Below are 144,179 nucleotides of genomic sequence, written 5' to 3' on the forward strand. Positions count from 1 at the left end.
ACAACACCTCGTTGTTCTAGAATCCCCATCCAGTGGGAACAGTTTGTCTTTATATACCCTGTTATTTCATGTTAATATCTTAAGGATTTATAAATGCGAGATAAAAATCAGACTAATTTGTATAATCTCTCCTCATAATTTAATCCCTGAAGTCCAGGCAAAATTCTTGTAAACCTGTGTTGTACTCCATCCAGGCCTTTTAAATATATCCTTCCAAACGTGTGGTGCTGAGATCTGCTCATAGTACGCTCAGTGGGGACAAACCAGGGTTTTGAGTTTCTGCAACATAATCTCTGCTTCCTTATCCTCCAGATAATTTTTTGTTGTGTCTTTCCAAAGAACTTAACAAAACTCATTGCAGCCGTGAATGATTAAAATGCCAGGCTGTATGATTTCAAACCTTAACCATTTGAGTTAGGAATAATATTATGATCAATTCTGTTAAAAATCACCCTGTAGTTTAATCTACAGTCTGTAAAACCTTTCCAACTAAATTCCACAATCAAATTAGACATATTAGAATCCCTACAGTATGGAAGCAGGCCATTCAGCCCATCGAGTCCACACCAACCCTCCAAAGAGCATCTCACTCAGACCTCCTCTCTCCACACCCCCACCCCCCCCCACCCCACCCCCGGCCCCACCTTACCCTATCCCTGCATTTCCCATGGCTAACCTGCACAACGCTGGACACTATGGGCAATTTATCAATTTAGACAATGAGACAATGTGAGCAAGATTCACCAAAACCAACAAGAATTAAACAAGAGTTATTAACCTTCGAGATGAAAAATCCTAACATCAGGATGTTTTTCCTAATTATATGTTGCTATAAATTTGATTGTAAGAGTTTACTGCAATCTATAATTGAATAAAATTCCAGCCTGGTTGATCCCAAAAGAAGGTCCCAGATGAAACCCCATGATTGGAATTATATGGCTCAAGCATATAAATAGAAATAATTAAATGGAATTCTGTTGTAACAGAACTATATTTGACATCAAAAACGTTTGAGAATTCACCTTTACATTTATCAAAAGTTTTAGGACCATTGCATGATTTCTTTGGCATCTGGCTGGCTTCTTCCAGGCCATACAATAATGAATAAAATGTTCTATGAACAGGTTGAAGAAAATGCAGTGATATTAGAAGCAGATTCACTCAAGAAATGAATATTGATACAATCTTACATAAAGCTATCACTATCGTAGGTCACTGCAGGATCAGAATTATTGCATGCAAGTAGGATTTTATTTAATGTTTCGATTTTCATGTTTGTAAAATTTTATCCTTGTGGACAGGATAATTGCTCATCATGTAACATAAAAGAGTGATAGGAAAAAATGTTTTGGGAATTTAGATTGACAGGAACAGCAGATTCACATGTATATAAATAAATGCCTGGAATTTCCGTGCTGAATGTGTACAAGCATCTCACTTTCAAATGAAGTATTGCTATTTAGATGTGGCTTCCTTGTATAACTTCACTTCCGATTGAAGTTATATGCTACAGTGATAATGCCTAAGTGACAGGCTTCTTATGTTCTGAACATTAAAAATAATCTGATTCTTGATGTTAATGTCTATAATGTAGTTCATATATTGTAAGATAACAGGATATGTATGCACACAGGTCATTAGTCAATTTGAATCATTCATCTGGAAAAAACTATCCATTCGCAAAATCTATTAGTTCCTTAACTTATATGTATTCAGGCTTTTGCTTTTATGGAATACAATGTTCAGCATGGAATTATGCAGTCTAGTAAGGTGGCCATTCATTCTATCATGTTTGTACTAGCTCTTTGAAAGAGCTATCCAGTTATTACCAAACAGCTGCTCTTTATCCATTTCACTGCGAATGTATGTATCATTTTTAACTTTTTAAAGTTTGTTCTGACCAGTAAGAATAAATCACGTTATTATGCACCTGGAGTCAAGTAAGGATAGCAGATTCATTTCCCTGTGTTATGGACCAGATCAAACCCTTCAAAATATTTTAAGAAGGCAGCCTACACCCTGACTTCTCCTTATTTTTAAGGCAAATATAAATGCAAATGTGATTGGTCAAACTACTCAACATTAACCAAGAAAACAATTTATTTAAAAACTATAATTAAAATACAAGTAAAACAAATTAGAACTTAGAATAACAACTCTGTTGGAAAACTTAACTAAGGAATAGATACAGTAATTATTAACTAACTGTTCAAATATTGTAATATCCCATAAACACCTCCTTGGGGAAAAAAAAGGCAAATTAAAAAAAACAGATTTGTCTGACAGGTAACCAGCAGCAGAAACTGTAACTGAGAAAGGAATAAAATAGTTTCTACTTCTACAACCCCAAAACAGCAACTGCTTAAAGCTAAACCTAAAAACTAAATAAAACTAGAAATCCTGGTCTGAAAAAGCTGGGCACACCCATCCAGGCTGCCTCCATTGTTCCAACTTTTTAAAAAAAAACCCTAGGCCTCATAAGCGGTTTACACCAGTGGTTTTGATAGACTGCTCAACACCTCTGCCTTACAACCTCACTTCAAACAAAAGGAGGAAGTAACTTCTTAAAGCCATCTCATAACCATACCTGTAACACTTAACAATGGTCACCATTTGACCCGCTTTTCATGAATTCAAATTTCTGGTGAAATTTGCTTTGTTGGGATTCAAACCCAAAATCACCAGAACATTAATCTAAACCTCTGAATTACAAGTCCACTGCCTTCCCTTAATGTCTAATTCCCTCTTGAAATTTTATATTTAATCTGGTTCTATCTCCCTTTCAGTAAGTAAGTTGCAAATTAAGGAGGAATCAATGTTTGTTAACTGTCTTGTTGACAGACAACTTGCCTCATTAATATTAATATTTGTATCTTACCAAACAAGCCTGACTTGAAAATTCAAAATAGAAACCAGAACAGTTACCTGGCTGATGCAGCTTGCTGTTTGCTCCATACAACTTCCATGTTGATTGCAACCAAACTGCAGCCAAGGGCATAATCCACAGGCAGTAGCCACATGCATGCCTCATTCACAGACATTGGTATGTCTCAGATACCAATCTCTCATCATCATCATGGGATCTCTGCTATGTACATGGAAACCATTTAGGAAGCACAGACCTGTACTGCAGGGTACACCAGTAGTGAGTATTGAAAGGCTGCTGTAAGGACTTATTGTACACAGGGATAGATATTCAGATCAAGTATTGGGCCAGGCTTCATTTCAAAACTGCTCACTTGGTCTTTTAGCATCTTCTCACTTAACATCTAACTGCATGCTTGCAGCATCTCTTGCCTGGTAGCGTGTTCCCACTTCAGCCGAGCTGAAGGCTATCATTACTGCTGTACTGAAGTGTTTTTCTGTGCAGCTACACAGATTGGTTGCTTGTGTTGGTCAATCGGTACTCTTCCATGGAAGGGGGACTGGGACTCATCTTGATAAGTGATACACGAACATCTATCTAACAACAACAGCATTTGCCAGCGGCCTGCCTACTTTGTGTGTTCAGACAACCAAAGGACCATGCCAGAAGCTGCTGGGGCTTGTCCTCTCTCCAGTTAAATAGAGGCCACTATTGATCGGATCCTGTTACTAATCAGTCATAAGCACAGTCGGTGCACAGTCCAGGGGCTTGACGTCTAACTGGGATGCTCATGGTCGCTATATCAGTCAGACTCCAGTCCAGTGGGTGGGCAATAGTCAGTTCTATAGGGTCAACATAAGCAGCATGGGGAATCATGTACTGTCAGTCGGGAAGCTGCAAACATCGTAGTCAGAGTCTGAGCAAATAAGGACCTGGGGAATTGACTGTTGATACTTCAGGTAGATTCAAGTTTCACAACTTCCTTCCAATAGGAAGAAGACCAGAATTGCACGCAATATTCCAAAAGTGGCCTAATAAATGTCCTGTACAGCCGCAATATGACCTCCCAACTCTTGTACTCAATACTCTGACTAATAAACAAAAGCACACTAAACGCTTTCTTCACTATCTTGTCAACCTGCAACTCCACTTTCAAGGAACTATGAACTTGCACTCCAAGGTCTCTTTGATCAGCAACTGTCCCTAGGACCTTGTACACTTAATGGTAAGTCCTACCCTGATATGCCTTTCCAAAATGCAGCACCTCACATTTATCTAAATTAAACTCCATCTGCCACTCCTCAGCCCCTTGGCCCATCTGATCAAGATCCCATTATACTCTGAGGTAACCTTCTTTGCTGTCCACTACACCTCCAATTTGGGTGTCATCTGCAAACTTACTATATCTCCTATCTTCACATCTAAGTCATTTATATAAATGATGAAAAGCAGTGGACCCAACACCAATCCTTGTGGCACAACACTGGTCACAGACCTCCAATCTGAAAAGTAACCCTCGACCACCACCCTCTGTCTTCTACCTTTGAGCCAGTTCTGTATACAAATGGCTAGTTCTCCCTGTTTTCCACGAGATGTAACCTTGCTAACCAGTCTCCCTAGTTGCTAATGGTAAAATTATTGATAGTGTAGATGAGCAGAGAGATCTCAGCCTCCATGTACATAGATCCCTGAAACTTGCCACCCAGGTTGACAGGGTTTTTAAGAAGGCATACAACGTGTTAGCTTTTATTGATAGAGGGATTGAGTTTCGGAGCCACGAAGTCATGCTGCAGCTGTACAAATTCTGGTGCACTCACACTTGGAGTATTGCATACAGTTCTGGTCACCACATTTAGAAAGGATGTGGAAGCTTTGGAAAGGGTTCAGAAGAGATTTACTGGGATGTTGCCTGGTATGAAGGGAAGGTCTTATGAGGAAAGGCTGAGGGATATGAGGCTGTTTTCGATAGAGAGAAGTTTGAGAGGTGACTTAATTGAAATGTATAAGATAATCAGAGGGTTAGATAGGGTGAACAGAGAGTGTTTTTTCTCGGATGGTGATGGCTAGCACAAGGGGTCTTAACTTTAAATTGAGAGATAGATATAGGACAGATGTCAGATATAGTTTCTTTACTCAGAGAGTAGTAGGGGCATGTAACACACTGCCTGTAACAGTAGTAGACTCAGCAACTTTCAGGGCATTTAAATGGTCATTGGATAAACACATAGATGAAAATGGAATAGTGTAGGATAAATAGGCTTCAGACATGGTTGACATGGCCAGTGCAACATTGAGGGCTGAAGGGCCTATACTGTGCTGTAATGTTCTGTGCTCTCCCACGAGGAACTTTGTCAAACGCCTTACTGAAGTAAATCAGTTAGCACCATCCAGACCTTCAGCAAAATCTTCAGCTGTGTTCCCTTATATTACAATCAACAAGCACACTTTTGCACTCTCTAATTACTGATTTACAGGAATATAAAAATGCAATGATTTGCTATTTTTCTAATGTAAATGTCATAAGCAGGCATATTCTTTGGTGGTACTGTCTGAATATTTAAATAGAGTGCACATTACATTTAACCAAACATAAGTGAGACTGCTTTCCACTACTAGCTGCTTCACCTGAAACTCAAGCATAAGTGGTTAGGCCTAGATCCCTGGGATTGCATTCCTGCCAACAACTGATGAGGTTGAAGTTCAAGCAGACAAAGAGAATAACTGTCTCCTCCCCCATCATCCCACACTATTCCTGTTAGCCAGAAAAGTCAGCTGTTAAAGCAGAGAACCATTGGCAGGATTATCTGTGGTTTTTTTCCCTGCAGCCCAGCCTTCCTGAGAAGATTGTCCCAAGATTGGACAATCCCCACAATGGTTATCATTCTTGCAGGAATGCGGATGACTCCCACTCAATTTAGACAGTCATTTGCTACTATTCTCCTACTATTATCAAATTAAACTATCATTTAGCCCCTTCCATTCAGAAATGCTTTTATAGCCATCCACTGAAGCTAAGTATGGTCTTGGGGAAATCAGAGTCAGGAAATTGTCTGCATAACGATTCCCCAGGATTAGGGCAGTTACATTTACATTATCTCCAAGGATGATCTCATTCTACCATTGTACCCAGGGTAACATGTAATTATGGGGAAGGAGTGGCCAATGTTTCTGTGAGCAATACAACTGACCTATATAAAAGGGGATGTGTTTTCTTTGTTCAGGAACCTTTTTTGACTTGACATCGCACGTCTATGAGGTGGGTCAAGGGGGGGGGGGGGGGGGTCATCACGTAGCTTGTGCAGGTTTTATTAAACTGTTTGCAGAAGTTGGTGTGTGTGAGTTGCATCTTGTATGTGAAACTTCAGGCGTTGTGTGTTCACCGCAAAATGATTAGAGCCTAAAATGTTGGGACTATTCATGCAGGAGTTCAGGAATTGCATTAATTAAGTTGCTCCTTAACCTTTGGGAACTTAACTAAAATCAAAGGAAGGCAAACTTAGTTAAACTTACACAGTTTCAGAGTCTCCAGACCTATAAAGGATCAAGGCTGATCAGTAACAATTCCCCACCTGGCAACTTCTTTATCTCAATTCATCACATGGATAGTTTCTAATTTTAATTCATTACACACTGACCTCTGATCTCAGCCATGCTGACCAAGTGTCAGACAAACAACAGGTTAAAAACTTATCCAAGCAACAACCTGGAGTGTAATCTTGCACTCACCAATTGGGGAAGATAAATGAATGTGGGATATTTAATCTCAGCATACAGTGGTGCTTGCCAGAGATATATATTAGGAAAAGTAGGTACAATCTATGATTTTCTGTTTTAAAAAAAGCATTGTAGAAAGTTCTGGGCATGTGCATAGAATCTTTTTCCTCCTGACAAGAGATCCCCCATAATGAAAAGAGCTAAAGTAAAAGTAATACAATAAAGTTATGCAAAAGAACACAATAGAAGGGATGCATCTTCAAAATTTGTAATAATATGTGACTATTCTGTGTACTGGCTGCTGAAATCTAAACAAAATAAAGTTAAAATTGCAGGCTTTTCCTTGCCAACCAAACTTTAAGAAAGATTTTCTGTTTTAAAGTTCAGTATTTAAGGTATGAAGTCAAACTAGAAATTATACAATGCTTGAAAATGCAACTTTGTTTGATTTGCGATAATGCATGAAAAAGCTGACATCTTCAGTGCAAAGGGAGAGGAGGTGCTGAGGGAGATTTTCAACTAACCTTCAAACTCTATTGCTTACATCTGTTGTGATTGATTGAGATATTTGCAAACAGTTCAGATCTAAACATTGAAATAGCTTGTTTTGCCATGCTGCAATAATGGCTATGTTTTCAACTGTATGGCACCCCAGTTCTGGAATTTCCACTCTAACTCCTCTCCATTCCTCTGATATATTTTAAGATGGTCTTAAAACCTTTTCTCTTTTTCCAAACTTTTGGTCATCTGTTCAAATATCACTGTATGTGATTTGGTGTCAGATTTTGTTCCGATGAAGTACCTTGCAATGTTTCATTATATTAACAATGTAAAAAGAATATTAGTTTCTACTGAGTCAAATCAAATTAAACTTTGTTTCATAGCTTCTTATAAAAAGTTGTTTTTACATTTTGTGGAGAATATTACATCCCTTAGTTATTTTTGAAGTTGTCCTTATTACTTTGAGGAACTCACAAAGATGACAAAATTGCAGTATGGATTTCTCAGTGTCGTGAGCAAGTTATTGGTAGTCTGTTCCATAAACCATGAAGTGAATGCCGGCATTGATTTGTGTAATCAGAGATGGCCTTCAGACAAAATATGCATCACAACAGATACCAGACACATGCTGGAGATTTGAGATCTCTTGCATGGAAGTGAGTCTATTCTAATTCTATCCATGCCAGCTGTTTCTGTCTGTTTCACCCTGAACTAGATTTCAGATTCTTTGTGCCCTTCAGACAAAGCTGTTACAAACTGCCAAACGCACAAGTAGCGTTGATGTTCAGAATCATTCTTAATCAAATGTGGAACATTCACACCATTCATCTTCTCATTATCTGTCTGTTTTATACAGGTAAGCTAAGCCTTGTTACTGAAGAATGTTTCTATTCAGGTTTTCAGTGATAATGGTAAACATTTGAATTTACTTAGCATTGTTTCCTGACCTGGACATTAAAACGGCTTTAAAAAAAAATCTATTTAAATAGAAATGTTCTTTTAATCATAAGAGCTTATGGGTGATCAAGTTAGAAGTTCTTCTACTAAATGATCTGGCCAGAAACTTAGATAAATAGTTGAAACTGCATTTTTAAAAACTGGAACTTGTGATATTGGTAGAATCACACAACACACAAAAGCTGGTGAATCTAAGTCTTGTTCCAATCTGTTCCAGTAGTCCTTAGACATCTAATAGTTACAAGATTAATGAAATCTACATTTCATTAATGTTCAGGAGTTGATGTTTATCAACTTGAGAAGTCCAGTCAAGCTTTCACCTAGTGCCTTCCTAAGTATATTTCTCAACATCCTGAAAAGGCATAGCTGAAGAGAAGTCATAAAAGGGAAATTGTGTGCCCCAGCTGGTTTTTTAATGCACATTTCATTCGAGTTCAGGATGATTTTAGCTTTCTGTTAAACTGTGTTTACTTATTAAGTAATGAATACTATTTTTTAAAAGTGATCACAAAACAAATTTATATTTAGGATGTAAATATTATATATGCACTTATAAATAATAGACAGAAAATGAACATAAAGGTAAGATTCTAACAGCAGGAATGATGAGTCAGGGAAAGAAACTAAATACAACCAATCAAGTCAATATAAATCCTGAAGATTCTTGACACAAGTGCAGCAGGAAAAGATTCCAGCTGACTAGAAATATCAATACACTATCCAGAAATCTTTACCCTGTAGAGAACATTGAAGTACATGCAGCTGAACTTAGCTAACTGCATTAAAACTAAGTATTAAAATTGGAAGATTGAAAACAGATCTTATTTGTGTATCAAAGGCATCAAAAGGGTCTTACAATGGGCCATTCCAATCAGAAAGATGTTATGAAACTTGAAAGGGTTCAGAAAAGATTTACAAGCATGTTGCCAGGGTTGGAGGGTTTGAGCTATGGGGAGAGGCTGAAAAGGCTGGGGCTGTTTTCCCTGAAGTGTCAGAGGCTGAGGGTTTATAAAAGTTTACAAAATTATGAGGGATATGGAGAGTTTGGACCAAAGGGTGTGTTTCCATGCTGTACATTTCTATGATGATGTCTTATCAGACCACTGTTGGAAAGCAGCATTCCAGAGGTCAGTGCAGACAGGACCCTAACAACATTGCAGCATTAGGCTAGAACTAAGGATGGGCCAAAACCATGACAGGATCCCAGTAGCTCAGAGACAGGCTGTGAACAGCAGGCCAGGACAGGCAAGCAGCAGGAACATGCCAATAGATTGGAATAGGATGGAGTGTTGCAACAGAAGTGAATCATTATGTAGATCAGTTCCTTGAAAAAAGACTGGAGCTTAGTAACAGGTAGGCGTCATATAGACCAGAACTGACAACATGCTGGGAATGGCAATAGTTTGGAGCCTGGTAAAAGACAGGAATCCAACAACTCGCCAGAGGAGATAATTGGGTATTATATTAATGAGAAGGTATTGAAACATTTTTAGGTTTATCTATGCTGTTTCTCAATTATGAAAATGATAAACAGCAAGAAAAATACAACAAAGATTCAACACAATGACGGCATTGCTGAAGGTCCTAAATCAACTTCAAGCAGAATGCTTATGTTGTATGACATCTCATGGTGACTCAAATATAGAAACAATAGCAATCAATATTGGAAGAAAACACATTTTGCTGGTTCCCTAATGTATTGCCACCTTGAGTTTCCTCGGGTTAGTGATGTCATTTCCTGTGGTGACATCATTTCCCATGGTGATATCATTTACTTTTCTTTTCCTCAGGGTATGGTAAATGGGATCCAAGTCAATGTGTTTGTTGATAGAGTTCTGGTTAGAATGCCATGTTTCTTGGAATTCTTGTGCGTGTCGCTGTTTGGCTTGTCCTAGGATGGATGTGGTGTCCCAGTCGAAGTGATGTCCTTTCTCATCCATATGTAAGGATACTAGTGAGAGTGGGTCATGTCGTTTTGTGGCTAGTTGATGTTCATGAATCCTGGTGGCTAGTTTTCTGCCTGTTTATCCAATGTATTGTTTGTTACAGTTCTTGCAAGTTATTTTGTAAATGACATTTATTTTGCTTGCTGTCTGTATAGGGTCTTTCAAGTTCATTAGCTGCTGTTTTAGTGTGTTGGTGGACTACCATGATGTCAAGGAGTCTGAGTAGTTTGGCAGTCATTTCTGAGATGTCTTTGCTGTAGGAGAGAGTGGCTAGGATTTCTGGACATGTTTTGTCCAGAGACACACACATGAGAATTCCTAGAAGCATGGCATTACTATCAACAAACACATTGACTTGAATCCAATTTACCGCCCCTCAAAAAGAACAGGAAATGACACTGTAGGAAATGATGTCACCACAGGAAAGGACATCACTAACCCTAGGAAACTCAAACATATAAATAGAAAGCAGGTTATGCCACCAGTACTTTATCACTGAAGATGTTACCTAGTATGATGACAAAATGTCTGAAAATGAACCTTCCACCTCAGTGAGCATCCAGAACCTCAACCTGAGCTGCAAATCCTCTCAAAACTTGCTAATAGTCAAGTTTGTTAAATAGCCAATCAGCAGCAAATATTTAGGGCAATGCAGTGTCGTGGGGCTTATGCTGCATCAGAACCTGGGTTATTTCTAGGAGATGGCACACAGTAATCAGTAATTCTTTCAAGGCATATAAATATTACTGGCTCATCCAGCATGTGTTATCCAGACTTAATTGCTCTTGAGAAGGAGGTGCACACATGTATGGCAAAGCAAATCTTGTGACTGGATCAGACAATGAACCATAACCACACAGCATTGAAGATTTGTCCTTCATTTTTAGAGGGTACCCACATAAACATTCGTTCTCTGCAAGGCAGAAGTAGCTTATTTTCTCAAAGTGGACACTTGCAGATTAACATTTTGATCTTTCACCCTTCCCTGGTCTGCTTGCCTCTCTTGGCCAGGCAGATGTCCCTCTTGACCATCTTCCTTGGTCTATGCCCATTATACTCCAGCCTGTTTCCATTAGTCATCCACCATGCTCTATGCAACCCAGACTACTGCCAACTGATTTCAAACACTCATGGTCTGGACGAACACTCCTCGAAGGGGACAATGCAGTGACTGCTCCCTCAAAAGTCCAGCAGTACAGTACCTTCCCTGCTGTGCACCTCATAATTAATTGTGAATATGAAGACTCAGATGGCTCAGTGTAAAATAATTTAAATGGAAGGGTAACATAATTCTGGTGAGCTAGCCTTTTAATAAGCATACATGATGAGCAAATTAATGCAAAAGACGTTTGCTTTGCTTATCATTATAAGGGTAGGTATGTTATTCCTTGTAATACATTATACTTTATCCTGCTGTTTAAGTTTGAACTATATCCCATTAAAGTTTTAATTGTTGTTAAGTAAACATGTCTCAGTTCAATCAATAATTATCTGAAAGCATTTTGCAGAGTAAGGTTAATTAGAGCTGAATTGTTATGAATTTGGAAATTAGAGCCCAATATGAAATATGTTGGTGTTGTCTTTTTTTAATGGGGGATTCCTAGCAGTTTTCTTTTAAGTCACAAGCTACAGATGTAAATATCATGTTGGGATATTTAAACTGTTGGGATGCATCCCAAATACAAAGGGGTCAGGTGGTGCAGTGGTAGTATCCCTATCTCTGGTTCAAGTCCTACCTGTTCCAGGTATGTACATTAGCACCTCCAAACAGGTTGGGTTGGAAGATTAGATTACTTACACAGTGTGGAAACAGGCCCTTCGGCCCAACAAGTCCACACCGACCCGCTGAAGTGCAACCCACCCAGATCCATTCCCCTACATTTACCCCTACACCTAACAATATGGGCAATTTAGCATGGCCAATTCACCTAACCTGCACATTTTTTAACATGTGGGAGGAACCCAGAGGAAACCCACGCAGACACGGGGAGAATGTGCAAACTCCACACAGTCAGTCGCCTGAGGCGGGAATTGAATCCAGTCTCTGGTGCTGTGTGGCAGTAGTGCTAACCACTGTGCCACCGTGCCACCCATTTACATTCAAAGTTTTGTTTCTTTCCCTTTTAATCTGCAGGATGTTCTAGTAGGAATGACGAAGAGAGGTTGATTCATGATCTTTTTGAAGTCAGAAAGTATAATAAAGATGTACGTCCAGTCCAGCAGAAGGATGAAGTGGTGAAGATTTTAGTGGGTTTAACACTCTCCAATCTCATTTCATTGGTAAGTTAACACTAATTGAGGGGCATTGGCCCTTGAATCCACACACAATATGTACAAATTGTAAATTACTTCACTGAATTGGCAATGTGATATTTCATTACATATTTGCATGATAAAGTGCTAATTTTTAAAAAGCAAGCAATTAGCACTCAAACAGTTTGCTAGTAATCTTCCACACATTGATTTCTCTCAATAGAATTCAAGATAACAAATAATACTAAATGAATATCTGGTACAATTAACCAGAATCTGTACCAGAGTAGTATAAAAGCTGGGTACAAAGGATGTTGTTCTGCATGGAAGCTTTTGAAAGAATATTATTTAATTTTTTTCTACAGTAAATATGTTGGTCCATTGGCCTTTATTCCAAGAAGTTTGGATATCAGAGTAAAGATATCTTACTTCAATTATGTCATCTTAGATAGACCACACCTTGAGTATTGTGTGCGGTTTTGGTCCCCTTGCCTACTGAAGGATATTGTTAAGTAGCAGGTGGTCAACCCCTCCTCTGATAACAAGACTTGAAGCACCCAGAGAGGCTCAGCTTGCCTCAATCTGGTAAAAGAAGTGTGAAATGTGGTCTAACCCCCTCACCCCATTCTGTTACAAAGGCGTGGTTAAATGAAGTGAAATCCTTTCACTCACTCAAAAATCAGCAAATGACTCCAATAGTGAACAAATTAACAGAACCACTAACAAACCAAACAATTCCTCTCTAACTACCAACTATTCCCAATTAAAACAATTCTAGTGGTATGCTGTTCCTTTAAAATACAATAAAAATTTAGTCTCTCAAACTTTACAGCTGGGTTATGTCTTCTAGACCTTTGTGTTTTCTCCATTGATCTTCTTTCAGGAATGCCTCTCTCCACCAAATTCTGGTGTCAGGAATATGAGCTAAGAATGGTATTATACCTTCAGTCAGATGATGGTTACTCTGAGAGCTGAAAGAGCTAATCACTTTAGGTGGCAGATTGCTCTCTGATTTTCCAAATGTTCTCATCTCTTAGACCCTTGATGACCTATTAATTTCTTTAAATTCAGATTGGTTCTAGGTAGTTAAACTACCAGATTTAATTTTAATTGGTTTTTGATATTTAAGTTGATTGGCTAAATTAAAAAGAATTGTTGTCTTGGTAAAAGTGCTGCTTAGCTGTTCAATACATATATTTCAGTTGGAGTAGTCTCTGTGCACCTGCACTTTAAATTGCTGTTCAGACATCCAATTTAACTCTAAACACTGAAAAACAAATCTTTTAAAGGGACCACACAATGCTTTCCTCCATTTTACAATTTTACATACCAACTTCACAACAATATATTTGCCACTGTGTGAGTACAATGAAGATTCACCAAACTTTACTCCTGGGATAGAAGGATGGTCTTCTGAGGAAATGTTAAATAAATTGGGTCTTTATACTTTGGAGTTTAGAAGTAGAAGAGATGATCTCCTTCCAACATAAAATACATCTTACAGGAGTTTGTAGGGGAGTTTCGGGAAAGATATTTCTTCTGATGGGCGGGGTGGTCAGAACCAACATACACCGTCTCAGAGTAAGGGCAGGCTACTTAGTATGGGCAAGCAGCAAATGTAGAACAGTTTATCAATATTTTGTGGAAAGCATACATGTGCCTCCTACTTGTTTCGTTGGGTTTTCTTTCTATGACAGACTCTGTAAAATTTGCTTTTCTTCTTCACACCTATTTCTAAGTCAATAATAATGACAGCAATAAAAGGTCCTGCAAGTGTAATGCAATCAGTTGATTTCTGGGATGAGAGAATTGGATACTGAAGAGAGATTGCATAAGCAGGGCCTGTACTTTCAGGAGTTTGAAGAATGAGAGGTGATTTTTCTGAAAGATATGAGACTTTAAGACAATTTGACGGAGTAAATACTGAGAGACTGTTGTAATCACAGATCAGTCTCAAGGTAAGAAGATGATCATTCAGATGGAGATAGGGAGAAATACCTTCACTCAAAGGTTTGTGAATGTTTAGAATTCTTGATTTCAATCAGTTTTGAATGGTTTTGATGAGGCTAAAGCTGAGACTTGTAGAATTTTAGACTCAAAGGGAATCATGGGATTTGGGCATCAAGAGAGAAAGCAGAGGTCAAGGATCACCTATGATTTTATTCAATGGTCAACAAGTCTCAAGGGTCATATATTTTAAATTTTTAATTACAGAGTGCTGAAACTGAGTACTATTGCCGATACCCACCAAACAATGGGTAACATTCTATGACACTAGACTTCCCATAAAATTCTATTTCATGTATTTCTATTGAGTTTATTCTCCTTTGTTTATGAATCTGTCATTTTTTTTTACAGCAGAGATTCCCAACAAGGTAAACAAGTAGAAGGCTGGAAGAACCACAGCAAGCCAGGCAGCATCAGGAGGAAGAGTAGTCAATGTTTCAGTCCTGAAGAAGGGCTACACCTGAAATGTTGACTTCCCCACCTCCTAATGCTGTCTTGCTGGCTGTGTTCTTCCAGTCTCCTGCTTGTCTCCCTTAGATTCCAGCATATGCAGTTTCTCTGTCTCAAACTAGATTCCCCCAGTGCAGCAAGAGGCCATTCAGCTCATTGCGCCTGCACTGACCCTGCAGCATCCCATCCTAGCCCATTAACTCCACATTTACTGTGGCAAAACTACCTAGCCTGCACATCCCTGGACACTACAGAGCAACTTAGCATGGCCAATCCACTTAATCTGTCCATCTTTGGATTCTGGGAAGAAACTAGAGTACCCATGGAAACCCACATAATCACAGGAAGAATGTGCAAACTCCACACAGACAGTCAGCCAAAGCTGGAACTGAAGCCAGGTCCCTGGTGCAGTGAAGCAGCAGTCCTAACCACTGTGCTACCATGGTACCCATGCTTTGAGCCTACTTTGTTTGGGTCAATATGTGAGGAGATGACCGTGTCGGACTGGGGTGGACAAGCTCAGAAGTCACATGACATCAGGCTATAATCCAACAGGTATATTTGAAATCACAAGCTTTTTGAGTGCTGACCCTTTGTATTTGTCACCTGACTTAAGACCTGGGTCAGTGTGAGCAGATATTCTAGCTATGGTAATGAGTTGACTTTACAAAAATACACAATATTAGATATCATGTAACCCTGTTGGTCTTGGTAAAATACTATAAACTTGAGAGAGACAGAAATTATCCCACTGTAGAATACAGTTCTTTCAGCATTATCAGGCATTTACCATTTTTCAGTTTAACTGCCTGCTATGATTATGATATGTTTAGTGAATTCTATTTCTCATGCAATCATTCTACAGCTCCACACTAGAACTTGCATTTCTACAGCATGTACACCACATAAACCAATCCAAGGTAATTCACAGGAACATTATAAAGTAAAGTTTCATTTTAACCACATGAGGAAATGGTATGACAAATCGTCAAAAGGAGGTAAGCTTTAAGGAACATTGTAAAAGGATGAAGCAGGATGGAGAAACTTAGGAAGAAATTCCTGAGCTTCTGGTCTAAACAATGTATAGACACCAATTATGTCAGATCGCCATTGAGTATGAGAGGTCAGGATTAAAGGAATATCTATATCTTAAGGGATTCTAGGATAGGAGAATATTACCGAAGCAGGGAGGAGTGAGGCCTTTGGGGGAAAATTGAAGCATGAAAATGCAAATTTTAAAAGTGAGTTATTGCTTGGGTTAGTGAGCACAGGGCTGACAGGTGTTTGTAAAAATTAGGATCCAATTAGAAAACTGGATGGCCTTACTTTCAAGAAGGTTTGAAGATGGGGAGGAGCCAGCAGTGAGCTGCAACAGCCAGGTGCATGTTCTGACTTTCATGTCAGGAATTGCCACCACATAACCTCTCTCCTCTCCATGGGAAAATAGAAAATTACATGCAATGAAGTGTAATTAGATACTAATGAGATGTAAATGCAGGCAAATTGGTTTCTCGCCACACACTACTGAGATTCTCATCTTGTTGTCCAAATCTTAAGTGGAAAATCAGGCTTTTCTCTTGAGATTGAAAATCTAATTTTTCCAGTTGATTCATTATTGCCCAAATAGTCCAGGAACTAGGAAAATTCAGCCAAATCCCAAATATTGAAGGAAGAGGGACTGATAACCAGGTCAAGAGCTGCATACACTTTGAGAAGCATGAGGAGGATTATTTTATTGTTGTCGCAATCATATGAGATGTTATTTACTGCTTACATAAAAGCTTCTTCAGTTTTGTGGCAGGAACAGAAAATTGATTAGAGGGTGAAGTTCTGAGAATGATGACCATGATTTGGGAGACAACAGCAAGTTCAGTGACTTTAGAGAAGTAAATAAGTTTGAAGATGAATTAGTAGTTTGCAAGGATGGAGTGATCAAAGTCAATATAAATATACATCTATCAAAGCATAAAAAACTATTGATGCAGATTGGCAAAGAAAATATCTCCTACACTGGAAAGGTTTTGTTTAAACCAAAATAGACTTTTGAGCAGCAACTGGAACTGGCAATGTGAAGTGCTAACATATGAAACTTGTTTTGGTATTTTAAACTGAAAAATTATATATTTTTAATACATATCACCTCAAATGTATTTCTGTGTTCTCAATTCCTTATAGAAAGAAGTTGATGAGACACTGACTACAAGTGCATGGATTGATCATGTGAGTAAAGGAATCAAGCATGTAGCATACTTTTGAATTCTCTTTTTATTATGTTTATCTGGATATTAGATTTGCTTTAATATTGTCAGTTATAACTAGGTACAGTGAAAAGTGGATAATGTCACCACATTCTGGTACCATCTTGGAATACAGAATAAATTACTGAATAAGTTGTATAAATAGTAAAATATTGAATAAATTAATATTAAATTGGTACTACTAATACTGAAACAGATTCAAATGTTCATCTTTCCCTCTCCATAGGCTTCACCCTCTCTGTTCCTCCAGTCAATCCCCAATGTTGAACATGTTCAAAAATGGCTAACTAAATTCACTAATCAAATTTTTTCCAAATTTTCTCATTGATGTCAGTGTATGAAATTTAATTATGTATATCTTTGTGAAAATATTAATATATTTGAGTAAATAGTTAAATGTTATCATTAAAATACAAGAAAGGGAAATATTACAAAAATAACATTTTATATTACAACTGCACAATGTGATTTCATCTCATTGATCCTTGAATGAAACCATAATGTAAGGATTATGTTCCAATCCTTATTTCTTGGGCAGCAATTAATGATTTCCTAATTAACATTTAGTTGCAAAGTCCCCGCAGCGCAATACATTTTTCCAACGTCAACATTTAGGTGTCAACATAAATGTTAATTCTTCATTCAATATTGTTAAGAGTTTGAATGTGAAACTGGACTTGTTGTTTGGGTGCTACATGTACCATTTGGAGAGAAACATAGTGACTGACGTTCAGGCATTCATATTCTTACCACAAACTATGCCAGATGCAGAGTATGTGTAGTCAACATCCACCAGACGTATACTGAGCAGATAGAACATGATGTTGGAACCTCGCATGGTTGAAAAAGTGTTAAGCAACAGGTCTATCAACACGACCAAATCCCCTCCTCCCCCACCATCAGGCCTCATGACAAGGGGTCTTCTCAGCCTGGCGTAGCGGCCTCACATTGGAGTGGAAGTAAGGCCATTCAACCTATCGAGTCCACTCCGCCATTTGATCATGGCTGATGGGCATTTCAACTCAATTTACCCGCATTCCCCCCATAGCCCTTAATTCCTTGTGACATCAAGAATTTATCAATCTCTGACTTGAAGACATTTAGCATCCCGGCCTCCACTGCACTCCGCAGCAATGAATTCCACAGGCCCACCACTCTCTGGCTTGGTGTAGTGGCCTCCTGTCCTGGCGTAGCAGACTCCAGGCTTGGCGTAGCAGACTCCGGGCCTGGTGTCACGGCTTCCCAGCTTGATGTGGTGGTCTTCTGGTGGTATGCGGTGGTCTCTCTGCCTGGCCTGGTCTCAGTATGGGCTCCTGGTCTTGGGCGATTCCAGGGCAATCGCCCAGCCTCATGAACGTCGAGGTGAAGCCTGGTGTGGTCTGGAGCCAAGACCCAGTGCAGCCTAGAGGCCAGATGCTAGTGTGGTCCGGTTGGAAGATCATTGATCGAAAGTTTCATTTCTGCTATGCTGGACTTCTTATTTCTCTAAGATTTTTCAAGAGGATTTTTCTAAGATCTTGTAACGGAAGACGCTGTACCTAGGTACCTTTGTACCTAAAATGGTGTTGTCAGTGACGACATATAAACTTGTCTCTATGCTTATTTGAGTATATGTGACAATAAAGCTAAGTCAACTCAATTTATCCCCAAGATTAGATGGTGCTGGAACAGCATAGCAGGTCGGGCAGCATCTGAGGGGCAGGAAAATCGAAATTACAGGCAAAAGCTCTTCCTAATGAAAGGCTTTTGCCTGAAACATCGATTTTCCTGCTCTTCAGATGTTGCCTGACCTGCTGTGGTTTTCTAGCACCACTCTAATCTTGACTCTAATTTCCAGCATCTGCAGTACCCACTTCTGCCTACTCAATTTATCCCCAGCTTACCCCAATGTTCTCGAGAAGGAATTATCCTCTACTTACAGGTTAATTGCTAGTTGATTTCTTTTGGCTGTTGCTATGGTTGTTCAACATTTGGTGTTTTCCAAAATTTCAAAAGTCACGCCAGTGTGGTGTGTCCAATGTTGAAGGATTCTATCCCAAAGAGACCATGCTATACTCAAAGATATTGCTGCATGTCTCTGGTTAATTGCAACAGAGAAGCAGGTTGTCCCGTATTTCACAGTTTTAAATTTTGCGCATGAACACTAAGCTGTACTCCCTTCTCCCAATGACCTGCTATTAAAGTTTTTCAATGAGGCCACAAACCCCCACTAACCAAAAGTGCTAGGGGATGTTGAATAGGTCCCATCAAGTAGCTGGGCCAGGTACGAGAGGTCAAGGGGAAGACTAATTGAATTATATGGCCTAGGATTATTCTTTTAATGGCCAAAAAACACCAGCCCACTCAGCTAAAGCTTAGCATAGGTGTCTGTCCACAGCGTTGTAGGTAAAAGACTGATGTGGTTGGATGAGCACTCCAGTAGACATTAATTACAATTTAAGGACCTCAATAAGCTCAAGGACAGGCCGACTGTTAAATAGCTCCACCCCCATAATAGAGTGGTAGACCAGTCAAAGGTGGACAGACCACACACTGCATCGTACAAACTGGCAGGGACTGTAAAATTCCACTCAATTATCTGATTTTTCATTCTAGCTCCCAATTCAGTTGATGATCAGGTCCACTTTCATTTGTTTTTTGTTCTAGGGGTGGTATGATAAACGACTCACTTGGAATGTGTCAGAATACAGTGGAATTGAAATAATCCGTCTACCCCCCTATTTGGTGTGGATACCGGACATTGTCCTAGAAAACAAGTACGTTACTTTATTACATCGCTCTTTTTTGGGAGAAGTGGATGGTTCCTGCTATCAGCTATCGTATATGTTACACTGCGAAATGCAGAGCTACACTTATAGAGCAATTTTTTTTCCATTGTTTAGACCATATCTGGACTACTGTGTACAATACTGGTCACTGCATGGATGTTATTGCATTGGAAGCAATTTAGAGAATGTTTATTAGACTAATACCTGAAATGAGCAGATTGCTTTGAGGTAAGGATAGACAAGCTGGACCTGTATCCTCTGAAGTTTTGAATAGTTCGAGGTGACTTAATTGACATATATAGGATCCTGACAGGACTTCACTGGGTTGATGTTGAAAGGACGTTTCCTCTTGTGTGAGAATCTAGAGCTAGGAGTCATAATTTAAAAGTTAAATGTTGCCCATTTAAGATAGAGACGAGGGCTTATTTTTTCCTCACAAAGGGTTGTGAGTCTTCACAATTCCCCTCCTCAAAAGACAGTGTTGTAGAATCTTCAAATATTTTTTAAGGCACATACAGATAGATTCTTGACTACCAAGGGGATGAAAGATAATTGGGGATATGCAGGAAGGTAGGATTGAGGTTAAAGTCTGATCAGCCATCATTTTATTGAATGGTGAAGGAAGCTCAAAGAGTCAAATGGCCTGCTCCTATTCCTTGTTCACATGTTCTTAAGACCTCAGCATCACCAGCACAGCCTCCCATGTAAGATAGGACTTTTTAGAACAATGCAAGTCAGCTGTCTGAAATTCTCAATCAGCTGATTTCCATTGGAAGTGAAGTTGTGGGCCGTGGTTTTGGTGGTGGGTCTCAGCAAATTTCACCATGCTCCGTTAAGGGATTAAACAGAGGCCCTTCTGTCCTCCCAGAGCATTGTTTGGAAAAACAGTGTCGGAGTTTTCCTTATGTCTTTTTCAACAGCTTAGTCAGAAGCAACACCTATAAAACAGATGATCGAAACAATATTGCATACTATTGATGTTACCTTCCTAGTGGAGAATGATCATCTTGGTTTCCTGCAGTTCTACAGTGATTACAATTCAGAAATACGTCTTTGGATATAAAGCTCTTTCAGGAACCTATAAGGTCATGGAAGCTGCTATATAACTGCAAGCTATGTCTTTCTTCTTGCTTTCCTCCCTCATGCTATTACACTGTTCAAAAACCATCTTGGTACCTTCTGCACTAAGTCTGAAAGTATAAAGGAATTTGCTTTCAGACCATCTGGTCTCATCTCACAAGGCAGAGCACTCTGCAGTCCTCTTTAAAGAATATGGTCATCTCCAGGAATATTGCAAGCCTGTTCTCATAGATGAGTCACTATCACCAGCCTTTGAAGCTTTGGTAGAAAGTTAAACATCTCTTAAAAGATTATAAGAAATAGGAACTAAACTAGGTCAGACAGCTTCTGGAGCTGAGGTCATGGCTCATCTTTGACCTACATTTCACTTTCATACATGATCGCCCAAGCCTTAAAATCCCAAAATGTATTAAACGGAGCATTGAATATATACACTGATTGAGCTTACACAGGTCTTTTAGGAGTAGACTAGCCAAAGATTCACAGCCTTCTTAGTAAAGACATTTCTCCTCATCATGTTAAATTATTGATTCTTTTTATTCTTAGATGATGTCTCCTACTTCTAGATTCTCGAGGTAGGGGTCAGCTTCTCAGCATCTATCCTGACCTTTAGTGGATTTGATGAAATTAGGAAAATATAAGAAATAAAAAAGTAAAAGAACTTTAGTTGATTTGATGAAATTGCCTCTCGTTCATACTTTAGAGAGTATAGATCTATTAGACACACCTCTTTTCATAGGACAACCCTTTCACTGTGGAAATAATTCTAATTAACCTATCACGTTGAGTCTCTACATCCATTGATTGCCTTTATCTATTCTGCTACTTACATCCTCAGAAGAAAACTATTTGCCAAACACAATTTCTCTTTCATAAACAATGTTATAGAATCATAGAGATGTACAGCATGGAAACAGACCGTTCAGTCCAACCCATCCATGCTGACCAGATATCCCAACCCAATATAGTCGCCCCCTGCCAGCACCCGGCCCATATCCCGCCAAATCCTTCCTATTCAGATACCCATCCAAGTGCCTCTTAAATGTTGCAATTGTATCAGCCTCCATCACTTCCTCTGGCAGCTCTTTCCATACACGTACCATCCTCTGTGTGAAAACGTTGCCTTGTAGGTCTCTTTTATAGTTTTCCCCTCTCAACCTAAACCTATGCCCTCAAGTTCTGGACTCCCCGACCCCAGGGAAAAGACTTAGCCTATTTACCCTATCCATGCTCCTCATAATTTTGTAAACCTCTATGACGTTACCCCTCATCCTACGACATTCCAGGAAAAACAGTCCTAGTCTATTCAACTTCTCCCTAAAGCTCAAATTCTCCAACCCTGGCAACATCCTTGTAAATCTTTTCTGAATCCTTTCAAATTTCACAACATCTTTCCAATAGGAAGGAGACCAGAAATGCACGCAATATTCCACAGTAGCCTAACCAATGTCCTGTACAGCCACAACATGACCTTCCAACTCTTGTACTCAATACTCTGACCAATAAAGAAAAGCATACCAAAAGGCGCCTTCACTATCCTATCTACCTGCGACTCCCCGTTCAAGGAGCAATGAACCTGCACTCCAAGGTCTCTTTGTTCAGCAACACTCCCTAGGACCTTACCATTAAGTGTATAAGTCCTGCTAAGATGTACTTTCCCAAAATGCAGCACCTCGCATTTAACTGAATTAAACTCCATCTGACACTTCTCAGCCCACTGGCCCATCTGGTCAAGATCCTGTTGTAATCTGAGGTAATCCTCTTCGCTGTTCACCACACCTCCAATTTTGACTGCATAATAATTTGGTTTTCTATATGCATGGTTGTACTTCATTATAATAGAGTCCTATATATTCCCAACCAAATACAGAAGTTGCTGGAAAAGCTCAGCAGGTCTGGCAGCATCTGTGAAGAGAAATCAGAGTTAACATTTCAGGTCCGGTAAACCATTCCTCAAAACAGTTCTGAGGAAGGATCACTGGACCCAAAACATTTCTGATTTACAATATTCACAGTTCTTTTTTTTTATTTTCTATATTTTCCCCATAACTGATGTCCTGATAACCCCCTGTAGTTTCTTGTTTACTCACCATGCAGTCTTTTGGCACCACTTTGGAGGTGTTTAACTTGGATGTATAGGTGGAGCAATTACTGTAGATAAGGGCTTTCAAATGTTTACTTCCAAAATCAGAACATGAGCTTTTCGGGCATATCAAAAGAGCCCTCATCATCTCAAGATGGACTTTCGCATAAGATTGAATAAGTGATGACTGTTCCACGTGATTCCACAATTTAATTAACATCCGAGTATATCTCTCAGAATGAACTCTTTGTACATTATATCAAAAACATAATAGAAATAAACAATTCCAGGTCAATGCTGTGAAAGCCATGAAATGTTTTAGCAGGTTAAAATAAAAATAACAACAGATCTTCTTAACTGAAACTGGCAAAGATCAATGTTTCAGCAGCGAGCAATGGTTACTCAATATTTTTGTGAGTTAGATTCAAACCAAATTTGCAATTAAAGTTTTCTGATACAGTGTAGCATCTAGATATTCAGATAATCAGGATTCAGATTTTCTGCCCTTTCTCTCAGCTACTCAATATGATAGGTAATATTTTAGGCCTCCCAATAGCCAGTGGGAGACAAAGGATCAGACACGGAGGCAGATCATGGAAAGATGCAAAAACAACAGGGTCATTGTAGAGGGTGGTTTTAACTTCCTTAATATTAACTGGAACTCTCTTAGTACCAGAGGCTTAGATGGAGCAGAATTTGTTAGGTGCATTCAGGAGGGTTTCTTGAAGCAATATATAGATAGTCCAATTAGGGAAGAGGCCATACTAGACATTGTACTGGGGAATGAGCCTGGCCAGGTATCAAAGTTTCAGTGATGGAGCACTTTGGGAACAATGGTCATAATTCCATAAATTTTAAGTTGTGGGAGGCATTAGACTATTAATTCGGAAACTCAGCCAATAATTGGGAACCAGGTTTGAATCCTGCCATGGCTGATGGTGGAATTTGAATTCACAAGAAATTCGGGAATTAGGAGCTTACTGATCATCATGAAACAATTTTCAATTATTGGAAAAACCCTTATGGCATATTAATGTCCTTCAGGGAAGGAAATCTTTCATCTTCACCTGGTCTGGACTACACATGACTCCACACCCACAGCAATATGGTTGACTCTCAACTGCCCTCTGAAATGGCCTAGCAAGCCGCTCAGTTGTATCAATTGCTGTAAAGTGCCAACAAAGAAATGAAACTGGATGGATCCACTGGCATCAACCTAAGCACTGGAAAAGACCAATGGCAACAACAAACCTGTCGACCCTGCAAAGTCCTCCTCATTAACATCTGGGGACAAGTGTCTCACAGACTAGTCAAGCAGCATCCTGACATAGTCATGCTCACAGAATTATACCTTTCAGACAATGTCCCAGACACCATCATCACCATCCCTGGATATGTCCTGTCCGGCAGGACAGACCCAGCTGAGATGGAGGTACTGTTGGGCGGGATTTCTCCTGAGTGTCCTCAACATTGATTACCAAATACCATCCTCCCTTGGCCGATGAATTAGTACTCCTCTACATTGAACAACATTTGGAGGAAGCACTGAGGATGGCAAAATGTACTCTGGTTGGGTGGTTTCCATGTCCACCATCAAGAGTGGCTTGGCAGCAATACTTTTGATTGAGCTGGTCGGGTCCTAAAGGGCATTGTTGCTAGCCTGGGTCTGCTACTGATGGTGAGGGAGCCAACTGAAAGGAAACACTTGACCTTATCTTTACTAATTTGCTAATTACAAATGCATCCGACCATGATAGTATTGGTAAGGGGGACCACCACACAGTCCTTGCAGAAACAAAGTTTCAGCCTTCATATTGACAATAACCTCCATGTTGTGTGGCACTCTTGCTGTGCTAAATGGGACAGACTTCAAACAGATCTCGCAACTCGAGACTGGGTATCCATTGCACTGTGGGCCATCAACATAAGCAGAACTGTACACCAGCACAATCTATAACCTCATGGCCTGGCATATCCCAACTAAACAATTAACTATCAAGCCAAGGGAACAACCCTGCTTCAATGGAGAGTGCAGGAGAGCATGCCAGGAGCAGCACCAGTCATACCTGAAAATGAAATGACCATTAGACCATAAGACCATAAGACATAGGAGTGGAAGTAAGGCCATTCAGCCCATCGAGTCCACTCCGCCATTCAATCATGGCTGATGGGCATTTCAACTCCGCTTACCAGCATTCTCCCCATAGTCCTTAATTCCTCGAGACATCAAGAATCTATCAATCTCTGCCTTGAAGACATTTAGCATCCCGGCCTCCACTGCACTCTGCGGCAATGAATTCCACAGGCCCACCATTCTCTGGCTGAAGAAATGTCTCTGCATTTCTGTTCTGAATTGACCCCCTCTAATTTTAAGGCTGTGTCCACGGGTCCTAGTCTCCTCGCCTAACGGAAAAAATTTCCTAGCGTCCACCCTTTCCAAGCCATGTATTATCTTGTGTGTTTCTATTAAGTCTCCCCTTAATCTTCTAAACTCCAATGAATACAATCCCAGGATCCTCAGCCGTTCTTCGTATATTAGACCAACCATTCCAGGGATCATCCGTGTGAATCTCTGCTGGACACGTTCCAGTGCCAGTATATCCTTCCTGAGGTGTGGGGACCAAAACTGGACACAGTACTCCAAATGGGGCCTAACCAGAGCTTTATAAAGTCTCAGTAGCACAACGGTGCTTTTATATTCCAACCCTCTTGAGATAAGTGACAACAATGCATTCGCTTTCTTAATCACGGACTCAACCTGCATGTTTACCTTTAGAGAATCCTCGACTAGCGCTCCCAGATCCCTTTCTACTTTGGCTTCATGAATTTTCTCACCGTTTAGAAAGTAGTCTATGCTTTTATTCTTTTTGCCAAAGTGCAAGACCTCGCATTTGCTCACGTTGAATTCCATCAGCCATTTCCTGGACCACTCTCCTAAACTGTCTAGATCCTTCTACAGCCTCCCCATGTCCTCGGTACTACATGCCTGTCCACCTAACTTCGTATCATCGGCAAACTTCGCTAGAATGCCCCCACTCCCTTCATCCAAATCATTAATATATAATGTGAATAGCTGTGGCCCCAACACTGAACCCTGCGGGACACCACTTGTCACTGGCTGCCATTCCGAAAAAGAACCTTTTATCCCAACTCTCTGCCTTCTGTCAGACAGCCAATCCTCAATCCATACCAGTAGCTCACCTTGAACACCATGGGCCCTCACCTTGCTCAGCAGCCTCCTGTGTGGCACCTTATCAAAGGCCTTTTGGAAGTCTAGATAGACCACATCCACTGGGTTTCCCTGGTCTAACCTACTTGTCACCTCTTCAAAGAACCTGGTCAACCTGACAACCTGGTAAAACTATTAAACAGGGCTACATACATGACAAACAGCATTAGCAGCAAGTGATAGACAGAACTAAGCGATCCCACAACCCAACACATCAGACCTACGTCTGCAGCCCTATCACATCGAGCCGTGAATGGTGGTGGACAATTAAACAGCTCACTGGAGAAGAAGGTTACGCAAGTATTCCCATCCTCAGTGATGGAAGAGCGTAACGCATCGATGCAAAAGATAAGGCTGATGCTTTTGCAGCAATCTTCAGCCAGAAGTGCCAAGTGAATGATCATTCTCAGCCTCCTCCAGCGGTCTCCAACATTACAGATACCAGCCTTCAGCCAATTTGATCCATATGATACTGATAAAAAATTGGAGACACTGGATGCTGCAAAGGCTGTGGGCCCTGACAACATTCCGGCAATTGTACTGAAGACTCGTGCTCCAGAACATGCCATTCCCCTAACCAATTTGTTCCAGTACAGTTACAACACTGACATCTACCCAACAATGTGGAAAATTGCCCGGGTATGTCCTGTGCATAAAAAACAGGACAATTCTGACCCGGCCAAATACCATCCCTTCAGTCTATTCTTGCTCAACAGTAAAGTGATGGAAGGCGTCAACAACAGTGCTATCAAGCAACACCTGATCAGCAATAAGCTACTCACTGGTGCCAGTTTTGGGTTCTGACAGAACCTCATTACAGCCTTTGTTCAAACATGGACAAAAGGGTTGAATTCCAGAGATGAGCTAAGAGTGACAGCCCTTGACATCAAGGCAACATTTGAGCAGGTGTGGCATCAAGGAGTCCTAGCAAAACTGGAATTAAAGGCTATCAGGACAAGCAGTCTGTTAGTTAGAGCCATTCCTGACAGATGGTTATGGTTGTTGGAGGTCAATAGTCCCAGTTCCACGACATCTCTGCAGGAGCTCCTCAGGGTAGAGTCCTAGGCCAAATTATCTTCAGCTGTTTATTCAACAATAGACAATAGACAATAGGTGCAGGAGTAGGCCATTCTGCCCTTCGAGCCTGCACCACCATTCAATATGATCATGGCTGATCATCCTTAATCAGTATCCTGTTCCTTATGTCCATAACCCTTGATTCTACTATCTTTGAGAGCTCTATCCAACTCATTCTAAAATGAATCCAGAGACTGGCCTCCACTGCCCTCTGGGGCAGAGCATTCCACACAGCCACCACTCTCTGGGTGACGAAGTTTCTCCTCATCTCTGTCCTAAATGGTCTACCCTGTATTTTTAAGCTGTGTCCTCTGGTTCGGCAATCACCCATCAGCGGAAACATGTTTCCTGCCTCCAGAGTGTCCAATCCTTTAATAATCTTATATGTCTCAATCAGATCCCCTCTCAGTCTTCTAAACTCAATGGTATACAAGCCCAGTCACTCCAGTCTTTCAGCGTAAGGTAGGCCCGCCATTCCAGGAATTGACCTCGTGAACCTACACTGCACTCCCTCAATAGCCAGAATGTCTTTCCTCAAATTTGGAGACCAGAACTGCACACAGTACCCCCGGTGTGGTCTCACCAGGGCCCTGTACCACTGCAGAAGCCTCTTTGCTTCTATACTCAATCCCTCTTGTTATGAAGGCCAGCCTTCTTCACTACCTGCTGTACCTGTATGCTTACCTTCATTGACTGGTGTACAAGAACACCCAGATCTCTTTGTACTGCCCTTTACCTAAATTGGTTCCATTTAGGTAGTAATCTGCCTTCCTGTTCTTGCCACCAAAGTGGATAACCATACACTTATCCACATTAAAACTTAATCTGCTTTGCAACTGAGCACTCACCTAACCTATCCAGATCACCCTGTAATCTCCTAACATCGTCCTCACATTTCACCCTGCCACCCAGTTTTGTATTATCAGCAAATTTGCTAACGTTATTACTAATACCATCTTCTATATCATTTACATATATTGTAAAAAGCTCCATCCCAGCACCGATCCCTGCGGTACCCCACTGGTCACTGCCTGCCATTCCGAAATGGAGCCGTTTATCGCTACTCTTTGTTTCCTATCAGCCAACCAACTTTCAATCCAAGTTAGTACTTTGCCCCCAATCCCATGTGCCCCAATTTTGCTCACTAATCTCCTATATGGGACTTTATCAAAAGCTTTCTGAAAGTCCAGGTACACTACATCTACTAGATCTCCCTCGTCCATCTTCAGAGTTACATCCTCAAAAAAGTCCAGAAGATTAGTCAAGCATGATTTCCCCTTCTTAGATCCATACTGATTCTGACCTATCCTGTTACTACTATCCTCCCTCCATCATAAGGTCAGACGTGGGGATGCTCTCCAATGATTGCACAATGTTCAGTAACTTTCGCAACTCCTCAGATACTGTGGTAGACAAGTAGAGGCTGGAAGAACACAGCAAGCCAGATGGCATCAGTAGGCAGAGAATTCAACATTTTAGGTATAGCTCTTCTTCAGGGCTGGGAATGGGTGAAAGTGGAGTTGCAGATAAAGTGGGTGGGGGATAGGGTGGTGAGGTAGGGGTAGATGAACACAGGTAGAGGATGTGACCTGATTGGTCAGTGGGAGGGAAGAATCCGGTTGCTGGCTGGGAGGGAGGATCAATGAGAGGAATGGAAGGGAAAGGGGAGCAACTTGGAAGGGAATCGGATAATGGCAATGGAGATTATTTGAAATTGGAAAAATGAATGTTGGGTCCTCCAGGCTGTAGGCTACCCAAGCTTAATAAGAGGTGTTATTCTTCCAATTTGCGCTTTAATTCATTGTGGCAACAGAGGAGGCCAAGGATGGTCTCAGATGTTGAAGCAGTCCATCTTCAAATTAACAAGATCTGGACCATATCCAGCTAAGGGCAGCATGGTGGCTCAGTGGTTAGCACTGCTGCCTCACAGCACTAGGGATAGCTTTGGGTGAGTGTGTGGAGTTTGCACATTCTCCTCATGCCTGTGTGAGTTTACGTTGGGTGCTCCAGTTTCCTCCCATAGTCCAAAAATGTGCAGGTTAAGTAGATTGTCCATTGTAAATACAAGGATTGGGGGGGAGGTGGTGGTGTGGGGGTGGGGAAGAGCACTGTGTCTGGTTGGGATGTCCTTTTATAGGTTTGATGGGCTGTATGGCCTCGTTCTGTACTTTAGCAATTCTGTGAGCATCCTTATTGTGCAATGCCAGGCAAACTTCATTTCCAATAACAGACAATCTAACCATGGTTGAAAATGTGCTGCTGGTTAAAGCACAGCAGGTCAGGCAGCATCCAAGGAACAGGAAATTTGACATTTCGGGCAAAAGCCCTTCATCCTGATGAAGGGCTTTTGCCCGAAACATCAAATTTCCTGTTTCTTGGATGCTGCCTGACCTGCTGTGCTTTAACCAGCAACACATTTTCAGCTCTGGTCTCCAGCATCTGCAGACCTCACTTTTTAATCTAACCATGGTCTCTTGATGTTCAATGGTGTTAACATCAATGGTGTTGAAATCTACCCTCCATCAGCATCCTTGAGTTTATCATTGACCAGAAACTCAACTGGGCTCACCAAATAAAGTGGCTACAAGGCAGGTCAAAGACTAGGAATACTGCAGTGACAAGCTCACCTCCTGTCTCCCCATAACCTGTCAACCATCTACAAGGCACAAGTTATGTCTTGGAACACTCCACACTTGCCTGGATGGGTGCAGCTCCAACAACATTCAAGAAGCTTGACTCCATCCAGGACAAAGTAATCCACTGGATTGGCATGACACCCACAAGCATCCACTCCCTCCACCACTGACACTTAATGGCTGCAGTGTGTATCATCTTCAAGATTCACTGTAGAAATTTACCAAAGATCCTTAGGCAGCAAACATGTCCTTTTGGAAGGTCAAGGGAAGTAGATGCATGGGAACATTACCACCTGTAAGTTCCGTTCCAAGCCACTTACCATCCTGACTCACTATTCCTTCATTGTCGCTGTGTCAAAATCTTGGAATTCCTTCCATGAGGCATTGTGGACCAGCCTACAGCACAAGAACTACAGCGGTTCTAGAAGGCAGCTCACCACCACCTTTTCAAGGTCAACTAGAGACAGGCAATAAATGCTGGCCAGCCAGCTAGACCCATATCCTGCGAAAAATGAAAAATATAGTTATAGATGAGGGTAAGACTGGCCCCTGTGAAAGTACTAGTTGGAGGGAATGCCAATTACAAACATATTAGGCAGGAATTGGAAAAATTAGATTGGGGTGGCCATTTGAGGGTAAATTCACATCTGACATGTGATTGTCTTTTAAAGGTTAGTTGATCTGAGTTCACGACTAACATGTTCCTGTGAGCATGAAAGATAAGGATGGCAAGATTCAGAAACCCCAGATGTCAAGAGATATTAACAGTTTAGTCAAATAGGAAAATGAAACATTTGCAAGTTTTAGAGAATTGAAATCAAACAAGGTCTTGAGAATGTAAAGGAGACAGGAAAGAACTTAAACCAGGAATTACGAGGGCTAAAAGGAGTCATGAAATATTCTTGGCAAGTAGAATTAAGGAGAATCCCAAGGCATTTTATGAGTATCTTAGGAGCAAGAGGATAGCTAGCGAAAATGTAGATCCGCTCAAGAGCAAAGGAGATAATTTATGTACCACAAGAGATGGGTAAGGTCCTTAATAAATACTTTGCATTAACATTCACTGAAGAGGAGGATATGGATGATGGTAAGATTAGAGATGGGTATGTTGATATTCTAGGGTGAATTATTATTAAGAAGGAGCAAGCGTTGGTGTCACAAAAAAAATGAAGGCAAATACCCAACACTTGAGGGGATCTACCCCAGGATACTGAGGGAGGCAAGGGTGAAGATTGCTGAAGCCTTGACAGAGATCCTTGTATCCTCTTTAGTCAAAGGTTTATGTACCAGAATACTAGAGAATAGCCAATACTGTTCTTTTGTTTATGAAGGGCAATATGGATAATCTAGGAAATTCTAAGCTGATGAGCCTCACATCAGTGGTAGGGAAATTATAGGGCAAGATTTTTAGGGACAGGATATACTCACATTTAGAAAAGAATGGACTTATTAGGGATTGTCAACAAGGCTTCGTGTAGTGAAGGTCTTGTCTCACGTATTTGATTGAGTTTTTTGAGTAAGTGACGAAGATGATTGACAAGGTATGGCAGTGGATATTGTCTACATAGATTTTACTGAAGCATTTAACAAGGTCCCTCATATCAAGAAGGTTAAGTCATACAGAGCTCCCTGACAGTGGCAACGCAAGTGGCTAAGGCAGTAAAGAAACATACAGCATGCTTGCCTTCATGCTTGCCGGTGGGCGGCACGGTGGCACAGTGGCTAGCACTGCTGCCTCACAGCGCCAGAGACCCGGATTCAATTCTCGCCTCAGGCGACTGACTGTGTGGAGTTTGCACGTTCTCCCCGTGTCTGCGTGGGTTTCCTCCGGGTGCTCCGGTTTCCTCCCACAGTCCAAAGATGTGCAGGTGAATTGGCCATGCTAAATTGCCCCTAGTGTTGGGTAAGGGGTAAATGTAGGGGTATGGGTGGGTTACACTTCGGCGGGTCGATGTGGACTTGTTGGGCCGAAGGGCCTGTTTCCACACTGTAATGTAATCTAATCAGTCAGGGCACTGAGTATAAACATTGATATATCATTTTGCAGTTGTATAACACTTTAGTTAAGCCACATTTGCAGTATTGTGTGCAGTTATAGTTGCCACAACATAGGAAGGATATGGAAACTTTGGAGAGGGTGCAAAAGATACTTCCCAAGATGTTGAAACAAATTACTGTAGATGCTGGAATCTGTTCTAAAAATAACAAATGCTGGAGATCACAACAGATCAGACAGCATCCAAGGAGAGAGAGTCCTTTGAAGACTCATCTAGACTCAAAACATTAGTTTTGCTCTCTGTCCATGGATGCTGAGTGACCCGCTGTGATCTCCAGCATTTGTTTTCTTTCCCAAGATGCTGCCTGGATTGAACATATTAACAATAAGGAGAGGTTGGACAAATTTGGATTGTTTTTGCTACAGTTTCAGAAGCTTAGCGGTGACCTTATAGAAGTACAGTCGGTTCTACTATAATGCGTGCTTATTCAAAATGAATTGACTTTAATGCAATTGAAGAATTTAGGCCATTATTTGTCGAAAGCAAACTTTTTTTTACCTTTATTGGCTGTAACGTGATTCTGGCCCCATTAGTTTAAATGGTGCGATTGTGGTGCAATTTTCTTATAATGCGAGATTGCACGAGAATGGAACTATCATGTTATATCAGAATCAACTATACATAAAATTACGAGTCTCAGGGATCGGGTGAATTGTTGGAGTCTTTTCCTAAGATGGAAATGTCAAATACCAGGGGTCATAGGTTTAAGGTGAGAGAGGGAAGGTTTAAAGGAGATATGCAAAGCAAGATTTTACCACGAGAGTGCTAGGCACCTGAAATGCCCTGCCAGGGGAGGTGATAGAAGCAGATACAAAAGCACCATTTAAGAGTCATTTCGACAGACACATCTACAGGCAGGGACTAGAGAGATATAGATCATGTGCAGGCAGATGAGATGAGATTAGTTTAGAATGGCATCAAGGTGGGCAAAGGGCCTGTTCCTGTGCTGTACTATTCTATGCTCTAATTTCTCACTGATGAAATGACTGTAGCCTAACCTAGTCCAATATTATCCATTCAGAGTGCTATAGGACATAAACCCAACAAAATGAAAGATCATTATTGTGAAATAGATGGTATCATATTTTCACAGATCAGAAAGATTTTTCATCATTTTCAGGAAAACAAAATCCGAGATCTGTGAGTCAGTTGTATGAAATGTGAACTTCAAGGTTTGATGGTCAGGTAAATCAGATACTTTTTCTTCATTTCTAGATTTAGTCCAGATTGATGAGAGTGGTATCTCTGTTGGCTTGGCTCAAAATCATGTTTTGAATAATTTAAGTTCAGTTGTAAGAGAATGTGTCCAGAGCCTGCAGCTGCCCCAGTTTGATGCTATTAACATTTTTCACTTCTAAGTCACAAAATGACTGTAGGAAATAGAAACAGCATCTCGTGGGAATGGGATTAGATGCTTTTCTGTGTCTGAAGTCAAAGTGCATTGTCAGGATAAAGGGTGAAGTTATACCTGATTTGGTAGGGTAGTTGAGATCTGCCCTAGCCTGAATGCCTGAAATGATAAGTATTCAATTCCCCATCAATAATTTCTCTCACTTTGGTGAGCAAAAGAAAATAAAAAATGAGCTGCTTGATAGACATGGGGCCAATGATTAACCATATTGCCTGAACCAGTAGAAAATGTTTGCATTGCTTATAAGAAATCTTTCCTATTCTGTAATTTATTCAATAGCAATGATGGACAACACGAAGTGGCCTTTTTCTGCAATTTGCTGGTCCGAGCAAATGGATTTGTTACATGGCTTCCCCCGGCAATATTCAGAACTGCCTGCCCCATCAACACTCTTTACTTTCCTTTTGATTGGCAGAACTGCTCCATGAAATTTGTGTAAGTACAAATTGCATTAATCGAATATATAGAAATGTTGTTTCTAAATGCTAATTGAAAGGAAATGGCAAATGGGAAGAAGGGGCACAAATTCCTTTGTGTAACGTATGTCACCTACCCAGTAACATTCCCAAAAGGTCCAATCGATCTTGGTACTCCTGCTTCGTTATCAGCCAGGAGGTGAGCTGTCAGTGCTAACTGCACAGTTTAAAGAATAACTGATGTGCCCTTGCAGTGCATTGGTAGTGTCCCTACATGTGAGTCTATGAGGCCTGGGTTCAAATCCACCTACTCCAGAGCTGTGTAGTTGGTTAGAAAAAGCAATGTCTACAGAAAGACAGCTATTTGGGTGGGAAAAGTATTGAACAAAATACATGCAGGCAGTCTTGCAGGAGCACCATGAGAGGGAAGGAAAGTTTGGATCCTTACTGGAAACAACATATTTTACTGACAGGAACATTGTTAAAAATGAACAGCAGTAAGTGATAAAAGTTTTCAAGTTTCAAAACTGTCCAAAATGTTAAAGTAAATGAATGTCAGATGTGCTAATGGCTTTCTCTTACTGCCACTAATGGCAGTGATATCTATAGTACTGTTTGACATAAAAGTTGAGTTTGGTATCCTGCCATCAGTTAATCCCTAATTGAATGTGACTAGGAGTACTGCAGATGCTGGAGATCAGTGTGGCCCTGGGAAAACACACCCGGTCAGGCAGCATCCGAGGAGCAGGAGAGTCGACGTTGCGAGCATAAGCTCTTCATCTGGAATGCGGGGTCAACCCAAGGGGGCTGAGAGATAAATGGGAGAAAGGGTGGGGCTGGGGGAAGTTAGCTAGGAATGTAATAGGTAGATGAAGGTGGGGGTGATGATGATAAGTCGGAGCAGAAGGTGGAGCAGATAGGTGGGAAGGAAGATGAACAGTTCAAGAGGGCAGTGCCAAGTCGGAGGATTGGCTCTGGGATAAGGTGTGGGGAGTTGAGATGAGGAAATTGATGAAATTGATATTGACTTCATGTGTTTAGAGAGTCCCAGGCTAAAGATGAGGTGTTCTTCCTCCAGTCGTCAGGTAGTGAGGTTTTGGTGGTGGAGGAGGCCCAGGACTTGGATGTCCTTGACGGAGTGGTAAGGGAAATTGAAGAGCTAGGCCACAGGGCAGTGGGGTTTTTAGTGCATGTGTCCCGGAGATGTTCTCTGAAACGTTCCGCAAGTTGGCTTCCTGTCTCCCCAGTGTAGAAGAGGCCACATCAAGAGCAATGGACACAGTAGATGAAGTGTTTAGATGTGCAGGAAAATGTCTGCCAGATGTGGAAGGATCCTTTGAGGTCTTGGATAGAGGTAAAGGGGGAGGTGTGGGCGAAGGTTTTACACCTTTTGCAGCGGCAAGGGTAGGTGTCGGGAATGGAGAGTGGCTTGGCGAGGTCATTGACCCAATGCGAGAGTCACGGAGGGAGTGGTCTCTGCGGAATGCTAAAGGGGTGGGGAGGGAAATATATCTCTAGTGGTGAAGTCTGACTGTAGGTGGTGGAAATGGCAGATGATGATGCATTGTATCTGGAGATTGGTGGGGTGGAAGTTGAGGACTGGGGGTGCGGCTTATCCATGTTGCAATTGGAGGGGTGAGGTTCAAGGGCGTAGGTTCAGGAAGTGGAGGAGGTGCACTGAAGGGCATTGTTGGCCACGTGAGAGGGGAAATTGCGGCCCTTGAAGTTGGAGGCTATCTGGGATGTTCTGGAGTGGAATTCCTCCTCTTGGGAACAGATACGGTGGAAGCAGAATAATCGGGCATAAGGGATAGTGTTTTTACAAGGGGATGGTGGAGGTGTAGACCAGGTAGCAGTGGGTGTCAGTAAAAATGCCATCCCTTACGCCCTATTCCTTCGCCTCTGCTGTATATATTGCACATACGGGGACCAATGAAAAGTAGAGCTCGTAAAAATGCTTTATGAAACATCGGTGCAAGTTGGTAGAAGAAATGAGGATATCCTTCAAAGTGCTTTAAATAAATACCAATACCAACCTTGTATCATCCTCTAGAATTAAAGTATTATATTCCATATGTGTATATTATGGCGGTTATAAATTTCAACTGCTGAAGTTGGTCAGACCTTGCACATAAGCTCCATCCACCACAAACGTGATATGCTGCAGGATTTCAAACTCTCCCTGCTGTTAGAGTTCTTGCTATTTGGACCAACGTACATCTAGAACAGATTGACTTGTTGTTAGTACTAGTGAAACAACAGTTCTTCAAATCATTACCTACAGAAACTGTTTTGATTGATTTGCTCGATTGAATCTTCCAAAATTGGGCTTTGGGACACTGACATTAAGCCTAAATAGGATTCCATAGCCCACACTTGTCATCAGTAATGCTGACAATGTGATCCACCTAATGGCAACCTCCGTGCAGAAGGGTGGAAGTGAGCTCCCAATGCTGCAGGCTTAATCAGAGGGCTGGCAGCTCCATTATGGTGAAAGTGAGGACTGCAGATGCTGGAGATTAAAGTCAAGATTAGAGTGGTGCTGGAAAAGCACAGCAGATCAGGCAGCATCTGAGGAGCATGAAAATCGACATTTTGGGCAAAATTCCTGATGAAGGGCTTTTGCCCAAAACGTCAATTCTCTTGCTCATTGGATGCTGTCTGACTGCTGTGCTTTTCCAGCACCACCTTAATCTGGAAGCTCCATTATATTGGTATGTTGGGGACTGTTAAGGAGATGCCACACCATCAGGGTACAGCTCCAACTTCAAGCATGATGAAAGTTGGAGCTGTTAAGTTCTTCAGAGGAGTGGAAACTACTCCATTACTGGAGCAAGAAGATTTTGGCTCCAATTGGCCCCTGGCCTGCAGCTGGGATTCTATTCAACTGACAAACTTGACATGTGGCTGCAAGATGTTGGCAAAGTCGTAAAATCTTCCCTAATTGGAGCCTTCCCCATGTTAGTTAGCTGCTCACCTCTGTGGAGCAAAGACCAAATCCCAATCAAAGCACACCCCCAGGGTAAGTTTCCAGCAACAGTAAAGTGCTGATCAGTCATCCTGATGTAATAAGCCTGTGGTTCCTCAACTCACTATCTCCAAGCTCACTATCATTATTGATACTTCTGCTACTAATCCTAACCACTGACAGAAATTCAGTTTTTTGACTTTTTTATATTTTAAAGGTCTTTTAATTACAATGCAGAGGAGATAAATTTGGAACTGCAAACAGATTTTCAAAATGGCAAAGAGTTTCCTATTGAATGGATTAATATTGACCCTGAAGCCTTCACAGGTAAACATTATCGAAGCACTCTATATTTGCCAAACAACAAAACCCTAATTCAGTCAGAGTACCAAATTATCTCATTCATTAATAGAGTACTGATTTTAATGAAATAATGAGATCATATACAGAAAAAACAAAGCACAGGATTAACATCCTTCTACAGGAATAAAAAGAATCCCATGAATTTGTTACAGAGAACATCAATTTAGCATGAGATAGAGAATCGAATACATCAGCTGATGCCTGTTCAATCTGTTGGGTAAGGAGATGGCCTGGTGCTATTATCACTAGCCCTATTAGTCCAGAGAGCCAGGTGATATGCTGGGGTCCTAAGTTCAAATCTAGTCATGGTAGAATGGGGGTTCAATGTATTGTTTTAAAAGATCTGGAAGTAAGTATCTAATGTTGACAATGAAACAGTTGCTGATTATCAGGGAAAATCCCATCTGGTTCTTTAATGCCTTTTTGAGAAGGAAACTGCTGATCTGGCCTCCGTGTGACTCCAGATCCACGGCAATGTGGCTTTCCCTCAACTGCCTTCTGAGCAATTAGCAATTGGCATTAAATGCTGACCTGGTTAGCAATGCCTACATTCCATGAATTAATTAATAAAAAAATTCAGCGTGGCCCTATGCTATAATTCCAAGACAAGTTTTTTGGTTTGCAAAGATGGTACTACCAACTGACTGAGCACAGGTCTAGTTATGGCAGGATGCACAAATTTCAGCAGAAACAGAAAGTTTAAAGTTCTTCAAATATGCATGTTTCTTTAATGTATTATGTAGTACAATCAAGGAAATATGTCCAACAGCAGTATCACAGGCTACTTTTCATCTTATTATTTTTGCAAAAAAACGTACAAAATTTTTAAACTATGCATGGTGCACAGGGTCACCCAATGAAGCATCTATTATTCATCTTTATTTACTAATCAGAACTGCAATTTACCAGCCTGGTTTCTCTGTGTGATTAATTACTGATGTATCAGAAGACATTGGCATAAACAATTGGTCAGTCAATAGTAAACTTATCATAGGACTTTAAATCAGTTACTATTGAGACTTTTTTTGCCAAGATTGAATTGACTTGCCAGTGTGGATTTTGAGAGAGGCTTTGCTGATGGTAAGCTGTCTTTTTGCAATGTTATTTGCAGAATCTGGTTTTGGTATACAGATCGTTTTGCTATAACGCACATTTCATCAATGTGAATTCGCAGTAACATGATTGATGAATTGTGGACGCTGTTTCTAAAACTCAAAATCTTAAAATGCATGTTGACTGCAATGTGATTAGATTGCCAACATTTTAAATGCTGTTTCCAAAGTGTATATTTTCTATAATGTGGGGTTGCACAAGAATGCAACCATCACATTTGAGTTGGACTGCAGGGTCTGTTTCCATGCTGTGCATCTCTATGAATCTATAACTGACTGCATTCTACTCATGTTGGACTTCCATTCTTTTCTAATGTAGATGTGTAAAGATCAATCTTCAAGTAACATTTCATGAAAATGCATTTCTTCTGTCACAATGTCATGCAAGTGACATGCGTTCATTTGTTTTAACACATGTTCCTAGATATGTGATGGAGGGTTTTCATTAAGGTAGAGCTTTCCTAATAATATATTGCTGCAAATGATTTTGCACTTTAGAAGTAAAGTCCAGGACACAGATAAGATTGAATGAGTAAATAAAACTAAATTGACTCAATTTAAAAGTATTCTTGTTTTGTTCAAGGCATATAACAAAGCCAACATATATTGGGCATATATGATTGCCCTTGAGAAGGTGGTAATGATCCACCTCTTCTTGAAACCCTCAAGTCTATATGGTATGGGTTTACCTAAAGTGCTGTTAGGTGGGGAGGTAGGATTTTGACCTAACAATAATGAAGGAAGGGAGATATGTTTCAAAGTCAGAGTGATGGATGAATAGGGAGGTACTTACAGATGGTTGTGTTGTCATGTACTTGCTGCCATTGCTCTTCTCGCTGGTAGAGATCACAGGTATCGAAGGTGCCCTCAAAGAAGCCTTACTCTGACTTCTCTGGATTATAAGAACCAAAATGAAAGTCACTAGCTAAAATGACAGTATGTAAAAGAAAGGTACAGTACAAAGTTATTTTGAAGTGGAGGAGCAGTTTTTATCTGTATCAGTGTCATTGCATTCTTCAAAATATTTACTAATGTTACTTCAAATTTCAATTAAAACAAGTGCCAGGGAAAATAGCAATACCACAATTAAAAATAAGAAATTACTTATCTGAAAACATTGCAATTTTAACTGGATTTGTAGATGATCAGATGGACAAAGAGAAAGAAAACACTAGATCACCTCCGCTACGTAGATTTGTATGTCATAATATGCTTGGGAATGCTAAATGAAGGAAAATTAGACTTGAAATTTCTTAATTGTCGCTGACATCTTTATTTATCATTTTTACAGAAAATGGTGAATGGGAAATTATTCACAAGCCTGCGAAAAAGAACGTACATACAGATGTTCCTCGGAATAGCACCAAATACCAGGATATAACATTCTACCTCATTATTCGACGCAAGCCACTATTTTATCTCATCAACATCATTACTCCTTCCATTCTCATTTCCTTTCTGGCGTCATTAGCTTTTTACCTTCCTGCCAACAGTAAGTGTTCTTCTGTATGATTGTATAATTATACATGAGTAGACATATCATCACAGCAATAAAGCTTTAGATGAAAGAAAATGTAAATACTTAATTTTTGTAGAATATTAGATGAACTTACATGTACCAAAGAATAAAGTTATGTAATGATTAGAAAAGGGTCCTCTTGGTTGTGCAGTGGTAGTGTCCTATCCCTGGACCAAGACACTTGGGTTCATGTCCCACTGGCTCCAGAGGTGTACAATAACAGCCTGAACAGGGTTGAATTGAAAAATAGACTAAATAAAGAACATGATTGGGGAATGTTGTTGACTTTGAACCTCCAACAAAGCTTTACACCATTAAGGCTTTTCTCACTTCCTAATCAGGTTAGCTGAAGAGTAATTAATAGAGATAAAGGCAATAGAAGAAAATTGTACTTACAACTGGTACCTTACATGCATTGATAACAGATGTGTTGAGAATGAAAAACTTTGATTTATAGGCAGTTCACAAAAATAATGTATACCAAATCATTTAAAGCTAATAAATTACAGTCGAAATACTTTTAAAGCAAACCCCAGGTTCCTTGGAATAAAAATGGGAATATCAGACATAATTGAAAGATGGAGCAGACTTGTTGGGCTGAATAGCATAACTCTGCTTTTATGTCCTTTCGTCTTATAGTTTTGTAGGAAATGCTACAATTCTCAGAGACGCAGTTTCAGGCCTGTGAACTTTCATCAGAATTTTGTTGCCTCCATCAACTGAGTATTGCCATTATATTGTTTTTATTTCAGATCTCCCTTCCACAGTATTTCACATTTGGAACTCTGTCTTCTTGAAATAGTTTCTTGGAAGTCTTTGTCAGGAAATAATAATAATGCTCCAGTGATATTGTGCATCCACTGTGTACTCAACGTCTTGATTCATGTTGTCAAGGGCAACTGTAGACGGAAAATAACTGCAGCCCTAGCCAGAGACATTCACATCCCACAAATGAATTAAAAACAAAACAGCACTGCCATGGAATGAACTATAAAGCTCTTGCATGCATTTATTTGAGACAAGAACATTTCATTTACTTGGCAAATTGTTTGACATTCTCGGTATAATAAATCTGATTCACAAGCTACAGAACATTCAGCTCTCCACTGAAAGGTCAACTCCACCTATAATCTCACAATGAGATACCAAAAGGATAAACACATTGATTTGCTGTTTCAGATACCAGAGTACTATTCAGTTTTTGAATAATTGCTTCAACTTGTTTGACACCAGGAAACATAACAGTAAACATTTTATTATTGAAGCATGTAAACTATTTGTAGATGTTTGATATTATGGTACCATCAGAATGGTCTGAAAATTGACAAGATATGTCAAATTCATCCGAGCCAATTAGACCCCAATCAGCCTTCTTTCGATCATCAAAGTGATGGAAGGCACTAAAAATAGTGCTATGAAGATGGGGTTGCTCAATAATAACCTGCTCACTGACACTTAATTTGTGTTCCATTCGGCTCCTGACCTCATTACAGCCATAGTCCAAACACAGAGAAAGTATCTGAACTCCAGAGATGAGGGAAGAATGACTTCTTTGACATCAAGTCAACATTTGACTGAGTGTGGTAACAATGAGATCAGCAAAACTGCAATCATTGGGAATTGGGAGGAAAGTATTTGCTCGTTTGATTCATACTGGGCTCAAAGGAAGATGTTTGTAGTCATTGGCAGTCAGTCACCTCAGTCTTGGAACATCACGACAGGAGTTCTGCAGTGCAGGGAGGCCCAAGTGTTTGTAGATACTTTGTGAATACCCTTTCTTCCATTATAAGGTCAGAAGTGGGATGTTTGAAGATAACTGCAAATGTTAAGCATTATTCATGGCTACTCAGATACTGAAGCAGTTGTTTCTATATGCAGCAAGAACTGGATAACATCCAGGCTTCAGCTGATAAATGGCTAATAGCATTCATGCCATATAATTACCAAGCAATGACACTGTCCAACAAAAGAGAATCTAACTATTGCCTCTCAACATTAAATTCATCACCAAATCCTCCTTTACCAACATCCTAGACATCACGATTGACCAGAAGATGAATTGGATTAGGCATACAAATATTGTGGCAGCTCAGAGACCATAATTTGACAGTCAGTAACTCCTATCCTCTTCTCAAATCCTGTCTAATATTTACAAAACACAAGTCTATTTCAAGACTAGGAAGCATTTTTTTAAGGTGAGAGGAGAAAAAATTTAAAAAGACATGAGGGGCAATTTCTTTTGAGCAGGGAGTGGTTTGTGTGTGGAATGAACTTTCAGAGAAAGTGATGGATACAGGTACAGTTGCAAAGTTTAAAAGACATTTAGATAAGTACATGAATAAAAAATATTTAGAGGGATGTGGGCCAAACGCAGGTAGGTGGGATGATTTTAGTTTGAGATTATGATCGGTAAGACTGTTTAGACAGAGGGGTCTATTTCCATGTTATTTGACTCTATGACTCTATAAGTCAGATATGTGATGAAGTACTGTGTACTAGCCTGGAAGAGTGCAACTCAAACAACATTCAAGAAGCTTTCTCCATCCAGGACAAAGCAACACACTTGATGAGCACCACATCCACTATTTCAACATTCACTCCCTCTGCTACTGAAACAGAATGGTAGCAATGAACACCATCTGTAAGATTCACTGTAGCAACTATCCAAGGCTCCTTTGACAGCACCATCCAAATCTGCAATTTCTACTGCCTAGGTGACAAGGATAGCAGTTGTATGGAGCACCATCACTTGCAAGTTTCTTTCCAAGGCATACATCTTCTTTACTATATTGCCATTCCTTCACTGTCTCTGGGTCAAAATCCTAGGACTCCCTTCCCACTGGTACTGTGAGTGTCCCTACATTCCAAGAACTGAAATGGATCACAAAGTCAGCTCACCACCTCTTTCTCAAAGGCTGTTAGAGATGGATAACAATCGTAGTCTAGCCAGTGAAATCCATATCCAGTCATAGAGTCATAGAGATGTACAGCATGGAAACAGACCCTTCGGTCCAACCTGCCCATGCCGACCAAATATCCCAACCCAAACTAGTCCCACCTGCCAGCACCCGGCCCATATCCTTGCAAACCCTTCCTATTCATCTACCCATCCAAATGCCTGTTGAGTGTGAATGAAAGGAAATCTCAAGATTGATTATTGCCAATGAAGCTGAAAATGTGTTGCTGGAAAAGCGCAGCAGGTCAGGCAGCATCCAAGGAGCAAGAGAATCGACGTTTCGGGCATGAGCCCTTCTTCAGGAATGAGGAGAGTGTGCCAAGCAGGCTAAGATAAAAGGTAGGAGGAGGGGCTTGGGGGAGGGGCATTGGAAATGTGATAGGTGGAAGTAGGTTAAGGTGAGGGTGATAGGCCAGAGTGGGGGTGGGGGCGGAGAGGTCAGGAAGAAGATTGCAGGTTAGAAAGGTGGTGCTGAGTTCGAGTGTTGGGACTGAGACAAAGTGGGGGGAGGGGAAATGAGGAGACTGGAGAAATCTAGGTTCATCCCTTGTGGTTGGAGGATTCCTAGGAAGAAGATGAGGCGCTCTTCCTCCAGCCGTTGTGTTGCTATGGTCTGGCGATGGAGGAGTCCAAGGACCTGCATGTCCTTGGTGGAGTGGGAGGGGGAGTTGAAGTGTTGAACCACGGGTGGTTGGGTTGGCTGGTGCGGTGTCCAACAGGTGTTCTCTGAAATGTTCCGCAAGTAGGCGGCCTGTCTCCAGCAACACATTTTCAGCTCTGATCTCCAGCATCTGCAGTCCTCACTTTCTCCTATTGCCAATGAAGTACTTTTGAATTGTTATGTATCAATTAGTGTGTGGTGAATTCCAAATAACAAATAAGACAAACAGCTTTTGTTGGCGTTGGTTGAAAGATGAATGTTGACCAAGGTTGGGTAATGTTTAAGGATCTGTAATATTTATCTGCTCAAGAAAACAAAATTCCACTTTAACAGTTCTTTTAAAAAATGGCCTTATGACAATTCAGTATGGCTTCAATACTGCAATAAAATGTTAGCCTAGAATACTACAAAACTCTTGAAGTCGGGATTGAATTCACAATCTTCTGATTCAAAAGCTAACAAGTGAGAAAAACCCATAACATACTATATTGCTTTATCTTGAGAAGGAACACCCACTGCAAAATCATGAGGAACTCCCCAGAATTTCTCTATTGTAATGTCAAAAAATATGATACTTTTAACATTATTTCAGTGTTCATTCTCAGTAACACATGCAAACTATGGAAATACTTTCAAAATTTAGATTCTTTTTTCTTCTTGGCTTTGGCAAAATTCATTTCATCATACCTGAAGAGGATATCTTTGATGTTAGATTGATGTCACAACTGCCATTTGGCTTTTGGATCTGGATCTCAGTTCTGACTTTGATCCCATTTTTAGTCATGCTACACCATGTTTAAGATTGAACCTTCATTCCCAAGTAGCATTCCAAGAATGCATTGCTCGAGAATGCCCAAAATTCAGGCATTTTCCTTTATCAAATGCTTGTTTCAAGACATTTTGTTTGATGTCACAACTGTACTGTACATTTGTTTTGCAAGAAATCCTGCACCCTCAAAGCAGGCAAACCATTCCATATTTCTGCAATTTGTCTTATTCATTTGGCTGTAAAGAGTTAATGTAAGCTGAATTAAAGATAACTTGTTTCTCTTGACAAGTAGCATTCATTTAGTGTCAAAAGTGTGGTGCTGGAAAAGCGCAGAGGTCAGGCAGCATCCGAGGAGCAGGAGAATCGACGTTTCAGGCATTAGCCCTTCATCAGGAATGAGGGTTGTGGGCTGGAAGGCTGAGTGAAAAATGGGATGGGGTTGAGGTTGGGGGGAAGGTAGCTGAGAATACTATTGGTAGATGAAGGTGAGGGAGAAGGTGAAATGTCCAAGAGGAGAGTGGAGCAGATTGATGGGAGAGACGATGGACAGATGAAGAGGGAGTTGCTGAGTTGGAGGCTTGTGACTGGGATAATTTGGGGAGAGGGGAAATGAGGAAACTGATGAAATCCACATTAGTCCTGTGTGATTGCAGGGTCCTAAGGCAGAAGATGAGGTGTTCTTCCTCCAGGTATTGAGTGGTCTGGGTTGGCAATGGAGGAGCCTCAGGACCTGCATGTTCTTGGTGGAGAGGGAGGGGGAGTTGAAGTGTTCTCTGAAACAATAATTTCCTCATTTCCCCTCCTCTCACGTTATCCCAGTCCCAAGGCTCCAACTCGGCACCACCATCTTGACCTATCCACTGCCTTTCCCATCTATCTACTCCACCCTCCTCTTCGATCTATCACCTTTTCCTTATTGCATTCTCAGCTACCTTGCCCCAACCCCACCCCACCCCCCTCCCATTTATCTCTCAGCCCCCGGCCCACGATCCTCATTTCTGATGAAAAGCTTATGCCTAAAATATCGATTCTCCTGCTCCTCAGATGCTGCCTGACCGGCTGTGTTTTCCAGCAGCACACTCTTGACTCTCCAGCATCTGGAGTCCTCACTTTCTCCTAGGCATTCATTTAGTGTCTCATTTAAATTATATGACCAGATGTGGAAGTTTTTGCAAGGAATTAAGAGATAGTAAAGTTTCAATTTCAAGCCAATGACTTTAGCTTCTATGCTAAAGTATGCGTGCTAGAGTAACAACCAAAAAAAAAGTTTTCCACATGACATCAAAATATGCAGATTATCCAGCAAGGTAGAATAACTTAATTAAATGTAAGGCTTCAAGTTTACTTATTTATTGACATTCTTTTCTCCATTGTTTTTCAGGTGGTGAGAAAATGACCTTGTCTATTTCTGTTTTACTTGCTCAGTCTGTCTTCCTGCTGCTGATTTCTCAAAGATTGCCAGAGACAGCTCTAGCTGTTCCACTAATTGGCAAGTGAGTGAATGTAAACTGCTGCATGAAAAAATTCCAAACCAGTCGTTGTCCAAAATTAGTTGCAGACGTACTGCATGAGACCATGATGATGTCCAGGGATGGTGAAAAATATCAAGCCAGCACCTTCTTGGATTTTAAATGCACACACAATAAGTTAACTCTACTAAATGCTGACAGTTTACTGACATCTGAGGCAAAAAGACAACCTTTACTGAAATGCTCGCAGGTAAAAGGTAAAGTCACCTTAGTCTCATCATAGGCTGCTCTCTCATTAGAAAGTAGTTTAATCTGAGGGTCACCACACGTAAGGCAAGGGAAAGGTCGAAAAGGAGAGCCCTTTGTGGAAACCTCAGCCAGTGTGAGAACTGAACCAACACTGTTAACGTCAGCCTGCATTACAAACCAGCAGTCCAACCAACTGAGCTAATAGGCCCCCTCCCTCATGCGCTCAGCATTTAAAGAGCAGCATTTTGGATAATCCAAGTTATATGGAATCGTACAGCCGATCAGGTCTGTACTGCCAAATTACACTAAATCTGCACAAGTCCCATGTTTCCTGTTATGACATTACAAATGCTGATCTAAGTAATTTTTAAAGGTTGGGAGGTTTCCTGCCTCAACAATCCTCCCATGTACTGTATTCAAGGCCTCCACCAGTCTTTGAATAATAAACGTTTTCCTTGAATCCCCTATAAACGTCCTGCCTGTCATCTTAAAATTAAACGCTTATCATTGACCCTTCAACAATATATATGTAACAAGTGTATATATAAAATGGTGGGGGTGGGGATGGAAATGATTTCCCTGATTGTTAATGTACTGAAACACTTTACAAATGGTGCAGGATTTATTGTGTTTGACATTTCCAACATAACACTGCTTTCCTGGATTTTCACTTTTTAAACCCTCAGAATTTCAATATGTCAAAGCAGGAGCCAGTGAGGTAGCAGCTTCAAGTTTCCTGTCATCACATTCTTAATGCTCCATAGTTGACGGAGATTGATACCAGGGTCATCAGAAGTGTTGAGTTTCTAAGTTCAATGAGTCTGGAGAGCAATTTCTACAGTGATAAATATCTTTTTTAATGAAAATGTTCACATTCTTATTTTGAATAATCGGAAGTTGTTTCCAATAGGATCAGGTTTACAAGAAAGTTTTTTTTGCGCTTTCTCCGCAACCATCCCTCCCCATAGAAAGAGATTCTTGGGAACAGGTACACAGTCTCCTTGGGAATGCTATTGTCATGGAGTAAGTGGGAAGTATTTCAAGATGGAGCAAAGTATATTTGCAGTATTTAATGAGGATGCAGTCTGCTAGATGTCACATGACTTCCATAGAATATACTTGTATTTGTGTGAGGAATCATGCATTATAACAGTACACTTTTAGTGTAAAAGCAACAGGGTAATTCTGTTATGTACTGTTATGTATTAACTCTGTTATGGGGAGCTACTGACGTTCTTGTCTTATGAAACAGCTCTCATTGTGGTCGCCAAGGTGACCACTGCACACAACTTAGGAATGACAGGGATAATGACTCCACAAACTGCACCAGAGCATTAGTTTCACATGTTCATCTCAGTGGTAAAAATGAAAAGTTAATCCACAAAATACATCTAAGAGTAATGGGCACCTTTTAGATTTGAGAATGGCAAATATCAAGAAAACCATCAGCAAATCAGCCTCCATTTGTACAATTTAGATGAAAATGAAAGGTCTTATTTTGATGTGAAAACTTTAATCAACCTCGTTTGTTTTATTTTTCAGATACTTGATGTTCATAATGATTCTGGTCACCATTGTGATAGTGAGCTGTGTCATTGTATTAAACTTCCATTTCCGAACTCCCAACACTCACGTTCTCTCATCCCGGACTAAATGGGTACAGTAATGCCTTTGTGCGGTGTTCAATTTTTCCCTTTAACTAACAAAGCAGTACCACATGCCTGAATGCAGAAAAGGTGGAATTCTCTAGAATACTCAAACTGATTCTGGGTAATCCAAAATGGAGAATCAGAAACATTTCTGGCTGTAACAGGCTGCTCCTTTTTTGAGGTATTTTAAGTGTTGGAGATTATTTCCTCAAATTCCAGGAGTTGCAATTACCATTTTATATGCTGTTGCATAGTTTTGGAACTTTGGAGAAAAAGAAAAGATGAAACAATGGCACTTTTAAAAGGGAGAGGAACAGACAAAGGAAGCACGATGTGAGGTCAGTGCAGGAGAGAGAGAGAAAAAAACCCCACACTGCTACCTAACACAAAAATGAAGCTGCACAGTCACTAACTTTGCTGTTTGAATTCATGTATCACTGGACATCAGAGTGTGTCTGGTAAAATTAACAAACAGTGAAATTCACAACTAATCTTGGAGGAACCTGTTTGGGAGAGGTCACAGCACAGAAACAGATAAGTGAATATTTTAAGCATGGTCATACAGTAAGTCTGCAGTGGTGAGTAGAGTAGGTTATTTCTTGCTTATATGTTATATTAACATATGTCTTTTGATTAAACTTAAAAATAAAAGCCATAAGTGTTAATTTAACCTGGAGCAGTGTTTTGTAGGGGAATAAGACAGTGCTATTTTCTAGATCTGTAGGCTGAAAGAAGCACTAATAGCCTTTAGTAGAATGATATGCTCTTCTTATCAGATGTGGGAGTTTAGGGAGAGTTTATGTGTTACTGAGGATTATATCTGCAATAAATGCCATTTGTTGCAAATCCTATCAGATTGAATGGATCGGTTGGAGAGACAGTTGGAGGCATTGAGGAATTTACAAGAGGAAAGGGATGTGATGGATGGCAATTATAGGAAAGGGGAAAAAGTCACAGATACAGTTACATAGGTGGGTTAACTCCAGGAAAGGTAAGAGAGGTAGGCAAGTAGTGCAGGAGTCTTCTGTGGCTATCCCATTTCAAACAAGTATGCTGTTTTGGAAAATGTAGGGGGTGATGGATTCTCAGGGGAATGTAGCACGAACAGCCAAGTTTCTGATATTGATACTGGATTTAATGCAATGAGGGGAAGTCGGGTTCCAAGAGATTGATTGTGTTAGGGGACTCTCTAGTCCGAGGTACAGACAGAGATTTCTGTGGCCAGCAACAAAAAGCCAGAATGGTGTGTTGCTTCCCTGGTGCCACGGTCAAGGATGACTCAGAGAGGGTGCAGAATGTTCACAAGAGGGAGAGGGGCCAGCAGGAGGTCATTGTACACATTGGAACCAACAATATCGGAAGGGAAAAGATTGAGATTCTGAAAGGAGATTACAGAGAGTTCGGCAGGAATTTAAAAAGGAGGTCCCTGAGAGTAGTAATATCTGGATCAGTCCTGGTGCTATGAGCTAGAGAGAGCAGAATAGGAGGATAGAGAGATGAATGCATGGCTGAGGAACTGGTGTATGGGAGAAAGATTCACATTTTTGGATCATTGGAATGTCCTTTGGGAGTGACCTGTACAAAAGGGACGGATTGCACCGAAATTGGAAGGGTAATATATACTGGCAGAGAGATTTGCTAGAGCTGCCCGGGAGGATTTAAACTAGTAAGGTGGGAGGTGGGACCCAGGGAGGTAGTGAGGAAAGAGATCAATCTGAGACTGATACAGTTGAGAACAGAGGCAAGTCAAAAAGTCAAGGCAGGCAGGGACAAAGCAGAAAACAAGGTGGGATTGATAAATTAAACTGCATTTATTTCAAGGCAAGGGGCCTAACAGGGAAGGCAAATGAACTCAGGGCATGGTTAGGAACATGGGACTGGGATATCATAGCAATTACAGAAACATGGCTCAGGGATGGACAGGACTGGCGGCTTAATGTTCCAGGATACTAATGCAACAAGAAGGGTAGCATTACAGCTGTACTGAGGGAGGGCATTCCCAGAAATACATCCAGGGAAGTTATTTGGGTGGAACTGAGAAAAAAAAAGGGATGGTCGCCTTATTGGGATTGTATTATAGATCCCCTAATAGTCAGAGGGAAATTGAGAAATAAATTTGTAAGAAGATCTGAGTCATCTGTAAGAATATAGAATGGTTATGGTAAGGGATTTTAACTTTCCAAACATAGACTGGGACTGCCATAGTGATAAAGGTTTAGATGGAGAGGAATTTGTTAAGTGTGTACAAGACAATTTTCTGATTCAGTATGTGGATGTACCTACTAGAGAAGGTGCAATACTTGACCTATTCTTGAAAAATAAGGCAGGGCAGGTGAGTGAGGTGTCAGTGGGGGAGCACTTTGGGGCCAGCGACCATAATTCTATTAGATTTTTAAAAAGTGATGGAAAAGAATAGACCAGATCTAAAAGTTGAAGTTCTAAATTGGAGAAAGGCCAATTTTGACAATATAAGACAAGAACTTTCAAAAGCTGATCGGGGGCAGATGCTCACAGGTAAAGGGACGGCTGGAAAATGGGACGCCTTCAGAAATGAGATAACGAGAGTCCAGAGAAAGTATATTCCTGCCAGGGTGAAAGGGAAGGCTGGTATGTATAGGGAATGCTGGATGACTAAGGAAATTGAGGGTATGGTTGAGAAAAAGAAGGAAGCATATGTCGGGTATAGACAGGGTAGATCGAGTGAATCCTTAGAAGAGTATAAAGACAATAGGAGTATACTTAAGGAGGAAATCAGGAGAGCAAAAAGGGGACGTGACATGGCTTTGGCAAACAGAGTTAAGGAGAATCCAACGGGTTTTTACAAATACATTAAGGACAAAAGGGTAACTAGGGAGAGAATAGGGCCCCTCAAAGGTCAGCAAGGCGGCCTTTGTATGGAGCCACAGGAAATAGGGGAGATACTAAATGAGTATTTTGCATCAGTATTTTATAAGGACATGAAAGATAGAAAATATATGGAAATAGATGGTGACATCTTTTAAAAAAAGTCCAGATTACAGAGGAGGATGTCTTGAAATGCATAAGAGTGGATAAATCCCCAGGACCTGATCAGGTGTACCCCAGAACTCTATGGGAAGCTAGAGAAGTGATTGCTGGGCCTCTTGCGAGATATTTGCATAATCGATAGTCACAGGTGAGGTGCCGGAAGACTGGGGGTTGGCTAATGTGGTGCCACTGTTTAAGAAAGGTGTCAAAGTACAAGCCAGGGAACTATCTGTACTTTCTGATAGGAAGGAAATCAGAATTGCACACAATATTCCAACAGTGGCCTAACCAATGTCCTGTACAGCCGCAACATGACATCCCAGCTCCTGTACTCAATACTCTGATCCAAAAGGAAAGCATACCAAACACCTTCTTCACTATCCTAACTACCTGGGACCAGAGAGCCTGATATCGGTGGTGGGCAAGTTGCTGGAGAGAATCCTGAGGGACAGGATGTACATGTATTTGGAAAGGCAAGGACTGATTTGGGATACTCAGCATGGCTTTGTGCATGGGAAAGCATGTCTCACAAACTTGATTGAGTTTTTCGAAGAATTTACAAAAAAGATTCATGAGTGCAGAGCAGTAGATGTGATCTATATGGACTTCAGTAAGGCGTTCGACAAGGTTCCCCATGGGACACTGATTAGCAAGGTTAGATCTCATGGTATACAGGGAGAACTAGCCATTTGGATACAGAACTGACTCAAAGGTGGAAGACAGAGGGTGGTGGTGGAGGGTTGTTTTTCAGACTGGAGGCCTGTGACCAGTGGAGTGCCACAAGGATCAGTGCTGGGCGCTCTACTTTTTGTCATTTACATAAATGATTTGGATGTGAGCATTAGAGGTACAGTTAATAAGTTTGCAGATGACACCAAAATTGGAGGTGCAGTAGACAGCGAAGAGGGTTACCTCAGATTACAACAGGATCTGGATCAGATGGACCAATAGACTGAAAAGTGGCAGATGGAGTTTAATTCAGATAAATGCGAGGTGCTGCATTTTGGGAAGGCAAATCTTAGCAAGACTTATACACTTAATGGTAAGGTCCCAGGGAGTGCTGCTGAACAAAGAGACCTTGGAGTGCAGGTTTATAGCTCCTTGAAAGTGAAGTCGCAGGTAGATAGGATAGTGAAGAAAGTATTTGGTATGCTTTCCTTTATTGGTCAGAGTATTGAGTACAAGAGTTGGAAGTTCATGTTGCGGCTGTACAGGACATTGGTTAGGCTACTGTTGGAATATTTTGCGCAATTCTGGTCTCCTTCCTATCGGAAAGATGTTGTGAAATTTGAAAGGGTTCAGGAAAGTTTACAAGGATGTTGCCAGGGTTGGAGCATTTGAGCTTTAGGGAGAAGTTGAATAGACTAGGACTGCTTTTCATGGAATGTCGGAGGGTGAGGGGTAACGTCATAGAGGTTTACAAAATTATGAGGAGCATGGATAGGGTAAATAGGCTAAGTCTTTTCCCTGGGGTCGGGGAGTCCAGAACTTGAGGGCATAGGTTTAGGTTGAGAGGGGAAAGATATAAATGAAATCTAAGGGGCAACGTTTTCATGCAGAGAGTGGTACGTGTATGGAATGAGCTGCCAGAGGAAGTGGTGGAGGCTGGTACAATTACAGCATTTAAAAGGCAACTGGATGGGTATATGAATAGGAAGGGTTTGGAGGGATATGGGCTGGATGCTGGCAGGTGGGACTAGATTGGGTTGGAATATCTGGTCAGCATGGACAAGTTGGACCGTAGGGTCTGTTTCCATGCTGTACATTTCTATGACTCTATGAGTCCTTGCTTCAGTTTGAAAAAATGAATTAAAATGGAACACCGAAAACACTGACATCAACAGACTATTAAAACAATATCCATACAAATTTATTTTGTAAAGTAGGAATGTACAGGTCAGGATTCCTCGATCTGACATTAAAGTGGCACAGGAGAAAGCAATCAGGATTTGGATGGACTCAGGTGGATTCAATAATTCTGTTTGGCCCAGTACAGAATGGAAATATCTTGGTCACCCACTGGAGGAGAAGAAGCAGAAAATATAATGCTGAGAAGCTACACTGAGGTCTTCAGTACCACCGAGCCTCGAATTGCATCTGTCATACTAACTGATTTCATTGGAATCTGTTTTGAACCTTCTGAGGCATATAACACCAAAAGTTTAGTTTTTATTACTCCATTGATTGTCCTCTCCTCAAAATAATAGGTCTCACCTTGGTATTAGCTCCGAGGGCTCCAATGGCCTTTGCGATGCCAAGCAAATGGCCATTTTTCAGTTTCACAGGCAACAGAGAGGGCAGGCTTCTACAGGGCATATCCAATCCTGTTTTCACCTATCAGCTATACATGTATACCTTCCAATGGAGCTCCTGGCTCACAATTGGGTGAGATTTAAGGACAACATTTTCCCCACTTAAACTCAATATGAATGAGGTCAACTGCCTCTTTCTGCTCAGATCAAACATAAATTGGGAACTAAACTGGAATATTTTGTCCTGTAGGAGTCATTGCTCATTTGTATAGTCTCAGTTGTCCATCAAGGAAAGCCTTGGTTGAAAATTTCAAGTTGAAATTATTTTTATTTTGCTTTTATGCTTCATTTCCCAACAAAGAGATTGTCAGTGTGTCTATTTCCAGGCTTATGGTAAGATTTCTTTTGAACCAGTCATTCAAAGCATGTTGCAGTGGCATAATGCTCAACTGATTTTCTCTCCTGTCTTTTTTGTGCGGAAATATTTATCTTTAACTTCCTTCTAACCCAGGCAGTCCAGCCTTTGGAATTTGCAGGATGGAAAATTCTGATGTGAAACTGGTACCTTTCAGCTGGAAAGCAAAGTACACTAAAACATCAATATGCATTGTCAGTATACCATGGTGAACATTAAAATTAGTCAGAGATCAGTAAATGTAATATACAGATTAAATAAATTTGCACCTTACGTTGCATGTGATAACATGTTTATCATTTCAATCAAGTGATTGCAGTTAAAAACAGTTATCTGTATAATTCTACTTTGATTTTCTAGCTGTTTTTGGAAAAACTCCCACGGATCCTGCTCATGTCCCAACCCAAAGACAGTGTCTCACCTCCATGGGAGAACGGTGTGTTGCAGCGACGCAGCAGCTCCCTTGGATACATTATCAAAGCACAAGAATATTTCACTATCAAATCCAGGAGTGAACTTATGTTTGAGAAACAATCTGAACGACATGGCTTGAAGACACGGGCCACTCCAGCTATTAGTGAGCATCCCCATTACTGAAATTACATGGATAAATGAATCAGATTCCACCCCATTCTAATTAAATAAACCATCAAAGATTTACATGATTCTGTAAAGTTTAGCTCTTTGACACTTTCAGACATCAGAGATTTCCTGGGTTGAGTTTCTGCCTTGAGCAGAGAAAACAAAAATTGGCATAGAATGTATAATCAAAACATCAAAAACTAATTTGCACTGTCAATTTGAATCCTTTGAATTTCAATTTCAAAACATGGATTTTGATTCTGAATTAACTGCTTTACAACTTTGATAAAAAAAATTGCCAGTTATTTTCTTTACTTGCAGAATTGTAGAAAGATTATGAGCTGATAAGAATGAAGCATAATGTTCTTAATTATAAGATCCAGCTTTCAAATTAAAATAAGAAGTTGTAATTTATGAAAATATTTAAAGATGAATTTGACTAATGTCAGAAAAGTTCTTTTAATTTTAAACTTCCCTTTCTTCAACTTAATTATCAGGGTAAATGGGAGAGGCTGAATTTGATTTTCTTACGTGTTTTGTGTATGAATTAGCCTAACTAAGAAAACGGAATTTTGTTTAGAAATCCTTTCCAACAACAAAAAAAATTCATTTTTAAACCAGGTCTAAAAAGCAGTCATAATGATAATGAAAACATTCCAGACCAGCTGTATGCCGAGCTCAAGTCAGGCATCGATGGGGCGAACTTCATTGTGAAACACATTAAGGAAAAGAATGACTATGATGAGGTAAGGTCTGATGAATTAGAAAATCATGCAGTAATCAAACTTTTTTTCAATTGATCTCTATTGCACTTAAAAGTGAAATTTTAATAATATTCTCACAGATGGGAATTGATTTCAAAGGCATTACAGGGTGATGGGAAACAGTGAATAAATGGAGAGAGAGAATGGGGATACATAACAAAAAAGGTGAAGTTTTAAAGGTCACTCAATCTGAAATATTAACTCTGATTTCTCTCCACACATGCTGCCGGAACTGCTGAGCTTTTCCAGCAATTTCTGTTTTTTGTTTCTGAAGTTTTAAGATGCCTTTGAAAGAGAAAGGATTAACTACAATATACACCAAATTCAATTATCACAGCTAAAAAAAACACATTCCTGAAATCTGAAATGTGAACAGAAAATAGTAGAAAAGTTCTGAAGTTCGGGCAATATCTATGGAAAGAGGAACAGAATTAACATTTGACTTTGACAATCTTTTGTTATTTATTTGCATCATTATTTGTTGTGAGACCAATATCTACTCACTGAAGAACAAGTGATGCCCAGCGAATAATAAAAGTTTATTGTAATGATCTACAGGAAAAACCATAACAATGGATTAAATTGCACAGAGCAATGTTTCAGGGATGGTGTTTGCCATATTAATAATATTGGATTAAGAATCAGCGATTAGTTTATTCCATGGCAAGTTGATTTAAAATAATAAAATACAGACTGTATCTTCTGACATCCTTGAAAGGTTCATATTTGCATATGTGGAATGTTCTGCACATGTACACTTTGTAAAACACTCTGCCAGTAAAATAATATGGTGGCACCCAAATATTCACAATAAATATTAGTGAAGTCAGTACTAGCAGGGGTACTGTGCATACATATTTTGCATATGTACTGAGAGCATTTTGGGGGTCCCATCAACATTCTCTAAATTACAAGTTATAAAATGATCCTTATAGTTTCAGTCCTGACAGACTCTCAGTCAAACTGGCTGGTAGGGGGAGAGCACAGCACCTGGAGTCCTTAGACATAAAATCTTTGAAAGGCAAGGAAATATATTCAACATCTCCTTGCTTTACAAAAGAAAGTGTAACTATTTACAATAAGTGAGCTATAAGTCTCAATCGCGTGTAGGTAGTTTACAGCCACATCCAGACCTAGCAATGACGCCTTTGCCTGGCGGTGACATTCATTTCAGTAGTAACCTATAATAATTTCTATTGTTCCTGTTTGTCAAGTTTTTTTTTCCTTGGAATCCTCACCTCTTCCATTTGTTGCTTCAGTTGTTTTTTGGTTTCACCAATGTCCCACTTGAGTCCTTTCACTAGAATATCACTACTGGCATATATTTCAGAACTATTAGGAATAGAAGTAGTCCTTTCAGCCTTTTGAGCCTGCTCCACCATTCAGTATGATCATGGCTGCTCATCCAACTCCGCTTTCTAACATAATCATTGATTCCTTTAGCTCTAAGAACTATATCTAATTCTCTCAATGTTTTGGCCTCCACCACTTTCTGTGGCAGAGAATTCCACAGGCTCATCATTCTCTGGGTGAAGAAATTTCTCCTCATCTCAGTCCTAAATGGCCTACGCTACATCCTTAGACTATGATCCCTGGTTCTGGACTTCTTGCTTATCAGAAACTCCCTTCCTGTAATACCCGTCCAATCCTGATAAAGTTCTATAGTTTCCATGAGATCCCTCCCTACCTGTCAGTCTCAGAGATGTTTTGCAGCTCCTTGCTTGTGCTGTAAATCTCCACCTGTTCTGCAAGTCTGCAATTTCATCTCGTATTGTTTTATCTCAAGCCAATGTTTTGGTATCTGCCTGTAGAAAGCCTGATTTGCCTAGTATGCACTTTTGTCCAGATCTTTCCAAAAACTGATTGCCTTGTAATGCTGGTAGTTCATCTTGTATTCCTTCTCATTCTTTCACCTCTTCATTCATCCTACTGAGTTGAAAGTCTTCATCTCCGTGATTTTATTCTCAAATTTGGATTTCTCCTGAGCTATTGTTCAGCCTTTTGTTCCTGAATTTTTAATTCGTATGCAGATTTTTTCCTTTTTTTTAAAGGAAAAGCTGCTGCACTTTTAAATTGTTAAATGTTTTCAAAGTAGGAAATTGTCGCAATAAAGCTCTTGATTATTCTCAAGGCTTTTAATCTCCTCATTCATCTTAACTCTATGACTCTAAACAGCAGAGAACTATCCTTCTTACTTTCTCTTTAACTTGAAATAAAGTGACACATTCACACCTTTTTCCATTTTAATATCACAAGCTTCCTTAGATTCGGAAAATGTCCCATCAGGTTGGAAAATACTGAGTGTAACTGTTCCATTGTAGAATCTGAAGAGACAGAAAGCAGAAAATTGCAGGCTGGTTAGCCTCATGTCGGTTGTAGGGAATTTATTATTTATTGTTATAAAGATTATTAATAGGACACTTTGAAAATCTTGAAAAAAACAGGCAAACACGATGCGATTATATGAGAGGAAAATCATGTTTGAGAAATTTGATGGAGTTCTGTGTGAAAGTGACAAGAAATGTGGATGAAGAGGAACTTATGTATGTAGTGTACTTCAATTTCCACTTGAAAATTTGCCAAAACAAAGATTACTGTGCAAACTATGAGCTCATATTGCAGGGATTAACATACTAGTAAGTATAGATGATTAGTTGGTTAACAGGAGTCAAAGAGTAGGTATAAATGAATTATTTTCAAATTAGTGAGATATAATTAGTGGAGGGGTTAATGCAAGGATCCAACTATTTATATTCCATATCAGTGACTTGGATGAAGCAACCAAATGTATGGCTGTTAAATTTCTGGATGACAAAGATAGACAGGTAAGTAAGTTGTGAAGAGGATTGAAATACTGTCAAGAGGCCTAGAAAAAAGTTCACAGACAGAATACAGAAAAATGTGAACTTGTCCACCTTGGCAAAAAGAATAGAAAAAAATCATATTATTTAAGTGTGAAAAGATTGCCAAACTCTGAGTATAGAAGATCTTGGTGTCCTCATACATAAATCACAAAAATGTTTGAATGTTGGTACAACGTGTGATTAGGAAGGCAAATTGAATGTCATATATTGCATGAGAAATGCAATATAGAGCTAATTAATATAGTTAATAGCCTATTGCTATTTGTGGGAATTTGTTGCGTATTGTTTTGTTATCCTACTTCCTACGATACTAAAGTGACATTGAATTCTTCATTTTTTTATTTTAGTTTTTAGTTGTTTTGATTTGGAACTGTGAACTTCAAACTGAGAGCTGAAGGTGACATTAGGACTGCGAACAGCAGCTTATTTTAATAAAAAGAGAACAAATTATTATATGTTCATTAGGTCAAGTCTATAAATTAATTGCAGGTTGCCTTTTGTTCAAAGTACTCATAAGACATTTGGTTCCAGACAAGCATTATGTTCAAACAGATATCAGCTGTCTGAATATTAACTGGGGCCTCATAGGGAGTTATAGTGCCAATCAGTCTAATAAACAGAATGAGGAACAAACAGAAAGAAAAACCAAAGTTTGAACTCACTTTTGAGCTGTGTTTAAATCAAAAATATTGCACCTGTGTATGTTGCAGGATGGAAGTTTGATTGCTTCTGGTTGTTCTCCCATTGTTAATTTACTGAATGTTTGATGAATCGCAGTTTTAATTATTAAGTGAATATTCCTTGGAGCTCACTAGAAGCTTGTTGCATGCATTGGCATCTTCATAAACCAAGCAAGGTGCAATTCCATGTGATGTTAAGGATTGTGGAGTCTGCTTAACTGGCCTGTTAAATCTTATTTAATTTTTCTTTTGATGAATCTCTTAATTGTGTTTGTTTATACGTCTGTCTTTGTGTGAATGGGGTCTAGAATCAAAGAAGATTGGGTTTAAATCATAGGCATTAATTAGATTACTTTGTTGTTTAACTTTACTCTGCTAAAGTTGCAGTATTATCAATAAATTGTCAATTATTTTGTTCAATTGAACTGAATTGAATTGAATTTATTGTCACATGTACCAAGGCACAGTAAAAAGCTTTGTCTTGCGAACAATTATTCACAAAGTCTAGTACTGGTTATTTAAAAAAATGTTTGTAATCATTGGGGGAAAGTTTAAGGGTCATTCAAAGTTTTAATTTTACAGTGTTCCAAATACAGATATAGGGAAGCTGATTTAATTTTGCTGTCTTCATGTTGTAACACTGATGATAGTTCAATATTTATGACACTGACAATTTCAGAACTAATTAACTAGCTGTAAATGACTTTAAGACATATGGAGCCTTTCTTTTTATGGATAGATGATCAGTTTCTATAGAGCCCCCTGAAATGCTTTCCATGTTAAAAGCATGTGCGGCCAATGTCAACAATAGTTTATGCAAAACATCAGAATATTACTTCTAAATTCGCATCCAACAGCAAAGTCATATTCATCAAACAAAGCATCTAAATCTACATTTGATCTAGAAATAACTATTATTTGTTCCACAGTTAAAAGGAATCAAGTCAATGTGAATAACTGATCATACCTGATAAGATCCTTGAAGAAAACGTTAATATTAAAGTTGATTTTATCTGTGTTTTGCAAAATTATGAATAGGCCAAGCAATAGCCAACTGCAACAAAGTAATTATTTTAAATTTAATCCCAATTTAAGAATCTTGGAGCAGCGACTTCTGATGGTCAGTGTACATTGTGCTTTAGCCAATATTAATAATGATGTTACATTGGTCTAGAGCTACCTTTGGCATATCTCACCTGTAACCAGACATAATGGACTTAAGATAAAGTAAAATATTACTTGTAGTTTTCAACTTTCTAAAAGAATTAAGAACTTTTACACTAAAGGAATGACATCACAGTGCAACTGTGCACATACAGATGGATCATGGTAGGTTTCTTTAATGGTGGCATTAGGACCATACACAATATATAGGAACAGAACTTGCTGTTGATTAATGAAGTAGATTTTTAGGAAATTCAGTCAGTTCAAAGTTTATTCACAACGGACAATTAATGCAAATAGTTAATCAAATTTAGATTTGAAATACCTTGACATTATTATTTCATAAAATTATATACATGTTGGTGTAACTGTGAGAATGTTTGCTTTCATTATGTTTCATTTATAGAAATGACAATAACACATCAGATAAAATATAATTTATTGCTTGAATATTTTAGCTTTTAACATACTTTAACTGAAGTATGCTTTGAGAATAATGTGATCATTGGATTCACTCAGACAGAATGATACATTAGTACACAGAGGAACTTCAAAAAATGCTCTAGACTTGAAACATTTTGTTTTTGTGTTTCAGGAAGTTGACAACTGGAATCGAGTGGCTCACACATTAGACAGGCTCTGTATGTTCATCATAACTCCAATCATGATTTGTGCAACATTTACCATATTTTTGATGGGAAACCTTAATCACCCTCCCCCGTTACCATTTGAAGGTGATCCCTTTGAATACTCAGCAGATCGCCCACGATGTTTGTAGCTTTCAAGTGTCCATGAACTACAGGATATCACAGAAGATACTACTCCATTTACCCCATTGGTCATTATCCACTCACTCTTCCCATCCCCATTATACACATACAAGCCATGGTAATGTATACAAAGTTGGAAAACATAGCATAAAAATCTATATATATATAAACATGAAATAAATGTATAAAATGCAATTGTGTGTGCATACTATAATGCATACAGACATACATTGATGTTCTCACAGACAGATGGTGAGTTTTAAAAGTAAATGTGGAGTTTGCACGTTCTCCCCGTGTCTGCGTGGGTTTCCTCCGGGTGCTCCGGTTTCCTCCCACAGTCCAAAGATGTGCGGGTCAGGTGAATTGGCCATGCTAAATTGCCCGTAGTGCTAGGTAAGGGGTAAATGTAGGGGTATGGGTGGGTTGCACTTCGGCGGGTCGGTGTGGACTTGTTGGGCCGAAGGGCCTGTTTCCACGCTGTAAGTAATTTAATCTAATCTAATCTAAATTTCTCTCCCTATTCTCACCCCTGTCTGTAAGCAGATTGTGATTTCCCCCCCTTTTTCATACAGTGGTGGTATATTTCCCTGACTCTTGCTATTTGTAGATTCTGACTTTGTAAGGATTGCAGCAATTCTAGTGTAAAGTCAACCCGGTTTATATCACACCCTCTTACACATAATTATGAAATGCCGGTGTTGGACTGGCGTGTATGAAGTTAAAAATCACACAACACCAGGTTATAGTGCAACAGGTTTAATTGGAAGCACACTAGCTTTCGGAGCGACACTCCTTCATCAGGTGATAGTGGAGGGCTCAATCCTAACACAGAATTTATAGCAAAAATTTACAGTGATGTAACTGAAATTATATATTGAAAAATTGATTGTCTATTAAGCTTTTCATCTGTTAGAATACAGTGATAGTTTCACTTCTTTCATGTGTAAATCACAAAACCTTTTTTAAAAAAATTTGCATTCTTGGGTTTGCTGTTAACAATGGTGATAGCTAGACAATATGTTGAAGGCGTTGGCCCCCTGTGTTCTCTGTCTATGCCATGATGTTTAGATTGATTCTAATTGAAAAAGTGAGATAACGGAGTTTTACATGAATTCATGCAGTTTTTGAGCTCAGAGTTCTACATGAATGCATGCAGGTTTGAGCAAAGTACAATGTAGGGCAGGTAAGGTGGTGGTGGGGAGGTTTGTAATAATTCACAATATGTGCTTTGAGTCATATAATGGGAGATATTGAATTGAAGAGGATGAATACATTCATTCGATTAGCAATAAATTCAATACAAAATAGAGGCATATCAATTTAGCAATGGCCTTGCTTTCGAGATAGAATCCAAAAAATCAAAGCTGGAGTTTGCAGTCTGGAATTCCTTTGTGGTTGATTGGCTTGCTGTTGGTCAGGACTTTTAGGCAGTTTCTTTTCTTTAAAAAAGTATAGCTTTTCAGAATCATTATGAAAACATAACTTGTTCTCCATTGTTTAGATGAAAGAAAGTTGATTGCTTGCAGAGAGACACCACAAGTTGCAAACGTTTTATAGGAGAGAAGATTTTTTCGCTTTGTAACCCAGAATTGAGGGCTTTGAGATTGTCAGTAGATGTTGTATGGAGTAGCACTAACACCTTAATTGATTGCTATTTGAAAATTGTAAGATTTAAAAGCAGTTGGGTTCAGCTGATGGAAGTTATCTGACCAATCTGCCTGGGAAATAGGGAGTAAACAGTTGCTATTCAGACAAAAGCTTGCATTACAGATAACCAAGTCTCTATGGCCCATCTCAGAGGTTAAGTATAAAGTCCTTTTACATTCTGTTACAGAGTAGGTGCACCTTCCAATTCTATTGTGCAGGGATTTTTTTTTCAGAGAAAATTATCACTGTAGCAGGTTATAAGGAAACTGCTAGCATTCCCATTCCATCAAGAAGTACCTGGACTTCATTGTCTGGCTGACATCGACTTCTGGGAAGCTTCTGGAAGGTTCTGCTGGGTCCTGATTAGAATAGCCATCCTTGTTAGACTGTTTTTAAAAATAACTAGTCATTAAATATATATATGGATATCTATTAAAGTTAGTTTTAATCTGTTTGTGATTATAATAAATGAGAATGATGAAAATGATGGAAAACCTTGAAATCAGCTGTTATTTTCTGACCAGCCTAGAAATTGAGGTGTGCATGTACAAGGTATCTTATTCCAGACATAAGAATATAGCTGTGAGCATTGCTTTCTCAGAACATTTAAAATGAAAATGTCTGTTTATGTTTTTACAATGCCCTGGAGTGCACAGTATTTAAAGTTGCTGGTTTGACATTATTCCACAATTATTATCCCCAGATATGTCAACAGTTGCAGTGTACGTGACCATGTGTACAACATGCAATACATTTATCAATATGAACAAATTCACATATGAACAAGATGTGAGAAGTATTTTTATGATATTCACTCCAGCCAAAGTAAACACCGTATTCCACAAATTCCAATCCTTCGAAGTAAATCAAACAGCTGATACTGGGCTATTTCATAATCTGTACACAGTATTATCTTTAGTTTTGAAAACCTCTTGTATAATTATGCATTAATAATTTCTATTTTGCATTGTATAAATGTTTGCTTCAGTTGTATTACACATAATATTAAATCATGCAATATTCCTTGCTTAATCATGTTTCCTTTTATTTCAAATATATGTTCAGAACAATGTTATAATTTGATTCAACCAGTTGTACATTCTGGCACTTACAGAATAAAATTCTTTAAAAAGTAGCCTACTTTTTATTAGTCCCAGACAGGTCTTGACATCTGCTCAGAAGAGTAAGTTAAAACCGAAATGCAGGATCTGGAGTAGATAGTATTGGAAAGTTTTCTGATTAATTGCATCTACATGTTTTACACAAGTAGGACTGAAACTGTTCTCCTGAACCCAAAGGGGTGCATTTTTCTGTGCTGCAAATGTGTTGCTGGTCAAAGCACAGCAGGCCAGGCAGCATCTCAGGAATAGAGAATTCGACGTTTCGAGCATAAGCCCTTCATCAGGAATAAGAGAGAGAGAGAGCCAAGCAGGCTAAGATAAAGGGTAGGGAGGAGGGACTAGGGGGAGGGGCGATGGAGGTGGGATAGGTGGAAGGAGGTCAAGGTGAGGGTGATAGGCTGGAGTGGGGTGGGGGCGGAGAGGTCAGGAAGAGGATTGCAGGTTAGGAGGGCGGTGCTGAGTTGAGGGAATCGACTGAGACAAGGTGGGGGGAGGGGAAATGAGGAAACTGGAGAAATCTGAATTCATACCTTGTGGTTGAAGGGTTCCCAGGCGGAAGATGAGGTGCTCCTCCTCCAGCCGTCGTGTTGTTGTGTTCTGCCGGTGGAGGAGTCCAAGGACCTGCATGTCCTCGGTGGAGTGGGAGGGAGAGTTAAAGTGTTGAGCCACGGGGTGATTGGGTTGGTTGGTTCGGGCGGCCCAGAGGTGTTCTCTGAAGCGTTCCGCAAGTAAGCGGCCTGTTTCACCAATATAGAGGAGGCCACATCGGGTGCAGCGGATGCAATAGATGATGTGTGTGGAGGTACAGGTGAACTTGTGGCGGATATGGAAGGATCCCTTGGGGCCTTGGAGGGAAGTAAGTGTGGAGGTGTGGGCGCAAGTTTTACATTTCCTGCGGTTTTTCTGTGCTGTGTTTTTCAGCATTCATCTTCATTAAGATTCCAAATAGTACTTTGCGTGGTTATGTTAATAATAGAAATATACCTGCTTATCCATTATTAGGTAAACATGCATGTTCTTAATAGTTTAACTGAATTTGAAAATAAAGCATATTAAAACACAAATGAATTTACTAAATAGCTACAGATGTGAGATTATTCAAAATACCTTTACAGGGTCAATATCTCTTTCAATATTCTGTTCAGAATATATTGCACAATTGGCTGAGATACATTCAATTACACTATGATAAGGTGCAGCATAATGTGTATTCCAATGATGAAGATCCCAATCATAAGTATCCTGTTTGAGGGGAAATAGTGAGAAAGAAAACATCTGGGTAGTTCATCTTTGCACCTCCTAGCATCTGGTTACTATGGACGTGGGACCAAGTGCTTTGCCAAGTTTACCACATGCAAATGAAGGAGGAGAATATAACTCTTAAATAAAAGAAACAAATATTCTGTTAAATACAGTGAAATTATGAGAAACCTAGTATTTGAAAAATATAATACTTTATTTTCAGAGAACTGAGCTTTTCTTCTTCAAATAGCGACATAACTTTGAGATATTAAAAATCTTGAAACTTCTACTTTGCTGTTTAGTTTGTTCAGTTGTTTGGGTGAGGGAAGAGCAAACTATTGTTGTGAGATTAAGATTCTTCACTTCTTTGATGCATTTTCTTCAGTATGTCCAGTACACAATAAGATCTACGCAGCCTCGCATCATCATCATCATCATCATCATCATCATAAGGAGCTTATACTTTCCAGAATCTAGGGTATGATGCACTCATTCTCTTGTGAGGGATGTGTATGATTACCTGGAAGTGTTGGAGTTCTGTAGTTGTGATTAGTTGCATTCTTGTAAGATATACTGTAACATTTCATTGAAAATCAAATTTGGAATTCCATTATTTATTTTTAAGACTTTAAATATTTCTCTTACTGTGGTTAGGTATTTAATTTTGTATGGGGATATTTTTGGGAGAATCATGGATTGGTCATGGAAAAATGTTAGAAGTTATTGTAAAATTCATGGAATAATACAAGCAGACACTATTAAGTGAATCCAGATAATATCGATACATTAAGCCATTAATTTGACATCCATATTATTCTTTTACAATCCTTTTTTCTAATGGAAGCAAATTAGTTCTCCATAATTTAAATCCTCATTCCCAGAATTAGCACAGTCTCTCTTCTATGTACTACTTCCCTGAAATAATAGCAACCTGCCAATAAGAGAAAAAGTGGATGAACTCATAAGTTGGGATGCCATGTTTTTGGCAATATACCCAACACCTGTTCACCCAGTTAAAAATCACACAACACCAGGTTATATTCCAACAGGTTTAAATGGAAGCACACTAGCTTTCGGAGCAACGCTCCTTCATCAGGTGATAGTGGAGGGCTCGATCGTAACACAGAATTTATAGCAAAAATTTACAGTGTGATGTAACTGAAATTATACATTGAAAAATTGATTGTCTGTTAAGCCTTTCATCTGTTAGAATACAGTGATAGTTTCACTTCTTTCATGTGTAAATCACAAAACCCTTTTTTTAAAAGTTGCATTTTAGGGTTAGCTGCTAACAATGGTGATAGCTAGACAATATGTTGAAGGTGTTAGCCCCCTGTGTTCTCTGTCTATGACCTGATGTTTAGATTGATTCTAATCTATTAAGTGAGATAACAGTGTTTTACATAAATTCCTGCGGTTTTTGAGCTCAGAGTTCTACATGAACTACATTGAGCAAAGTGCAATGTAACTCTGCATTATAAATTCACCCCACAAAATATATGTGTGCATGTGGGTCTTTGTCTATCTGTGTGTGTCTGTTTGTCTGGGGTGAGGGTTGTGAGTGTGAGAAAGTGTGTGTGAGAAAATGTGTGTGTGTGTGTGTGTGTGTGTGTGTGTGCGCGCGCAGAGTGTCTTAGGTCTGTGAGGGGGTGCATGTGTGAGCGTGGGAGCGTGTGTGTCTATAAGGGTGTGTGTGAGTGTCTGTGTGCACATCTGTGTGTACCTGTGTCCATGTGTATGTGAGAGTGTGTGTGTGTGTGTGTGTGTGTGTGTGTGTAGGTATATCTGTGTGTGTGTGTATAGTGCAATGTTGATCACCTGTAATGCGACATGAACCCAAGGTCCCAGTTGAGGCCCTCCCTATGGGTACCGAACTTAGCTATCAGCCTTTGCTCGGCCACTTTTCTCTGCTTAAAGTAAAAAATGAGGTCTGCAGATGCTGGAGATCACAGCTGCAAATGTGTTGCTGGTCAAAGCACAGCAGGTTAGGCAGCATCTCAGGAATAGAGAATTCGACGTTTCGAGCATAAGCCCTTCATCAGGAATAAGAGAGAGAGCCAAGCAGGCTGAGATAAAAGGTAGGGAGGAGGGACTAGGGGGAGGGGCGATGGAGGTGGGATAGGTGGAAGGAGGTCAAGATGAGGGTGATAGGCCGGAGTGGGGTGGGGGCGGAGAGGTCAGGAAGAGGATTGCAGGTTAGGAGGGCGGTGCTGAGTTGAGGGAACCGACTGAGACAAGGTGGGGGGAGGGGAAATGAGGAAGCTGGAGAAATCTGAATTCATACCTTGTGGTTGGAGGGTTCCCAGGCGGAAGATGAGGCGCTCCTCCTCCAGCCGTCGTGTAGTTGTGTTCTGCCGGTGGAGGAGTCCAAGGACCTGCATGTCCTCGGTGGAGTGGGAGGGGGAGTTAAAGTGTTGAGCCACGGGGTGATTGGGTTGGTTGGTTCGGGCGGCCCAGAGGTGTTCTCTGAAGCGTTGCGCAAGTAAGCGGCCTGTCTCACCAATATAGAGGAGGCCACATCGGGTGCAGCGGATGCAATAGATGATGTGTGTGGAGGTACAGGTGAACTTGTGGCGGATATGGAAGGATCCCTTGGGGCCTTGGAGGGAAGTGAGTGTGGAGGTGTGGGCGCAAGTTTTACATTTCCTGCGGTTGCAGGGGAAGGTGCCGGGGGTGGAGGTTGGGTTGGTGGGGGGTGTGGATCTGACAAGGGAGTCACGAAGGGAGTGGTCCTTGCGGAACGCTGATAGGGGAGGGGAGGGAAATATATCCTTGGTGGTGGGGTCCGTTTGGAGGTGGCGGAAATGGCGGCGGATAATACGTTGTATGCGCAGGTTGGTGGGGTGGTAGGTGAGAACCAGTGGGGTTCTGTCTTGGTGGCGGTTGGAGGAGCGGGGCTCAAGGGCGGAGGAGCGGGAAGTGGAGGAGATGCGGTGGAGGGCATCGTCGATCACGTCTGGGGGGAATCTGCGGTCCTTGAAGAAGGAGGCCATCTGGGCTGTGCGGTGTTGGAATTGGTCCTCCTGGGAGCAGATGCGGCGGAGACGAAGGAATTGGGAATATGGGATGGCGTTTTTACAGGGGGCAGGGTGGGAGGAGGTGTAGTCCAGGTAGCTGTGGGAGTCAGTCGGTTTATAATAGATGTCTGTGTTGAGTCGGTCGCCCGAGATAGAAATGGAAAGGTCTAGGAAGGGGAGGGAGGAGTCTGAGACAGTCCAGGTGAATTTCAGGTCGGGATGGAAGGTGTTAGTAAAGTTGATGAACTGTTCAACCTCCTCGTGGGAGCACGAGGCAGCGCCGATACAGTCATCGATGTAGCGGAGGAAAAGGTGGGGGGTGGTGCCAGTGTAGTTGCGGAAGATGGACTGTTCCACATATCCTACGAAGAAGCAGGCATAGCTGGGGCCCATGCGGGTGCCCATGGCAACTCCTTTAGTTTGGAGGAAGTGGGAGGATTGAAAAGAGAAGTTATTCAGGGTGAGGACCAGTTCAGTCAGTCGAAGGAGGGTGTCAGTGGAAGGGTACTGGTTGGTGCGGCGGGAAAGGAAGAAGCGGAGGGCTTTGAGTCCTTCGTGATGGGTGATGGAGGTGTACAGGGACTGGATGTCCAGAGTGAAAATAAGGCGTTGGGGACCGGGGAAGCGAAAATCCTGGAGGAGGTGCCCTCCGCTTCTTCCTTTCCCGCCGCACCAACCAGTACCCTTCCACTGACACCCTCCTTCGACTGACTGAACTGGTCCTTACCCTGAATAACTTCTCTTTTCAATCCTCCCACTTCCTCCAAACTAAAGGAGTTGCCATGGGCACCCGCATGGGCCCCAGCTATGCCTGCCTCTTCGTAGGATATGTGGAACAGTCCATCTTCCGCAACTACACTGGCACCACCCCCCACCTTTTCCTCCGCTACATCGATGACTGTATCGGCGCTGCCTCGTGCTCCCACGAGGAGGTTGAACAGTTCATCAACTTTACTAACACCTTCCATCCCGACCTGAAATTCACCTGGACTGTCTCAGACTCCTCCCTCCCCTTCCTAGACCTTTCCATTTCTATCTCGGGCGACCGACTCAACACAGACATCTATTATAAACCGACTGACTCCCACAGCTACCTGGACTACACCTCCTCCCACCCTGCCCCCTGTAAAAACGCCATCCCATATTCCCAATTCCTTCGTCTCCGCCGCATCTGCTCCCAGGAGGACCAATTCCAACACCGCACAGCCCAGATGGCCTCCTTCTTCAAGGACCGCAGATTCCCCCCAGACGTGATCGACGATGCCCTCCACCGCATCTCCTCCACTTCCCGCTCCTCCGCCCTTGAGCCCCGCTCCTCCAACCGCCACCAAGACAGAACCCCACTGGTTCTCACCTACCACCCCACCAACCTGCGCATACAACGTATTATCCGCCGCCATTTCCGCCACCTCCAAACGGACCCCACCACCAAGGATATATTTCCCTCCCCTCCCCTATCAGCGTTCCGCAAGGACCACTCCCTTCGTGACTCCCTTGTCAGATCCACACCCCCCACCAACCCAACCTCCACCCCCGGCACCTTCCCCTGCAACCGCAGGAAATGTAAAACTTGCGCCCACACCTCCACACTCACTTCCCTCCAAGGCCCCAAGGGATCCTTCCATATCCGCCACAAGTTCACCTGTACCTCCACACACATCATCTATTGCATCCGCTGCACCCGATGTGGCCTCCTCTATATTGGTGAGACAGGCCGCTTACTTGCGGAACGCTTCAGAGAACACCTCTGGGCCGCCCGAACCAACCAACCCAATCACCCCGTGGCTCAACACTTTAACTCCCCCTCCCACTCCACCGAGGACATGCAGGTCCTTGGACTCCTCCACCGGCAGAACACAACTACACGACGGCTGGAGGAGGAGCGCCTCATCTTCCGCCTGGGAACCCTCCAACCACAAGGTATGAATTCAGATTTCTCCAGCTTCCTCATTTCCCCTCCCCCCACCTTGTCTCAGTCGGTTCCCTCAACTCAGCACCGCCCTCCTAACCTGCAATCCTCTTCCTGACCTCTCCGCCCCCACCCCACTCCGGCCTATCACCCTCACCTTGACCTCCTTCCACCTATCCCACCTCCATCGCCCCTCCCCCTAGTCCCTCCTCCCTACCTTTTATCTCAGCCTGCTTGGCTCTCTCTCTTATTCCTGATGAAGGGCTTATGCTCGAAACGTCGAATTCTCTATTCCTGAGATGCTGCCTAACCTGCTGTGCTTTGACCAGCAACACATTTGCAGCACTTTTCTCTGCTGCCTGTCCTGAAGTCCACTTTGGAGGATGGTCACCCGAAGGTCCGAGGCTAAATGTCCTGGACCACTGAAGTGTTTCCCAATTGGGAGGGAACCCTCCTGTCTGTTGATTGTTGTGCGGTGCCCATTCATCCGTTGTCGTAGCCTTTGCTTGATTTCCCCAATGTACCATGCCTCCGGGCATCCTTGCCTGCAACGTATAAGATAGACAACGTTGGCTGACTCACATGAGTACCTGCCATGTACAAGGTGGGAGGTGTCCCCACGCGTAATAGTGGTATCTATGTCCACAATCTGACACGTCTTGCAGCGTCCACCGTGACAGGGTTGTATGGAGTTGTCCTGAGAGCCGGGCAGTTTGCTACGAACAGTGATCTGTTTGAGGTTTCGCGGTTGTTTAAAGGCAAGTAGTGGAGGTGTAGGGAGGTGCTCATCCTCATTGATAATGTATTGCAGGTCGCGAAGAACATGGCATAATTTTTTTAGCCCCTGGGAAGTACTGAACAATGAAGGGTACCCTGTCAGTTGTAGCACGTGTCTGTCTCCTGAGGAGGTCATTACGGTTCCTTGCTGTGGCACGTCAGAACTGGTGGTCGATGAGTTGAGCATCGTACCCCATTCTTGTGAGGGCATCCTTGAGTACTTCCAGGTGTTCGCCATATTCCTCCTCATCTGAGCAGATCTGGTGTATGCGTAGGGCTTGTCCATAGGGAATGGCTGTTTTAATATGTTTTGGGTGGAAGCTGGAGAAGTGTAGCATTGTGAGGTTGTCTGTGGGTTTGCGGTAGAGCGTGGTGCTAAGGTGTCCGTCCTTGATGGAGATGCACGTGTCCAAGAATGAGACACAGTCGAGAGTAGACCATGGTGAGTTTGATGGTGGGATGAAACTTGTTGATGTCACTGTGTAGTTTTATCAGTGACTCCTCACCTTGGGTCCAGAGGAAGAAAATGTCATCAATGTACCTGGTGTACAATGTTGGTTGGAGATCCTGCATAGAGAAGAAATCTTTTTCGAATCTGTGCATAAAAATGTTGGCATATTGGGGTACAAACTTGGTCCCAATGGTTGTTCCATGTGATTGGATGAAGAATTAGTTGTCAAAGGTGAAGATGTTATGATCGAGGATAAAGTGGATGATTTTACCCAGGCCATGATTTTACAGGTGGCAAGGGAGGCATTGGGTGTAATACCTTCTTAATGAGGCCCTGAAGTAGGCAATTTAATCTCAATTAAGAACCTTAGCCAATACTGCTCCAATTTAATTGAGCTGCGAAGGCCTGCACTCAATGTATAGCTTGGCAGCCTGGACTGTAGGCCAATGAACATGGGATACAAAGGCAAGGGTTCTTCTCCCCTGGGCACCAATGCCAATCAGAAGCCTTCCCACCTTTGCCCCCCAACTCCCCCCACCCCAACCCACCCTGTTTTCCTCCACTGCATTGACCCTTGTCTTGTCCAACATGCATTTCCACCCCTCTTGTGGGGGCCTGAGAACCCAACTCTTGCAAGATCCCAGACTCAATTGGGGTTGAGGACATCCACAGTTCCTCTTTCTCCTTGGCATTCTGTAAGACTGGCCATTAATCCTGGTGCGGTTAGAGCTGTCAGCCTCCATGGCCAGCAGATCCATGAGGATGAGCATCTTCCTGGCAGCAGATGGAAGTCTTGCTTTATATGCCCTGCCTGATAATAAACAAAAAGCTTTTGTCCAAAACGTTGGAGTGAGCCAGCCATGTTCAAATGGACTTGTCACCAAATGTTAAAATGTGCACAGAGAGTTTGCCCTTAGATTGCAATCCAGCTGGAAGGGCTACAGACCTTGCATATCTCATCTGGAAACAGATATCAGAAAATGAATTATTAGACTTTTTTTTATCAACTCAAAGAAAGGGGAGCTGTGTGGTGTTCTTGCTGGAAATGAACTTGATCATCTTGTACCAGTATCTGGCATCTTTTGGGAAAAACAGTAACTGTCCAGCAACAGGGTTTGGATTAGTTTAAAATAGCAACTTGACACCGAACTGAGAGGAGAGAAAGCAGTTGGAATAGTCATAGAGCCGGCAAAACTCAAGAAGATGCTTTGACCCATCAAGTCTGTACCAGTCAAAACAAACTATTCTAGTCTAATTTCTAGTACCTGGCACAAAGCCTTGTAAGCCTTTGCATCACAAATGCACATCTAAATAATTTTTAACTCTTATGAGGGCTTATGTCTCTACGACTCTTATAGGCAGTGAGTTCCAGATTCCCAATATCCTCTGAGTGGAACACATTTTCCTCACCTTCCCTCTAAATGTCCTACCCCTTACTTTAAATCCATGTCCCCAGTTATTGATCCCTCCACACAGGGGAAAGTTTCTTTCTGTTTACCCTGTCTATGTCTCTTATAATTTTATATATCTCAATCATGTCCCCCCTCAGTCTCTGCTGCTTCAAGGGAAACAATCCTAGTCAATTCAATCCCCCTTCACAACTGAAAGTTTCCAGGCAATACCCTGGTAAATTTCCTCTGCACCTTCTCGAGTGCAAACACATCCCTCCTGTAATGTAAATTCCTGAACTTCATACAATACACTATGGTCTAACCAACATTTTCTACAGTTTCCACATAATCTCTATGCCTCGGCTAATAGAGGCAAGTATTCCATAGGTCTTCTTAGCCACTTTAACGCCTGTTCCACTATCTTAACAGATTGCAGGACATGCCTTGTTTGTCCTGTCCATGTGCTTATCAGATTGAATTCCACTTGCCACTGATCAGTCAATTTGACTAGATTGTTTATATGCTCCTGTAATCTAAGGTTTCCCTCCTCACTATTTACCACCTCACTAATTTTCTTATCATCCACGAACTTATTGTGGGACCTTTTCAAAAGCCTTGCTGAAGTCCAAGTCCAAATACATTGCCTTCATCCACGCATCTGGTTACCTCTTTGAAAGATTTAAAACAATGCTGAACATTCTCCATTAATCTCTAGCCTGTCCAAGTCCAGGTTAATTCTGTCCCTCAAGTTGCTTTCCAATAGTTTCCCCACCACAGAGGTAAGACTTACTGGCTTGTAGTTTCCTAGCTTATCCCTTGCTAAAGCTGGCTGTCCTTCAATCATCCAACACCTCTCCTGTGGCCAGAGAGGAATTGAACATTTTTTGCAAACGCCCATTATTTCCTTCTTTGCCTCGCTCAATAGTCTGGGACAGACTTCAAAAAAGGCATAGAAAGCTCATCCTTTCTGTCTTTCTTTTAAATTGGAAAAGGAACAACCGTCAAAAGCTTTGCAAAAAGAAGGAAAACTTCTAATTCAAGCCAAGACTTAAGTTTAGCTGATTGGCTACCAAATTGATGATTGCCACAGTTAACAATGTAATACCTTTGCCAAAACCAAAGAAAAAGTGAGAAAAGTCACCTCTTATCCTCTTTGTAGTTCCAGCTTGGATCCATAGACTTTGTGCCTATTGTCAATAAATTTCTTACTCACAATATTCCTAAATACCTTACCCATTTGGATACAGAATTGGCTCAAAGGTAGAAGACAGAGGGTGGTGGTGGAGAGTTGTTTTTCAGACTGGAGGCCTGTGACCAGTGGAGTGCCACAAGGATCGGTGCTGGGTTCACTACTTTTCGTCATTTATATAAATGATTTGGATGTGAACATAAGAGGTATAGTTAGTAAATTTGCAGATGACACCAAAATTGGAGGTACCGTGGACAGTGAAGAAGGTTACCTAAGACTATAACAGGATATTGATCAGATGGGCCAATGGGCTGAGAAGTGGCAAATGGAGTTTAATTTAGATAAATGTGAGGTGCTGTATTTTGGGAATGTAAATCTTAGCAGGACTTATACACTTAATGGTAAGGTCCTAGGGAGTGCTGCTGAACAAAGACACCTTGGAATGCAGGTACATAGCTCCTTGAAAGTGGAATTGCAGGTAGGTAGGATAGTGAAGAAGGCTTTTGGTATGCTTTCCTTTATTGAGTACAGGAATTGGGAGGTCATGCTGTGGCTGTACAGGAGATTGGTTTGGCCACTGTTGGAATATTGCGTGCAATTCTGGTCTCCTTCCTATCGGAAAGATGTTGTGAAACTTGAAAGGGTTCAGAAAAGATTTACAAGGATTTTGCCAGGGTTGGAGGATTTGAGCTATAAGGAGAGGTTGAATAGGCTGGAGCTGTTTTCTCTGGAGCATTGGAGGCTGAGGGGTGACCTTCTGGAGGTTTATAAAATCATGAGGGGCATGGATAGGATAAATAGACAAGGTCTTTTCCCTGGGGTGAAGGAGCCCAGAACTAGAGGGCATAGGTTTAGGGTGAGAGTGGACAGATTTCCAGTGTATTATTCCCACCAGGATCCTGACACTAGTGCAATGCTCTTTTTAAGACAAATCGCCCAAAGCTGCTGTATCCCAAATACTGGTGATCAAACAATCACAGGCCCAAAATTGGACATTTTAAATTGACCCACAGTTGGAGAAATTGGGCCTAAGAGAAAATTGGCCAGACTAAGTTAAATAGCAGCCAGTAGTTATCAGCTACAGAGAACAGTGGAAACCAAGATCAAAAAGGTTACGAGGGTTCAAGGTGAATCAGTTACAACCAGCTCAAGAGTTGTGCATTGGAAAAGTGTTGATCAGGTGTTCTGATGTCTTGACTGCCTCAGCATGTACACTTTATATGTGTAACTCCATTGGATAATTAAAATCCAGCTCATGACTCCATTTGCTAAAGACCACATAACATTCTGGAGGGTCTGCAGAGATGTGGGATATGAACACACATCTAGACACCACCCCTCAGAGGAGACTTAACCTGGACCAGCTGCGGAGCTCTGATCACCTAGAGAGAGGAGAGAGGGGAGAGAGAGAGAGAGAGAGAGAGAGAGAGAGAGAGAAAGAGAGAGTGAGAGAAGACCTTGCGAGACCCACCTTTGTGAAAAAGAGCTGGTCCTATGTCAGAAAGGAAGGAGATTCCAGTAGCCCAGTTCAAACACATAAATCGTTACAGGTAATGTCCTTTAGATGGATACATAGGTAGATAGAGAGTAAATATTGGGGAATTTGGGAAATCCTTAATAAGGAATATTTTGTTAATAAAATCAAGTTGAACTGCAAATCAAATTCTGGATCCTTTTGTCCACCTAACCAAAAAGAGGACATGGGTAAAGTGCTTTTAATACATAAATTGGTTGAAATATCCAAAGTACAGACTTCCTTCACTGTTGATAATCTGTCCTTTCAGTTCAGCTTCTCAATGTTTAGTACAAAACAATGTCTTTGAAGGGGCCAAGTATAATGCTGCTCATCATGAAACCAAGGGAACCTCATAGTTTAGCATAGCCAGAATCTTTCCTGATTTTAAATTTTGTTGATATAAAATTGTCTAGTTCTCAGTAGTTTGTTAAAAATTCATTTTCCCTTGACATTCAGGGTCATTTTAGTGTTGGTTAAATAAAGTGAATTGTTTCCTGCCTTCTTGTTCAATATAAAATGTGTTCTGTGCAGGTTTTTTATTCAATTAGTACGGACTGAGAGGACTGGTTCTGGCCTGAATTATTAGATTTTTCATTTTTGTCCCAGGAGCGGCTAAATAAACATTAGAACAACTCAACTGACTGGAGGATCCTTTCTTTACCTCTTGATCTAAAGTGCTTTTTTAAATTCTTGCATTCCACCTATTGTATTTTTCATTTATATGTCCCATGTTAATATTTCTATTGGATGCTTGGTGAATCTATGGGGAGTTTTAAATGAATGGGGTGAGTAGGTTTGAGACTGAATGGCAGATTTTAAAATTTGAAATTACCATGAACTGACCAATTTCCACCTTCAGCCTGAATGTGATCCACAGCCCCCATCAGATAAGCAGGGCAGACAAATTCATCACAACCCTTGATTTCTTTCCTGAGAATCTTTATCAACCAGAAACATTTTCACACTATCAAAGTTCAGCTAGTTGACAAACGCTAAAAGGTTATCATGCACATATGGACCAGATTTCCAGGTTTTTGCCACAATGGATCCATCCTGCAACTGTCCAGCCTCCCTGATAGGGGATCTGAGTTAGCGATTAACTTGCTGGAGACAAGGGCTACCTTCCAAAGATGTTGTTCGTGACATTTGTGTGCATCCAAATAATGGTGTTCAGGAAAGATGAAGAAAAGTTTTCTGACTAGGATTGTTATCAATGTTATTTCACATTCTTATACAGCAAGTAGTCCTCATGATGACAATGTGATTCAGGTTTCTGGACAGGTATCTATCTTTATGCAGCAGACAGGATTGCAAAAATGATACTGCTTTTACATGCCCTACAAAATTAGTGCAGCAGCAAGGGTGGGATGTATAGGAGGAGGAACGTGGTGTGGTGAGGCCACCAGCAGCATTGTGGTTAGGCACTCAACTAAACTGAAGCAGTGTTTGCCATGTGGGTCACAAATTCCGAACCCAGTGGTCTTCCAGGACAAAGGTCATCCTATAAACAACAATCCCTCCATTTCAGAGACACCTATTATTTGACATTAATTCTTGTCATATCATTTTGCACAAGATAGAAGGTGAATTGGCAGATAACAGGCAAATATGGGCACGACAGGACAATGTAATGGTGACATAAATGTGACAGTGCACGAACATGAAGATTATTGTAACAGAGCTAACACCCTTGTGCAATTTCAAATCCATTGCCCACACTTTTCTACTTCTCCAACACACGGTACAATCTCTGCTAGAAGCAAGCATTAGCCACCTGCACTGACTGCTCACATGCTTTTGGTCAACCTGAGGGGGTCCTGCTGTTCCACCTACACTCATGCAAGAGCAGACTCAGTTTCCCAGACAGGAGACAATATGTGGGGATTTGCTGGGCAATGGCATAGAATGGAATCATTTTGAACAGGACCCCTAATTCTAGTTCTGTGTTTTCTTTCTTCATCTTCCTTCTAACAGACCCCCTGCGTCACCCTGCAGCCAAGCATTGGGGAGCACATTGTCGCAATAACAATGAAGCAGTAAATGCCAGGGCAATCCTGTTGAAAGTGACATTCTGAGCATGCAGTCAGTTGACCACTGAGAATGACACTCCATATGCAATGCCAATTTTTCCATGAACACAGACACCAGGCGAAAGGCTCGAGATATAAAGGCAATCATGCAGGAAATTTCTCATTAATTCTGCACGCATAACTGAAAATGCTGATAGACTATCACATTTACTCCTGCTGCTCCAGAATTGCCCTCTGTGCCAACAACGCCTGAGGGTCAGCATTGGTATCTGGCTGAATAGAGCTTTTAAAGTCCTTTACCTGCAGTAGGGTCTCTGTGCTACTGGTCCTGACTCTACCACCTGATTTTGCCTGTTTGTGATTCATTATGTCCGGGCGGCCCCAGTACATATTTGAGCTGAGGGAAATTGCACATGAATGCTGTGACAGTGCAGTCCTAAAGTGATGACCAACTTTATGAATACTAAAGGTAAGCACAGAATTCAGCTGATATATTCTATCATTTAGGATTTCATAGAATCTTGTTGTCAGTGTTTATTCTTAATTGTCCTATAACTAAATGTGCAAGCTTACTTTACCTCACAGACTTGTGAAATTGAACAGAACTTCTTGGGAATCTTTGTTCTGTCCCACAATTTATTCTAATATATTCAATGTTGTCTTTCTTTTCTAAAGGGCTTTGTTAACATTGCTGTTGCCCTCTTGAAGAAGAGTTCGCCTTTTTGCTTGATTGAGCCTTTTATTACAAAAACAATGAAAATCCAGTCTGTTGTGATGGTAACTCTGATAATCTGATAGCGAGTTTGAGAGGTTTTTTTTAAACAAATGTGAAGAAGCTGTCAGAAATGGCTGCAGTAACCACACAACCCGCCCCTTTTGGATTTTTAGAAAGGGAAAAACATATTGAAAATCTTTTAGGTAGACTAGAAAGAAAGAAAAATGAACAAACTGATGAACTATTGGATAATACTGTACTTTCAAGTGCTACATGGCAACACCTTGACTTAAGCAGGATTAATTCAGAAAAATCAAAAGTATTGGATGAGAAAATTGCTGATGGAAATTTTGAGAACACAAATGAAGAGTATTCCTCTCAGATGCAATTTAATGATTCCAAAACAGAAGAGTGTTTTCACACATCTTCACTCCCGAAGGATGTAAAAGGATGTGGGACCATGCAGGAATTTCTTGGATTACAGCCACTCTTCAAACTCTATCAGCTATGTATCACAGCAAAGGCTGAATACCAAGGCGCATATAGAATTTTCTTAAATCAGTTACTTTGTGCAGCATGCATTTATAGCATTAGTAACGTACAGTGTTTAAATAGTTTTAAACCATTGAGAAATATCATATAACTCTGGGTGCTCCGGTTTCCTCCCACAATCCAAAAATGTGCAGGTGAGGTGAATTGGCCATGCTAAATGGCCCGTAGTGTTATGTGAAGGGGTAAATCTAGGGGAATGGGTCTGGGTGGGTTGCGCTTCAGCGGGTTGGTATGGACTTGTTGGGCCGAAGGGCCTGTTTCCACTCTGTAAGTAATCTGAAGTAAAGTAATCTAAAGCTCAATTGCAAATTGCATTCAGTTTTCTATATAGTAGTCTTCAAGATTATGAACAGTTTATACCTACCAAGCAGCTTTAATGAAATGTGCACAAAAGAAAGAAAACAAATCAAGGTGTGGTAGAAGAGTTAAGAAAAATTAGAGAAAGCCTGGATTAAGAAGCAAAGCAAAAATTTAGTCTTTTATTTAGCAGTGTTTGAAGGCAGATTTTTTTGATCAAGGGATTGGATGACAATGGGATAACAAGGCTAGGAACATTCTGGCAGAGGAGACAGCCCAGACCTGCAGGATAAACCTGTACCTGGCAGTGGATAAAGATAGTGTGAGGCACAGTATCTTCTCTCTGGGAGCAGAGACAACTGGATCTTGGTAGACCTATCCACACTGGGCTACTCAGCAATTAGGCTAAAAATCCAAGAGCCATATCATAGAAAAACCTGAGGTGCATTAGTTGGTGAGAAGCTTCTTTTAGGGAGTGAGTTTAAATAGCTTAATACTAGAAAAAATATTATTTTTCAAGAAGGAGTATCTACATGGATTTCAGTATGGAAAACTATCAAATGGGAACTAAAGTTAAATTAAGCCAAAGTTAAATAAAATAATAAGGGAAACCAAAGGAAAATAAATTAACGTAGGTAAAATAAAGTTGTTACTAGTAAGATTTTAATCATATGTTTATATTTATACTTAGGGTAACAAGTAGTTTTTAGCGTTACAGGATGACGGGTCAGCTTGGTCAAGTGGAATGTACATTCCATGGCATGTGTGAGGTCATGGACATACTATTTTCCATAGACAAACACATCTGTACAGTGTCACTGGCTGCAGAAGCTTAAACACCTGGTCTTGGAACATGAGCAGTGACTGGAGTCTCGAACATGAATCCGCGAGGCAGAGGACTACGTGGATAGCACATACAAGAAGGTGGTCACCACAGGTTAGGAGCATGCCGGCAGAGAGGGAATGGGTGACCACTAGCCAGTCTAGGAGAACCAGGCAAGTTATACAGGAATCTCCTCAGTCTCTCCTGCTTGCTGATCTGTACAATATTTTGGAAACTGGTGAGGGTATTGGTTTCTCCAGAAACAAGGCATGGCGCCACAGAAGTTTCATCTACAGATACAAGGTACACAATGGATTCCATAAGACGTAATCTTATGGACCGGCTTACTATGAGGGGCCTTGTCAAATACTTTAGTAAGGTCTATGTATACAACATCTACTACCCTACTCTCTTCCATGATCTTTGTCACTTCCTCAGAAAACTCAATCAAGTTTATGAGACAAGATCACCTCCACAAAATGCATATTGGGAATAAATACAAAAAGAGATTGACTAACCTTCATTTACTATGTTTGATAATTTTTTTTACTTAATTATAATGTAGAAGTTCTGATGATATTTAGTCTGGAGCATTTGCTGATAATCTATCATTGCTCCATTTCAGGGCTTACCTGTGACCCTGGCAGAACATACATTATCACCTCTCAAAAAGGTGAACAACTGTACATGGCATCAGAAGGTAATGTTTTGGGTGAAACAATAATAGAATTGTCAAAAAAATTACTGTGTAGAAATCAAAATGAGTTGTATGAATGAAGAGGAAATTGAAATAAATCTTACAGAATACACATTGAAAATTGTGCAAATATTTAAGGGAATTTAGGGTAGAATGTTAATGAGATTTTAGACCTTTTGTTTATAGCATTACAACAGTTCCTTGTGCTGGGAACTTTTCTGGGGATTTACTTTTGGCTTCAGGTTATTCTTAAAGGTGAGTTTTAGTTCCTTTGTGATTGAAAGTTGTATACTCCAAAACACAATGGGAAGCTGAAGCGCTATCGTTTATGCATATTACATTCTAAGAATCCTGAAGAATTAACACTGAACCCAGGGAAAGCAGCTCCAGTAGGGAGTAGAGTCACAAGAAATTTTTCATTTGAACGAAACAATGTTAACTGAATATTTGAAAGAACATTATACCCCTTAATGAACTTTCATCAGTTCTATACCTTCTTCAGATACTACTTGCCTGTGTTTGAACTTGTGTGGTGCAGCTCGGTCCTGTTGCATAAAGATCTATAACCTACAATCAGAGGAGGTACTGCACTTTGCCAGACCTTTCCGGATAGATGCCTGCTGTAGTGGATGCTGCCTAATGGAGATAAATGTGTTCAATGCACAGAAAGAACAAATTGGTGCAATTAAGCAGAGGTAAATCTTATCAGACTTTGCTCGTATTTATTTTAACCACTACAAGGACAATTATAGAATCATAGAGATGCACAGTATGGAAGCAGACCCTTCGGTCAAACTCATCCATGCCGAACTGATATTCAAATCTAATCTAGTCCCATTTGCCAGCACTTGGCCCATATCCCTCTAAACCTTTCCTATTCATATACCCATCCAGATGCTTTTTAAATGCTGCAATTGCACCAGCTACCATCACTTCCTCTGGCAGCTCATTCCATATATGCACCACGGTATGCATAAAAAAGTTGCCCCTTAGGTCCCTTTTATATCTTTCCCCTCTCGCCCTAACCCTATGCCCTCTAGTCTGGACTTCCCCATCCCAGGGAAAAGATCTTGTCTATTTACCCTATCCATGCCCCTCATGATTTTATAAATCTCTATAAGGTCACACCTCAGCCTCCGACACTCCAGGGAAAACAGCCTCAGCCTATTCAGCCTCTCCCCATAGCTCAAATCCTCCAACCCCAGTAACATCCTTGTAAATCTTTTCTGAACCCTTTCAAGATTCACAACATACCTTCTGATAGGAGGGAGCCCAGAATTGCACACATTATTATATTTCTAAATGTATGTCTAATTGTTTTAGATCAATTAAGTTGCAGCATCATGGGTTCAAGTGTTTTTATCATTTTCCTGGAGTGAAATATTAACCAATGGCTTCTCTCCCTGTTGCAAACTCCATTCCCTAGCCACCAGCACTGTCTCTGTCCTTGTGAGGTTGAACCAGACAGTTTCACAATATTTGATCCCAGGCAAACTTCCAAACATGTATTCATGCTATCACAAAGACAACATAGTTCCACTTCATAACTCTGATGAAATCTACCCCTGTCTTAATCATCTGGTGCTGAAACCCTCAGTTGTGCTTTTGTTAGCTTTAGATTTGAGTGTTCCACTGCACTTGCAAGAGGCCTTCAACTTGCTATACTTTGTAAACCTGAGTTCATCCAAGACACTATTCACCATATCCTAATTTGCACTATGTCCTGTTCACTCATCACCTTTTTGCTTAATGATCTTCTTTGACTTCTTGTTAAGCAATGACCTCACCTTTAAATTCCTCATCCATACTTTCAAATCCCTCCATGGCCTTGCTCTCCACAGCTCTGTATCTCCTTCAAACCTACAATCCTCCGAAATATCTTCCGATTCTGGCCTTGAGAGTTTCCCAAATTTAATCTCTTCACAGGAGGTAGCCATGCCTCCAGCTCCTGCAACCCTAAGTTCTGAAAGTCCTATTTTAAATCACTCCGTCTCTTTATATTTCTGACAAACATTCTATTTAATAATACTCCTCAATTGTTTTACATTGTTAAAGGTGCTGTGGCACGGTGGTTAGCACTGCTGCCTCACAGTGCCAGAGACCTGGGTTCAATTCCCGACTCAGGCGACTGACTGTGTGGAGTTTGCACATTCTCCCTGTGTCTGCGTGGGTTTCCTCCGGGTGCTCCGGTTTCCTCCCACAGTCCAAAGATGTGCAGGTCAGGTGAATTGGCCATGCTAAATTGCCCGTAGTGTTAGGTAAAGGAGTAAATGTAGGGGTATGGGTGGGTTGCGCTTTGGCGGGTCAGTGTGGACTTGTTGGGCCGAAGGGCCTGTTTCCATACTGTAAGTAATCTAATCTAAAAACACAAATTATTGCACAAAAGCAGAGAAACAGTTTATCAAATCAATTTCTCCTATTGATTTACTGCATCCACTTCATCATACAAAACATAATTAAGTCAGAACTTTCTATTCTGTATTTTTACTATAAAATTAATTGGCTTACAGCGTGAAAAGCATAATACTGTGGATACTAGATAAGTGAAATAAAAATAGACAATTCTGGAAAATCTCAGCTAGTCTGGCAACATCTGTGCAGAGAGAAGCAGAGTTGACATTTCTTGTCTGGTATGACTTCTTCAGAACAGGGATAGTTTAATACAGTTAATAGCTAAATGGTATCACATTTTATTAGGACATGACCAAGTGCTCCAGAAATTGTATAGTTTTCCCATCATACATGCACAAACACAAGCAAATCAGGATGAAAATACTTCTCTGCAGCAACATTAAGGAGTCTGTGTACAATGAGTTAGCAATTAATCCATCATGCAGGAATTTAGATCTATTGTAGAAGGATACCTATTTATAAACTGTGGCATTCAGAGGAAGGTGAAAAGATAAACAACCGTTGAAACAGTTTCACTTTGCATCCATCCAGGTTATATTAGTCTACAGAATGGTGAACAAGTACTGAGCCCTAAAGTGAATATGTTCCTTTGTGTCCCTGGCTTCAGATGGAGCATGTTCACACCATTGTTGGAAATCTGTGATACGACTGGACATGGGATTATGAAAATTCCACTGTTATTCAGACCAGGAATTTAAGGTACTAACACTCAACATAATTAGAATGACATCTAGTCAGCCAAAGGTATTTTTCTGAATATACTCATACCTTCCCTATTACAGACTAAGTCTCATAAGACCAAAAGTAGGGATGCTTGCTGATGATTACAGTATTCAGATCTATTTGCAGTTAACATTGTCTGCTTGTATCATGGGTGGACAACATTCAAATTTGGGCTGATGAGTGTCATGAATTATAATTGCCATTGAATCACCATGAACATCTCCATCAAATGAGTGTCTGGAAGTCTCATGCTGAACCAGATATTAAACTGTAAAGAAAGATAGAAATGTGATTAGTCCATCACAGATCATCAATCCAAAAATAATAAATAGTTGGAATTTGAGACATTTAAAATAGCAGCAGAGTTTATTTCCTTCATGTTTTCTCCAATTTTGGGGGAATTTTGTCACTCATTTATAAGAAAGTTTCATTTCGAAGGATTTATTTGTTTGTTAGCAGTTAAAATTACTTATAACTATCAAATTTTAAAATGGTCATGGTTTGTATTGGTTCACAAGATACTGCTAAACAACGTGAAGATGTACTGCAATTTTATGACAATATGACAGACTCTTTGGTATCAATTATAGTCTTACCATTCCCATCTGTAAAAAACCTGTCCATAACATTACAGATTACATCCAAAATTGGGAACCATTTGGGATCAATCTGGAAGCGGTGGCACAATTCAGAATATAATATGGACCATGAATACTTTGGAGTAGATTGTAAGAACATTTAATAAGGAATAGTTAACAGAAGTTTAAACATTTATTGATTTAAAAACTCCAGTTTTTATCACATGACACCTTCTGATCTGATGCTTTGCCTTGTGTTTATACAAGAATGCAATGAAATTGCATCAACATTTTCTTTAGTGGTAATACTTTGATTATAATCAAGTGCAAAATCAACACTAAGGCAATGATGCAAAAGATATTGCACAAATTCCATTACAATCAGAATGATGGTGCTTCCATAGGTAGTTGAACACTTGATGGGCAATACGGCCCTTAATAATTAAAAAAATAATGGTATTCATATTTTAGGTAAGGAATATTGTGTTTTTGTTTTAGTGCTTTTGAGAGAAAGGATTCAAATCAAACCTTAATACAAAAGCAAAATATTGTAGTTGCTGGAAATCTGAAATTAAATCAGCAAATGCTGGTAATACTCAAGTATGTCAGTATCTGGAGATAGAGAACAGTTTTACTGGGGTAATGTATTTTTTTTGGCTGTGCAAGTTGTGTTGAGTTTTTTGAAGGCATTTTTACTGTGAATCTAGAGAGATTTCTCACATTATCTTAACAAACGTGTCTTATTAACTACCTACCCCACCTCAATATCATCTGCCATGTCTGATTCTATCCCCAATTTACGGCACATCATTCCTGGAGCAGCTCACCATTCACTAAGTATCTGCTGAAAGATTTGGCACCTGCACCATATTTAAAAGGTTGCTGTGCACCCAGACAAGCACTGGCATTCTGAAACTACTCAGTCAAGGACATCACCTGAACATTTTGGAGACAGTGAAGATTGTGCCATGATTCTCTGACGTGTTCAGTAACGGGGGTGGAGCAAAACAGGGGCATCCTCTTCCTGGAGGAATGACAGAAGCCATCATGTCACCCAACCCTGGCAGCCTGGTCTGAGGTTGGCATGTAGGTCATTGCCATCTCCACAGTGCAGAGGAATGGCCAGCAGTAATGTGAGTTGCCAGGATAAGTACCACATGCCTCTCTGCTACCTCACACTCACTCTTATCTCTGCTATTAACCTACCTCCCACCAAGGATCACACTTTATCACTCAATATTGCCCACAATATCCTCTCTCACTGACTCTTGTTCCCCTCCAACCTTTCACACCAGTACCTCCAAAGGCCTCTGCACTGCCTACTCTCTCATCCAGAACACCACACTACATTTTGACCACTTACACCTGCCACTTTCACCTCTCTCCATCACTTCCTTGTTCTCATTCCAGGAGAAGACAGCTCACATTAAGACAGAAAGGGACCAGATGGGTGGAAGGATGCCTAACATTTGACTCTTCATCTCCTATGAATTGTGGCTCTTGCAGGAAAAGATCAGGAAAGCTCCTATGGAGATGCTGAGGCATCCATGTTCCTCCAACTGAGTAAGCATGGAGGTGGCCCCAGAGATTAGATTAGATTAGATTCCCTACAGTGTGGAAATATGTAATAACATCTCTGAACAGGTTGAAGAAATAATATTACTCTTCATTCCACTGCAAGTCCCACATTAATCCTACTGTCTCATTGCACACCAACTGTAATAATTGTCAGTGGTAGTTTCTGTCTCTTTTTCGGCTTCAGCTCCTACTGGGATGCCCCCCAACCTCTGCAGAGAAATGGATGGTTCCCCCATAAGCCATATCTTTGACCTCCAGGGAAGGGAATATGGAGACCTCAGGTGAAGCATCAGCAAGGTTGTCCCTTCCACTTTCCACCAGCTCAGATATTGATACTGTTGTGGAAACGTTAGTGTTATGAAATTTGAGGGCACAATCAGGTGAGGATCTCATTGTGACACTCCATAGTTGGTTGAGGAAGAAATGCTTCAGTGCACTGATTCTTGACCAGAGACCAAGCACCTGCTCAATTCCAGGCAGGACAGCATTCTGTGGTGTCAGCAATCGGGAGCTTTGGCACAATGCACAGGAGCAGCAGGTAAGTGTGTCTTAGAGTCATAGAGTCATAGAGACAGACCCTTCGGTCCAACTCATCCACGCTGACCAGATATCCCAACCCAATCTAGTCCCACCCTTCATTGCCCAGAAGCTGCAGGAGTCATAGAGTCATAGAGATGCACAGCATGGAAACAGACCCTTCGGTCCAAACCATCCATACTGACCAGATATTCCAACCCAACCTAGTCCCACCTGCCATCACCTGGCCCATATCCCTCCAAACCCTTCCTATTCATATACCCATCCTGATGCCTTTTAAATGTTGCAATTGTACTAGCCTTCACCACTTCCCTTGGCAGCTCATTCCATACACACACCACCCTCTGCATGAAAAAGTTGCCTCTAAGGTCTCTTTTATATCTTTCCCCTCTCACCCTAAACCTATGCCCTCTACTTCTGGACTCCCCGACCCCAGGGAAAAGACTTTATCTATTTATCCTGTCCATGCCACTCATGATTTTGTAAACCTCTATAAGAGGTGTTGCATTTTGGGAAGGCAAATCTTAGCAGGACTTATACACTTAATGGTAAGGTCCTAGGGAGTGTTGTTGAACAAAAAGACCTCGGAGTGCAGGTTCATAGCTCCTTGAAAGTGGAGTCACAGGTAGATAGGATAGTGAAGAAAGCGTTTGGTATGCTTTCTTTATTGGTCTGAGTATTGAGTGCAGGAGTTGGGAAGTCATGCTGCTGTACAGGACATTGATTAGGCCACTGTTGGAATATTGCATGCAATTCTGGTCTCCTTCCTATCAGAAATATGTTGTGTAACTTGAAAATGTTCAGAAAAGATTTACAAGGATGTTGCCAGGGTTGGAGGATTTGAGCTATGGGGAGAGGCTGAACAGGCTGGGAATGTTTTCCCTGGAGTATCAGAGGTTGAGAGGTGATCTTATAGAGGTTTACAAAATCATGAGTGGCATGGACAGGATAAATAGACAAAGTCTTTTCCCATTAGACTCCATCTGCCACTTCTCAGCCCATTGGCCCATCTGGTCAAGATCCCGTTATAATCTGAGATGACCCTCTTGGTTGTCCACAACACCTCCAATTTTGGTGTCATCTGCAAATTTACTAACTGTACCTCCTATGCTCGCATCCAAATCATTTATGTAAATGACAAAAAGTAGAGGACCCAGCACCGATCCTTGTGGCATTCCATTGGTCACAAGCCTCCAGTCTGAAAAACAACTCTCCACCACCACCCTCTGACTTCTACCTTTGAGCCAGTTCTGTATCCAAATGGCTAGTTCTCCCTGTATTCCGTGAGATTTAACTGTGCTAACCAGTCTCCCATGGGGAACCTTGTCGAATGCCTTACTGAAGTCCATATAGATCACATCTACCGCTCTGCCCTCATCAATCCTCTTTGAGTGCAGTGAGTCATGTAATCATCTGGCTGCATCCATGGACAGATTAGCAGCTGTAATGGAGAGCCAGATACCAGCACCACCAGTCTGCTAAAGAGATGTACACATCTGCACGCCCATCACATGAAACATTGCTGCCTCTTTTCCTCTGAGTTTCTATAGACAGACCTAACAGACTGTCCACGGCTCATCCACTTGAGGTGGTTGATTTAACTAGCATGGATGTAATGGGCAGAGGGGATTTTTTTCCTGTGCTGTAGATCTCTATGACCTAATCAGACTGGCCCTGATGAGACATCTCCTCAGATTGGCTACTATAGAGTCACAGGACTATTTGTGCTGGTTGTGTGACTGTGCTGGTTGGCACAACAAGGCAAAGCAAGGCAGGAATGGTGGTTAGTACTAGTGAGCTTGCATTGAGAGCAGGTGAGCAGCCCTGAGATGTAAGTGCCTCTCTATGCACGAGTTGTCTTTGGAGCAGCCTTTCAAAGCTAGTTGCTGATACGTCCTTCAAGGTAAGTCTGTCCTTCCTGAGCAGCCTGCAATTGGATCCAAGAGATGCCATGACAGTCAGGAGAGGTTGGCAAATGTTGAATGCCAATGTTAGTGGACAAGGGATGTGGCTGGTGGCTGTGAGTCATGCCCTGAGATGGTATTTGGTGCTGAGAACAGAGAGGCTCTCTGTAGCCAGTAGCAAACTAAAGTCATCAGATACCTGCTCTGGCTTCCATGTTGTAGGTTCTTGACATGTAGCTTGTTCAGTGATTTTGGTGTGATAGGAAGCTGAATATAGATCAGTTATGTTGTGGCATTAGTAAATATTTGAGAAGTTATAAAACCCCTTATTTGGTAGCTCACAGCTGTTTAGTGAGAAACTCACTTGCCAAAATGCTCCCGCTGTCAAAATAAGCTTTGCTGATGATTCTGCCCAATCCTGGCATAAATCTCACCATAGCTCACATCAATCAGACCATTAAAAAATTCAACCCAACCTTTCAAATTGATGCCCCTTCATTTTCAGTTATAATCCCAATATAAAGCTTGCTAACTCCTTATACAAAGATCAACTTACTTCTTTAGAGTTCCCAATGCAGAAGTTCCCTTTTAAGGAATATATATTGAAACAAGCAGACTCCACAACATACAATTTCCCATCTATCTATTTGCTTCAGTAGAAAATTGTGACCAGTGGGTACTTTATTTTCTTGTTTGTTTTCTGGCATGCAAACTTTCCTGCTGGAACTTTAATGCCTGACATACCAAATCATGTTATTCCAGTAAATTCGAAAGATACTGAGGTTGATACAGAAGAAATATTCTGTGTTCAGTAAGTTATATCTGCTAAAGGCAAAACAAGCAAGCATAGTAAAAGTATAGTTTCATATCCTGGTGTGAAAGACCTTGATTGCTTCACAACATTGATCGGTGTACTGAGAGAATAGTTATATACTTCTGATTTATATTTCACAAAATGGCAATACCTTACAGAATGAATATTTCCTAAGCAAACATAAGGAGAGCTGTTTTATATTGTATTTTTGGGTATGTTGAGTACTTTCATACTCCCATAGTGAACTGAGCACAGGTATGTATGAATGAGTAGATTTACTAGAATGTTACCAGGGATGAAGAACTGCAACTATTTGAAGAGGTTAAAGAAGCTAGGATTATCTCTTTAGTGAAGGGTAAAGGACATTTTAGTAGAATTTTGAAATGATAGAGGAAAATTTCTATCATTTTTATATACAATTGTGTTTGGTGTACTGGAATGCACTGCTTGAGTTGGTAGCAGAAACAGATATAATGAGAACATGCAAAAGAGAACTTTATAAATAGATAAATTACAAATTATGGGGAATGAACACAGAATAAAACTACTTGGACAGCTCCTTCAGAGTTGCAGGCAAAATCAGACGAATGGTCTCCTCACATCCTATATGACTTAACGATTTAGAAATATCTGTATCCATTATATCATACCAATTTACAATCCTTTTCCACCATGGAATTTTCAATGTTGACCTGTAAAATGGCACATAAATAAATGTTGAAATTAAGAAATTTGCAGAACTGAAATACTGAAAAAATAGTTTCAATGCAGGTAAGTTGATTACATTTGGGAAGAAAATAAGGAAGTGCATAATATTTCAGGAAGTCCGACTGGAAAGGAACATTGTTTGTTGTTGAACACCAAAATAGAGCCACTACTCAAGGAGTACATAGTCTACTTCTACCCTGGGACAGACAGTTCTGCAGATGCATTGGGATGCTTTTTGTTTCTTTTTATTTCTGAAGATGCTATCACACGCAACTGAATGACTTTCCCAGCACCAAATCCCTGTGACATTTTTTCTTTTCTGTTTTTAACTATCAATTGCTGAATGCTTTATTGATAATTTCTAACTTATCTTTCAAGGATGCTTTTGTCCCCCCATACATGGGATGCTTTATAAAGGGCTCAAGTGACGCTTTCTAGCTGGGCAAGCCATTGCCTGTTTCCAAGGGAACTCATAGTCATCAAGTTTCACATGGAGATTAATTAATAATTCTCCATGGAACTTGTAGGGGTTATTGCAAAGTAATATATTACTCTGAAAACAAGGAACAAACTAGGACAAAGCAGATGATCTGGGAGCACAACATAAAAATCATTGAGTAAGGATATGGTTTAAGAAGGACATTAAAAATAAATCAAACATAGTTTCCATAGATATAGAATGGAAAAGTAGGAAGTTAGGCAAAAATTGTACTAAACCTTGGATTAAATATAGAATACTGTGTGCAGATCTGGCCATTATTTCATAAAAATAATGTAAAGACATCAAAAAAAGTGAAATAATAAAATTCCAAGAATGCTAGCACAACGGTCAGCATATACATAGCTTGAAATGATGAATAGGCTGAGTTACTTAATCAAAAGACAAGGCTGATGGAAGCTTAGAGATCTTTACAATGCTGAAAGGTTTATTAGAGGCGATCAACATTTACTGATTAAGAAATAAAATTGTGAATTCAGAAGTAGCATCTGCACTCAGAGTGATGATGATATGGAATAAAAACAAAAAGCTGGAGAGACTCAGCAGGTCTGGCAGCATCTCTGGAGAGAGAAACTCTTATTTTTAGAGGAGTCGTATTCTATTCAAAACTCTACTTCTCTTTCCGCAGAGATTGCCAGATCTGTTGAGTTTCTTCACATTGCATTTTATTTCAGATCTCCAGCATTCACAATGCTTTGCTTTTATTCATTGAGAGTGTGGATCTTGTTTCCACAAGTTGTTGAAGTGAATAGTACAGATACACTTAAGGGAAGCTAAATACTTAAATAAATAAAACAAAGAACTGCCCGTGCTGGAGATCTGATTCAAAAACAGAGATTGCCAGTGAAACTCGGCAGGTCTGGCAACATCTGCAGGAGGAAATCAGAATTTATGCTTCAAGTCCAGTGACTGTTCATTGGAACTAAGTTAAATACATAAATGACAAAAACATGAATAAAAGATTATTTTGACAGTTAGATAAGAAAGGGAGGTTCAGGTAAAGCAAAAGACTCATTTGACCTGTATGTTATGTTTTATGCTCTTGTTAAGATATTTGATTGAAAACTGATCCTGGTGAATTTACTTACATGTCTTTCAATATAGTTCCAGTCAACATGAATCCAAATGCAAAAGTGCTTTTGCTGCCTGCTGCCTTCTTACTTGTAAGTTGCAATTATGATCAAACTTTATTTCAGTGTTAACATTTTAGTTAGTTTTACCATCCTATGTATGTATTTTCTTTACAGAACTACATGTTCTTTGAAATGAGCTGAACTTCAAGATTCCATTCATCCCCATCATAAGCAAGGTTGTTTGATAAAAATAAACAGTTTAAATGTTGAAGTGCAAAATAATGAAAATAAATTACACTTCAGTTCATGTAAATATACCTGTTTGGCTTAAAACAATTGTAAACATTTTTGTATTTCTTTGATCAAGAGATGCCTTAACTACCTGTATATGAAACATCAATTATAAAGCATATTATTATTGTTCAAAGAAAATACTTTGAGCCAGGGAATGACCATCTCCAACAAGAGAGAATCTAGCTATTGCTTTTTGACATATAATTGCATTGCCATTGCTGAATGTTAGTTTGCGAGAAAGCTAACTGGACCAGCCTATCAATACTGCAGCTACAAGAGTAAGTCTGAGATGGGAATTGTGCAATGAATAACTCACCTCCTGACTCCCTAAAGTCTGTCCATCTCTGGCAAGATACAAGTCAGAAGTATGGCAGAGTACTTCTCACTTTCCTGGATGAGTGCGGGTCCAGGAAGACTCAAGAAACTCCAGGACAGAGCAGTCTGCTTGATTGGCACCCAATCCAGCACCTTAAACATACAAGCTCAGTTTTCACAAAGGTAGATAACGTCTGTATGGCAAAAATGCTGGAAGAAATCCAGCCCCAAGTCCTGCCCCCAAACTTGGTATTTCTAATTTCCACTGGGGGTGTGATTGGGGATGTGCCATTGTTTATCCATGCCTTATTCCTAGAGCCATCCAGTCATTTAATTCACCAGCTGCATCACTGAAGTCAGATTTTGGAATGCTGAGTGTCTGGATTTAAGAAATAATAGATCTAGTTTTTTTGTGTATGGTCATTTTTGCATACTCAATGAGTCAGCATAAGTGAAGAAAAGAACGATGGGTGGAAGTAGGCATTAGGTTAGCATTGTGGACTGGGGGCATGGAGATGGGTAGAGGACATATGGTGAACTCAGAAGGATGGATAGAGGGCATTAGGTTACATGGGTTGGTATTTATGGGGCATGAGTAGTGTATATGGGGCTGAGGGATATATTAGGAGTCCGAGATGTGAGGGCTGGAGAATTTTTTAAATGTCTCCCCTGTAGAGAGCTAAAGTACTCCTTTGGATCCAAAACTAGGATACTTCCAGTGAAGGGAAGGTATTTTGAATAAAAAGTGCTTAAACTCATTGAGACTACTGTCGTTGTCAAGGAACTGTCCAACAATAGCATGTTTAAAAAATGTGATGGCAGTTTAGAGGACTTTTTCAAATAAGACATAACAGTTATGCTGCATTACTAAGTTCCCAAACTAACATGCTTACAATGAGGCACCAATCAAGTAAGGATTTTGATGGATAGCTCCGACTGCTTGTTGACTGGAAATATTTGTTTATAAAAGGAACTAACCTTAAGTGGATTAAGCTCTTAGTGAAATGCTTGCTTTTACAATGGATCAGTTTAAGGACTTTCAGTGTATTGAATATTTTTGTTGTTTTGATTAGAGTGACTTTTTTCCCAATAGTGACATTATCAGTAGAACTTTCAACGTGGTTTTCTCATCGTGAACGTCACATAGGTTGGCAAAGAGATGGAAGTAAGGGTACGATTTGCTGTGAGTAGGAGGTACGATTTGAAATAGTGGCTTTAAAGGTGCCATGAGGATAGTTGGAGACATGGGGTTGGGGTGGGGAGTGTGGGGGTGTGGGGTGGGGGGGTGATGCAATATGAGGGTTGATAGATGGGTATAGGGTGATTCAGGTGTTACAAAGGGCCATGGGGATGGGTAAATGGGCAAAGGGTGACACAGGAAAATGACAAGCAAGGAGGATAGGGAGATTGGGTTTGGGGCTTCAGTGGGCAATGGAATTATGTGTTAGGGTGAGGGATGTTTTATGTCTTCATCTTTATTTTTTAAACATTGACCAGAATGCTGAAACCTTGAGGCAGGCTTTCTATGCAATCTGCAGGATGTCTGGTCTGACTCCTAGTACAGCCTGCAACCCACACCCAGGACTTCTTTCACCTCTATATGTCCAACCTATGAATAAAATTGAGACTCTTCTCTCCATCACTGCAGTGGCAGCTGTGTATCATATACAAGGTGCAATGCAGCAACTTGCAAAGGCTCCTTTGATCAATTCTTCGCCTGTCACCTCGATCACCTGGAATGGCATGGACAGCCAATACATAGGAACACAAGCAACCAGGAACACTGCCACCAGCAAGTTCTTCTCCAAGCCACCCACCATTCTGATTTCGACGATATCATCGGTCCTGGGTGAAATTCCTGGATCTTCATTCCAAAACAAACTTTGGTGTATCCATATCTCAAGGACTGCAGCAATTCAAGAAGTCAGCTCACTTCCACCTGCTCCAGGGCAGTTGGGAGTGGGCAATAATTGCTGGCTTTATAAGCAACTGTCACATTCCATAAAGGAATAAAAATCATTTATATCTGAAAGGGCTAATTCAGATAAATCAGCTAAGTTAAAGGAAGATATAAAAAATACAAAGATTTTGCAAGGTTTTGGAGAGAAATGGGGCATGGAATTGCAGGGAATCTTGGAATTATATTTAAATTCTCTATCCTGAGGCCACTTTTGCTCAATGTGAACAACAATAATTTGAATAAAGTGTCACAAGTGTGTAACATATAATGTGAAGAAAGCCAATCAGGTTTTAAAATGGACAAAGAAACCTAGAAAATTGGATCCCAGCAATCACATGACTACAATTGCAGGTTCAACTGATATTGGGACTAGACTGTATTTATCTCAGAAAAAAAAATCACGAGACTTTTTGAAATTCAATTAAACCTTTTAAAGTTAAACAGAAACTCCTCAACAATAGTTTCAATGGAAATGTGAATAGCTCTTCCTTTCTCACCATAACTTGACAATGACAGCCATCTAAGTAGACGTCCAGTCATGAATAGTGATGGACAATTAAACTTCTCAATAGAGGAGAATGCCCCATTCTTAATAATGGGTGATCCCAGCATATCAGTGGGAAAAAAGGCTAAAACATTTGCAACAATCTTCAGGCAGATGTGCTGAATGAACAATCCATTTCAGCATCCTCCAGAGGTCCTTAGTATCACACCTGTATGTCTTCAGCCAAATCCATTCACTCCACATGGTATCAAGAAATGGCAGGAGACACTGGATACTACAAAGACTGTGGGCCCTGACAACATTCCACAATAATACTGAAGACTTCTCCAGATCTCGGTGTCCCCCTAATCAAACTTAAACTTAAACAACCTCCTGATGAAGGAGCAGCGCTCTGAATGCTAGTGCTTTCAACTAAGGCTGTTGGACCATAATGTGGTGTTGTGTGATTTTTAACTTTGTACACCCCAGTCCAACACCAGCTGTTCCAAATCATGCCCAATCAAACTTTTCAATGCAACTACAACATTGGCATCTTTTCAACAACATGGAAAATGTCCCAGGTATGTCCTGTCTACAAAAAACAGAAACAATCCAACTCAGCCAATTACCACTTTATTAATCTACTCTTGATCATCAGTAAAATATTGCAAGAGGTCATTAACTGTGCTATCAAGCAGCACTCACTTAGCAACAGCAATAACTATTGAACAGCGTTTGCTCACTTTGTTAAATTTGGGTTCTGGCAGCACCACCTCATTGCAGACTTGATTAAAAAATGAACAAAAAAGTTGACTTCCAGTGGGAGATAAGATTGACTGGGCTTGACATGGAGGCTAAATTTACCTTTGAGGGGGGACGGGGGGGTGGTAGTGGTGGAGGAGGAGTGGGTATGTTGACTATCTGCTGGCTGCATTCATATCAGTTGTAAAGATACAGGATTGTAGTTGTTGGAGATAAATCATCTCAGCTCCAGGTCATCAAAAAATCAAAAGTGGTGATATTTCCTGATGATTTCATAATATTGAGCACCAATTGTCCCTCCACTGATCAGTATCTTCAGTAGTCCTTGTCCAAATTCATGAAGGCCTGGACAACATCTAGATTTGAGTTGATAAGTGGCAAGTAACATTCATACCATACAAGTACCAGCCAATGACCATTGTCACAAAGCTGGTGCTTTTTTAAAAAAGTTGTTCCTTTCCTCAAGGATACTGTGTCCTTGGTTTGTTTAAGACATGTCATAAAACACTCCAGGGGTCCAAAACAGCTGGGATTGGTACAGCGATAAAAGGATAACGAGAGGCCTTTTTGTTTGTATGTAAACAGATGAGGCTTTAGATCAAAGTTTTATATTTTTAAAAGTAACTTACATAAGTCAAAGGGCATGGCCAGCTCTCTATCTGAGCAGTTCAGTCCAGACTGAATTAGGGAGTTCAGCAGTGGACTGTGTGAAGAGAGGCTGCTAAACTCTCTGTCCTTCTGCCCTCTAACTTTGACCTGTAAACATTTGTTCCATTTTTACTGTGGTAAGGGATTTGTTTATTGGGACTGTTGTATATATTTGGAACACCATACTTAAGTCTAGTTTGGATAGGCTGAGTTCTGGAGGGATTTTTCATTCTGTTCTTTGTGTTTCATTGTGTAATTTTGTGAATAAATTTTTGTCTGTTTTAAAACCTGGTAGTCAACCTAGCTAACTTACTCCAGGTAATTTTCATGTACACTTACCAAAATAAATTGCAAAGTTATGGTCTGGGCTGTCTGCTTAAGAATGTTTTGAGTGGTCTGGCTTAGTCCATAACAGATTGGGGGCTCTTTGTGTGATTTTAAACAGTGAGTGGAGGTGCTAGTGTCTTTATTTCGAGTGTTGGTTTGATTGGGTAGACAAAGCTTGGGATAGTAATGGTTCTTTCAGTCACCAAAAGTTTTCTGCAAGTGGATGTGGTGATTTGGAATTTTTGCAAAAGGTGAATAAGATCAAGCTGCAGGAACTAGCAAACAAGCTGGGGTTCGAACTGTCTCCTTCTGTGTGGAAAGGAGAGATAATTACAGCAGTAGCTCAGCATTTAAATTTGCTGGAGAAACCACCAGGATATATACAGATGGCAAGAATTCAATTGCAAATAAAGCAGCTTGATTGAGAGACAACAAGTAAGGAAAGGGCAGGAGAATTGAAACAATTTGTATTACAATTAAAAGCAGAAGAGAGGTAAAAAGAGAGGGCAGTAGAAGAGAAAGAAAAGGAGAGGGCAGCAGAAGACAAAACAGAGAGAATGTTTGAACTTCAAAAACTGACACTTAAAAAGGGAAGTCAGCTTAAAAGGCTGGAGATAAAGGCTGAAGGTAGCTTTAATGAGGAAGACAGTGAGGATGAGCAAGCCCCTAGTAGTCAGAACTGCAAATGTGTTGCTGGTCAAAGCACAACAGGCCAGGCAGCATCTCAGGAATAGAGAATTCGACGTTTCGAGCATAAGCCCTTCATCAGGAAGTCAGAAGCCTCGTGAGAAATTATTTAAGTATGTTCAAGCATTGCCTAAATTTATGAGAAGGATGTGGAAGCCTTCTTTCATTTCATTTGAAAAGGTGGCTAAACAACTGCAGTGGCCAGAGGCAATGTTGATCGAAACAAAACTTGTAGGGGGGGCTAATGAGGTGTTTGCATCACTCTCAGAGGAGGTATCTGGGGAATATGAGGAGGTAGAAAAAGTCATTTTAAGTGTGTATGAGCTTGTACCAGAAGCTTATAGACCAAGGGACCCTGGTCAAACCTATATTGAGGAGAAATTGAGGTCTGCAGATGCTGGAGATCAGAGTTGAAAATGTGTTGCTGGAAAAGCACAGCAGGTCAGGCAGCATCCAAGGATCAGGAGATTCGACATTTCGGGCATAAGCCCTTCTTCAGGAATGAGGAAAGTGTGTCCAGCAGGCTAAGATAAAAGGTAGGAAGGAGGGACTTGGGGGAGGGGCGATGGAGATGTGATAGGTGGAAGGAGGTCAAGGTGAGGGTGATAGGCCGGAGTGGGGTGGGGGTGGAGAGGTCAGGAAGAAGATTGCAGATTAGGAAGGCGGTGCTGAGTTCGAGGGATTTGACTGAGACAAGGTGGGGGGGAGGGGAAATGAGGAAACTGGAGAAGTCTGAGTTCATCCCTTGTGGTTGGAGGGTTCCTAGGCGGAAGATGAGGCGCTCTTCCTCCAACCGTCTTGTTGTTATGGTCTGGCGATGGAGGAGTCCAAGGACCTGCATGTCCTTGGTGGAGTGGGAGGGGGAGTTAAAGTGTTGTGCCACGGTGTGGTTGGGTTGGTTGGTCCGGGTGTCCCAGAGGTGTTCTCTGAAACGTTCAGCAAGTAGGCGGCCTGTCTCCCCAATATAGAGGAGGCCACATCGGGTGCAGCGGATGCAATAGATGATGTGTGTGGAGGTGCAGGTGAATTTGTGGCGGATCTGGAAGGAGCTCTTGGGGCCTTGGAGAGAAGTAAGGGGGGAGGTGTGGGCGCAAGTTTTGCATTTCTTGTGGTTGCAGGGAAGGTGCCGGGAGTGGAGGTTGGGTTGGTGGGGGGTGTGGACCTGACGAGGGAGTCATGGAGGGAGTGGTCTTTTCGGAACGCTGATAGGGGAGGGGAGGGAAATATATCCCTGGTGGTGGGGTCCGTTTGGAGGTGGCGGAAGATACGCTGTATATGGAGGTTGGTGGGGTGGTAGGTGAGAACCAGTGGGGTTCTGTCCTGGTGGCGGTTGGAGGGGCGGGGCTCAAGGGCGGATGAGCGGGAAGTGGAGGAGATGCGGTGGAGGGCATCGTCGATCATGTCTGGGGGGAGCCTGCGGTCCTTGAAGAAGGAGGCCATTTGGGCTGTACGGTATTGGAACTGGTCCTTCTGAGAGCAGATGCGGCGGAGACAAAGGAATTGGGAATATGGGATGGCGTTTTTACAGGGGGCAGGGTGGGAGGAGGTGTAATCTAGGTAGCTGTAGGAGTCAGTCGGTTTATAGTAAATGTCCGTGTTGATTCGGTCGCCCGAGATAGAAATGGAAAGGTCTAGAAAGGGGAGGGAGGAGTCTGAGACGGTCCAGGTGAATTTGAGGTCAGGGTGGAAGGTGTTGGTAAAATGGATGAACTGTTCAACCTCCTCGTGGGAGCATGAGGCAGCGCCGATACAGTCATTGATGTAGCGGAGGAAAAGGTGGGGGGTGGTGCCAGTGTAGTTGCAGAAGATGGACTGTTCCACATATCCTACGAAGAGGCAGAGCTGGGGCCTATGCTGGTGCCCATGGCAACTCCTTTGGTTTGGAGGAAGTGGGAGGATTGGAAAGAGCAGTTGTTCAGGGTGAGGATCAGTTCAGTCAGTCGAAGGAGGGTGTCAGTGGAAGGGTACTGGTTGGTACGGCGGGAAAGGAAGAAGCAAAGGGCTTTGAGTCCTTCGTGATGGGGGATGGAGGTGTACAGGGGCTGGATGTCCGTGGTGAAGATAAGGCGTTGGGGACCGGGGAAGCGAAAATCATGGAGGAGGTGGAGGGCATGGGTGGTGTCCCGAACGTAGGTGGGGAGTTCTTGGACTAAGGGGGACAGGACCGTGTCGAGGTATGCAGAGATGAGTTCGGTGGGCCAGGAGCAGGCTGACAATGGGTCGGCCGGGGCAGTCAGGTTTGTGGATTTTGGGCACGAGGTAGAAATGAGCGGTGCAGGGTTGTGGGACTATGAGGTTGGAGGTGGTGGATGGGAGATCCCCTGAGGTGATGAGGTTATGGATGGTGTGGGAGATGATGGTTTGGTGGTGGGAGGTGGGGTCATGGTCAAGGGGGCAGTAGGAGGAGGTGTCCGCGAGCTGGCATTTAGCCGCAGCGGTGTAAAGGTCGGTGCGCCAAACTACTACCGCGCCTCCCTTGTCTGCTGGTTTGATGGTGAGGTTGGGGTTGGAACGGAGGGAGTGGAGGGCTGCACGTTCCGAGGGTGAGAGGTTGGAGTGGGTGAGAGGGGTGGAGAGGTTGAGGTGGTTAATGTCGCGGCCACAGTTGGCTATGAAGGGATCGAGGGCGGGTAAGAGGCCAACACGGGGCGTCCAGGTGGATGGGGTGTGTTGGAGGCGGGAGAAGGGGTCCTCAGAGGGTGGGCGAGAATCTTGGTTGAAGAAGTAGGCACAGAGGCAAAGGCGGCGGAAGATTCTTCCAGTAATAGGTGAACGTTTAAAAGCAAGGTTTAGTGGACCTTATCAAATTGAGAAGAAACTGAGTGAGATGAACCACTTGATAAGGACTACAGACAGAAAAAAATCTCAGTGTATCATGTGAATATGCTCAAGAGGTATTTTGACAGGGAAGGAAAGAGAGGTTGTTAATGATTACAGCACAGAGGAAAGAACCAAGTTCAGAAGATTCTGAATTGGACATTCCTCGGATCAAATTGGACAAAGAGGAAGTCAAAAATTGAGATAAATCATTGAGCACCTTCCACAAGGAAATCAAAATGACCTGAAAGAGTTATTACTATCATATGGGGAGAAATAAACTAGGAAGTACTAACCTAATTGTACATGATGTAGATATAAGAGCTACTGTTCTGATTAAGCAACATCCTTATAGGCATAACCCTCTAAAGTTGGCACAAGTTCAGAAGGAGATAGAGCACATGCTCCAAGATGGCACAACCGAAGTGAGTTACAGTGACTGGAGCTCACCCATAGCCATGGTGTTAAAGCCAGATGGTACTATCACAAAGTCAACAATGTTACAAAGACTGATGCATATCCAATTCTGCAGTTGGAGGACTGTGTCAGAGAAGTAGGACAAGCAACCTATGTTTCTAAGTTGGATTTGCTCAGAGGCTACTGACAAGTACCTCTCAGAAAGAGAAAAGGCGATTTCAGCTTTCGTAATGCCAAATGGACTATATAAGTTCAAAGTCATGCTATTTGGTACAAACATCGCTCCGGCCACATTTCAGAGACTAACTAATAAGGTCATTGTCAGATTATCCAACTGAGTCGTTTACATTGATGACCTGGTGATCTTTAGTCACTCACAGAAGGAACATTTACAGCATTTATCAGACTTGTTCGATCGATTTTGGAAGGCAGGCTTGGTGGTAAACCTAGCTATAAGTGAATTTGCCAAAGCCCAAATCACCTTCCTGGGCCATGTTATTGGACAGGGACAAATGGCCCCACTGAATGCGAAAACAAAATGGGAGAATTTCCCAAACTGCGACGAAAAGAGCAGTACTACAGTTCCTTGGATTGAGTGGATTTTACCGAAAGTTTGTGCCAAATTTTAGCAGTGTGGCTGCTCCACTCACCAAATTTTTTAAAAAGGGCAAGAAGTTTCAGTGGACAGCAGAGTCAAAAGGTGTTTGACAACATAAAAACTATGTTAACCACTGCCCCAGTATTAGCCACACCTGATTATACAAAGCCTTTCAAGGTGATTATCAATGCCAGTGATGTGGGTGTCGGTACGATGCTCCTGGAGGAGGATGACAAGGGGATAGAAAGACCCATCGGGTGTTTTTCCAGAAAGTTGAACATTCTTCAACAGAAATATTCAACGGTGGAGAAAGGGACTTTGAGTTTAGTGTTGGCATTACAATATTTCAGTGCTTATATTACCAGCAATGCATCTGAAACAATCGTATACACTGATCATAACCAATTGACATTTCTGGAAAAATTTAAGAACAATGCCAGACTGTTTAGATGAAGTTTGGTGTTGTAGCCATTCAATTTGATAACTGTACATGTGGCAAGTCACGAAAATATGATTGCCGATGCGTTATCAAGACTCAAATGAGATACAGAGGTGTTTGGTGATGGGTGTGCCACAGCCTGAATTCATATTATTGTGCACGTTTGCACGTGTATAGTTAGTATTGTGTATATGTGTGTTTTAGACTACAAACCAGTTTGTTTTTGAAGAGTTTAAAAAATGAAGCCACGTTTGGATATTGATGATTTTTTTTTAAAAAAGGGGGAGATGTCGCAAAGCTGGTCCTTTTTTTCTAAAAGTTGTTCCTTTCCTCAAAGATACTGTGTTCTTGGTTCATTTAAGACGGGTCATAAAACACTTCGGGCTCTGAAACAGCTGGGATTGGTACAGAGATAAAAGGATATTGAAAACCCTTTTTACTTATATGTAAACAGGTGAGCCTTTAGGCCAAAGTTTTTATATTTTTAGAAGTAACTTGTGTAAGTCAAGGGGGCATGGCCAGCTCTCTAGATGAGCAGTTCAGGAGAAAGTGAGGAGTGCAGATGCTGGAGATTTGAGCTGAAAATGTGTTGCTGGAAAAGTGCAGCAGGTCAGGCAGCATCCAAAGAGCAAGAGAATCGACGTTTCGGGCATGAGACCTTCTTCAGAAGGGCTGAAGGGCTCATGCCCGAAACACCGATTCTCTTGCTCTTTGGATGCTGCCTGACCTGCTGCACTTTTCCAGATGAGCAGTTCAGTCCAGAACTAGTTAGGGAGTTCATCAGTGGACTGTGTGAAGAAAGGCTGCTAACTCACTCTCCTTCTGCCCTTCTAACTTCAACCTGTAAGCTTTTGTCTCATTTTTACTGTGGTAAGGGGTTTGCTTATTGGGACTGTTGTGTATATTCAGAACAACATAATTTAGTCTAGCTTGGATAGACTGAGTTCTGTATGGGTTCTTTACCCTGTTCTTTGTGTTTCATTGTATAATTTTGTGAATAATTTTTTGTCTGTTTTAAAACCGTGTAGTCAACCTAGCTAACTTACTCCAGGTAATTTTCACTGCTCACTTACCAAAGCAAATTGCAAAGTTATGTCTGGGCTGCATGCTTTGGAAGGTTTTGAGTGGGCTGGCCTAGTCCATAGCACCATCTGTAACAAGCTACAACCTAACAATCGTCCCTTGACATTCAACGGCATTACCATTGCTGAATATTCTAATATCAAGATCCTGAGGGTTGCTATTGATCGGAAACTGAACTGGATTAGCCATATGAATTCTGTGGTTACAAGATCAGGTGACAGACTAAGAATTCTGAATCAAATAACTGAACTGCTGACTCCACAAAGCCTGTACAACATCAACAAAGTACATGTCAGAAGGGTGATGGAATATTCCCCACTCGCCTGGATAAGTACAACTCCAATAACACTCAAGTAGCTTGGCATCATCCATAACTTTGTAACATCCTTGATTTGGACCATATCCACAGTCACTCCCTCCACTATCAGCACTCAGTAGCAGCAATGTGTGCCATCTACAAGATGCACAATTGGAACTCAAAAAAGTTCAATTAACAGCACCTTCCAAACCCAGGGCAACAGCTATCTAGAATAATTGAGACACTGCTCCTCAACAGGGTGACAGAGGAAGGATTCCAGTACTGCTGCACTGAACTAGGCAACCAACGGACACAATCTGGTGATGTAAAAGTAAAACAAAGCAAGTCTCATCTGTTCACTTATGAAATTGGTTTTCCAATTACAAGGTGCAGATGGAATTCAATTTCAAAATTTCTAAGGTAATACATTTTTAGCTAGGAAAGTGGCAATTACACATTCAAGGTAAGTGGCTTGGTAAGGTAAGGTACTGTGGAAAAATATAATTTGTAGGTAACTACACAGATTAACAAAGGTAGAATCCAACATTGATAAGGTGCTAAGAAGAAAGAAAATCTAGGTTTATTTTAAACCATATTCAAAGCAAGTTATCCAAGCTGTTTCCTATTAGTTTGCAAATCCTTTCAGTTAGTTGAACAGTTTCTTTGAGTAGCCCCCATCTGGAGATGTTACAATTGGTCAGAGTCATAGAGATGTACAGCACGGAAACAAACCCTTTGGTCCAACTTATCTATGCCTACCAGATATCCTAAACTAATGTAATCCCATTTGCCAGCACTTGGCCCATATCCCTCTAAACCCTTCCTATTCATATACCCAGCCTTTTTGATGCTGTAATTGTATCAGCTTCCATCACTTCCTCTGGCAGCTCATTTCCATACACGCACCAGCCTCTGCGTGAAATAGTTGTCCCTTAGGTCCCTTTTAAATCTTCCCATCTCACCCTAAACCTATGCTCTCTAGTTCTGGACTCCCCCAACCCAGGGAAAAGACCTTGTCTATTTACCCTATTCATGCCCCTCATGATTTTATAAACCTCTATAAGGTCACTCCTCAGCCTGTGACGCTCCAGGGAAAACAGCTCCAGCCTATTTAGCCTCCCCCTTAACTGATACCTTCTAACCCCGGGAACATCCTTGTGAATCTTTTCTGAATCTTTTCAAATTTCACAACAGCTTTCCTACAGGAGGGCTGGCTAACATTTTTATTTTCCAGTGGGTTCTTTCTTTCCATGATCTTGTCACTTCATTTGTCTTGTTTTCCCCACACACTTCCTAACAGTTTGTATCAAGGCACTTCGGTCAGCAGTGAGCACTTCCCATGCATTGACTCCAATCCCCAGTCAACTTGAATATTCAATTACACTCATCCTTGCATTACAGACATGGATGACCTCTGGGACATTGTCAGTAGCAAGTTTGCTATAAATTATGTCTTCTATCTAAGAAAATATATTGTCTCCAAAACTGCAAACTCTCAATTTGTGTAATAAGCTTTTATGTGACTTATCAAATATCTTTGGAGATCTAAATGCACTATATCTACTGGTTTCCCGTTATTACCCTGCTCGTTATATCCTCAAATAACTAAAACTGGTCAAGCACAGCTTCTTTCACAAAACTATGGTGATTCTGCCCAATTTTATTGGAAATACTTCCTGAATAGTGGATTCTAGCATTTTCCTAATGATGCATATTAGTCAAATTGGCCTACAGTATCTTGCATTTTATCTCTTTGCTTTCTTGAATATTGGTATTACATTTGTGGTTCTCCAACCTGCTGGGGATTTTCCATAATGTAGTGAACGTTAATGGATTCTATGGTTGTAATCTTTTATTTCAGCAGGCACTTCTAGGTCTACCTTGCAGGACACCTGGTCCAGGGATCTTAGTAGCTTTTATGCCATTGGTTTCCTCACACTTCTTCTCTAACGTTTTTTAAAATTTCCTCCCTCTCTTTTGCTTCCTGCTTTTCTACTATTTTTGGAATGCTTTTTGTTTTTTACTATGAAAATAGATTACGAATACTTGTTCAAATATCCTTGCTATTTAATTGTTTTCCATTGTTAAATTCTAAGCTCATCCTCTACAGCACCAATGCTCACTTTTAGATTAGATTAGACTAGATTACTTACAGTATGGAAACAGACCCTTCGGCCCAACATGTCCACAGCGACCTGCCGAAGCGCAACCCATCCAGACCCATTCCCCTACATTGAACCCTTCACCTAACACTACGGGCAATTTAACATAGCCAATTCACCTAACCTGCACATTTTTGGACTGTGGGAGGAAACCGGAGCACCCGGAGGAAACCCACGCCGACACGGGGAGAATGTGCAAACTCCACACAGTCGCCTGAGATGGGAATTGAACCCGGGTCTCTGGCGCTACGAGGCGTCAATGCTAATCACTGAGCCACCCACACTCTCTTGCTTTTTATATATTTCAAAAAGTTTTTCTGTCTATTGTTTTATTTCTTGCTAGTTTTCTCTTAGACTTCAATTTCCAATTTTAATCACCAAACTTTTTCAGAATTATTCTGTATATCTTTCCATTTAACTTCATATCATCCTTAACTTCTTTAGTTAACAGCAGATGCTGCATCCTTTTTCTGGAGATTTTCTATCTCAGTGGAATATACGTTTTATGAGTGTTATGAAATACCTCCGTAAATGTCCTGTTGACGATTCTCTAATATGTTATCTTTTATCATATTTTCTCTTTAACTTGATTAACAAATCAGTTTGCATCTCTGATCACATAGTGACACATAATAATCACAATGAATTAGTGGTTAGGACAATTCAGCTAGCCAGTCATGAGTTATAACAAAAGTGAATTATTTGACGACATTTGGTATAATCTAACATTGGGATCACTACATAAATTCTTAAATGATTCTTGAATATCTCTTATGTTTCTGTTTCTTCAAGTTTCACTGGGCCCTTCTAAATTTCAAAATATACATCCCTTTATATAAGCCAATGCGAATATCATCTTAAATATTCAATTTGCAACTTATTCATTCTAAATATCTGTGCTATAGTAAACCAAAGGCAAAGGCCAAATTGAATACACATGAAATGCTTTCAGTCATGAAGTGCTCTTTATTTCAAAATAGCACCAAGCAAACAAATAATGTTTTACTTCCAATTCAAACATTTACATCTTCAAATAAAAGACTGTTTACCAGATGTAGCAATACTCCATAAAAGCAAAAGAACAAAAGAGGATAAATGTTTTTTAAAAAGTAGAGAAAATAAATTAGAAAGATCAGAGAATGAAATGAAAATGCATCAAGTCAGGTGAACCAATAATTTATATACACAGCCAGCAAGCAGATTCATTGGGTGATCTTTAGAGGTGAAAGGAATCTTGCCTGCCAGCTAGACAGCCAGAGAGAGCTCAATGGAGCCTTTTTTCAAAGAAGGTTGTATGAATTAGGTGCGACTCAGGCTCTTTACTGAATCCTAACAGGCCTTTACCATAACAAGATACCCTAGGGATGAAAGTTCTGTTCTCTGCAAGATGGTCAGAGACCAGTAACTATATTGCACTCTAGCACTAAAAGCAGTGGTTGCTAAAGATATAGCATCCATCCAGGGCTTTAGTATTAGTTCTTCTCATACTACTCCTTTCTTCATGCATGATCCCTCAATATTGGCATGGACAATCTTTGAATACATGGCTAGCCTTCCATCTGCTTCTGGGTTAATACCAGCAGAGGTGATGGAGTCTGTAATTGGGCATTGCCTTCTCATCATGGACTTAATATGGGAGGAGGCAGGAAGGCAACAGGGTCCCCACTCACTACCCATCCACCTGATTAAATGCCCTACCCCCAAAATACACAAGAAGGGAGGTCATTAAATTCCAGCCATTTTCTCCATGTGTAATACTTAATATCCAGAAACATAGACATTTACAATATTCACATATTTCAAAACAGAAGCATCCAGAACATTTTTGAAATGGAAGACATGAGCACAACAGAATCAATGACTTAAAAAACAAAAATAAAAGTCTGATTAGGTCAGAACAACTAATAGGACCAATGGCAGAGTAATTCTTTCCTGAAGTAAAGACATCCTGATTGGGATTGACATTGAACATCAGCCCATTCCAACTTTGTTTTAAAAAATGTAGTGTTCCTCTGGAATGAAGCAGGACATAGATTCCAACTAAACAAATGGAGTGCAATGAAGTTTTCATAAGGTGATTTTCGTATTTCGAAAGCTGGAATTGTCTCTGTCAAAGAAGATTAGAGAATTCTTTATTTTATACATTCAACAGCATACTTTCTGTATGAAATTTCAGTTGCAGGTGTAAACTACTAACAGTTACAAACACCAAGGCATGTGTTATATGTGGAGTTTTTACTCCATGTAAAAAGAAAACAGTTTCAATTTTCAGACTGGTTTAGAATTGCATTTGCTTCACAAAAGGCTTTGCCCATTGTTTCCAGAATGTATCAGCATTTTTTCGACTGATTTTACTTCACTAAAAGAAAAAATACAATTAACTTAGAATCATAGAGTCATACAGCATGGAAATAGGCCTTTGGCCCAACTTGTTCATATCAACCAGTTATTCTGAACTGAACTAGCCCCATTTGGCTGCATTCATAATCCTCCAAACCTTTCCTATCCAAATACCTTTAAAATGTTGTACCTTGCTTTTACTACTTATGTCAATAATTTGGGTGTGAACAAAGGAGGAATAGTTAGTAAGTTTGCAGATGACACCAAATTTGGAGATGCAGTGGACAGCGAAGTAGTACACTTGAAGTACAATGGGATCATGATAAGATGGGTCAGTGGGCTGAAGTGGTAGATGGAATTTAGTTTAGATAAATGCAAAGTGCTGTACTTTGGAAAGGCAAATCAGGGCAGGGCTTATACACTTAATGGTAAGATCCTGGAGAGTGTTGGGTGAACACAGACCTTGGAGTGCTGGTTCATAGTTCCTTGAAAGTGGAGTTGCTGGTAGATAAGATCGTGAAGGTGTTTATTTAGTTTGCTTTCCTTTATTGGTGAGTATTGAGTACAGGAATTGAGGGGTCATGTTGTGGCTGTACAGGACATTGGTTAGGCCACTTTTGAAATATTGCATGCAATTCTGGTCTCCTTCCTATCAGAAAGATGTTGTGAAACTTGAAAGGGCTCAGAAAAGATTTACAAGGATGTTGCCAGGGGTGGAGGACTTGAGCTATAGGGAGAGGCTACAAAGGCTGGGCTATTTTTCCCTAGAGTGTCAGAGGCTGAGGGGTGACCTTATAGAGGTTTATAAAATCATGAGGGGCATTTATAGGGTGATTATACAAAGTCTTTTCCCTGTGTTGGGGGAGTCCAGAACTAGATGGCATAGGTTTAGGGTGAGTTGGGAAAGATTTAAAAGGTACCCAAGGGTCAACTTTTTCACACAGAGTGGTGTGTGTATGGAATGAGCTGCCAGAAGTAGTTGTGGAGGCTGGTACAATTGCAACATTTAAAAGGTATCTGGATGGGTACATAAATAGGAAGGGTTTAGAGGGATATGGGCCAAGTGCTTCCAAATGGGATTAGATTAATTTAGGATATCTGTCATGTATGAATTGGACCAAGGGTCTGTTTCCTTGATGTACACCTCTATGACTCTATAGCTAGTCAGCAAGCTTTGTGAATCTATTCCATTTTTTAATTTCACTTCTTGCATTCTCCAGTGCTGCCTCTTGCCAAACATTTGTTTTCCCTAGCAGCAGTTAACCTAATGGTTAGAACATAGAACATAGAAGGATACAGCGCAGTACAGGCCCTTCGGCCCTCGATGTTGCGCCGACCGAATCCTACCTAACCTATACTAGCCCAATAACTTCCAAATGCCTATCCAATGCCCGCTTAAATGACCATAAAGAAGGAGAGTTCACCACTGATACGGGCAGGGCATTCCATGAACTCACAACCCGCTGTGTGAAGAATCTACCCCTAACATCTGTCCTATACCTACCACCCCTTAATTTAAAGCTATGTCCCCTAGTAACACCTGACTCCATTAGCAGTAAAAGGTTCTTAGTATCTACCCTATCTAAACCCCTAATCATCTTATACACTTCTATCAGATCTCCCCTAAACCTTCTCTTCTCCAATGAGAACAGCCCCAAGTGCCTCAGCCTTTCCTCATAAGATTTTCCTACCATTCCAGGCAACATCCTGGTAAACCTCCTCTGCACTCGTTCTAAAGCTTCCACATCCTTCCTATAGTATGGCGACCAAAACTGCACACAATACTCCAGATGAGGCCTCACCAGAGTCTTATACAACTGCAACATGACCTCAGGACTCCGGAACTCAATTCCTCTGCCAATAAAGCCCAGTACACCATATGCCTTCCTCACAGCACTATTTACCTGGGTGGCAACTTTCAGAGATCTGTGTACATGGACACCAAGATCCCTCTGCTCATCCACACTACCAAGTAGCCTACCATTAGCCCAGTAATCCATCATCTTGTTATTCCTACCAAAGTGAACGACTTCGCACTTAGCTACATTGAATTCCATTTGCCACATTTCCGCCCAGCTCTGCAACTTATCTATATCCCGCTGTAACCTACCACTTCCTTCCTCACTATCCACAACTCCGACTTTTGTGTCATCCGCAAACTTGCTTACCCAGCTTTCAAGTCCTTCCTCTAGATCATTCCCGTATTGCTAAATATTCTTAAAATGGCCTTAAACAAAGTACAAGTTTTCCATTTTTCTTCTAAAGCTCACAAATAATAAGTTTCTTTTTAAACTGTACTGCTTTGATAAAGTAGATTAATACTCATGATGTGGAGGTGCTGGTGTTAGACTGGGGTGAACAAAGTTAAAAGTCACAACACTAGCTTATAGTCCAACAGGTTTACTAAAGATTATTTTGAGATGTGGCTGCAGAAATATTACTGCCACTAAAGGATCAAATTCTCTCGAAATGGTAAGATATGACAAAGGAATGGTATTTACACATTGCTTAAAGATGCCTAGACCTCTGAATCTCATTCCATAAAACTCATTCTCAGGGATTTCTTTACTTAATCATTCGAAGAGAAAAGAGTTCTCTTTGCACAGCACAGCGGGGAATGGAGCCATTGGAACGGAGGAAAACATGGCAACAAGTTCATAACACAGGCTAAAATTACAAATTAATCATGAACAAAAATGTTTTCCTCTCTCCTCTTAAAACAATTAGTCTCTCATACAGGAATAGTCAGCCTCTATCATTACACACAAGCACTGTGGTTCAAGTTCAAGTCTGGACATTAAGTATTGGCAGATTATTAGATTCCAGGGAGAAGTATAATAATTTGAGCCGAGATCAATCTGACCACATCCACACAGGAGTCTAGACAATGATCAACAAGAATCTTAGCTGACTTTCCCTTCTTAATTCATATAGCCAAATTTGATTGGAGATTCCAGAAAAATCTAGAGGAGAATGTAAGAAAAATTGGATGACAGAGGACATGTGGTCAGGTTCGGAAGTTGTGGATTCAATTTTGAATCAAAGGACAGAAGTAAATTTGAATTTCTGGAAAAAAAAGCCAAAGAGATATATTCCAGATAAAGATGCAGACCCTTCAGGGTAGCAATCTTTGGGATTATTCTAGAACCAAAAATGGCAGACTGAACGCAGATAACTAATTGGCAGAATACAAGGCAGGTTGCCCACCCCAAAACAATAAAAACTAAGAGGTCATTTTTAACATTTGGAAGTGGAGACCAATATCTCCACGGAACACACCCTGATATTCCTCTACATGATTCTACCTATGTTCCTTTATTAGTGCAACCTTTCTAATAAAATTAATTAATTGACAGACCATTTGAATTATTGAACAATAATACGAGAGATTAATGCAGAGCTCAGTGGTCATTAATATTCAACTGAAACAATGCAACATTCCGACTAAAAAGCACTGTATCTTGCTACAATCTGAAGTCTCTACCTGCTTCATATCTCTGTACCGAAGAAAACATATGCAACAAGCCTCAATGACTACTGCCTGGTGGCTCTTGACCTCTATAATTATGAAGTGCTTCGGGTAGTAGTAGTCATGGCTCACATCAACTCTAGCTTCCAGCCTGCCTCAATCCCTTGCAATATGCCTACTGGTGGTGCAAGAGGTCCATGATAGATACCATTCCCCAAGCCTTACATTCATCTCTGGATTATCTGGACAACAAGGATACTTTCATCAGCTCCACTATAATCCCAACCAAACTATCCTCCAAACTCCGAGAAATAGGTCACTGCTCTGCCCTCTGTAACTGGATCCTCGACTTCCTGACCCACAGACCCAAAGCATGAATGGATCCTAGTGAAAGAAGCATTTATAACCATCTTCAGTCAAAAGTACAATGTGGATGAGGTCCCCAGCATCATAGATAGTGGTCAGTCTTCACCTAATTCGATTCACTTCATGCAATAACAAGCAGCAGCTTAAAGATCCTTCCTTCTAATCTTAGTTCACAAGTTAGCTTAAATGTTACATGCAACTTCAATGAATAGTAATCTTTGCATCCTGAAACGATAATCCATCTTTCAAACCAATAATTTGAACTGAATTAAAAGAAAACAAAAAAATTATTTCAGATTGATTCAAGTAGTATTGACTGAATCAGCGGAAAAAGTAATATCAATGTCAACTCTTCCCATTTTACTATCCCAGTATTGGTGCCACTGATACAAGTGCTTGATACTGACTATTTATTTGTCACTTGCATTCCTTCGTAAGTCACTTCATACTGATTTACATTTCAAAACTTTTAGTTCACCAGCCAATATAAACATTTTAGGTAAAACTATTCTGCTAGCTTCTCATCGCACTCACTTGATACTGTCAGTGTGTGTCTTGTATTCCATGATAGTATTAGGTGGTAAGTTCAGGACACGTCGTAATGTGTCTCGTATGCGAGCAGTAGTTGCTTGATCGCTGGCTGTTTTATTCCATATTGAGATAATGTCTTCCTAGCAACAAATAAAAATCAATATGTGTAATCTGTTCCAGAGGATCTCACACTGCTAAAAGATTAGTCAAAAACAGTCCTACTACCATCTCAAAAAGAAATTTGGATTTATGCAGGACCTTTAATACAGTAAAACATTCTAAGGGTCATCGCAGAAGCCCTCATCAAACAAAACTTCAGAAACAGGAGACAGTACAAGTGACTAAAAGCTTGATTAAATAGATTTCAAGGAGCATGCTTAAAGAGAGGCGGACAGCTTTAGGGCACAGAATTCACAGAAGGAGGCTATTTAGCCTATCATATCTGCACTGGTCCTGTGCATTGTGACTTAGTGCAAATACCCTGTCTTTTTCTTAAAAATCAGAGCATTGTTTCTATTCAAATAATCATTAAATGATTTTATCAGATCTCCTTTTAATCTTCTCTCTAAAGGAGAGCAGTCCCAACTTCAGCACTCTAACTTCATAAATGGAACCATTCCCGTCAACTTCTTCTGCACTCTCTCTCATACTTACTTCCTAAAGTTTAACACCAAGAATTGTGCACACCACTCCAGCTTGTACAGTGTTTTATACAAGTTCAGTAAGAAAACCCTTGTCCTGATTAATGAAGCTTAGAAAACTGTATGCTTTATTAACTGCTGTCTGCACCTGTCCTTCCACCTTTCATGAATTATGCACATATACACTGAGGTCTCTGTTCCTGCATACCCTTTAATTTATACTGTCTCTATATGATGTTTGCACCAAAACGTACAGCTTACTTTAACCTGGAAATTAGTAGAAAGTAGACATTCCTTACTCTTACCATGAATCAGCTCCCTCACCTATGCCTAAAAATTCTTACTTTCCATTTATTAGTTTAGAAATTTCCATTTTTCAAGATTACATTCCTTTACAGCAGCTGCTTAAAAGTCAATCAACTCATAACTTTGCTGTGATGTTACTGTTGCTAAATTTCTGTACTGCTGAATCACATTCCGGAAGCTCCATCCTTTTCTGCCACTGTTCCTGAAGTTCTTTCAGAGCTTAGGTTCAAGATGCTGAATGTGAAGAATAATAAAAATTGGGGATGTACTAGAAACTCTAATTTGGAGGACAGTAGAAACCTTTGAGGATTCTCAGACATGAGAAGGTTACACAAATAAGGAATGGTTAGGCCACAGAGACATTTCAAAACAAGAATGAGAATTATTAAATTGAGGGGTTGATTAACTGGGAGCCAATGTAGTCTAATGAATGAAGAGGCAATAGATGAATGGATCCTCGTGAAAATTATGGGGAGCAGAATTTTGAGGTCAACGTTTACAGAAGGTACAATGTGCAACACCAGCCAGTGAACATTGCAATTGTTGACTCGAAATATAATAAGGGATAGATGATGTCTTCAGTAGCACACGAAATGGAGCAATGGGGAGAAGGGATAATATTATGGCAATGAAAGTAGTTGGGCCTAGTGATGGAGTGGTTACAGGATTGGTAACTCATCTCAGGATCGAATAGTCTTGATCTGCCTCAGACTATGGCTGTTTGGAGTGATAGCATTGATAACTGCAGAGGAATATTAGGTGGGCACCAAAGGCAATGGCTTTGGTCTTCCAGGTACTTAGTTGAAGGAAAATACCTGCTCACCTAATATTGAATGTTGGATAGAATGTAGAACATAGAAAAATATAATGCAGAACAGGCCCTTTGGCCCTCAATGTTGCGCCGACTGGTGAATTATTCTCCCTACACTATCCCATCATTATCCATATGCTTACTCAAGGATTGTTTCAATCTCCCTAATGTGGCTGAGTTAACTACATTGACAAGCAGGGCATTTCATGTTCTGACCACTCTCCGAGTAAAGAACCTGCCTCTGACATCTGTCTTAAATCTACCACCCCTCAGTTTGTACTTATGCCCCCTCGTACAAGCTGACGTCATCATCCTAGGAAAAAGATTTTTACTGTCTACCCTATCTAATCCTCTGATCATCTTGTATATCTCTATCAAGTCCCCTCTTAGCCTTCTTCTTTCCAATGAGAACCAACCCAAGTCTCTCAGCTTTTCCTTGTATGACCTTCCCTCCAGACCAGGCAACATCCTGGTAAATCTCCTCTGCAGCTTTTCCAATGCTTCCTCATCCTTCCCGAAGTATGGCGACCAGAACTGTACACAACATTCCAAGTGCAGCCACACTAGCGTTTTGTATAGTTGCAGCATGACATTACAGCTCCGGAACTCAATCCCTCTATCAATGAAACCTAACACTATATGTCTTCTTAACAGCTATATCAACCTGGGTGGCAACTTTCAGAGATCTATGTACATGGACTCCAAGATCCCTCTTCACATCCACACTACCAACAATCTTCTCATTGACCCAGTACTCTGCCTTCCTGTTATTCTTCCCAAAGTGCATCACCTCACATTTAGCTCCATTTGCCACCTCTCAGCCCAATTCTGCAGTTTATCCAAGTCTCCCTGCAACTTGTAACATTTTTCTAAACTGTCCACTACTCCACCGACTTTAGTATCATGTGAAAATTTACTAATCCATCCACCTAAGCGTACATCTAAGTCGTTTATAAAAATCACAAACAGCAGTGGTCCCAAAACAGATCCTTGTGGCACACTACTAGTAACCAGACTCCAGGCTGAATATTTTCCATCAACCACCACTCGCTGCCTTCTTTCAGAAAGCCAGTTTCTAATCCAAACTGCTAAATCACCCTCAATCCCATACCTCTGCAGTTTCTCCAAAAGCCTACCATGTGGAACCTTATCAAAGGTTTTACTAAAGTGCAAATAGCAATAAATAGACTTAAGGCAAAGAAACAAAGAAAACCATAAATTACCTGTCAATTAAATTCAAAAACAGTTGTAACCCCCTTTAGTTATGAAAACATCTGCCAAACAACACTTTAATTTTTAAACAAATACCAATCAATGATCACCAGAAAAGCAAATATGTATTCAAAATTATTTATCTTCTATATCAAAGATTAAAAAATCCTGCATTACCATTTCTCCACATAAGTCTTTCATGTCTAACCACCTAGTGCCTAATACCTACTTTAAGAAATCTAAACTTCCCCTCACGGCTCCTCTTGTATGTACAATGCAGATCCTGAAACTGGTAGCACTTCTTGACTTAACTCAAGTCAATCCATCACTACTGCCTAATTGACAAACCTAAAAAGTAGTCAAAAATAGGTTGGTCTAGTTGTTGTAAAAAATCTATACAGATTAAACTCCTCTGTCCTCAATCCTAATCTAACCTATCTCACAGCGACAGACTGGTCATGACTCTCTGGTTTTAACATCATTCCTGGCAAGTCAGTGGTGATGGCGATGGTGAGGGAGTTAACAAGTGTTAATGTCAAATTGGGAAGCAGGAGAAAGGAGACTGTCAGACTTAAAGGAAATGGGTAAGAGCATGAACTTATTGAAAAGAGAAAGGAATGCAAGGATTTGAGTTAAACATCTACCAAATGTAAAGTATAGAAGAACTTAAAAATTAACTAAAACGTATGATTTTAGAACATGTTCAATGGATTATATAATCACGGAATAGTCACCGCACAGAGGCTATCTAGCATTTCATCCCCACACTGGCTCTGTAAAGGAAGCACATTGCCACATCCTGGTCTTCTCCCTATAGCCCTCCACTTTCTTCCTTTCTAGATAATCCTCCTAAATGCCTCTACTGTATTCTCAAGCAACGCATTCCAGTTCGCAACCATTCGCTGCACCAAGATGATTTTTATCACACATTCATTGCTCCTTTCACCAATTACTTTTAATCTATGCTTTCCTTTTCATAATCAATTCATTCATAGGAACCATTTTTCCCTACCTATTCTGCTCAAGCCATTCTTGATTTTGAACATCTCTATCAAATCTCCTCAACCTTTTCTCCAAGGAAAACAATCCCAGCTGCTCACATTTATGTAAATTAATTCCCTCTTCCCTCAAGTCATTTTTTATAATACCTTAACAACTTTCTTAATCATGATGTGCAGAACTGGACTTATGTTCCATTTGAGGGTGCACCAATATTCTTTGCCCATTGAGACTCTACTGGCAAACATATACCTCTACCTACACTAGTCCCACTTTCTTGCATTTGGTCCATAGTCTTAAATGTTATGACATTTTAAGTGGTCTTGCAAGGCCTTTTTTTTAAAAAAGATTGAGAAGTTTCCCACCTTAACTGCCCTCCCAGACAGTTCATTCCAGTTCCTCGCCACCCTCTCGGTGAAGAAGCTTTTCCTCAAACCCTCTCTAAACCTCTTGCCTTTCACCTTAAAATTATGTCCCTATGTTACTGGCCCTTTATAAGGGCAACAGCTGTTTTCTTTTCACCCTGTCCATGCCCTTCATAATTTGTACACCTCTATCAGGTTCCCCCCCCTCAACCTTCGGTGCTCAAAGGAAAACACCTGAGCTTATTTAGCCACCCTTCATAGCTGAATTACTCATCCCAGGCAACATACTGTGTTGAATCTCCTTTGCACCACCTCCAATGCAATCACATCCTTCCTACAGTGTGGTGACAGGACTGCACACAATACTCCAGCTGCACCCTAATCAAGGTCCTGTTAATCTCCAACAGGACCTCCCTTGCTCTTATGCGATGACTGATAAAGGCAAACATCCTGTACACATTCTTAACTCCCCAACTAATCTGTCCAGCCACCTTCAGGGATCCATGGACAAACAACCCAAGATTCTTCTTTTCCTTTGGCTTCCTAGTGTCCTACCATTCATTGAGTACTCTCTTGTCATGTTCCTTCTTCTAAAGTGCATTACTTCACATTTATTAGGGCTAAATTCTGTCTGCCACTGATCCCACCATCTGACCAATCCAGTTATATCCTTCACATCTTCCTTTTCTATCAACCATCAGCCAATCTTTGTGTCATCCACAAACTTACTTATCAACCTCGCCTCTTCCCGCAATCCCCCCCCCCCCCCCCAAAATATTCTCATCCACATCATTTATGAATGTCACAAACAATAAGGGATCTCTGTGGCATTCATACCAGTTTCGAGTCACACAAACAGCCTTCTACCATTCACTCTGTCACTTGCCACTAGCCACTAAACCAATTATGGACCCAATTTTCCAACTTACCTTGGATCCAATGAAGTTTTACCTTTTTTTAATTAATTTCCCAAGTGAAACCTTGTCAAATATTTTGCTGAAATCCATATAAACTACATCAACTGTCTACCCTCATCCAGATGCTTGGTCACTTTCTTGAAAGGTTCTACTAGATTTGTTATTGTATCTCGGTTCATACGACAACAATAAATCAAACTCAAACTCAAATTTCATCAGTCACTTGCTTGCCCATTCCACCATGCTATGTGCTCTTCTGAAATTTACACAATCCTTCTCACATTCATAAACCTTTTAAGTTTTGTATCGTCCACAGATTATGAAATGGTGGACCAGCTACAAAGTTCTATGTTATTAAAATAAATCAGGAGGGGCAAAGGCCCTAACGCTGACATCTGAGTAATTCTACCAAGGAAATCTCTCCAACTTAAATGTTTATATTCTCCTTTCCAGGTCTCAGTTGAGTTCATCTTTTTTTCCCTGAAGAAGTGCTGATATGGCAACAGCTTAAGTTACAAAATCCGCGTAATTGTCCAGAACATATTTTCCCATGAGTATCCTATACAACATTGAATGCCTGGGCTATTGCAGAAAAGAAATATTGCACAAAACAGATCACATGTTAATAATGAAGCTTGCCCATTCTCTGTTGAGTTAAGGGAAGGAAATTAGAACAGGTTGCAATGTTAATATTTGATTCCACCTCTGTCCCATATTCAATCCTGCTTGATATTCTTCTTTATGTTATACCAAAGCAATTCAATGCAGCCAAGCTTAACAGTCAGAAAATCTGGCCTCATTGTTTCCATACAAAAATCATTAATCAACACTGTTCTTGAGTTCCAATCATTTTGGGGGCCATACTAGTTTATGCTAGTTTTCTGGATGGTTTTTCTTACATCTTTAGCTTATTTTTGATACTTTCCTTCTCAATATACTTGAGCTCTTGGGCATGGTTTGGAGATAGAGAAATAGATTCTGACTTTCTTTAGAGATCTTACACTTTATACTTAAAGATACAATGAACTTCAATGGCAATGGATTCTCAGTAAGCTTCTGGAATGTACTGCTGAGTAAATAGGATTCTTATTTCCTAGTAGTTTACGGTTAAATCAAGGAAAATACTTAAAATTTTAAATAAAGTTATGTTTACTCTGGATCTTCTTAGAGCAGACTTCAAGAACTATAATTAAAAATAGCTTGTTTTTCATTACTTAGCTAAGCATGGTTCAACATTTTAATTTGTCAGTACACTTCAGTGGAATTAGCTTTCTTTTTGGAGTGAGGGTGAATTGCTTAATACGTCCATATCTAACTTGCATCATAACAATCAAAAGGAACTCAATTCAGATTGACAAAATTAACCAAAAAAACACTTCACTGACAGTTAGTAACTTAAATTAGGTGTGATTTGGACGGGATTCTGTATCAACTGTCCTTCATGGAGAGGTTTGCGAAGAAAAACATCTTTGATCATAAGTCCATCAGGAAATGGTTAGCATCTGGAATCCTTGAGACCTTGTGGGAAAAGGATAGGGTAGATCCTTTCGGATCGTACTTGAGGAGACTGTCTTATCACCAGAACTTACCAACAACCACCAAGGCATTCCTTGGCTGGTGGCGAGAAATCCTTCAAGTAAGCCTGGACCCTCTGCGCCACAGCAAGCTGCCTTGGAGGCAACTGAAAGGGGGGTAGAGACTGTCACACATCTTCTTTACAAAGGAAGTCTGAAGGTGCAGTGGTTTTTGCCAAGGTTCATCCCAAGCAACTCCGTGACACAGGACTCTACTCTACCGTCTGTTCCCCGGGACAAAGATCGACTGCACCTGGAGGAGCATCAATTTGGTGAAAGTTGCGCTTTGGTCTGCCTGAAACTTGCTGGTCTTCCAGGGCAGGGAGTTGACCTTGACGCGGTGTTGCAGACGAGCATATTCTACTGTCCAGGACTACATGCTGAGGGATGCACTAAAGCTTGGGGCAGCTGCCACCAAGGCACAGTGGGGAAAGACTATTATTTAAGGTCTTTCTGCCAAAGATAAATGGAGGTCCATTCAGTTATGGGACCCCTAAGATGCCTCAAATATATTAATGTAGTCTTGTACAAATAAGGAATGCCTTTGTGTTGTGAGAGTCAAACTCCAATGCTTGTTTCTTCATATGCTACTGTACAAAACTGAACTGCTTCAGTGACTATGTATATAAAGATATTTTATGCATTAAGTGTATTTTTGAAAATTAAAATAAGTAATTTTAATACCTTTGATCCTCAGTCAGGATATCCTGTTTGCTGCAATAGAATATTACAGCAAACATTTATCAAATACAATTTTTAATTCTCTAACTGGCTCATAAACATTTCTTGAAGCAGAAGCATTTTTAAGCATTATGGTTGGTGTATGGAATTTTTAAAAAATTAAGCAATTAACATTGTGATTAAACTTGTGCTGCAGTTCATACAAAATTCCAAGCAGCAAATAAATTAAATGGCATACCTGAAATCGAACTGAAACAACAGCTCCACATATCTCCTCACCAACCATGAACTGTTCACCCAGCATTGCCAAAATCAAGTTCTCCCAGCAACGTGATGCCAGTCCTTTTCGCAAACGGATTATCCACTTTCCACCGTTCTTATTAGCTTCATCCTGGAAAAGATTTTAAAAAAACCTTAAATCAAAGGTTTTTTTTAAACGATCGTCCACTCATTTTATTTTTGTACAAAATCTGCTGTTGCGGACAAGTGAAAAGGGTGAACTGCTACCTTGTGATTTCTTATAATTTGAACAATTAAGCAGCAGGTGATACAATACATTGGAACAAGAAACATTTTTACAATTTCCTCACTCATCACTCAATCGCTCTGAATAATCACCTTACTTCTAACTTCAATTTCCTCTTTAAGACCAAACGTCGGATATAGGGATTAGTTTGGATAGCTAATTTTTGCAATGTTTCTTCTCAGTTATATTACTGAACTTAGCACAGTGCCCACAGCATTAAAACTGGACTGGCCAAAACCACATTATTACTATCACCACAGAGATATATCCCTCCTTAACATAAAATCCTCACTGCAGATTTGACACAAAAACATCCATTCTGAACAGTGATCATGTCGCCATAACTTGGTTCTCCTCCTCCAACACAATGGTTACTTATGGAGAATGTTAGATAGTGCACAATCCCAGAATTCTGTTCTAATATAGCTTAGTATAAAGTTCTATATCCCTCTCATCAGCAAATGTACTCATTTCCACTTCTTCACTATCGAAAGGGAATTGGCTAAATATTTGAAAAGGAAATATTTGCTAACGATGGGTAAAACACAGGGGAGTGGGATCCCTGCATATGAGTAGCTGCCAGTGGCAAATTAGCCAAAATGCCTCCTTCTATACTGTATGATTCTATGAAACAAAACAAGATATGGCAATGATCATTAAATATACAATTTACTTCAAACAACATCATCCATTAAATCAAATACAAGTAATTTGTTTAACTGGGATTGAAATCTCGTTGCCTTTGCAGTCTTTATTCACGGTCTTTATTCACGGTCAGTATCTGTTCCATTGAAATCAGGCATGATGTAGGAATGAAAAAAACATTATGATTTTAAAAATAAAACATAAAGCAGCTAAGGCATGAATTTTCACAAGCAAAACAAATACATAGGCTTAACTCCAAACTAAGGTCTAAGAACAGAATTTGGCTGACTTGAAATTCAGTCATAAAGACGTACAGCACAGAAACAGACCCTTTGGTTCAATTCGTCCATGCCGACCAGATAGCCTAAATTAATCTCGCCCCATTTGCCAGCACTTAGTCCATATCTCTCTAGACTTTCCCTATTCATATACCCATCCATATGTCTTTTAAATGTTGCCATTGTACCAGCCTCCACCACTTTCCCTGGCAGCTCATTCTATACATGCACTACCCTCTGTGTGAAAAAGTTGACCCTTTTAAATCTTTCCTCTCTTACTGTAAACCTATGCCTTCTAGCTCTGGACACCACCACTCTAGGGAAAAGACCATATATTTATCCTATCCATGCCCCTCATGATTTTATAAATCTCTATAAAGGTCACCCCTAAGCCTCTGACCCCTCAGCTCCAGGGAAAACATCCTCAGCCTATTTAGCCTCTCCCTATAGCTCAAATCCTCCAACCCTGGGAGCATTCTTGTAAACCTTTTCGGAACCCTTTCAAGTTTCACAACATCCTTCCGATAGGAGGGCGACCAGAAATGCACATAATATTGTAAAAGTGGCCTAGGCGAAGTCCTGTACAGCTGTAACATGACATTCCAATATCTATATTCAACGTTCTGTCCAATAAAGGAAAACATACCAAACGCCTTCTTCACTATCTTATTTACCTGCAGCTCCACTTTCAAGGAACAATGAACCTGCAGTCCAAGGTCTCTTTGTTCAGCAACACTCCTCAGGACCTTACCTTCAAATGTATAAGTCCTGGTCTGATTTGTTTTTCCAAACTGTAGTACCCCACATAAATTAAACTCCATCTGCCACTCCTCGGCCCATTTGGCCCATCTGATCAAGAACCCAGTGTACTGGTATCATCTGCAAACTTACTAACTATACCTCTTATGTTCACATCCAAATAATTTATATAAATGATGAAGAGGTGGACCCAGCACAGATCCTTGTGGCATACCACTGCTTACAGGCCTCCAGTCTGAAAAGCAACCCTCCACCACCACCCTCTGTCTTCGACCTTAGACCCAGTTCTGTATCCAAATGGCTAGTTCTCCCTGTATTCCATGAGATTTAACCTTGCTAAACAGTCTACCATGAGGAATCTCGTCAAATGGCTTACTGGAATCCATATAGATCATGTCCACCATTCTGCCTTCATCACCCCACTTCATTACTTAGAGTCAAAGACGTACAGCACAGAAACAGACTCTTCGGTCCAACGTCTGGAGTAGAGTGGTGCTGGAAAAGCACAGCAGCTTAGGCAGCATCTGAGGAGCAGTAAAATCGACGTTTCGGGCAAAAGCCCTTCATCAGGAATATTCCTGATGAAGGGCTTTTGCCCGAAACGTCGATTTTACTGCTCCTCGGATGCTGCCTGAACTGCTGTGCTTTTCCAGCACCGCTCTACTCCAAAATCTGGTTTCCAGCATCTGCAGTCATTGTTTTTACTTTTGGTCCAACTTGTCCATACTTCAAAAAAACTCAATCAAGTTCATAAGACATGATTCCCCATGCACAAAGCCATGTTGCCTCTCTCTGAACAATCCCTGCCTTTCTGAATACATGTAAATCCTGCCCTTCGGGATTCCCTCCAACAACTTGCCCACCAGATATCAGGCTCACCCATATGTAGTTCCCTAGCTGTTCTTTACCACCTTTCTTAAATAGTGATATCATGTTAGTCAACCTCCAGTCTTCCGGCCCCTAACCTATGATGATCAATGATACAAATACCTCAGCAAGGAGCACAGCAATCACTTCCTTAGCTTCCCACAGATTTCTAGGGTACATCTGATCAGCTGCCAGGGATATATCCACTTCTTTGCTTTTTAAGACATCCAGCACCTCTTCATCTGAAATATGGACATTTTTCAAGATGTCACCATCTATTTCCTCACATTCTATATTTTCTAAGTCCTTCTCCACTGTAAACACTGATGCAGAACACTTATTTAGTATCTCCCCAATCTCCTGTAGTTCCACACATAGGCTGCCTTGCTCATTTTTGAGGGGGCATATACTCTCCCTAGTTATCCTTTTGTCCTTAACGTATTTTTAAAATCCCTTTGGATTCTCCTTAATCCTATTTGCCAAAGTTATCTCATGTCCCTGTTTTGCTCTCTTGATTTCCTTCTTAAGTAGATTCCTACTGCCTTTATACTCTAAGGATTCACTTGATCTCTGCTGTCTATACCTGACATATGCTTCCTTCTTTTTCTTAACCAAAATCTCAACTGCTTTGGTCATCCAACATTCCCCACACCTACCAGCCTTTGGTTTCATTAAAACAACAGATTTTGAATGATTTCATGCTTGTACATAATTAGAAAACTATTTTTGTAATCTGACCTGAATGATACGGATTAAAATTGCTCCAACTCAATACCATTAACAAAAGCTACTAACCTATTTAAAATAAATGAACTGACATATTAATTAAAATAGACAAAGATATTTCTTATAAATAGGTGTATTCGTCATCGGCAATTACTCGGTAAGGAGCACGGCTACTTTTAATAACTCAGGAAGCCTGACTGGAAAGGAACATTGTTTATTGTTGAACACCACAATACAGCCATTACTCCCAGCCAGGACAGACAGTTCTGCAGGCTCATCTTTGCGACTACTTTTTTTTGAAAATCATTGCACCTTTACTCAATATTCCTCTACATTTTAACACCATGTTCTAAACAAAGACAAAGTAATGTTGCAATTATTTACATCTTGAAATGTTATCTTTCCAAATGATATTTAAACGACTAACTACATTTTAACTGTGTATATTTCAGTTCTTTCCTGCCACAGTGGGTCTGCTAATTTCTTTTCCACAGGGTCTAACTTTATTGTTGTTTTCTAATCGACCTATTTAGCAATGTTATTACACATGTTTGGAACAGGTGGGACTTGAACCCAGACACCAGCTCAAGAACAGGGACACCACTAGAGCTCCTGTGGGTCTGCTTCTTATTTGCTTAAGCAACCTGTTTAACTGTTGTTATAACTCTATAACAGTTTGGACGTGAACCCGGGATGCTACCAGTACACCACAAGGCCCCCTCACAGTAGGTTTTAGAATTTTTATTTAACCTATTTTAGATTAGATTAGATTACCTACAGTGTGGAAACAGGCCCTTCGGCCCAACAAGTCCACACCGACCTTCCGAAGAGCAACCCACCCAGACCCATTCCCTGACATTTGCCCCTTCACCTGACACTAAGCAATTTAGCATGGCCAATTCACCCAACCTGCACATTTTTGGACTGTGGGAGGAAACCAAAGGACCCGGAGGAAACCCACGCAGACAGGTGCCCGAGGCGGGAATTGAACCCAAATCTCTGGTGCTGTGAGGCAGCAGTGCTAACCACTGTGCCACCGTGCTGCCCACCAATTCTTCTAATCAACCTGTTCAGTGATGTCGTTACTGCCACTACCATTGCAGCACAGGAGCCCTTTGGAATGCTTCAGGATATTTTCTAATCTTGTTGTTCAAGGATGTTAAGCCATACCTTTGGAACAGGCAGGAGTTGAACCTGGGGCTCCAGGCTTAGAGGTAGGGACACTACCACTGCAGCATAGCAGCCTCTGGAATATGCTTTAGAAAGGGCTCCAGTCATGAGTTCGAGCTAGGCAAGCTCCACAAGGAATTAATTAGTGATTCCCAAGGAGCTGATCAAGATCATCATACTGTCCACCTGGGCAATTCCCGGTCATTGGCCGTGAAGTCTGTGGGTCCTTGTGCAGCTGATGAGCCTGATCTAGAGCTGCATCACCCACCATATATTTGGCAGCCATTACTGGGAGGTGGAATTGGGCCTTGGTCTTGAGATCGCTGGCATTCCTTTCTCTAGTGTCTGTTCTATACTGCCTCTTACTAATGAATGTTCTCAAAGAATTGTGTTCCTTCGGACAGGAGGTTCTCCCAAGTTGTTTTTTTTCTGAACAAGGGTCTCCCATGGGTTGACGTCAATGTTGCACTTCTTTAAGGAAGCTTTCAGGGAATCTTTGAAATGCTTCCTTTGTCTTCCTCTCATTTGTGGGCCTTCCTTAAGCTGAGCAAAGAAGATTTGCTTTGGCAGCTGGGTCTCAGGTATCCTGAGCACTTTCTTTTTGTAGGTGCGTTCCGAAATGAGTATAATCAAAAAACCAGATTGCATTTGTGAATGTCACAGGAATAAATATGTAGCAAATGATATTAATTTAATCATACATGTCAAGATAGTTGCTCACCTCCCACATTGGCTTAATGCCATCCTTGAACAGGTGAAAATCACTATGCCCTGTGAGATCACCAGGTCGAACTAAATGACTATAAAACCTCCAGAACTGTTCAACCTGAAAATAAAAATAAAAATGTAATTCTCATACTGTTGCAATGAATAGTTAGAATACTCTAACTGTTTAAAAGTACTGCTTGTCAATTCCAGCTTTGTCTCAGCCACAAAGAAAAAAACAAGGCCAATTTAAGACTGAGATAAGGAGGAACATCTTCTTTAGAGGGTGGAAAGTCTTTGGTACTTTTTGCCAGAGCTGAGAGGGCAGAGTCTTTGTATATAGATGAGATAGATATATTCTTAATTAGTAGGAGATTCAATGCTTGCATAGAAAACACAGGAAAGTGAATGTGAGGAATATCAGATCAGCCATGATTCTATTGAATGGCACTAAAGCTCAAAGGGCCAAACAGCCTTCTTCAGTTCCCACTCTTATGGTCTTAATTGAGAATTTTAGAATTTATTAAACTCAACTTTGAGTTTGTGTTGGGAAATTTGACGATGGTCTTAAAATGAAGTGAAGGCACTTCTTTAAATAGTTACTAGTAGCTCATAAGAACATATTTTGATTCTGGATAAATTGATGATGAAACACTTGCACATCATAATAATAAGATGGCTATGGGGAAGAAAAAAAAATTAAAATTTAAGATTGATGACTTTCGATCAGAACTGACTTTATATCCACTGTTCACTTCCCACATGTGTTGCCCAATTTGCTGACTTCCACCATTCTTAATTTTATATTTCTAACACAAACGCATAAAAGTGGATAAATCCCCAGCACCTGATCAGGTGTACCCTGGAACTCTGGGAAGCTAGGGAGGTGATTGCTGGGCCCCTTGCCGAGATATTTGTATAACTGATAGTCACAGGTGAGGTGCCAGAAGACTGGCGATTGGCTAATGTGGTACCACTATTTAAGAAAGGTGGTAAGGAAAAGCCACGGAACTACAGACCGGTGAGCCCGACATCGGTAGTGGGCAATTTGTTGCAGGGAATCCTGAGGGGCAGGATTTACATGTATTTGGAAAGGCGAGGACTTGTTAAGGATAATCAATATGGCTTGTGTGGGAAATCATGTCTCACAAACTTGATTGAGTTTTTTAAGAAGTAACAAAGAAAATTGACAAGGGCAGAGCAGTGGACGTGATCTATATGGACTTCAGCAAGGCGTTTGACAAGGTTCCCCATGGGAGACTGGGTAGCAAGGTTAGATCTCATGGAATACAGGGAGCCATTTGGATACAGAACTGGCTCAAATGTAGAAGACAGAGAATGGTGGTCGATGGTTGCTTTTAAGACTGGAGGCCTGTGACCAGTGGAGTGTCACAAGAATTGGTGCTGGGTCCACTATTTTTTGTCATTTATATAAATGATTTGGATGTGAACATATGAGGTATAGTTAGGAAGTTTGTCGATGACACCAAAATTGCAAGTGTAGTGGACAGTGAAAGAGGGTACTTCAGAATACACTTGGATCTTGATCAGATGGGTCAATGGGCTGAAGAGTGGCAGATGAAGTCTAATTTAGAGAAATGAGATATGCTGCAATTTGGAAGAGCAAATCATAGCAGGATTATACACTTAATGGTAAGGTCCTAGGGAGTATTGCTGAATACAGAGACTTCGGAGTGCAGATTCATTGTTCCTTGAAAGTAGAGTCACAGGTAGATAGGATAGTGAAGAAGGGGTTTGGTATGCTTTCATTGGTCAGAGTATTGAGAATAGGAGTTGATAGGTCATGTTGCGGCTGTACAGGGCGTTGGTTAGGACTATTTTGGATTTGTGCGCAATTCTGGTCTCCTTCTCATCAGAAGGATGTTGTGAAACTCGAAGGGGTTCAGAAAAGATTTACAAGGATTCTGCCAGGGTTGGAGGATTTGAGCTATAGTGGAGAGACTGAATAAGCTGAGGCTGTTTTCCCTGGAGCATCGGAAGCTGAAGGGTGACCTTATCGAGGTTCATAAAATAATGAGGGGCATGAATAGGATAAATAGACAAAGTCTTTTCCTTGGGGTAGGGGAATCCAGAACTGAGGGTGGAAAGATATAAAAGGGGCCTAAGGGGCAACTTTTTCATGCAGAAGGTGGAGAGTGTATGGAATGAGCGGCCAGAGGAAGTGGTGGAAGCTGGTACAATTACAACATTTAAAAGGCATCTGAATGGGTATATGAATAGGAAGAGTTTAGATAATATGGGCCAAGTGATGGCAAATGAGACTAGATTAATTCAGCAAATCTGATCAGCAAGGATGAGTTGGACCGAAGGGTGTGTTTCCGTGCTCTATATCTCTATGACTCTATTTGCTATATTTTGTTTTTGCATTACTAGGATTGCAATTTTTCTGTAAAGCAAGATCTTCCCAGCATGAATACTTACAATAATACAGCACTAACAATATCAGTTAGTAATAAAAGCAGGAAGTTATGGAGAAACTCAGCAGGTCTGGTAGCATTTGTGGAGAGATAAACTTGATAAGGCAGATTATGGTAAAATATGTTCGTGAAATTTTTAATTTTTAACCACACAACATAATAGCAAACTACTCTTTTGTCAGATAAACACATTTCTGGCCATCAAATGCAAATGATCTGCTGTGAAATCCACAGTGACAGTTAGTCAGACATAATTGTGTCAATGGTATTCAATGATCATGACACATGTCAATAAATAGAGTAAGAATCAAATTAAAGAGTCAAGGACCTTGTGGCGCAGTAGGAATGTTTCCACCTTTGAGCCAGGAAGCCTAGATTCAAGACCCGACCTGTTCAAGAGCTGTGTAGTAAAATCTCTGAACAAGCTGCAAGTTCAAGTCGTATTGAAGAGCCAAACACACAGTGTTGGAGTTCCTATCATTCAGCTGAGATATTAATCTGAAGTTCCACCTGCTCTTGAAGACAGATCTTGTGGATCACAGAGATTATGTTCCTACCTCTGGACCAGGAGGTCATTTAGAAGATTTTTACTCAATTGAAGGAGTTGAAAGGGTTCTTGTGGTGCAGTAGTAATGTCCCTTTCTCGAGGGCAAAGAACTCAAATGCCTCCTGTTCCAAAAGTCCATACAATCTATTGAATCCGTACAGTGTGGAAACAGGACATTCAGCCTAAGCAGTCCACATCAACCTTCTGAGGAGCATCCCACCCAGATCCATCCTCCTATCCTATCCCTGTAACCCTGCATTTTCCATGGCTAACCCACCTAACCAACACATCCTTGAATCGTATGGGTAATTTAGCATGGCCAATCCACATAACTTGCACATCTTTGGATTGTGGAAGGAAACCGGAGCACCTAGCGGAAACCCACACAGATGTGGGGACAAAGTGCAAACTCCACACAGACATTCATTCAATGGTGGAATCAAACCTGGGTCCCTGGCACTCAGTGCTAACCACAGAGCCACCATGTCACCAAGTGTGTAATAACATATCTGAATGGGTTTGTTAGAATATATCTAATGAAAAAGTCCGTACTGGAATTCATCGTGTTGGTTTGACTTGCAACTTTATAAACAAGGTATGATGGTTATAAACTGTCTTTGTAATCATATCAGTAAGATAACTTGAGGATTATACGCAGTAGTAATTATGTACAAACAGCAAAATGTCAACATTCCTTTATTAACAATGAAATATGAGCACTTTTGATGTAATAACAAGTCTGTTTTGGGTAGTTGATGGTTTGAAAAAATGCCAGTATGGAATGAACACAGGCAATTTTCTTTAACAGGAAAAGCAATGCCAAATTGGGTGTGTGCCACAATGAGAACCATAGCAACACAGACCTCAACTGTCCAAACAGTCCTGGAAGGTGATGAAAAGGATAAAAGCAGCAAATAGCAGAAAATGACAAACACTAAATGGATAAAACACACAAAAAAGTAACATATAAATCCTATGGTACTAAGTTAACAATTTTAATTATAAATTTATCAATAAAATAGGGTCAATTAACACTGGTTTCTGGGCCTTACTATAACCGTTTACAGGTGTTTGGGGGTTGTTTACCTATAGAATAACAGATACCCAGGAATGTGTTATAGATTGGAACTCAACTGTTGCTTAGAGAGTTATCTATATAGAATAGCAGGTATCCACCAATCGAGGGTTTTGGGTGTGTTTTGAATATAGAATGACATATGCCTGGGAGTGAGTTACAGACTAGAATGCAATAGAGACTTTGGGTGTTATATAGCAGATACCTGGGAGTGAGTTACTGATTGGAATCTAATTGGGAGGCTTGGGGATAGTTTATCCCTACAATATTAGATAAATGGGAGTCTGGTGTCAGGAATGTGGAGCAGAGCGAAAGTACAAGGTCACTCAAGAGTTGAAGAATTCCCTCCCAAAGAGCATTATGGGTCTACCTAAAGCACATGGACTGTAGTAATTCAAGAAGGCAGTTCACCACTACCTTCTTAGGACAATGTGGAAGGGGCAATAAATGCTAGCCAGCCAGCAACACCTTTGTCTCATGAGTGAATAAACAAAATGTTCAGTACGGATGCAACAGTCTCCTCATATTTAATGGATTAATTTTCACTGCAGACAAGAGCTTTCTCTTAATAAACTCGACATGATCTTACTTGTAATATATTCTGGAAAAGCAAACTACAGATATAAATCAGGATAACACATTGCAAGCACAGAATGAAACCTGTACTGTAATCAGTAATGAAAATAGCATAGGCTATCACTACACATTACTGATTTCTCTGCTGATTGGAAAACAGCATATTGAGCCCACATTTAGGTTGAACATTATAACTGAAGTTTACTCAGAAGGTTAACAGATGAAAAATTGAGTAATATCAGTAAATTTAACCAGTTTACAATATTTAAAAGCACTGTACCTTTTTCCAAGACAATAAAAGTAGTAAAGTTTTTCACCATTCTATGCAGTATGTTTGCAATTTGCATCTTTGGTTTAAAAAAATGTTTTCAAGGTCTCCTCAGTATTCTTTGATATCAATCCCACTTTGAAGCCAAACAGAAGGACAGTAAGACCAACTTATCAATTATTTCTATCCCTCTTTACCTTTTGATCTAACACTAAGGAAGATGTCTATCATTTCACAATTAAAGCCAGCCCACAAAATAAATCACATTTTCACAGGGCATTGGACAAGGCATCCTGAAACAAGCAAATTGCTTGCTGCCACTTCATGTCAGACTGAGAGTTTTACTTTTGAACTTACAGTAATAACTGAAAACACCGTCATCATCATCTGGAAGGATTTGTTAAAACAATCTCCAATTTAATTCATAGAGAATTTAGGAAATTGACTATGAAATTCATAGTCAATTTAGGAAATAGTCAATTCATAGTCATATGGAATCAATTTAGGTAAAGGGGCAGTACAGAGAGATCTGGGTGTTCTTGTACACCAGTCAATGAAGGCAAGCATGCAGGTACAACAGGTAGTGAAGAAGGCTAATAGCATGCTGGCCTTCATAACAAGAGGAATTGAATATAGAAGCAAAGAGGTGCGTCTGCAGCTGTACAGGGCCCTGGTGAGACCACACCTGGAGTACAGTGTGCAGTTCTGGCTATTGAGGGAGTGCAGCGTAGGTTCACAAGTTCAATTCCTGGAATGACGGGATTACCTTATACTGAAAGACTGAAGGTGACTGGGCTTGTATACCCTTGAGTTTAGAAGACTGAGAGGGAATCTGATTGAGACATATAAGATTATTAAAGGATTGGACACTCTGGCAGCAGGAAACATGTTTTCTGATGGGTGAGTGCCGAACCAGAGGACACAGCTTAAAAATACGGGGTAGACCATTTGGGACAGAGATGAGGAGAAACTTCTTCACCCAGAGAGTGGTGGCTGTGTGGAATGCTCTGCCCCTGAGGGCAGTGGAGGCCCAGTCTCTGGATTCATTTAAGAAAGAGTTGGATAGAGCTCTCAAAGATAATGGAATCAAGGGTTATGGAGATAAGGCAGGAAGAGGATACTAATTAGGAATGATCAGCCATGATCATATTGAATGGCGGTGCAGGCTCGAAGGGCTGAATGGCCTACTCCTGCACCTATTGTCTATTGTCAAATAAGCGTGAAAATTCAGATAGGACAAAAATATATGAAATACAAGTTGGACCTCAAAAGGGTTTGAGGGCTATGTCTCATCTTTTACTCTTCCCTTCCTTAACTTCTCTTCCTCCATTTCTGGCGACTAATATTTATTATAAGCCCACTGATCCGAAAGTTATGACTACACTTCCTCACTTTCTACACATTGTAAGAATTCCATTTCATTTTCCCAGTTCCTTTGTCCCCAGTGCATCTCTACTGATTCAATTTCTCTTTTTTATCCCAAACCAAAGGATTCCCCTGCCACTATAGCTAATAGGGTCCTTGATCATGTTCACCACATTTTTGAGTCACTTCTTCCCCTTGCTCCACAGAATCATGATAAAATTCACACGAATTAGGTACAGGAGTAGGTCATTTGAGTCCTCAAGAATTCACCATTACTTGATAAAAACATGGCAGATTGTAGATACAACTAATTTTCTCATCTGTCACCAAACTCCTCCTCCATGACAATTGACTTCCTTCATACTCAATAATCTATTTAACCCAGCTTTGTCATATATTTAATGTCACACCCTTCATTACTCTCTTCTGAAGAGAATTCCCAAGATTAAAAATCCTCAGAGGAAAAACATCCTCTTCACTTCAGTCTTAAATGGGATGTGGTGGTGACTAAAGTCAAATAGTTAGTTGGATGATGCTCACACTGAGCAGAACGGGTTCTGGGATGGAATGAAGACTCCTGTGTTTTGCTTTTACATCACTGCTGGTTGTAGCACTTTGTCTGGTTCAGTATAACAGTCCTGTTGGATTGCTTCCTTTCAGTTCCCTAAGATCTTCTTTCTGATGGTGCTGCTCAGAGTACTTCCTGGGAGGATCTAACCAAGATAGTTTCTCACAGCCCATCACAAGACTACCAAATAAGGCTTCTATATTCGGTGTATAGTTGGCTTAGACTGGAGGTACAGACCCGTTAACTATTTTGTTTAAATCTGCCTCAGTCATTTTCTTTATTGACTTTCATTGTCAGGTTGTGGTGAGATAGAAAGAGCTATTTATACTTTCAGGAAAACTACTATCGAGGTCTTTCTATTTACCCTTCAACATTTCACAAAATTTCAAAAAGTCCTGTGATTTCTTCTTGAGACAACTACTGTCTGGTCCCAACACAAATTGAAATTTACATATACAGTTATGTGATGTTTTGCATGATTCCTTGTTCATTTTAAAGACAAATTAGCATTCATTATAATCACACACATTATAATTGTGACAGTGATAGTGGATCAGTTCATTTCCCCACACTACAAACCATTTGCCAGATGTCAGAGATCCAAAACTCTCTTTCCGTGTTCTACATGTAACTTATTAGAAGCTTGCATTCTGCATTTGCTATTCAAAATTCTCTTCATTGGATAGATTAAATGCAGATTGGGCAATTACTTTCAGGAGCACCAAAGTTCACTCGATAAGCATGACTGAACTTCCACTTGCCTGTCATTTTAATTGTCTCTTGCTAATATTTGTTTGTTTGGCCAATTGCACTGTTCAAGAAAGGCCCAACACAAGGTTGAGGAAAAGCACTTCATCTTTTAATTAAGCACTTTCCAGAATGAACATGAGGCCTACAAACTTCTGACAATTTTGGTACTCTATTTTGATTGCTTTCCTTTGCTAGTTTCATCTGTTTCAGTCAAGCAACACACCTGTCAGAGGCACAACTTTTGTTTCTTTTCTTACCCATCAACATTCCCTTTGACAGTGCAAGGGAATGGCTGAAGAATTCCTGACTTTCACCAGATCACAGACCTTCCTTTTAGGCTTGTTTCATCCACCCCTTGCTCAAAGCTTATGATAAGGTTACAGACCTGAACCATTAATTGCTATTCTCCATAGATGATGTCACAACCTAAGTGTGTCAACCATTTTCGGTTTTATTTTGAGAGCATATTAGAAGAACAAATATCTCCTTGGTTTCTTCCAAACTGACTTGGAACTTTCCATCTAAGCGATGGATGATGTTGTTTTAAAATAGTAATAGAGTAGGAATGAGTAACTGATAACTAGAATTACAACGGTAAAAGATTCATTATCTTTTTATTGTGCTATGTCAATTCAAGTTATTTAGGAAATGTTCAATAAAGGCAATTAGTACACTGAAATTAAAATTTATATTGATGAAAATATTACGAAATGTCAGAGCTAGAAACACGTAAACAAACTGAAATAAAGGTGCAGCATACATTCCCATCACAGAAAAATGTTAACTTTCTAGGCAACACTGCCTAGAAAGAATTTGGCAAATCCAAAACAATTGGCTTTAAGCCTCCACTAGTTCTTTATTTACTTAGTATTTACAACTGCTTTTATCTTTCTAATGATGTATTTTTCTTCCAACAAATTATCCTAAATTTCTTTGTGAACAAAATAAGTGTAAAGAAAACTCAGCAGCAAAATACTTCCTATTGTAATAGCATAAATAGCAAATAAAAAGTGCTTACAGATGCAAATGTTCCAATCTGTTTAACATTCTGTTCATAACTCTGAGAGCTGGTTGGTCGCCCTGGTGTACGTCTGGAATACCAGAATGTATAGTTGTACTGTAGTGGGTGTTCTCCTGGACCAGGGACCACTGCCTGCAATGAACAACATATTAAAATGAAAGTGCAGCAAATGTATTCAAAATGGAGGTAAAGAGTCACACTCTTTTCCTTAGATGGTCATATTTCTCGTCAATACAAGAGACTGCATATTTTCTCTTTTTGGACTATAAATTGAATGGAAGTTGGACACTATTATATAGCTGAAATATGAATAGAGTGCTTTGCAATTTGAAAAAAATATCTAAGTTGTGTGGTACATTTGCAGCTATACGAGACTATGTTGCTTCTGGAGCATTGGGTTTGACAGGTTATTGAGATAAAGCAGCATCAAGAGTCTTTGAGTTAAGGAAAAATTGCCTGGTGACAGCCCTCAACTTGTTTGAGCTGCAATTTGTTAAAAACTTGAAGGCAGTGCAGCCAGAAACATCCAAAGCCAGCAACAAAAATCATTTCTCTCCCTTCTCTGTGAGAGAAGACAAAAAAACCCAAGTAACTCAAAAGAAAGACTTCTCATACAAAACGAAGGTCGACCTGATCAAATATCAAAATGAAGAACATCCATCACTCTACACACACCATATCATCATTGATAAATCAAAAGAACTGAGAGAGACAACTTAACTCACCACCGTCATCTGGACTTTTGATCGACAGAAATCCTTTCTCTTGTCCACTTTTTCCACCCGTAATATTTGCCAAATATTATGCCTTTTTTTTTATCTGTCTTATTTGTGAATGACTGTGTGTGTATTTGGGTTTTAAAGGAGTGTAGTTTATATCACATTGTAGATTTGTGGTTCTTGCTTTTTTCTGACATTCGTTAATGAATATTTTTGTTTAAATGGCATCATTTAAAAAAAGATTTCTTCCTTGTTTACTAATACACTGTTGGTACCTTCTAACACTTTAAATTAACTTACTTTGTTATGATGCCTTTTGGAAAGTGCAGAGATTTTCAAGCCCCAATACTCTGGGGTTGCCAAACAAATTAATAATCTAATCAAAGCTTGCAAAGACCACAATTCACATGCCTGTTGGAATCAAGTAACAGGAGCGACTGATTAGGTTCCTATACTTCATAACAACTACAGTTTATTACCAATAAGTGAATTTTAATCACAAATAAACGGCTATGAACAATCAACATATTGCTCTACTAGTTACAACTCTCACATTGCTCCCCTCAACTTTAAAACCCTTACACATATACACAGACAGACACAGACAAACAAAAACAAACTTGGGTTTCATGGGCGGAGGTGAATAAAAGACGAAATCCTGATGTGATTGGGGTAGACAAAGTTAAAACTAACACAATACCAGGCTATAGTCCAACAGGTTTATTTGGAAACTAGCTACCTGATGAAGGAGCAGCACTCCGAAAACTTGCACTTCCAATTATAAGACTGGAAATCATTGTTCAATAGCATCAATTCACAGGGTTTGCTGAAATGATCCTTTTGCTTGCCAGGACTTTGTTCTTTCGTCTCTTTTCTCTTCTTCACAAGAGATACAAGACAACTGGTATACTAACTACAAACTTTTTTAGATACTGCTTAACGGCAATAACGTACAGTAATTGGTGGGAATTAAAATTCTTCTTCATTTAGTCTTCAGGTATTTTTACTGCAAAAAGTCACACACTCAGCACCTGTCCTTCCAGCAGTCCAAAGGCTTCTCACTGTATTGTTCACACCCATAAGCTGTGCAGTTGTCTGTGAACCAGAGAGCTATCATCAGGCTGACAAACTCTAGCATCCATATCAGGTCACAATTTCACAAACCAATCAGTTACTTTTTAGTCAGCCAAATCTTACTCTGCATATCAATATCCCTCTCAATCTCCACTGTTTCTCCACCAATCCTAGTTTCATACTGTGTACAGTTTCCCCCACTGCTTGAACAAAGTAGCCGTGCAAACACTACACGCAATGAGCTTCAGGAATTGTTTTCAGAAGTTCAGCAATAACTTCATATTCTTTTGATTTTAAAACTCGCCTATTTTTTCATTTCAGTTATGATCTTTACAAGTTGTATTTTGGCAGTTTGCATTTTGGTAGCTAGAGTGTAATTTGTAGTCAACAAATCCCAGAGCTCAGCTGCCTGGCAGTGAAGTATTTTTTTTCAATACTAGACTTAAAATAAAACAAGCATAGTAAGTTTTGGAAATTTTGAATTTACCAGATTGTTTCATTACTTTTTAAACTGGTTTCACACTACTTGTAATTATGCTTCACATCAAGGACATCTTTAATAACACTCCCAAAATAACATTACACAAACCTGAATATAAATGTGAAGTTCCTTTTCTGTCACTGAAATGGAAATCATTTTTAAATCAACACAATAGTAGTAGCATAAATGCACAGGGAAACATTTATCTACTTCGTTATTAAAACTTGAGAGAAAAAAAGGATCTGATAAATGAGTATCAGACTAGTCATGACCACATTCTTATTTGCACAACTTTTTATCCTTATATTTATATTCTAAATTAAACACTGCATTGTAACTAACATTCCAATAGTTAATTTAGAACATAGGAAATTATTTTTTATAACAATACTCCCAATGCAAGAATAAGATCCAATTTTTAAAATTCATTTGTGGGATGCCCCCCGTTGCCCTTGAAATGGTGGTGGTGAACTGCCTTTTTGAACCTTTGCAGTCCAGCTGCTGTGGGTAAAACCAGAAATCCTTCACAGAGGGAATTCGAGGGCTTGACCCAGTGACAGTGAAGAAACAGCAATACATTTCCAAGTCAGGATGATATCCCAAAGTATCTGCTACACTTGTCCTTCTAGATTGAAGTGATCATAGGTTAGGAAGGTGCTGTCTGAGGATCTTTGGTGAATTGCTGCAATGCATCATGGCGAATATACACTTCTACTACTGAACGTCAGTGGCGGAGGGAGTGGATGCTTATGGATGTGGTGCCAATCAAGCAGGCTGCTTTGTCCTAGGTGGTGTCAAGCTTCTTGATCCAATTGTTTCCCTCCTGCTCTGTAGCATATTACAGGCCATATTTAGTTGGGCATAATTCACCATCCAACAGTTATCCCATTCAAACTTTAAGAATTACTCCACAGTAATTAGGCAAGTAAAACTCTCTGTATGAACCCACCACAGATCAGCTGTCAATATTTTGTTCTTTTATTCAGCAGAGTCTGACTGTGAGCTGGCTGTTCCTTCAACAACACATTTTGTATGGCGAAACAAACGAAAAACAAAGAATGGATGCTGAAAATCTGAAACAAAAACAGAAATTGCTGTGGAAATTTAGCAGGTTTGGTAGCATCTATGGGGAGAAAGCAAAGCCAACATTTCGGGTCAAGTGGTCTGTCTTCATTTTGTGTAGCTGTTCATTCTACTTCAGTGTGTGCCTCGATGTTCTTACCTTTCGTTTGGTACTGTTTGGGGTCTTCTCCTTGTCTCCCTTTTCCTTCTCATTCTCTTTCTGTGTGTGGGTATCCTCATTTTGATCTTGATCACCACTGTCATCATCTTTTAAACTACAAAATGAAGAAACAGTTTGTAACAATTGTCCAGAATGGGTTAAGAGTGTCATTTAGCAACAGCATAATGATCTATTTCAACTCTACAAAATCAGTAATAGTTGTACCAATATGTTGATTACTTATTTTTGCTTACAAAATTATCTGGCATATAATGCTGCAAGCAGTGAGAGCAAATGCAACATTAACCAGTCTACCTGACAAAACAATTCCACATATTTTCTTCAATAAATAATGCAACCAAAGCCACAGCAATTAAAATTTCACAGGGACTGTTCTAAGTTAACTGCTCCTTCTACTGTTCAAACTATAATTTTATAATACCCAATGGTCAAGGCAAGTTTGGAATATGCTATTTATGATTAGAATGACTACCCCATAATATAGAGGTGCTGATGTTGGACTGGAGTGGACAAAGTTAAAAATCACACAACACCAGATTATAATCCAACAGGTTTATTTGGAAGTACTAGCTTTCCGGCAGCTGCTCTTTCATCAGGTAGCTTCTTTACCGTGTCCTGCTGTTACTGCACACTCCTGAGCCTTGGTCTCGTATTGGTTCCCAATTTAATAAACATCCATTCTATTCTGTGTTGTTTAAGTGGATAGATGAGTGTCAGTTAAATATACAATACAGACTCAAAATTCTTATAAGATTAGAATATATTTATAAAGGGATCAACTTGGATGCTATATTTAATGACTTTCAAATGGCAAATTGTAAGGCAATTAATATTATTAAATAAATTGAGAAGTTTTGGGAGTTCAGTAGTATTGAAGAGAATCTTCTCTGGACTGCTTCCAATGTCAGTATATCTTTCTTCAGATAAGGGGCCCAAAACTGTTCATTATGTCTCAGTATAGTCTCATTAGTGTTTTGAAAAGTTCCATTTAATTTTACACTTTTATATTCCTTTCCATTTATTTCAACAGTCAACATTCCATTTGCCTTCCCTATTACCTGCAAAATTTCAGTGTGAGCTTTTTATGATTCATGATTTTGAAGACTCCCAAATCACTCTGTTTCATAGATTCATGCAATGTTTCTCCATAAAAGTAATAGACACTCCCTCTATTTTTTGTGCCAAAGTGCATAACCTCACATTTCCCCACACTGGGAAAAATAATTGATTTTATTCCATCAGCCAACTTATATCTATGTCCCTCTACAGATTCTGTGTCATTCTCACTATGTACCTTCTCACCTATTTTGTGTGTCATCCCGTACTTGGCTGTTGTATGTATACTCAATTTCTATGTTCAAGTCATTATATAGTTAATAAATGCAGAGACAGCACTGATCCACGTGGCACACTATTAGTTACAGATTGCTCGCTTGAAAATGCCCCTCTTACCCCCACTCTGTCTTCTATTAGTTAGCCAATCCTCTATCCATAAGGATGTAGTAGCTCCAACACTATGGGTTTTTCTCTTATTAAGTAGCCTAATGTGTGGTATCTTATCAAATGCCTTCTGAAAATCCAAATCTACCACTTTTCTTAAAGCTCTCCTGCTTGTTACTTTCTTAAAGAATTTTAGTAAATTTGTTAGGCATAATTTCCCTATCATGAAGCCATACTGACTCTGCTTTATTATATTATGTAGTTACAATGCATTATCTGGCCCAGCATCTCTATTTTAATTACTTAGTTCCTAAATATTTTTTGAAAAATCATACTTGTCCTTTAATTCATACTTTGTAGCCTGTAAATATTTCACCTATTTACCTTCAATTTGAAACTAACCTATAATAATAGTCAAATGAGTAGCTATCACCAACCAATTAACTTATAATTTACCTGCGATATTATGCTTTTGTGCTGGGTGCCCGATTCTGGGCTTCAATTTCTCCTGTTAAAAAAATCTTACAAACTATGATCCAAAAAAAAACACAAGTAAAAACACAACTCTTTCTTTCTGCACTATATTCGCATGTTATCTCCAAATTATACACTCCATCACACTGTGTCTTACTCAGGATTTGATCTCTCCTTCCTGACCATGTGAAGCTTTTTGATACTAATATTTAGTAACTTTATAGTAATTTTAGGAAGTTAGGAATTTAGTAATTTTGGAATGCTTTTAGTGTCTTCTACTGCGAAGACTGATGAAAAGCATTTATTCAAATTTGCTTATTTCCCTTTTTCCCCCCATCAGCCTCATGCTTTAAGGGGCCTATGTTCTCTTTGGCTTCTCTTTTTCTTTTTATATATTTAAAGAAGTTCTTTTGTCTGTTTTGATAATACTAGCAAGTTTACACAAAATTTATTTTTCCTATTTTTTACCTTCCCAATCCTCTGGTTTACCACTAATCTTTGCTATAATCTTATGGCTTCTTTTCTTTTAATCTAATGCTATCCTTAATTTCCCTGGTTAATTATGACCTGCTTATCCACTTCCGAGAATCCTTTCTCTTCACTGGAATTTGTCTTTGCTGTGAGTCATCAACCATTTCTTAAATGTCTCCCATTGTTCCTCAACTGTCTTTGCTGTGAAACTCTTTTCCCAATCGATTCCAGATACCTCTGTCCTCATCCCTTTATAATTATCCTTACTTAATTTTAGTATAATTGTTTCCAAACCAAGTTCCTCCCTCTCAAATAGAAGATTAAATTCTACCATGTTATGGTAACTGTTCCCAAGGGAATCTTTTACTCTGAGACAACTTATTAAACCTGTCTTATTACACATTACCAGATTCAAAGTATCCTCATCCCTTGTTGGATCTACAACATATTGTTTCAGGAAATTGTCCTTTGTACACTCTATGAATTCTGACTCATTGCTACATCTGCCATCCTGACTAGTCATCCATGATTAACATGCTGCCTTTGTTAAATGCTCTCCTTATCTCCTGATTTATTCTCTGTCCCACTACAGTGCTGCTATAAGGGAGCATACTCCTACAAGGGTCTTCTTTTCTAACATCCACTCGTATGGGTATTACATCTTCCAATTCAAGATCATTTCTTACTATCATACTTATTCCATCCCCTTTAATAACAATGCTATCCTCCACCCTTTCCTTCCTGCTTGTCCTTTTGAAAAATCATGTCTCGCTGAATGTTTAGTTTCATGCAAAACTGTATCCATAATGCCTAGAATATCATATCTATTAACACGTATTTGTGTTGTCAATTAATCTATTTATTTCAATTACTACGCACAATCAAGAGTCATTAATGTTGCTCTTTTAAAAAATGTTTTCCCCTTCTGACATTATTTACTGCTTCTTTACAATGTATACTCTGTACTTTCCTGTCCCACACTGAATATTGCTATCCAAATAACTGACCTGTTATGCCATCATATCCTCTTGTTTTGTAAAACTACACTTTGCATCTCTCAAACCTTAGTTAGCTTAAAGCCCTCTCTGCAGCCCTTGCTATTCAATTTGCCAGGACACTGGGTCCCAACATAGTCAAGTGAAGCCCATCCCATCAAAATGGTTCCCTTCTCCCAATTACCAGCACCTTCATGAACTGAAAGGCATTCTACCCTCACCAATCTTTGAGCCATGCACTTAACCCCTTGACTTATTTGGTTTATGCTAATTTGTCTGTGGCTCAGATAGTAATCCAGAGATTATTAGCTTAGATATGCCGTTCTTTAATTTAGCTCCTAACTGTTCAGAGTTTTTCACAAAACCTTCTTTTCTTGTCCTACTAGCGTCTTCAGTACCAGTGCAAATGGGTCCTAGGTTTTATGAATCAGTTAGTGTACAAAATCAAAGATGTAATAGTAAACTTATATAAAATTATGCTAATTTACAGTCAAAATGTGGTATCATGGCTTGGTCATCCTAAAGTTAAAGAAAGATGTCAAGATTATGTAATAGATGTATCAGACAAGTTTTTTCCTGTGAGGAAAAACTAAAGAATGCAAGACTCTTTATTAAGCAACAAAGGTTAAGAAGAGATCTGACTGTAGGTTTGGATTATAGAATCATAGAATTGATATGACACAGATCCTTTATATCTGTACTGACTCTTCAGGTGAACATCATGATTTGGTGCCATTTGCCAGCCACCATACCGTAATTCTGCATATCATTTCCATTTAAATAAACACCTACTGTCCTCAAGTGTGCCAGTTGATCTTGACTCAGTGAATTCCAGAAAAAATCCCTTGCTAAATAAGCAAGTTCCTTCTCACATCACATTTACTTACTTTGCAAATCATTTGAAATCTGTGCCTGGTCATTCTTTATCATTTTATGAATGGGAACACGTTCTCTGTAAAAGTAAATTCACTCTTGAACACCTTGATTGGTCCTAGCTCCACCATAATCTCAAGCATGCATTCCAGATCCTAAATACCCCTTACAGGAAAAACATTGTGCAGCCAGTGCTTTAAATTTGCACGGTTTCTCAATCCTTTTATCAATGGGAATAGCTTTGCCTATCTACTCTGTCCAGATTCATTATGATTCTGTCCGCCTCCAACAATCTCATTTCAACCTCTCAGTCCCAACTTTTTCAATGTATGCAACACTTTCACTTCCTCCCTACAGTCTGGTGTTCAGACCTGGACATAATAAATCAGTTGAGATCCAATCAATGTTTCATACAAGTTCAAACACTTACTTGCTTTTATACTCTATGCCTTCATTGATAAAGGTTTGAGTGCTGCACGTTTTAGTAACCATATTCTAAACCTGTCTTCACCTTGACAGATTTATGCATATATAGTATACATTCAAGTCTCCCTGCTTTTGCACCCTTCATTTTATACTGCCTTCCCGCAGGATTTGAATCATAACAAACCACTTCGCATTTTTCTGCAGTAAATTTCATCTGCCATTTCTCCATTCACTCAATTTCAATATGCTTTACAGCAAATTAAGTACTTCTGAAGGGTAGTCACTTTTGTAATGTAAGAAATGTGACCTAATTTCCACACAGCAAATTCCCATGTACAGCAATATAATAACCTGCTTCTAGTGATTTGGAATGTTTAATAAAAACCAATCAACTCAGTTTTAAACTTAATTTAGCTAACTTCAATTATTATTTATTCCAAACTTTTACCATCTTTAAATGTCAAACGGTTCCCTAATATTATTCATGAAATACCTAGCTTAAGATTTCAGACTAGGTCTAACTCTTAACTCCTGTCTCTCAGTAAAATACTTCCCTCTGCACTCCTTTAATATCTGTTAACTTCAATTCAATGACTACTCAATATTTTAAATTCCAGCAGCTACAACAGTAACTTGTTTAATCTATCCCGAAGTCCATATTTGGACTCTGAAGTAGTCATGCCGACTGGAGACGTTAATTGTTTCTTTTTCTCCACAGATGCTGCCAGACCTGCTGAGTTTCTCTAACATTCGAGGTGCTCGTTTCAGATTTCCAGCGCCCGCAACGTTTTGATTTTATGTAATTCCAGTAAATCTACGTTGCACTTGCTCCATGTCCAATCCAATACAGGGAACTACTCAAGCTTCTCGGCATGTATTACCAGATGGTGGTATGGTTGAAAAATGGCTTCTATCACCTTGTTTCCTAGCCAACTAGATATTAGTATATTGTCATTATACGATCAACCTTTTGGATTATTCACCGCATTTGTTCATGAAATGTAGTGACCTATGTACTAGAACCAAAAAGCCGCTATGGACGTTATTGCGTCTTGCTTTAGAGCATTTATAGGGTACCCAGATCTTCGGCAACATTAACCCTTAAAAACACAATGTCCTTTCAAATTATGCCAAGCCTATTGACAAAATATAAACGATAAAAACAATGTTAATTTCAAAATGCTGAAGATGCTAATATATTGATTTCGGTGTAAAAGAGTTCGCACAGGGAGACTGATGGAAGCATTTGATATTTCAGGGTTGGTTGTTTTACAAGAGCCTCCTCGCTCCGGTTAGACATCGGAATCACTGAGCCACACAGGAGGTCCCACAGCCCGGACACGAATGCGGCCCTGCAGGCGGCAATTTGAAAGGTCTTGGGGCAAAAAAAAATGAATAAACGTCCCGGGACAGAGCCGCTAATACCGAGATAAGACTCAGAAGAAATGTTTGTGTGGGAGATGGAGAAAGGGAAACCAATGACTCACGCATCGAACTTGTTGTTCATGGCGTTGACACCGGGCGGGCCAGCTAGAGAATGCTCTCTCACTCGGGGACACTCCCCTTCAGCGGACGCTCGAACTGCAGCTGCGCGCTCACCTGAGAGGCGGAGCCCGGGACATCCGGGGACGCGGCACGTGATGGCTACCACCTCATCAGCTCGGCGCGCGAGCGGCCGGTCCGTTAGTCGCGGCACGTGATGGCTACCACCTCATCAGCTCGGCGCGCGAGCGGCCGGTCCGTTAGTCGCGGCACGGTGAGGTGAGAGCGCGGCATGGGTGGGGGAAGAGGAAGGTAAGAAAGAAAGGTGAGGAGGACCAGGTTAGGGGTCTGCAGATGGTGGCATTCAACCAAAAGTGGCGGGAGAACGAACGATTTGGAGGTACCGGTGTTGGACTGGGGTGTATGAAGTTAAAAATCACACAACTGAAAATGTGTGGCTGGAAAAGCGCAGCAGGTCAGGCAGCATCCAAGGAGCAGGAGAGTCGACGTTTCGGGCATGAGTCCTTCTTCAGGAATGTGTTGCTGGAATGTGTTCCTGAAGAAGGGCTCATGCCCCGAAACGTCGATTCTCCTGTTCCTTGGATGCTGCCTGACCTGCTGCGCTTTTCCAGCCACACATTTTCAGCTCTGATCTCCAGCATCTGCGGTCCTCACTTTCTCCTTAAAAGTCACACAACACCAGGTTATAGTCCGAACAGGTTTAATTGGAAGCACTAGTTTTCGGACCGCCGCTTCTTCATCAGGTGGTTGTGGAGCACACTATTGTAAGACACAGAATTTTATAGCAAAAGTTTACAGGGTGATGGAACTGAAATTTTACATTGAAAACTACCTTGATTGTTTCTTGAGTCTCTCATCTGTTAGAATGACCATGATAGTTTCACTTTCATATGTAAATCACATTTTTTAAAAAAGTTACATTCTCAGGTTATTGTAACAATTGGTGTTAGCCAGACAATATGTTAAGATGTTGAAGGTGTTAGCCCCCTGTGTTCCCTGTCTGTGCCATAATTAGACTGATTCTAATCTAAAAAGTGAGTTAACAAGAGTCTTATATGGACTCATGCAGTTTTTGAGCAAAGTACAATGTAACAAATGATTTGGAGATGCCAGTGTTGGACCAGGTTACAGTCCAACAGGTTTAATTGGAAGCACACTAGCTTTCGGAGCGACACTCCTTCATCAGGTGATTGTGGAGGTCTCGATCGTAACACAGAATCTATATCAAAAATTTGCAATGCGATGTGACTGAAATTATACATTGAAAAACTGATTGCCCGTTAAGCCTTTCATCTGTTAGAATACAGTGATAGTTTCACTTCTTTCGTGTGTAAATCACAAAACCCTTTTTAAAGTTGCATTCTCGGGTTAGCTGATACTTTAAAGTGCAACTTTAAAAAGAAGGGTTTTGTGATTTACACATGAAAGAAGTGAAACTATCACTGTATTCTAACAGATGAAAGGCTTAACGGACAATCAAGGGGTGGTTGGGTTGCCATGGCTCAACACTTTAACTCCCCCTCCCACTCCACCAAGGACATGCAGGTCCTTGGACTCCTCCATCGCCAGACCATAAGAACACAACAGTTGGAGGAAGAGTGCCTCATCTTCCGCCTGGGAACCCTCCAACCACAAGGAATGAACTCAGATTTCTCTAGTTTCCTCATTTCCCCTCCCCTCACCTTGTCTCAGTCGAATCCCTCGAATTCAGCACCACCTTCCTAACCTGCAATCTTCTTCCTGACCTCTCCGCCCCCACCCCACTCCGGTCTAGCACCCTCACCTTGACCTCCTTCCACCTATCACATCTCCATCGTCTCTCCCCCCTACCTCTTATCTTAGCCTGCTGAACACACTTTCCTCATTCTTGATGAAGGGCCTATGCCCGAAACGTCGAATTTCCTGTTCCTTGGATGCTGCCTGACCTGCGCTTTTCCAGCAACACATTTTCAGCTCAGTTGTGTGATTTTAAACAATGTAACAAATGGGTAGTGTGAACTGGAGCGATGGTAAGGGGAGCAAGCTGGGGGATCGGTATGGGATAAGAAGGTTAGAGGGAATTGGAGAGGAATGGGGTTTGTGGGAGGGGGAGTGAATCTGGGGAAATGGGATATGTAGAATTGTTGATCTGGGAGATTATGGAGTGGAGTTGCGGGATGGGATAGGTGACCTTGGAAGAACCACTTCTTTACTTCCTAGCGCCCTATATTTTGAATTTTGTTTGCAGAAACCCATCTCATTTTTTACTTGTCATTGGTACTAACCTTGATCACAACTCTTTCCCCCACAAGAGTGTCCTGCAACTGTTCAGGCACTTCCTTAACCCTGACAATATTCCTGGTGCTGCAAACACAGCTGTCACTGTATTCCTGAGAAACCATTTTCTCTAGCAGTATCCTAAACAAATTCTGTTCACGAAGGATATCACAAGTGGATTTCTACATTGCCTGCCTGGTGCTTTTACTCTGTTAGTCACACTTGCTGCCCATGTTATCCACGTAGATTTCAATCCACAGTGAATTCCAGCCACAGCCTCAAATCCAAAATGTAGATTTTTAGTAGCTGCAGCTAC

General features: G+C 40.5%; 2 protein-coding genes across 2 annotated transcripts; one reads left to right on the forward strand and one right to left on the reverse strand.

The window, feature by feature from the left end:
* The first annotated feature begins 7,776 nt into the window (after positions 1 to 7,776).
* chrnd (cholinergic receptor, nicotinic, delta (muscle)) lies at positions 7,777 to 62,495 on the forward strand. The gene is made up of 12 exons (XM_060834108.1): positions 7,777 to 7,937; positions 12,119 to 12,264; positions 16,870 to 16,914; positions 19,599 to 19,708; positions 33,573 to 33,728; positions 36,895 to 37,004; positions 39,444 to 39,644; positions 45,439 to 45,550; positions 47,318 to 47,432; positions 53,458 to 53,674; positions 54,301 to 54,425; positions 59,747 to 62,495. The coding sequence occupies exons 1-12, from the start codon at positions 7,862 to 7,864 to the stop codon at positions 59,927 to 59,929; spliced, it is 1,596 nt and encodes a 531-aa protein (XP_060690091.1). The 5' UTR covers positions 7,777 to 7,861; the 3' UTR covers positions 59,930 to 62,495.
* A 41,935-nt stretch (positions 62,496 to 104,430) lies between these two features.
* On the reverse strand, positions 104,431 to 141,675 carry eif4e2 (eukaryotic translation initiation factor 4E family member 2). Its single transcript, XM_060834109.1, has 7 exons — positions 141,592 to 141,675; positions 135,405 to 135,519; positions 131,906 to 132,040; positions 123,317 to 123,421; positions 117,863 to 118,015; positions 110,122 to 110,258; positions 104,431 to 105,519 (listed from the first exon to the last, which is right to left on the reverse strand). The coding sequence occupies exons 1-7, from the start codon at positions 141,609 to 141,611 to the stop codon at positions 105,480 to 105,482; spliced, it is 705 nt and encodes a 234-aa protein (XP_060690092.1). The 5' UTR covers positions 141,612 to 141,675; the 3' UTR covers positions 104,431 to 105,479.
* Between the last annotated feature and the right edge of the window lie 2,504 nt (positions 141,676 to 144,179).

This window comes from Hemiscyllium ocellatum, chromosome 13 (assembly GCF_020745735.1).
Source record: "Hemiscyllium ocellatum isolate sHemOce1 chromosome 13, sHemOce1.pat.X.cur, whole genome shotgun sequence".
Taxonomy (NCBI): Eukaryota; Metazoa; Chordata; class Chondrichthyes; order Orectolobiformes; family Hemiscylliidae; genus Hemiscyllium; species Hemiscyllium ocellatum.

Excerpts from the sequence above, each read along its gene's own strand:
- chrnd (XM_060834108.1), top strand. The coding sequence starts at position 7,862 with ATGTTCAGAATCATTCTTAATCAAATGTGGAACATTCACACCATTCAT. Across the intron at positions 7,938-12,118 it reads TATCTGTCTGTTTTATACAG|GATGTTCTAGTAGGAATGAC; the intron begins GTAAGCTAAGCC and ends TTTAATCTGCAG. Across the intron at positions 19,709-33,572 it reads GACATTGTCCTAGAAAACAA|CAATGATGGACAACACGAAG; the intron begins GTACGTTACTTT and ends TTTATTCAATAG.
- eif4e2 (XM_060834109.1), bottom strand. The coding sequence starts at position 141,611 with ATGAACAACAAGTTCGATGC. Across the intron at positions 132,041-135,404 it reads CAAACAGTACCAAACGAAAG|GCAGTGGTCCCTGGTCCAGG; the intron begins GTAAGAACATCG and ends TGTTCATTGCAG. Across the intron at positions 123,422-131,905 it reads AGATTGGAACATTTGCATCT|GTTGAACAGTTCTGGAGGTT; the intron begins GTAAGCACTTTT and ends TTTTATTTTCAG.